This window comes from Triplophysa rosa, linkage group LG5 (genome assembly GCF_024868665.1).
Source record: "Triplophysa rosa linkage group LG5, Trosa_1v2, whole genome shotgun sequence".
Taxonomy (NCBI): Eukaryota; Metazoa; Chordata; class Actinopteri; order Cypriniformes; family Nemacheilidae; genus Triplophysa; species Triplophysa rosa.
The window spans coordinates 26,545,867-26,690,045 of NC_079894.1; the positions used below are offsets into that span (position 1 = coordinate 26,545,867).

General features: G+C 41.6%; 5 protein-coding genes and 1 long non-coding RNA gene across 8 annotated transcripts; 3 read left to right on the forward strand and 3 right to left on the reverse strand.

Moving 5' to 3' along the window:
• Window positions 1-15,999: 15,999 nt before the first annotated feature.
• On the forward strand, window positions 16,000-18,861 carry LOC130555079 (uncharacterized). The gene is made up of 4 exons (XR_008963059.1): window positions 16,000-16,062; window positions 16,962-17,130; window positions 17,371-17,501; window positions 18,597-18,861. It is a non-coding gene; the product is annotated as an uncharacterized LOC130555079 (long non-coding RNA).
• Window positions 18,862-24,909: 6,048 nt separating this feature from the next.
• LOC130554952 (C2 calcium-dependent domain-containing protein 4C) lies at window positions 24,910-36,774 on the reverse strand. Of its 2 annotated transcripts, XM_057334876.1 has the most exons (3): window positions 36,599-36,773; window positions 34,479-34,589; window positions 24,910-30,027 (listed from the first exon to the last, which is right to left on the reverse strand). In XM_057334876.1, exon 3 carries the CDS (start codon window positions 29,989-29,991, stop codon window positions 28,726-28,728), a length of 1,266 nt encoding a protein of 421 aa, XP_057190859.1. In that variant the 5' UTR covers window positions 29,992-30,027; window positions 34,479-34,589; window positions 36,599-36,773; the 3' UTR covers window positions 24,910-28,725. The 2 variants fall into 2 exon arrangements, with proteins under 2 accessions (XP_057190859.1, XP_057190860.1); XM_057334877.1 differs by lacking the exon at window positions 34,479-34,589 and having other exon boundaries at window positions 36,599-36,774.
• A 13,223-nt stretch (window positions 36,775-49,997) lies between these two features.
• Window positions 49,998-62,916, reverse strand: rab31 (RAB31, member RAS oncogene family). Its single transcript, XM_057334690.1, has 5 exons — window positions 62,734-62,916; window positions 62,063-62,142; window positions 61,268-61,349; window positions 60,291-60,393; window positions 49,998-52,272 (listed from the first exon to the last, which is right to left on the reverse strand). The coding sequence occupies exons 1-5, from the start codon at window positions 62,767-62,769 to the stop codon at window positions 52,175-52,177; spliced, it is 399 nt and encodes a 132-aa protein (XP_057190673.1). The 5' UTR covers window positions 62,770-62,916; the 3' UTR covers window positions 49,998-52,174.
• Window positions 62,917-63,477: 561 nt separating this feature from the next.
• ralbp1 (ralA binding protein 1) lies at window positions 63,478-78,871 on the reverse strand. Of its 2 annotated transcripts, XM_057334395.1 has the most exons (10): window positions 78,803-78,871; window positions 76,617-76,940; window positions 70,875-71,309; window positions 70,413-70,762; window positions 70,012-70,173; window positions 67,424-67,555; window positions 66,984-67,094; window positions 66,656-66,777; window positions 66,236-66,356; window positions 63,478-65,988 (listed from the first exon to the last, which is right to left on the reverse strand). In XM_057334395.1, exons 2-10 carry the CDS (start codon window positions 76,861-76,863, stop codon window positions 65,677-65,679), a joined length of 1,992 nt encoding a protein of 663 aa, XP_057190378.1. In that variant the 5' UTR covers window positions 76,864-76,940; window positions 78,803-78,871; the 3' UTR covers window positions 63,478-65,676. The 2 variants fall into 2 exon arrangements, with proteins under 2 accessions (XP_057190378.1, XP_057190379.1); XM_057334396.1 differs by lacking the exons at window positions 76,617-76,940; window positions 78,803-78,871 and adding an exon at window positions 71,663-72,263.
• A 1,885-nt stretch (window positions 78,872-80,756) lies between these two features.
• On the forward strand, window positions 80,757-112,374 carry creb3l3b (cAMP responsive element binding protein 3-like 3b). The gene is made up of 10 exons (XM_057334286.1): window positions 80,757-80,876; window positions 84,847-84,960; window positions 91,528-91,801; window positions 92,798-92,931; window positions 94,569-94,679; window positions 95,256-95,362; window positions 96,634-96,702; window positions 97,431-97,515; window positions 106,692-106,788; window positions 110,633-112,374. Exons 1-10 carry the CDS (start codon window positions 80,856-80,858, stop codon window positions 110,851-110,853), a joined length of 1,233 nt encoding a protein of 410 aa, XP_057190269.1. The 5' UTR covers window positions 80,757-80,855; the 3' UTR covers window positions 110,854-112,374.
• Window positions 112,375-138,417: 26,043 nt separating this feature from the next.
• On the forward strand, window positions 138,418-141,043 carry rxfp3.2a (relaxin family peptide receptor 3.2a). The gene is made up of 2 exons (XM_057334123.1): window positions 138,418-139,799; window positions 140,423-141,043. Exons 1-2 carry the CDS (start codon window positions 138,602-138,604, stop codon window positions 140,428-140,430), a joined length of 1,206 nt encoding a protein of 401 aa, XP_057190106.1. The 5' UTR covers window positions 138,418-138,601; the 3' UTR covers window positions 140,431-141,043.
• The last annotated feature ends 3,136 nt before the right edge of the window (window positions 141,044-144,179 follow it).

A 144,179-nucleotide genomic window follows, 5' to 3' on the forward strand; every position in this document is an offset into this window, starting at 1 on the left:
AATGAAAATGCTGTCATCATTTACTCACCTTTGAGTTGGTCCAAATCTGTATAAATGTCTTTGTTCTGATGAACACAGAGAAAGATATTTGGAAGAATGCTTATAACCAGACAGATTTTGCCCCCCATTGAATGCCATAGTAGGAAATAATACAATGTGCCCTAGAACTGTCTGCTGTCCTACATTCTTCAAAATGTCTTCTTTTGTGTTCAACAGAAAAAAAATGATAAAGTAATTTTTCCTACTATGGCAGTCAAAGGGGAGCAAAATCTGTCTGGTTATAAGCATTACTCCAAATATCTTTCTCTGTGTTCACCAGAACAAAGAAATGGCGATGGAGAAAATTACATTAGAGTAACTATTACAATGTAATTAAATTACATTTCATGCAATGTTGCTGTGTGTGAATGTAAGCAGTCTGCCAAGTTAGAAAGCAGAAAGTGAACGAATAACAAAGTTATTGGCTGGGGAAAAAGTAATCGACTCTGAATAACGCGAACGAGTCGTCTGTCATTCTAATTTCAGTTCCGCGTCATATTTGAATCACTCTGTGTAATGCCCGCCTATGTTCCATTTGCGACACAGCGATGCTGTATGCCTTGGGTCTTCAACTACTTTTCTTTGAGGGCCAGATTCCAAAAGTATAAATAGGATGTGGGCCAGTTTTTTTACCATATTCTCATTTCTTCTGTTATTTTGTTTTTCTGTTATTTGTTGCGTTTTGTTCCTTTTATACTGTTTTTGTTGCTGTTACTTATGGGCCATGATTAAAACATGCACACAAATATTGCATCCAGTATTTGTGCCTTTTCATGATATTAAATTAAAAGGGATATTGTCTTTTTAACTGTATTTTATATTCCTTAATGCGTTACTTTACCCNAAAAATTGCTACTAATTTTCTCACCCACAGTCCTCCAGTACATTGAGATGTGGGTGGCATTGTTTTTTCAAGAAGATATTTATGAAGATATTTGGTTGAATTAATTAAAGTTAAATCAATAAAAGTAAAAAACGCAAATACATTCAACACAAAAGTAATCCCTGCCCCTTGTGACGTTAAATTCGCGTCTTATAAAGCGAGTCAATTGATCTGTGCAAGAAACTGAACGCTATTATCACATCTTCGGGTGAATTCCGATCGCATTCATGTGCCCCACGCACTTATAGGGCACTTTGTATAGTGCGAGTTCTGGGGGAGATGAACAGCTGTTTTTCATAAATATAGCCGTTATACATAATGAATGCAGTAATAAAAACAACACCGTTTTCCCCTTATCTGAGACGCCGTTCACGTGGTGTACCCTTCCTACAGTTAGCCTACTTTCAAGGGCACAAAACGCGTTTTAGCACACGACCTATCGCGTGCGCAAACCGATTGCCTGTGGCTGTGCAATGCATTGCTGATTATAACATTGTAAATAACATTAAGTTTCTTGGACTGACCGATCAAATCGCTTTATAAGACGTAAAAAATTATGAGCCGCAGGAATTACTTTCGTTTTGAATGTAGCAGCGTTTTGGACTTTTAAAGATGTGGCGTCTCAGGAGGATGTGCATTTAAAGCACACCGTTCTTAAAGTCTCTCCACTTATTTGAAATGTTAAGGCGGGCCAGGTCAAGATGATTGACGGGCAGCCAGTTGACTAGCCCTGCTGTACGCGGTAGACCAATCATAGCAGACTAGACCATCTAACCAATCAAATCAGAATAGGCTGTCAGAAAGGAGGGGATTGGACAGATGAATCGCAGAGTCAGTCAAGAATAACTGCCTATTATTAGAAAATGAAAGTGTTTTTACACCGTGTATGTACGTAAACTTGTGGTTGGACACTCCATAAACCAAAGACCTTAAAAATCACAAAACATTTACTCTTTAATGGTTATAATAGTAATTGTGTTGGTTTTAATGGAAACTATAATGATCATCACTATAATGATCATCACTAGTATGTGTGGCGGGCAGAGAAACGAGACAGGCACAGAATTGCGGTGTTAGGCCCCTGAGGGTGATTTCTTACAAGATATGCATGTGAAAACAGTGGGGAGAGCTGTGGGGGAGTTAGCTCTGTCTGTTCCAGTTGTGAATGCTCCGGGGATGTGAGTGCACTGGTGCTCCATGGGTTGTGGAGGATTCCTGCCAATCGTTAGCCGCTGGTCTCTAGAAGGTGAAACCAGCAACACGTTAGTTATGCAACTAGCGGAAAACAAGCTCACCCTTCCTTCTTTCTCTGCCATTTATATGGGGTGAGTTTGATGGGGAGCAGGTGCCAACGATCGGCAGGTGTGGTGGCTTGATTGCGCCGTTTCCTTGGCGACGCTGATTTGCCATTGGCCTGCTCGCCACATATGTGACAGATTCTACTGGTGGGATGTTATCTGGCAGATGGGAACCTACAGAACACCATTAAATCTATTAGAAAAATGGTTTTAATGGAAAAAGCTTATGGTTCATAATGATATTTTAATGGAAACCATTAGAATTTCTGTGATGTTTTCTATTGTGTTATTCAGCAGGGTATACATTCATTCATTACGCATTCATTTAAGTTTGTACCTGGGACAAATTGCTAGGCCCACGGCTGGGCTGATGGATTCCCGGAATGTAGTATCCTGTTTGGCTATTTTTGGGCCAGTGACCTGGTGGATCTCGTCAAATTCCTTTCGTGACAAACAAAAATACTAACAGAAGTCTTCCTCATTAGGGTGCATCTCTTGCACTAAATGGAAAACTGGATTATAAAGTAATATTATTTTTATAATATTATAAATACTATTAAAAGTAATGAGTGTTGATCAGTGTTACTGATAAAGTTTAGCAAAAAATATTAATCATTCTCACCTCGCACCCATTGATCTGTTTTGACTACATTGGAATACATCACATCCGATCAGAGTGTCACATACGGTGTCGCTTTCAAAGCTCAAATCGTATCCAAAAATTCTGCACCCCACGCAATAACACATGCAAATTTCATTCGCCAATTTTCATTGGCCTTTTCTAAATACTCAGAAGATGATAGGTTCTCAAGACAAACCCCATTCTGTCGGTTCGACACAACGTCTCGTTCCCTCCATCAGGGAACCGAGGTTACATCCGTAACTAAGACGATTTCAGTGGTTTGTTAAAAATATTTACCATCACGATTAGCCAAATGTTATGGAGTTTGTTATTTTTTAGCGTTAATGCACATAAGTGTAGGGTGACGCTCTCGTGTTTGACTCAGCGTGCTGTTAGCGAGTCGATAACTCTCTTGATGCCGGCTGTAATTATTACACTCCATTGAACCTGGAAAACACATTGAATATCCCCCTGGAGACACAAGAGCTTGAGCTTCAACACACAGCCAATAAAAACTCACACACACTGGCATGTAAAGACCTTCACACACATTCACAATCTCACATGCAGTTGGTTGAGAAGTTGTGTTGAGATTAAGACATCCGTTTAATAAAACAGAGAGAGAGAGAGAGAGAGAGAGAGAGAGAGAGAGAGAGAACTAAACATAGCTCAAACACAGATTTTCTTTCTAATTTAAAAAAAAAAGAACGTTTACGTTATAATCTTTAATCAGTTGTCTTGATACGTAAGAAAATAAACATTGCTTCCTGTAAGAAACCTGAGATCTCTGTATTATCTCAATTAATTTTCCTAGACCTCAATGAGATTAAATGGAGAGCAAATGGAATCTTTTGCCTAATTTCCATCTGCATCTCAGATATTTCTCCTGAGAAAAAGAGTCAGAAATCTCACAAATGTGTCTGTCATTAGAGTGTGAAAAGAGATGTCAAGAGTGTGTCAAACTGAGCTCAGATTTGTCAAGTCAAGTCAATATTATGGAAGATCTCAATATCAAACATTTCTCGTCAAAGTTATCCAAATCCAGATAATTTTACCTCTACAATCTACATTCATTTTACACCTCCATGCCTTCCTGTGTTTCAATTATTATACTACTATAGTCTCATTTGGTTCTGTTTTTATTTTTCAAACAATTTTAAGAGAAACATCTGAGACCATGTTGATACATAAATAAAACACAACCAAGAACTCCATCTAATCTCCTGAGCTGTGATGAATGCACGACATCTAAGCAACATTTTTCCTCTGGGTTGTTTGTGTTTATGTGATAAATCAGACGGTCTGTCACATTTTCGTTGTATTGTTATTAAATCATGAGAGGCTGCCAGAGGAGAGACATGAAAGCAACATGATTGTGACAAACACAGGCGCAATGTTCTCACCCCTCTGACATCACGGAGCGGATGCGAGGGGCTTCAAAGGACATGTCAGCGTACGAGCGAGTGACGGCGGTTTACAAAGCGTGAGGACTCAATCAAGCGTGTCAATTTGATTCATCAGTGACATGAGGAGAAAGAAAAAATAAGTAGACTCAAATTGACTTCTGCTGCTTTTCGTGTGCTTTTGATATGAATGTTAGAACATTCTTCTTTTTCAGAGAGAAAGAGAGAGAGCAAAACATTGCAGCACACAGATTTACTTTCTTAATACAATAAATGTTATTTGAAAAAAGGAAAGTGGATTGACGTACGTATGTGAAAATGTTTCAGGTACCTAAAACACTAATGTTTAATTCTTTAATACCAAACACAAATCCTTGATTCAGTCTCAATTGCTCGAGATTTTAACAGCTGTCTTGACGTATGAGAAAATAAACATTTTTGAGAAAGAAAAAATCACAGATCTCTGTAATATATCAATTACTGTATTTCTCCTGTACTGTACATCAATGACATGAAATAGAGAGTAAATAGAAACTCTCAGATATTTCTCCTGAGAAAAAGAGCCAACAATCCCACAAATGTTTCTATTGGTTATATTGGTTTCACAAGAGACCTCAACAATGTCTCAAACTGAGCTCAGATTTGTCAAGTCTGCAATCAAAAGTCAGTTATTGAAAATCTCAATATGAACGCAAATATTTCTTATCAAATTTTCCCAAATCCCAGATTCTAAAAAAAGATTTCACAGGAAATATTCAACTGAAGATTTCAATCTTCATTGTACAGTGAATAGTTGTAGGTTATAGTGCTTTTCATAAAAATGTTTTTTTTTCAGAGCTAACGTAAATACACTACAGTATAATAGAAGAAAACACTTCTTAAAATATGAAAAACACTTTGGGAGCAACCAAGTTTATGGATCTATTTCACAAGGTGGTTAGATTGTATGAATTACCCCAATTCCATACTAGCTGTCCATTCTAAATATTATGCAAACAAATTGTAACAAATTATTTAAAACAAATCATAATCCAAACAGACATGAGCTAAAGTATATTAAAAATGAGAAAAATCTTGTTTGATCATACGGGTCGCTGAAATGTGATGATCTCAATATCTGCTGTCCCTGCAACTGTCAGTCAAACCTTCCACCTTCCCATTTTATCATTGCCAGGAAATGTTCGTCCGGCTTCAAAACAAACCACTCCACAGAGACTGAAATGCTATCGGTCACGGAAGCACTGTGGCTAGCCAAGGCGGAATCTAAATCCTCTGTCCTGATTCTGCTGGCATTATCTGCAGGGTTCGACACTGTCAATCACCAGATACTGCTAGCAACTAGTCATCACTAGGAATCTCAGGCGTTCCTCTCCGCTGGTTCAAATCCTACCTCTCTGGCAGATCCTTCAGGGTGTCATGGCGGGGCCCGCTGTCCACTGCTCACCACGTGATCACTGGTGTCTCCCAGGGATCGGTGCTTGGACCACTCCTTTACTCCATCTACACGACATCCTTGGGACCCATCATATGAAGAAGACATCTCAGCTTGAAAGAGCATCACCTCCAGCTGAACCCCGACAACTACTTGTATTTCCGGCACACCCCATGGTGCAACATGATTTCACCATCCAACTTGGCAATACCACAATTACTCCTTCCAAAACAGCCAGGAATCTCGGAGTCATATTCGATGACCAGCGGCCCTTCAATGACCACATTGCTAAGACAACGCGATCATGCCGATTTGCCTTATTCAACATTAGAAAGGTTAGACCCTATCTCACTGAGCATGCAGCACAACTCCTTGTCCAGGCCCTGGTAATCTTAAGGTTGGTCTACTGCAATGCTATCCTTGCTGGTCTTCCTGCAAAGGCTATCAAACCACTCCAGCTGGTTCAGAACGCAGCAGCACGCCTCGTCTTCCAACAGCCCAAAAGGGCTCATGTGACTTCCCTTTTCATCTCTCTCCACTGGCTACCGGTTGAAGCCCGTATCAGATTCAAGTAACTAATGCTTGCCTACAGGACTATCACTGGATCTGCACTGACATACTTTCACACCCTCCTACACACCTACACCCCATCAAGAACCCTGCGTTCAGCAAACGAGCGGCGTCTTGTACTGCCTTCTCAAAAGGGCAGTAAATTGCTTTCCCGCTCATTCTCATTCACAACTCCTTCCTGGTGGAACATTCTTCCTAACTCGGTCCGGTCAACCACATCTCTCACAACATTCAAAAAACTACTTAAAACCCATCTCTTCTGTGAATACTTGACAGACAAATAAAAAAAATATTAATTATTATGTAATATTGCCCCTGTATGAAATATCACTTTATTGCTCCCTGAACTCTCTGTAAGGCGCTTTGGATAAAAGCGTCTGCTAGATGACTAAAAACTACATAAATGACTCAATTTAAGCCTTGAATCCCATTCAACATGCTGATAAAACTAGTTAATAAATAAATAAATGTTCCTGATGCACATCCCTGGCTGTAAGGCATGTTCTTGATCAGCAGGACGTACAGAACAGTGCTCTTTAAACAGTTGTATAGCTGCAGATAAAAGCCCTGTTGTTTTTCTGATGCAGTGTATTACAAAGCTTTATTGAGAGTGCGACAGCCGGCGAGCAGAAACGAAGAGTTAAATGAACAGATGCACAGAATAGAGAGATGCAGTTTCATTAAACTCATCTGATGATAGCACACAATAAAGACTTCTACAAATTCTACCTGCATCTGTAAATGTTAGGCCGACATGCTTTAGTCTTCCAAGTACGTAGACACGAACAAATGATACGGTTATGGTTTGTTTTTGCAGAACCGTTTTGTGAACAGATGTGACACATCCCGTTTAATGGGTAAGTTATTTGTGAGGCATGAAAAAGTTGAAATGAATTGTTGCTATTTGAGAGCAGTTGACCTGAAATTGATACTGACCTGAGTTGATACTAAAATAATAGTATTTTGTATTTCAAATGGATGTATTTGAAACACTGCCCATCCATGCAGTCTAATAAGGCGGTTGATTGGCAAAAAGTATTTTAGTTTGAAAATACAAAAATACTAAGATTAAACACATTTAAATATAACATGACATGCACCTTAGTACGAAACATTGGTGAAAACATAATTCGGATGCATTGTCTAATACCACCGCTATATTTTCCTCTTTGGTTGAGCTGAGCTCCCGCGTCTCTCCCTGTACTGTAGCCTGCCTGTCAGACACTCCTTCACCACACTTTAGAGAATGGGTCCGGTCCTGGTGTTGCCAGGTATTCATCTGAGTATGAATACACATTAAGAATCTCATCAATTAACATTTATCCTTAGAATATAAACAAACATTTTGGCGGCCGCAGTACATTATGAAAGTAGCCCAAAAACCCGCAACGGCTCCATAATTTTTCCTGCAACTGCATTTTCAAAATAGCCCAATTGTGCAGAAAAAACGCGACCCTGGCAACACTGGCGCTAGGGCTTACAGCGCACCGGGCGGGGTCAATAGCCTCGGACCTCGAGCTCAGAGGCTGAAATCATGCCGCTTTACAATACAAAATACAAAGTTCCACCAGCCAGAGGGAGATGAATGACACCACACGCGTCTATTCACAAACAGGAAATAGAACTTGCGGGATTTTTGATTTGTTAATGTGGCGAAAAGTTTGTTGTAACGCAAGCGTTACTGAACATGTACCGAGTAAAATATTATTGAAAATTGATTAGTAATGCCTTACACTACTGCGTTACAGCAAAAAGTAATACGTTGCTGTAATACAATACATTTTGTAACGCATTACTCCCAACACTGTGCGTTGAACACCCAGTTCTGATAATGCTAGAGTTACAACTATGGCAGTTGAGAAGGCCACTCTTTGTGCTCTTTTTGAATAATTTTCGGAGCCTGGTGAAACCGGTATAAATATGTATTAATACTGCAAAATACTCTTGATACTCACTGCCCTTGCCATCCAGAATAAAAGAGAACATCTCATTTTTATATAAAGCACTTAATTACCATTGTGTATGAAATTTGGTATATAAATAAACTTGCCTTGCAATGAAGCTAAAAATATAAACAACAATATGCCATATTTTTTACTACAAAACTCTTACGACAAACATGTCTTCTAATATCGTCAATTGTTGCGTATACGTCGTACTCATGACCAGAAGGTTGCCGGTTCGATTCCCAGGGCCGGCGGGTAACAACTGAGGTGCCCTTGAGCAAGGCACCTTACCCCTACTTGCTCCCCGGGCGCTGTAGTGATAGCTGCCCACTGCTCCGGGGGTACGTGTGTTCACTACTCTCTGGATGGGTTAAATGCAGAGGTCACATTTCGTTGCCATGTGCAATGACAATAAATTGAATCTAAATCTAAATCTAAAAAAAAAAAAAATCTAATACCGCGTGGGTTATATACTGTACATGTTGCTGCTGATTGGGCTGACATTTTTGACACACCCACCAAACAAGAGAAAACGTATCACAAACCCCGTTGCACACCGTTTACAGAAAACATGTCGTTCACCCGGAAACTGTAGCAAAACATTGCGCACGGTTTGAGCTTGAACATGCCCCTGATGCATAAGGAATACTTTTCTGGAAACACTTCAGCATGTTCGAAGTCGTCATCTGATCGTCTTCTGTGAGACGTGCGTGTCGCGTTCTTTAACGGTCCGCCTGGAAACAACAAGGAAGCCGTCTGATCGAAGAAGTAAGCTGTCGTGTTTACATCGGTGGCAATAAAAACGTTAAATTCTTCAAAGTATGCCAGGTTAACGGCATAAACTCATAAACGTTGTTGCTGTTAACTTTTTGATGTGACTTTTCGTGATTGGCTGCCTTACCTGTCAGTCAGGCCTCTTGGGCGGGCCTTAGCCAATGAAAGCGGCCAAACTTCCCAGACCTTCAGTATGAAGGCTAAGCGAGACTACATTTTGATATTTCCACTTGCTTCTTACAATGACATTGCTTTTTTCACGATGTATTCAATCCCACAATCCACATCAAGAGCGTGATGCTTGTCAACCATAAAAATATGTTAAAAACTCTCACTTACCATCCGTCTTTCTCGCTGTATGCTAAAGAACGGGACACAGTCAATGGAGGCCCTTGTTCTTTGGTTAACAACGTTCTTCATAATATCTTCTTTTGTGTTCTAAAGAAAAAAAATCAAACAATCTTGGAATAACTGGAAAAAATGATGACAGAATTTTAATTTTGGTCTTCTATATTTGCAATAATCTTACCTGTCTAATCTATACATCATATTTAATTTATCCACACGAATATACACCCTACATCACATTCTAAGTACTATCTTATCAATTCCTCTGTAGGTTCTACTGTATTATTTCTGATTTTCTGAAAGCATTTTCACATTTTCTGAACATCAGCACAGTTTATATGATACTGTAGTTGATTTACCAGAAGCAGATTCACATTTCCATTCCTCCTCTGAGCACTATTAGCATGATTATTCATAACTCAAGCTGAAAAATAAATATCCACTGAAAGTCAGGTGGTGGTGGTGGTGTGGTAGGGCGGGGGTTTACAGGCAATGATGTCAAATGCTAATTAAACACGAAGGTTTGTGACTACCACTAAATGGCTTGTGTGTCTTCAATACGAGCATGTAAAACAGAGTCACACATCTCACAAAGAAAAAACCAAATCCGTCCCCTGACTGATGATTTAAGAATTTTAGTTTTATAGACAGAAGATGGTAATACAGGGAAGTATTGCACGGTTTATCTGTGCATCTTAAAAATTAAGTTATAGTAGAACAAATGTATTATACACAAATGTAGTATAATGCAATGTAAGTCGCTTTGGATAAAAGCAACAACATTTTTTAAATGTTGCATAGAAACCGTCCTAAATTTTATTTTACGATAATTTTTTAAAGTGCGTACGTGTGATTCATATAACGAACGTATCCACAGAAAACGTGTGCACGCCTCTCTTTCAGATGTGAAATCTATACATCGCAAATGATCTTGAAATCACACGCAGCTGAAGAGTTTCAAATCTCTAATATAAAAGAGGACCTGTCAACGTCCAAATACTATACATGAGGCAGGAATGACTTATATTTCCATTTTCCATTTAATCACTTTTCCTCGTCAAAGATTGTTTTTATAAATATGAACGCAGCCTTTGATTTTTGCGTATGCAAGGATTTGGTCGTAGAGTGTGCGTACGCAAAAATCAAAGACAGCGTTCATACTTTATAAATGAGGCCCGGGCTCACTTCAGTAAAGTCACACCTTTCATTTCCAACATTTACTTTAAATTAGAAATGCACCAAAATAATATCTGATATATCCTGTCAAGAGGACAGGGAAATGCAATGAATTTGGGCTCTGTACATAGAAAATGCTAAGAAACACCAGTTTGATGTTCAATAGTCAATAGTCATTATATGAATCAATAACATTTAGAAAGTTTAGAAATATTAATTTAATCTTTGGTATCGGCAGATATCACTCTGAATAATTGGCTATCGGTGGAGAAATTTAGTACCTGTGCATTTCTAATTTAAATGGGCAATTCTGTCATCATCCACCCACCTCACAGCTCAGTTATGTTTCAAGTCCCCGAAAATAGAGAGAAAGTATCTGACATGGAAAATATAGCTCATGCAATTTGGTTTTGGGAGAATTTGATGAGAAATGTTTGAGTTCATATTGAGATCTCTGATGTCTGAAACTTGCTAAATATTGGCCAATTTGATTACAATGTGAAATGTTTTCTAAAACTCTACAAAAGTCACATTTGAGATTACTGGAATGTTTAACTCGGGAAAATTTGGCAACAATTTTTTCTCTATTCAATCTGATTGCTTTCTCATAGAAACATTTTTCTGACATGTTCAGAAACTGTATCTCTTATCTCGAAATATTAAGGACAGATGTGACATAAGCAGATGTCAGAAGGATGTTTGGGTAATGATTTAGACAGACATGTGCTTGTTGACTCATTTGGTTGATTCATCGCTCTGTAAGTGAATTCAGTGCAGCACGCTCATTAAGCAGATACTTCTGTGCGCTTGAGCCACACGGAACATTTAGATTTTTCTAATACACTCTCTCACCATACAAAAAACATTCACAACAACAAACTCTAACGTCTGACTCAGAAAAACAGTGATGAGTGAGATGAATGCAGATATTGTGACTTGTGAGTTAAATGTTAAAATAGTTTTCTTAATAGTTTTTTTTTTCCATTGTGTGCTCCATCAAGAAGAGTACATCTACAGCTGGACTGTAGAGACTCACAAGCAGAGGATGAGCGACAAACAGACTTTTGATAGGAACATTAAACATAATTTCCTCTCCTGCTGTAGTTGGAAACGTCGAGATGGGAACTAATTCTCTGTGATTTGAGAGATGGTTTGTGTTCATTGGTGGGTTGTAGAAACAGAAGCGGGTCGTCTCCTGTTCTCATTAAAGCACAGCGTTGATAATTCACAGGTGTTTGCCTCCGTAGGTTGTCATGACGATGTGGAGAAATCCCATCTGAGTCTATGAATGTCAAGTTTTATTGGTTTTATCATTCCCTAGATATTTGAGTGTACATTTTAAAGATATAGAAGTCAAAACTAATCCGTCAGCACCTGACCGATTAGTTCTGACTTCTATATCTCTTTCTATTGCAAAAAATAAGAAAAGAAAGTAAAAAAAAACCTTAGCTTTGTATACTGTGGTAGGCTATATGAGAACAGTTTTACTGCGCTTATGCTTTTTGTTGTCCTTATGTTGTGCCAATTGCTTCCATTGTTTACCTCATTTGTAAGTCGCTTTGGATAAAAGCGTCTGCTAAATCACTAAATGTAAATGTAAAGATGTTTCCTTTGTTGACATATTAAAACAATATATTGGGATGCATCATAAGTGAAATTGACCCGAAGGGATTTTTTCTTTGTCAGCAAGAGAAACATATGTACATAAAAATATACAAGAAATTATTGAGTGCAGTTGTTAATACATACTGTTTTCACACAGAGTATAAAGTGTTCAACCTATAAATATAATTCTCAGAATGCACGGGGGATTTTCCCACCTACAATCCATGTCAACCTCATGTAAGAGCAAATGCTCTCAGTGTTAGAATGTGGATTAATAGACCCATGCAGAGCATTCAAAGCTTTTTTATTTGAGAAAATAAGACAATTTAATAATAAGTTGCTTTTGCCATTTATAAATGTCTGCTTACCAGGCGAGTTCGACTGCCGCTTCGGCGAGGTTGCAGCAGCGGTGATTTGGGGGTACCTATGGATGTCGCTCCGTCAGCTTCGGCTTCACGGACCACTAATACCACAGCACGCTCACCTGGCTCATCCCCGATGGGCGGCGGTGGACCGTCCCATAGCGGGCAGACTCGACAGAGGGATGAGGATGAACTCTCTGTCATAGCATCGGACAGCTACCTCAGAAGAGCTCAAGAAGAGGCCGCCGGCCAAGCATCAAGCACCCCCGGGCAAGCATCCATTCATGGCTGGATTCATGGTTTCTGCACAGGGACCTCGTGCTCCAGCACCTAGACCGTCTGGGCCTACGGGTCAACCGAGAAAAGAGCAAGCTCTCCGAAGTGCAAAGCTCCTCTTATCTCGGTATAGAACTAGACTCTGTCCGTATGTCAGCGCGTCTCACTAACGAGCGTGCGCAGTCGGTGCTGAACTGTCTGAAACTTGTCAGGCGGATTCCAGCGGTCCCGCTGAAACATTTTCAGAGGCTCCTGGGGCACATGGCGTCCTCGACAGGAGTAATCCCTCTCGGGTTGATGCACATGCGGCCGCTTCAGCACTGGCTTCAGAGTTCCCTGGACGGCGTGGCACACCAGCACCAGGCGCATTACGGTAACACCTCAGTGCCTTTGCACCCTCACCCCTTGGTCAAACCTGACCTTTCTTCGAGCGGGGGCTCCGCTCGGGCAGGTTTCGAGGTGCGTCGTGGTCACGACAGACGCCTCCCTGCAGGGGTTGGGTGCCGTGTGCAACGAGCACGCAGTATCGGGGCAGTGGATGGGTCCCCGGCAGTTGCTGGCTGTCCTTTTGGCACTGAGGAGGCTCCGGCCCCTCGTGCAGGACAAAAACCGGTCGGACAGGTGGCATACGCTCACGGCAGATGTCACGACTCACCCGACGCCTCCTCCTCTGGAGTCAGCAGGTGATTAAATCCCTGTGAGCCACTTTCATCCCGGGCGACCTCAACCAGACAGCCAATGCGCTCTCTCATCAGGGGATGCCCAGGGGAGAATGGCGACTCCATCCCCGTGCAGTCCGGCTCATCTGGGAGCGGTTCAACCAGGCGCAGGTGGACCTGTTTGCCTCCCTGAACTCCACCCATTGCCCGTTTTGGTACTCCCTGACCGAGGGACCCCTCGGCACGGATGCCTTAGCACACAGCTGGCCGTGGGACAAGCGGAAGTACGCCTTCCCCCCAGTGAGCCTCCTTGCACAGGTCCTTTGCAAGGTCAGGGAAGAGGGACATCAATAACTGCTAGTTGCACTTACTGGCCCAACCAGACTTGGTTCTCAGACCTGATGGCTCTGACGACAGTTTCCCCCTGGCTGATTCCCCTGACGAAGGACCTTCTATCGCAGGGGAAGGGCACGGTGTGGCACCCCAAGCCAGGCCTCTGGAATATCCATGTCTGGCCCCTGAACGGGACCAGGAGACCTTGAGTGGCTTGCCGCCGGTGGTCAGAGAGACCGTCCTGCAGGCTAGAGCCCTGCCATTAAGTGTTTATATGCTTATAAGTGGCGTCTTTTCTCGTCCTGATGTTGTTCCCACGGGGAGAACCCACGGAATTTCACCATCGGGTCAGCGTTGGCCTTCCTACAAGAGATACTCAAGAGTAACCTCTCCCCATCCACGTTGAAAGTGTATGTAGCCGCTATTGCCGCTCATCACGATCTCGTGGAGGGTAAGTTTCTCGGACAACATGACCTGGTCCTTGGGGCGCGAGAAGGGTGAATCCACCTCGACCTTCAGTCAGCCCCTTTCGAGCCCCTCAGAGACGCCACCCTCCCTCATCTAACAATGAAGACGGCACTTTTGATGGCGCTCGCTTCCATCAAGAGGGTGGGGGACCTCCAGGGATTCTCCGTGTCCCATGGGTGCTTAGAATTCGGGCCCGGTAGTTCTCACGTTATCCTGAGACACCGGCCAGGTTAGGTGCCCAAGGTTCCTACCACTCCCTTTCGGGACCAGGTGGTGAACCTGCAGGCGCTCCCCTCTGGGGAGGAAGACCCAACCTCCAACGTGTTGTGTCCAGTATGCGCACGCAGAGCCTTAGAAGCTCTGAGCAGCTCTTTGTCTGTTTTGGGGGACAGCACCAGGGAGGGCTGTCTCCAAACAGAGATTGGCGCACTGGATCGTGGATGCCATTACGTTGGCATACCAGTCCCAAGATCCCCCGTGCCCACTTACAGTGAGAGCCCACTCCACTCGGGGTATGGCCTCCTCATGGGCACTGGCTCAGGGCGCCTCTCTGGCAGACATATGTAGTGCTGCGGGTTGGGCTACGTCCAGTACCTTCGCAAGGTTTTACAACCTCCGTGTGGAACCAGTGTCAGCCTGTGTATTACATGCTGCCGGCATGTAAGGTCGGCAACTGGGTTGGGCGTACGCCTGCAAATGCGCCTTCTCCCCTCTCCAGGCGAGTCTAGCTCGCTATTTCAGCCTCCCTACTTCCCCCTTTAGGGTGAAGTACAGGCAGTCCATCCATCACTAAGCATTGGCAATTATGGTAACAAACTGGGCGGAGCGGTCTGTTGTAACCAAGTTCAGTATTGGTAGAGACACCCCTGCTCAGGTGGACCCCTATACTCGGACTGTTGCCCCATACGTAGTGACTCCCCTGCAGGGTCGTCCCGTATGATGAAATCCTCACTCTTGGTGAACCCGGCTGAAGGGTAATGTCTCGGTTACGACTGTTACCTCCGTTCCCTTATGGAGGGAACAAGACGTTGTGTCTTCATGCCACAAAGCTTCACCGACCCGCTGCAGCAACCGGGAGATGCCTATCAGGTTCCTCAGCCCAAAAGATGAGTGAATGGCCACCGCTATCTCCCTTTTATACCTGAATGCACGGGGCAGGGACTGGCGTGCGTGTGCCATTCGCCAAGCCCATTGGCGTTTTAAAATTCCTCTCGGAGATGATAGGTTCTCAAGATCAAACCCCAGTCTGTCTCTCAACACAACGTCTCGTTCCCTCCATCAGGGAACGAAGGTTACAGTTGTAACCGAGACGTTTTCAAGTATCTATACTTTATTAGTGTTTTTAGTTTGGAAATAAATTACTTTGTGAAGCATGTATCATACTTTATACTCCACTACGTTTCATAAATATATTCTTCATGTTTTATTTTACCCTTAATTTAACAGTTAAGCACATTATAAATCGAGTGCATTCTTACTTTTACTCAAGTAAAATCTCTAAGCAAAAATACTTGGGTATAAGAAATAAAGAACTAGATTATTAATGTACTTACAGTAAGTATTAAAGGTAAAATGTATGAAATGTCGCTTCATGATGTATAAGTAATTCATTTTTAAACTAACGTATAGATACTTGAAAAATGTACACTGTAACGAATTGCTGTAAAAACTACAGCGTTATTTTACAGAAACTGCCTGTTTTTTAAATAATACAGAATATTGCTGTAAAGTGCAATGCATTCTGGGGTCACGTGACGGATTAACTTAAATGTACAGAATATTGCTGTAAATTTCAAATCTACAATGGCGGGATCATCTTCAACAGTCGAGATTCGGGTAGTGCGCAAGATGAGTGATTCACACCTGTGGTAAGTGACTTATTACGTTTTTTTTTCATATTTGGTAACTATCATACTGGTATATAGAGGTATCTACATTCGCGGTTCATATTAGTAACCCCTTTCACGCATCCTCCATCCGCGGGGAACAAAGGAGTCTTGCGCGAGGTTTCAGCAGCGCAGTCGCGGTAAGATTTCAAACATTCTCCGTCGCTATAGCATCTGAGGACAAAAGTTTTTCATGTTATTTTGAGTTTTTGTCCACATTAGGAGCGAAGGCGGTATGTGACGAGGTACACTTCATTGTATTAGTAAGTTGACGGTTGTTTTTTTAATGTTGAACATCGCGCCCGCTGTAGTGTAGACACGGTAAAAGTTAGGCTACATGCTTCAACAGTTGGGATTGACGGGAATTTAGTGTTGAATACCACACTCTGTCGTGATTATTTTGTGGTGTAATTCAAATTTGCAAATGCAGTCATCCGTTAAATCGAGCGCCAAAATTAAAACGCGTTGCCAAAGTTTGCGGTCAACCGGTGTTCACGGAGGATAGCCCGGTAAAGTGATTAACGTACGTAACCAGCTAGATATACTGTATGTAACGGAGGCCAGCGGAGAGCTGTAGCAAAAGACGTTAGCGACACCCCCATCGTTAGGGCAGGGTTGTCTCCCAAATAGGACCGATCGCGGGTGCGAGTGAGACGGGTTACAAATACCAGTGTGATAATTTCTTGGCTTACATTTCTGTGTAAGTACGGTTCTAAGTGTACTCTGTGTAATTTGCTTAGAGTTTGTTTGTCTCTGGTTTTAACAACCGAGTGAGTCAGTCACTTATACTAAAATGTAGTTTAAATGTAAAAAGCTTAAAGATAAAAATTGTATAGTAAGTAACTATTAACTATTGTCACATGTGGTATTGTTTGTTTTAGGACACACTTTGACTGGTGGCCTCTGGATGCTGATTACTGAAGGTTAGGTTGTGTGTGATGGTGCTCAGCACAGCTTCATGTCTGGCCTTGCCACTCTGTTCATAGCATGTTACATATTCAATCTTGAGTACCAAGATGGGGCAGCGTGTATCTTGGAGTCCACTGAAAGGTAATGGTTGAACAACTTCCTTACCTGCATTTTATAGACATGCTAATGTTATATACCTGTTGTTAAGACATTTAAACCAAAATTTCTCAACGAGAGATGGATTTTTTTAGGGCAAATTATTAAGAAGTCTCCCCTATTAGTATTTAACACTAGCAAGCTGATGATTTAATTCATGTGTTTTAATATAATATATTCTATATATTTAATTTATAACATTTTGTTTTTCATGACACTTTGTAGATATTAATCCAGAGAGTGGAACAAGAAGCGTCATCTAAAATGACAGGATACAGAAGAAACAGGTTGCAGTGAACCTACATGTTGCCTCTCTTCTAAGCACAATGATGAATTTTCAGTGTAATTGATGAAAAGTAAGAAGCACGCATGCACGCACGCACGCACGCACACACACACAGATCTCATCGTTGAATTACGTCATTTTATTATTCTCTGTCTCTGACTGTATATGTTGTCCTCTGTTTTTCTCTGACTGTATACAGGTGCATCTCAAATTAGAATATCATGAACAAGTTCTTTTTCTTTTGTAATTTAGTTCCAAAAAGCAAACTTTCTTATATTCTACACTCACTATGCACAAAGTGAAATATTTAATAACGTTTTTTTAGTTTTTATTCTGGGGTCTACGACTTACAACAAAAAATAAATTTGAGTTGGGGTTCAGGTCAGATGAGTTGGCTGGCCAATAAAGCACAGTAATATCATGTTCAGCAAACCAGTTAGAAGTAGGTTTGGCACTGTGGACAGGTGCTAAGTCCTGCTGGAAAAGAAAAGTACTCCGAAATCTCGTGCTAGATGGCTGCATTGACTTTGGACTTGATAAAGCACAGTGGACCAACACCAGCAGATGACATGGCACCCAAAATCATCACAGACTGTGGAAACTACACTGGACTTCAAGCAACTTGGATTCTGTGCCTCTCCACTTTTACTCCAGACTGGGACCTTGATTTTCAAATTGAATGCAAAATTTACTTTGATCTGAAAAAAGAAAAGATCTTTGCACCACCAAGCAAGTCCAGTCCAGTTCTTTTTCTTTTTAGCCCAGGTTAGACGCTTCTGACGTTGTTTCTGGTTCAGAAGGAATTTTAGGAATGTGACAGCTGTTGCCTATTTACTTAAGACATCTACATATTTTGATAAACTGGATTTTTTTAGCTGCTAGTCGTAGCCATCAGAATTAAAACAAAAATCTTGAAATATTTCACTTAATGCTTTATTAATCTAGAATATAAGGAAGTTTCATTTTTGGAATTAAATTACAAATGAAAAATTACTTGTTCATATTCTAATTTTTTTAGATGCACCTGTATGTCATCCCTCTGCATCTGTGATCTTCATCTGTCTCTAAGGGAAAGATAAAATTATGAAGTAAAAATACAATTATATAAAATATAAATTGAATTGAATTGAATATCTAACATTATTCTCTTTATTCTTTTCCATAGTTCTAACTACTTGTTGTGCTCTGAAGGATCAAGATGTGGACCGTTTTACAGACTCACTTGGGCCTTGTTTTGCGATGTTGTTACATGATGGATATATTGGTTAACGTGTTGTTTAAACATGTATGCTTAAACATTCATTGTTTAAAGAGCCATGTTGGCTACTATGAAATTGTAACTGAATAAAAATATTTAATGTACAACAAGGTACAAAATTCGTCTGTAATGTATTTTTAAAGTTGTATCAATTTTAGGCATTTTTTTAAGATACAAGGATTTTGCAAACAATTATTTTAATGTATTTTATGAAGTAAAAGCTTAAGTTACATGTATTATACAACTCAGATGGATTCAATTTAAATTTTAACTAACAGTAACAATATGCAAAACATACTGGATATACAGTAATTTATGTATTTCTTCTAAATACAGTAAATTAAAATCAAGAAATTTGCTGTACAAAATACAGCATTATACTGTTGTTATTAAAAAGTACAGTTTTTTCCTGTATTCTGCGATTACAGTAAATGCCTGTAAATTAAATTACAGTACTGTTGCTGTAAAAATTACAGTAACTGGCTGGCAGCCCTGCTGCCAGTAGTTTACTGTAGATTTTACAGGATTTTTTTTACAGTGTAGTTAAATTGAGGAAAAACACTTAAGTACTAGTATCCACCTCACAGTTCTCTTATTTACGCAATAAAAGTGTCTGCCAAAAGTACAATTTTTCCAAAGTAAATACACTTTGATCAACTGAAAATAAAATAACCAAAGTACTTATCATGTTGCCATAGCAACAAGAAACATTTCCCAGTCTGCTTGCATTCTGCATAATTGTTTGTGAATGTAAATAATCAGCGTCGCGTATATACTGTAAGTATTTGTATGTATTTATGTTTGTGGCGCAGGACATAAAGTGGGTCATAAGCATCTGGCCCAACCCAACAGATCTGACCATAAAGGGTCTGGGGTTGAATTTATAACCTCAGCTAATAAACATCACAGTGCAGGGATTTGACCAGAGCGATGCAGGCATCATTTGAACTTTAATAAATAGCCGTTGAATACGCAGCACGCGGCTTATGTTGATTAGACTGTGATTGGTGCGAGGCGGCGTTTGGCTTCTTTATTCACCGTTTCATTCAATAATCAAAACTCACCTCACCAGCTTTCATCTACACAAAGATGTCTGAGCTGAGGGGAGGAAACCGTCCAATCACCCGTAACATATGGCCTCTCTGCAGTAAAAAATACAAAACATTTAGACTATATTATTGACCTTCTTTTCGGTTAACCAACAATGTATCCAGCTTTAGAAATTGTACAAGTGAAAATATCAGTGGCTTCAACAGCAGTGATTCATCCAGAAATTAAAATCATTAGGACTATTTACATGTCCGTCCAAATCCAAACCCGTGTGCTGATAATGTCCTTAAAGTTACATAGTGACTACGTTTGTCAAACTCTAAAGATTACAGAAACACTTTAATATATTGAACAATATGTCTATAGATATTTTAATGCGGATCCAAAACATCAGTTGTGACTCTGAAAGGAGAAACAAAGTATAGGCAAGAAACAATGTTAAATGCTTTTAATAATATGTAACGAATCAAACAATTTACTGATTTGGAATAGCTTACTGCATCTTTTGTTGTTGATATTAAAGTGTGTCCCTGGGTCCATTTAACCTAAACATTATTTTGTTGAAATTTCACAATTCGTTGAAATTTCTCTTGATGCTTAGATTAGTCACCAACATGGGTTACACTGAGATCAACAAATCTGTAAAAGGTAAAAGAAAATACAACTCAGACCACACGAAACTCAAATGAGCCTGAAGTAAGACTAAGAAAACATGATAAAAAGAGGCAGAATCATGACAGATGGCTCTTTTTAAGCACCATACTGGTTACCAAGAAAGCTATTTCTCGTGGTTAAATTGACTTTAGTACGTCATAAATCATCAAATGAATAAAAAGCTATGGAAATGTATGTTTCTGGGAATGTGTTTATATTACAAACCTGCAAACTTCTGTAACTTTTAAACTTTTAGTCATTGACAGACACATGTACACTCTAAAAAAGTACGCAACAGTTTGCATCAATATTTTTGAGTGAGTTGTGACAACTTCTAACAAAGTTAAGTTCATCCAACAAACTATAATGAGTTAGACAGATTACTTTTTCTCTTAAGTGAAACGTATTTTTAAGTAACACCGAAAATTTTGTTCATTACTGAAATTATTAAGTTGTTGCAATTAGTTTTTGAGTTTTATATCTCAATTTACACAATTCTCAATAACAATTCAACCCACGAGCTGATTTTGCCTCTAGCAGCTCCAGTGAGATGCCTTTTGAGTAAAACAGCATTTATGCTCTATCCTTCAGGACAATGGTCACCTCTTAAAACCAAACAAATGTATTTCCGCTTTTCAAACACCTGACACATGGAGTTTGAACTTGTTTACGTATGTCATGGTTTGAGAGGAGTCTTGAAATCCGGAACTCAATTGGTGTTGAAATATTAAAGGGATACATAGTTAAATGAAAATTCTGTCATCATTTAGCCCACCTTCCCTCAGATTGTTCCAAATCTGTGGAAGAATGTCAGTAACCAAACAGATCTGATCCCCCATTGACTCCCATTGTATTTATTTTCCCTACTATGGCAGTACATGGGAAATGAGATCTGTTTGGTTACTGGCATTCTTCCAAATATCTTCCTTTGTGTTTAGCAGAACAAAGACATTTGTAGAGGTTTGGAACAACCTGAGGATAAGTAAATGATTATTATTGGGCAAACTGTCCCTTTAAGCAAATTACTTTGAGTTACTGCAACTTAAATATTGTTGTAAACACATAAACAGGTTTTAGGTTAAAATTACACAATTTCACATTTAAAATTTTTAATAAAACCAAAAATGTACATTTTTGACTTGCACCAATGCATTAAATTAAGTTTTGCCAACAGATGCCATGACTTATTTTTTAAAGTGTGTGTTCGTTTAATAAAAAAAATAGCCAGAATCTGCTTCTGTCATGCATGCCTTTTCTAACTTTGTTTGCCACTTGTTTCTTTAAAAATGTGCTTGGTTTAATGTCATATCGCAGTTTCGATGCTCGTAAAGCGTAATCAGCTTTGAAACTCCTTTGCTTCGCCTGGGGAGGCTACTGAGACTACATTAGCTCAGGCAGTTAGGAATAACTCGCATCAGAAAGTGTTTACAGTGCACATTGTCAGGAGAGAAAGATCACAGCGCAGCTGCTTTATTACCACAACAAGCCTTGGAGGAAAAATTTATTTTATGGCCCGTATGATCGGATTAAATACGGCCTCTCACAGGACTGAACGTTTACCCCTAGCATCAAGAAACAATCGCTCTTCTGTTGCCATAGCAACACTTTCTTCTTGGTGGAGGAGAGCGTATTAACATTATACAGCTAATACCTACAGTGTACCTCCGACAGAACACTTGAGTGATTGATGATTTTTAGATTATTGTACACTATGGATTAAAAAAATATGTTTTTGTTTTATAAAAATGATCTTAGTCACAAAATAATGTTATGTCACTTCTTGGAAGATGAAGTCTTTAGGGGACCAGATTCTGTTAGTTTAAAAAAGATAAAACAAGGTTCAAGCATCTAGGCGTCTCTTATCCGTCCTTATGGACGGATAAGAGACGGACTCGATGATGGTGAGACTAGATCTCCGTGTGGAGTACCGACTCCCTGTGCATACAAAAATCTCAAAAACTTAGCAACAACCTAAAATATCTTAGCAATTGCATAGCAACAAACCATAAAACAATTCAGAAAACCATAGCAACTGCATGGCAACGCACTGGAAACCACCTGCAACATTGTGCCACCAGGTTTGTGACATTTGTAAGGTTTCTGGGTCCTTTTCTCAAGAGAAATATCTGAGACGCAGGAGATTTGAGCAAAAGTATCCATTTGCTCCCACTGCTTTATAAACAAAATAATAATTTTGTCTCATGGGAACCAAATAGGTTTTTTTTGTAATACATACTAAACTACAGAACAGACTTCATCTGAACTTAGTTCAGACTAAATTGGATTAATTTCGCCATCTGCACGTCTAGTATGTCCATCTAGAACCTCCTGTGAAATCTTTGGAGCAGATGCACGGCAGATGCCCGGAGCATACTGCTCACGCAGAACCCACCAACTGGATTCTGAAAATGTTCTGCACAGTTACCATGGAAACCCGCAGCCAAACCCAAAATCCATAACACAATATGGCTTTACTTTTCTCAGTTGTCTGTTATTCGGCAGAAAGACACTTGAAAGGTTGACAAACACAATGAGGCACAATCACTCAGTCATGCATAAAAGCTTAAATTAGCATAAATATCACTTACGTCTATGAGCAGCCATAAAGCGGAAGGATGCTGTTACTTTGAGAGCTCCAGTCACTCACATGCATCGTTGAAAGAAGTGGATGGAATTATTTGTCTTTGCAATATTATTGCCTTGGGTGATGCTTGATCATGATCCCGGTCTTTCAGATCTGTTTTGAAATTATCACAAAAATGCCAGATAATGAGTGAGTTATAAAAAATAGAATTGGAATTACGAAAATGACTTTATTTCTTAAAAAGTAGTTATGTAAAAAGAAAAAAAGCGTATGTACTTATTTTATGTAAAAAGAACCTTTAGATCTGCTTTCTTCAGGTCTAAAGGTCCGGCCACTGCACTGACTTGGTTTTGGCTCCATACGCTTGTACCCCTGAAGGGCGACTGCTTTTTTTTGCGTAGCACGCTTGAACAAATCAACTCTGAAAACTTTTGAGATGTTTATACATATTTTTCATCAGTTCGTGAATGCTTCTATAACTGTCTAGATTTCTTTATTTTTCACGAATCCACATGGGTCTCTTAAAGCACTGCGCTACTAATGGAACATCTGTTCTACGACTATTCATTTTGTATCTTGTGCTTCCCGCGGCTGTATTTGATTTATGGGAGTATTTCATCCAAATAAAAAAGAGCCATCGTGTAGTTTCAAACTCACATAATTTTCTTTCTTCCTTTGAAGGACGTTCACATTGTTTTTGTTTTTACAACAAAACCATACAGCGAGCGAAGGTTGTCTGAAAAGGTGCGCAATGAGTGATATGCCATCCAAATTTATAAAAGAAAGAACTGAATGTTATGAAACTGAAATATCATAGCTGAAATATCTAACTAGCAATACAATTCATCTGTCTGTGCATTTACCCGTATAGGAAACTCCATTAAATCTCCTGCGCTACAAAACAGCAACACATAAGTAACATTTTCTTCCGGGCAATGAAATTATGATTATAATTGTTTGTTGAAAGACATATTTTAAATACGTCTAGGTGCTCTTGTGTTGTGGTCATAGGGACACTGCACTGTCTGACTCATTCTAACTAATGTGTTTAATATGGTGTTACAGAAAACAATCTAGATGTTAGTGACTGACAGCCTCGGTCTTCAGGCAGACTCGATGATCATCAAAAATTTCTCTCTTATTATCCAGAAAAGAAGGAAAGTCTAAAAAGGTCTGAAATGACATGAGAGTGAGCAAATGGTGATGAATTTTCATTTTTGGGTGAACTATTCTTTTAAGTGGGTTGACATTTTTAACAGCACTTACGGAATTTTAAAAACACACTCTGCTACTTCACCATACAGTAAATTGCATCTTAAGACTGCATCTCTGCTGAGCAGATCTGCATGGACAATGTGTTTCTAATAATGATTTTCTTTCTTCTGCAGAACACAAAAGGAGATATTTTCAAGAATGTGTGTACTTTGTAACCAAACAACACTGACTCCCATTGACTTTCATTGTATGAACACAAAACCACTGAGACATTTCTCAAAATATCTTCTATTGTATTTCACAGACGAACAAGTCACATAAAGGTTTTAAAGGAATAGTCTGCCTTCGGAATTAAAATTCTGTGATTATTTACAAGCCCTTTTGTCATTTCAAACCTGTCCGACTTTCTTTCTTCTGCAGAACACAAAAGAAGATATTTTGAAGAATGTTGGCAACAGAAAACCGTTGGTCCCCAGTGACATGCATTGGTTTTTTGTCCATACAATAAAAGTGAATGTGGACCAACAGTTTTTGGTTACCAACATTTTTCAAAATGTCTTCCTTTGTGTTTTGCAGACAATGGTTGACAATGACAACAGGGTGAATAAATACTGACAGAATTTTCATTTGAAGGTGAACTATTCCTTTAATCAACATGATGGTTGTTTTTGGGTGCCTCGTGTCCAGAGGCCAAAACAGGGGACAGAGAAACAGAAGACAACTACACAACTTTTATTGAACGAGGTAAGGAAATAGACAAAGCAATAGTACAACCCAGTTAGGATATGATTAGAAAAGCAGCATAGAATACAAAGAAAGAATAAATCACTTGAAAGAGTTAAACAAACGGCATCACCGTGCATCTACACCCATAACTGTCCTCAGAATAGTAACAAACCAAAACAACGAAACACTGAATCTTTGAGATACACTATTCAGGTACATCAATTTCCGGCTTGGAAACGTCACATCACAGGTGAGGCGTGTGTATGTACACATGCATAGGACCGCTGAGGCTGGTGATGACAGCGGGGAAGGGAACGGCAATCAAGTACAGTGGATAGGCACTTCATTTACCACGACTTATCCGAACGAGAGTGCAAGACACTTTCATCTCACATACAGAAAGACGGCTATGGAAATGAATCATTTTTTTCCGGAATCCATTTCTACTCTTTTAATTTGAAATCTCTGCCAATCCAAAAAAAGCTCATGGCGGTGGGAAGGAAACAATGTTCTCTGAGTGGCTCTGACGGGAAATCTAATACACCTGCAATTTGGCCATTTTAAAGAGCGCTGATAGTAGAAACGGAAATAATGTAATGAATGAATCAACGCACGGGGAAGTACACTACGAATGAGTGGCATGAAGCAATTCATATGCTGAATATAATTACTGACCGTGCTGAAGTGACTCTCTTTTTTGCTTTAATGTTCTCAGATTGGTCAGAGTGACATGACAACACTTTCAATGCAGCAGGAAAGATGAAAACAGAGCAGAAAATACCCAATAAAAACGAATGAAAGCAGAAAAGAAAAAGGAGAGTAAATCCTTCCATTTAAAGGTAAAGACTGTTTAACAGTAAGAGAGATCATGTAGACATGTGCAGCATGCTTTATCAACTTGACAAGTCTGAATTTTTAGCCATTTAAAGGGACAGTGAGCCCCGAAAATGAAAATTCTGTCATCATTTACTTACTCTCAGCTTTTTCCAAACCTGTATAAATTTCTTTGTTCTAATGAACAAAAAGGAAGATATTTGGAAGAATGTCAGTAACCAAACTGTTTGGTTACAAGCATTCTTCCAAAAGTCTTTCTCTGTGTTTATCAGAACAAAAGACATGTGCAGCATGTTGTATTTGTCAAGCATTAGCAGACTAAGTTTCTGTATAAACTCTGTGCTTTCAATACATTAGAGCTGCAATCTGAAATATTTTTTTAGGGGGATGAATTTTTTTTTACAAAAATCTGAAAAAATACGAAAAAAGTTAAATGCTGTCTCCGTGTCCTGCCACGATTCAAAATCTCATAATAAAGATTTATAAATTAAAGTATAATTTGCGGGAAATGTCGGTTTGGCATCTTAACGTACGCTAAGATAAGTATACTGTAGCTCGAACCATATCTACAAACCAGAATATTATTTGATTTGGGGATGAGCTCTGGGTCCACCTGGCAACTCCTTGACAACCAATCAGGACACTGTAGCGTCTGCTTGAAAATGCACTAAAAGCACCTTGGCAACCGCATTTTACCACCCTGGAAAGCACTCGCACAAGCCTGCTTTCATGCTACTGAGTTTCGCCCATTCGAATGCTTCAAAAAATTTTAAAACGTAGTAATTGCGCAATTACATTTGGCGCGGCAAATGGCACCGAAATTACACACTTCACCTTAAAGGATGTGTGAACGTTTTATCAAATGAAATGACATGAGATGTGATGTTCTGTTGCCTTGGTCCGAAGGCCGTAATGCAGCGGGTGCCGCTGAAGAGTGATTTAAAGGGATAGTTCGAAGAATGTTTGCAATTTTCAGTTCTGGGACATCATTGACTATCATAGTAGGAAAACTTTAAATGATAGACAAAGGTGCCCAGAACTGTTTTCTTAAATTCTTCAAAATATCATAATTTTGTGTTTAACAGAACAAAAAAAGATACAATATTTTTTCTACTATGGTAGTGAAGGGTGTCCCGGAAATGAAAATTGCAAACATTCTTCGTGTTCACCAGAACAAAGTAATTTATACAGGTCAGGAACAACTTGAGGGTGAGTAAACGGTGACAGAATTTTCATTTTTGGCTGAACTATTCCTTTACCTGGACAATCCTTACAGGTCAAAGATAAATCGCCATCATGACGTTTCATTCATTTACATAATAAAAAGGGTGATTTTAATGTTCACATTTTTTTAATCAACTTTAATCGCCAGGGACATTCAAGTTCTTTGTACAAAACAGTGATGTTGATCCAACACAGGAGGAAGATGTGAGGAAAGATGTAATCTTATATCTCACATGTTCACCATCTTATAACAATACACAGCAAATTCAAATATGAGGGCTTGTACATTTTGCCATGCATCTGCTCCTAAACATCTAGGCACAAATTCACAATGTGCATGCCAAAACATTCAATAGAAGAACAATCCAAACAAGTTTTGAACGGCATATTAAAAACTCAACAAAGTGCACGCACACCGATGCAATGTTTCCTGAGAGTGAAGCGGAAATGAGTGTGATGCAAACATCATTTAGATACAAAAACACACAAGCTCTGCTTTTGAGTATGAATGATAATCCACATTCATTTACCATGCTATTAATAACACAAGGGATGCACCGATACCAGTATCGGTATCGGGCCCGATACTAAGCTCATGTACTCGTACTCATAAAAATGCACCGATACCAAAGATCGATACCTCATGTGACAGAACTGACAGAAATTTGTTGTGAAATTTGCTTTGAAAGTTTGTGAAAAGCACATAAAATTGTTTATTTTTTCATAATGTGTTTGAGGTGGCGTTGTTTGTAACTATGACGCTAGTACCAGAAAAAAATATTGGTACTCGTACTCGGTCTTTAAAAAATGGTATCGGTGCATCCCTAAATAACACAGTAATCAGAAGAATACCAGGGTGCAGATGGTGATATTGTGTGACATATTCACATAGTATACCGTACTCCGATATACTTTAAATAATACCATGGTATTACCATAGTACATCTTGTAGAAATGTAGCATTACATATTATGTAGCATGTCCAAATAAGCATGGTAGCTCATTGGTGCTGTACATTTCGGTTCTTGTTTGTTGTGTTTGTTGTAATTAGATACAATGTTGACCAAAAACACATCTAATCTTCTTAAATACTCAACTTGATCCACTTGATATTGGGAACGGTGATTAGTAGAACACAGGTTTAAGCAAGTCTCTTACTTACGTCATTCATTTTCATGCCATACATTCATCCCACTCTCACTAAAATTCGGAAGTGCTTGTCATTCCGTAAGGCTGAAAGGTGTTTGACAATAAAAACGGCACAGATCAGATATTCAGAAATCAGTCCAGATTGAAAGTAAGATTGAAAGAAATGACACAATAAATAGTGGAATTGCTGTATAGAGACGTAAGGTTTTTGCTAATTAAAAGGCTCCTACAGCGGATGAAGAATTGGCACCAGGCGTCTGGCCTTACGTGACTTTAGAGAATAATTTGGTGCTGCTGTGTGGAAAGGCAGCTGTTTTTAAATCTGTTTGTATCTCCTGCGGCGAGACCCAAAGGAGACGGCAGAAGCCTTTGTCGCAGAGAAAACACAAACGCTCACAATCTGTATTTACAAAGGACCTCAAAGCATCACTCGTACATTCTCCACACTCGTAAACACATCAGGTGCACACGGTACATTGGAGGATTTTGCAGGTCACCTATAAAAAATCCAAACACTTGGACAGCTTCAAATCAGGGAATCAGGAAAAGAGTGCATCTGTGGGTCCGTCCCGTGTTGTTTCGATGGACAAGGCCAGACCTCTACATCCCAGACAGAAGCTCCTTGAGCAGGACCTCCCTCTCTCCGAGCAGGGTGTCTCTCCTCAGACTGGTACCTTTGTTTACCACTTTCATCTTGATGGCTAAGTTCTTCACCTGCGCTACTGGAAGGGAGTCAAAGAAGAAGTCCTCGTTGAAGACGGGGTTGCGGCTGTTCTTGATGATCGTGCTCCGCTGTTTCTGAAGCTTTCCTGGGTTCAGGTATAGAGCCACGCAACAATTGATGCTCTTTATGTCAAACTGCTTATCATAAAGATCCTCGGCGGCCAGCACTCGGACGTGAAGCCTGGCCGCGTCCGCGTCGTAGTCCGTGCAGAGGCGCAGGGTTCCTCCTTTGTGGAGGTTCACCGTGTGCTGCGTGAAGCGGTCCATGTTGCCTCCGGATTTACGTCCTCGGAACGCCGGCGACGGAGGGCAACGGAATCGTCGCTGAATGTTGGGGCTGGTCTCCACGGAGCTGCACTCGTCCGTGGACAGAGAACTGTGCCGGGCGAAGGAGCGCTTGGCACGGGACACTTTGGCTTGGGTTTCGTGGGTGAACATCTTCAGGAGGGATGCGGAACGGGACAGAAGAGGCGAGTTGAAGGGCGAGGACTCGGCCGAGGAACATGTGTCGCTCTCTCCCCCGCTGAAATAACGATATGGGTTGGAATGGGAAATGTTGCAGTTGCTGGGGTTCAAGTGGTTCCCCTGAGACTTGCGTTGGGTGTTGGGTGAAGTGAGCGGACTCGTGGGGTCGCTGTGGAAGAGGGACTCTTTGCGACGTGTGTGAGGGCTCTCCATCAGCGTGGCGAAACCGTAGGAGGTCTGAGCTTTGGGGACGTAGGGCAGCGACATGGCCGTCTGCGACTGCGGGTCGGCGTTCGTGCTGAGATCGCCCACTTCCCCGACCACCGGGTCATCTGCACTCTCGATCTGGATGATGTGCCGGTTTGCAGCTTTGAGCAAGTTCTTCGTGTCTCCTGCAAGTTTGGTAATGAGGCGCGGGCTGCGCTGACCCGCCTGAGGCATTTTGCAGCAAATGGTCTGTTCAGACATGGATGGGTGGAGACCGTTTTTTGGCTTCATCTCAGGTGTCTCTGCCTCTGGGGGGCAGCACACCAGTTTTGGGGGAATGAAGAAGTCTGGAATCTTGTCAGGAGTGAGGACGTTGCTGTAGGTGGGGGCTTTGCTCTGCTTGTCGGCGGAGTCACCCTGCCGGGGAGCGTTTCCCTCCACCGAACCGCGGATCTTCTCCAATAACCACATCTCTTGGCGAAGTCTGGCAGAGACTTGAAATCAGCCCTGTGTGCACAAAACACAAGTACCATCAGCCACATTTATACATGGTGATCACCTAATTTGTTAAAACCAACTGATAAAGTCCAGTGACAGCTGTCTTCTCTCCTAAGTGCAGACTGTCATACTAGAGATGTGGTGCTCTGACAACACTGATGATTTTAATCGGGCTAAAATATTGTAGATGTTGCTGTGCGTCTCTCAAAATCACAACTTTTCAAGCTCCTTAAACTCATTTGAAAATGATGGCTAAAAAAACATCAACACAACATTATACTGTATCATTACACTTTTTACCGTAATTAAAAACGGAAATATTCTGTTAATCGAGAGTGTACCCACAGTAAAAAAACAAGAAACTTTATGTTTTTTAAAGCTATAACTACTGTAAAAAATCGAAACATTTTCTTTTTATTTAAGTTTATGTATATTAAAAAAACAGTTATTTTCTGTGTTTTAATGGTATACCTATAGTAGAAACGTGGACATTTTCTGTTTTTTAATGGTATACCTACAATAAATAAACAGGGCAACTTCACTCATTTAATGTTATACCAACACTCGCTGACTTTCTCCTGTAATTAAAAAATGGAAAAATACTTTTAATGTATAGTTTACCTACAGTAAAACAAAACCCTTTTTTCTACAGTTTACATAAGTGTGAAGAAGCAGTAAATAATTGTTAGTTAACTGTGTACTTACAGTGATTATATTAATTATTATTAAAAACAACAACAACTTTGTAATAAAAACAGATTCTTTAATGAATACAAATAATTTGTAATTACAAATAATTACTAAATAAGTAATGACTCAAATAGAAAAACATACTGAGAGGTCTTACTTGAGCAAACAACTTCTTTGGAAATTGAAAATTAAAATTTTACTTTAAGGTGCATATGTAAGACAAGTGGGCAAATTACAAATACATTTCAAGAAACCAGGTTAACTCCAAGATGGCAATCCAAATGAAAAGTTAAAAACACTTAACCTTCAACTACTATAGTTACAATTACATTTTACAATGATGAACATGCATAAGGATATGTTGTAATATCACATCCACGTCTTTCGTCTTCTTTCTCTCCATAACTGGTACTTATATGGCTGTAAAACAAAAAGTAAACATCACTAATAATACAAACTAACATTTAACTTACAACTGTTGTGATTACTTGCATGTCAATAGTTTACCCAAAAATGAAAATGCTGTCATCATTTACTCACCCTCTTGTCATTTCAAACCTGTATGACTGACTTTCTTCCGCAGAACACAAAAGGAGATATTTTGAAGAATGCTGGTAACCGAACAGTGGCAACACCCATTCACTTGCATTGTATGAGTGGCGGCACCATTCAAGTGAATGGGTGGTGCCGCCACTCTTCGGTGATGACAGAATTTTCATTGTTGGGTGAACTATCACTATCCCTGATAGCACACATACATCTGGTTTACGTCTATTTGACGTCTGCATTTACATCTGCAAGACATCTACAATACATCGTTTGCTCATCTGCAATACGTCTCGGAGATGTCTGCTGTCAGACATCATATAGACATCTAGAAGATGTCTGTAAGATGTTTATGATTTAGAATGGATGTACAACAGCTCTTTCTAAGATGTTTAGCAGATGTTTTTAAGAAGAAGATCTCCAGATTTTTAGCAGACGTATTACAGACGTTCAGAAGTCTCAGAGATGTATTGCAGATGAGCAAACTATGTATTTAAGATGTCTTGCAGATGTAAATGCAGACGTCAAATAGACGTAAACCAGATGGATTGTGCTATCTGGGTATAAGATTTTACCAAATAAAGTGTAGGTACTTTTGACAACAATAATGGGAAAAATATAGGTGAAAAATACTAGGAACAATAAGCAGATGCAGTTTACATATAAACGCGACCGGAGATGACAGAAAAACTGAAAGCAGCAGTTTTTTTTTCTGCTTTGACAGCCGCAACGCGTCCGAACACTGTAAGTGTGTGTTAGAAGTCTGGAAGGGTGAGAAAACATTGTGCTTTGTACGTTTTTTTTTTTTGTCTTTAAAGCAACCTTTTAGGTCTTCATTAGCAGGTGTTCTGTCAATTTATGCTACCCATAGAATTTTGCTACCCTCGTGTTGTGATTGGGTTGGGGGAGGGGTAATTTAGGTGTAAGGGTTGGGTTGGGGGAAGGGTTAGTCCTGTTTTGTATGGAGGTAGCAAAATTTGACAGGGCAGCATAAATTGTCAGAACACCAGAACAGTTTAAATCCTGTCTGGCTAGCACACGGAGAGTAGGCGGTCTTTAGTGGCTGCTCGAACGCCTTCAAACATGGGCGTCTACACCACAAATACAATCGCAGTGTTCGAATTGTGTCAAGGCTCTTGGGGGTCCCCAAATCAGTCTTCAAAAAAAAAAAAAAACAGACGGAGCTGCCAGTACAAGCATCAATCACATGATAGTTTGGATCATACTAGTAATTTGACCACATTACACGCATGAATGTCCTTAACATATTGATAATCCATTAAAAGAGATCCACATGAGGTAGAGATTAAAAGACATATTTCTTTGTTTTTTGCAGTGACCATGCTTTCGATCTTGCTGTTATTTTTTATTTTGCGTTGTAGCCTAGATTTTTTAAATAAGATTTTGCCTAGGTTTGATGTCTTTCTTGCTGAGATTTCACTCATTGTAAAATCTCTTAAACTTATTTATAGCAATAAGAATAACAAGTTTTTCAAATGTATGATAACATTTTCTTATTAATTGAGATTTTAGTGTCCTCTTATTTTACTTATTTTTTTCTTGTCCTTTCATACTTGTTCTTTATATTATTGAAATGCGGTCCTTTTCCCATTTTTGTTTGAAAATTAAAAAAAATTGGAGCCACTGAGGGAGAGGACGCGTCACCTCCTGCAGAAGCGTATTAAGGTTTTAAACGTGATAACTCCTGATAATGTAGATCAAGTATATGAAATAATCCATATAAACCAATGCAGAATAAGAAAAACGAATGTCATTCCTGTGGGCAAAAGCAGAAGCCTTCTCGTCAAAGTCGGAGCTCATGTTTGCAGAAGGGAGCGCAAAATAATCTCTGGGGAATGCGAAAGTTTTCTGAGGGAAAGAAAAATATTCTTGGGAAACGCAAACGTTTTGCAAAGGAACGCACTTATTTACGCAAATATTTTAAATATTTTCACTCCCTTTCCTATTTTTCCACCACCTGTATGTCCCTTTAGTGGCTCAGTACCGCGTCGCATCTGTTTTGACAATGTGAGATAACATCGTACATAAAGAAAGACTTGCGCATCAAAATTATACTAGGCTAACTGTAAAGTTTTAAGATAAACGCTTTCAATATGAGAGGATCCGCACGCAGCAAGTGTCTTGCTGCGACATCTCTGTACATGTCTTCATTGAACACTGTGTGGCGCGCTTGAGCATGCATGGATTTTTCAGATAAAAATTACATTTTAGTTTTATGAAATTTGTACAAATAATGGACAAAATTGTTTTGTTTTAGCATGATAATTTGTAAAAAAAAAAAATTTGTTTTTGTTGTCTAGTTTTAGTGAAAAAGCCGGGGGCCCCCCAAGTTCACTATTTTAGACCTTATGAGAGGTCCCTTAAGGCTTATGAGGGGTCCGGGACTGCCCCAGCCCCCCCTCAATTCGAACCCTGAATCCGTTCGACTTCTTCTGGAAGTGGTAGAAAGTCGACAAGCTCAAAACGTTTCACACCCCGTTTATACCTGTATTTAACGTCGTCCACTTGTGATCCGATCGACCAAAATGCCCGGGTGGAGGCTCCAGAGGCCCTGAGATGACAGGGGCAGGGGCAAATACGATTCCAACTGGGGCCAGCACCCCTAGATCCGCCAGTGGATGGTACGGCTTAAGTGGTGAAGTAAAACAGTTTGTGTGACACGCATCCTATGCTTATATTGTCACATTTAAGATTTTAGATTGGTTGTACAAACCACTGCAGTCTATCTGTCTTTTCGATTTTCTTCCCACCTCTGCCTCGCTTTCGATTTCAACATGGCGGTGGCGTGAAATCAGTCTATAAGCTGGATAACCGTAACCTTACTAAAGTAAGTAAAGTTACCTGCGGTGGTTGACGCATAAAAAACCCACTCGCCATCGCTTCGCGTCGATGTCTGATCATCTTCTCAGGTTTTTTGTTATAACCGGATGTATATTAACCTTACATGTGTGTATTTTCTTCATATAGCATTACACAGTGTCTACTGTATAGATACATATATATAAAATAAGTTATTAATATGCCAACAGAAACACAGACCAGATGCTACGTTTAAAATAGCGTTCATTGTAAATTCATTTGAAATACACCACGATAACTGTCAACCAAACTATATCACTAACTTACCTTTGAATGCTAGCCCGTGTTAGTTGTACAGTACAAAGAAAACAGTAATTTTATTTTCCATTAAAAAAATTACATACCTTTTACACACAGAGCGGAGCTGAAGATCACCAGTGTCTGTCACACAGTGCAGCGGGGTATGGGACGTTACTTCCCGCGCACCAAGCAGGTTCAAAATACTGACAAATAAACTGTAAATTAAAAGATAACATATTCACTGATGAGCAGAAGGCAAAAACAAGTAAAAGCCAATACGTATTACAAATAATCACTCATAGTTCAGTTTGTACTTGATAAAACATCGGTTCTTGTTAACAATATCCAACGAAATTCACTGTTGTACTTTACATGGCCGGTTCGGGAATATTGGTATTAAAGCAGTCGTTTAATTGAAATGTGTTAATATTTTATTAAGAGTATTTAACAGTGGAAAAACTCAGGTAAAATGTTGTGTTATGGCTCGGGCTGTCACGATTATTAAATAATCGTCTCATCGCGATTGTATGGCCTCTTCTCGAATCGCGATGGTTTCAGATCATCGCAATTATTGCACATCTCTATAGAAGACACTAGGGGGAGCTGTAGTGCCTCTCGCATATTGGGTATTTTAGTGTATGTATTGTAACTAAAGCATGGTAATACTTGTAAAATGTACCACCACAACACAATCACTTAGAAATACTAAAGCACATACCATGAAAATAACCTTCAGTACAATTTAATATGATTTAAGCTAAACTTAGTGTGAAAACCAGTCTACCAAAAGTTCCTTTAACATAGAAGTCAAATTTTATTGATTCTTGCAATCGAGAAAAAAACAGACTAGAAGCTTCTCTATGACTGACAGCATTTTAATGGTGGCTTCAATTCACTCCTGATCAATTTACTTAATTTACAAGTATTTGGCGGTTGTATTATTGACAGGTAAAAGCTTACACCTTAAATATGATGACCCAATTTTTTCCAATGTATTTCCAAAAAAAACAGTCTTATATTCAGAACGAACAGACAATTAATCGCCATAATCGTCAAAGCCCTAAAACAGACAATTAATCATCATAATCGCAATGATTTATTAGACAATTAATCGTCAGCCAAGTTTCATGATCGTGACAGCCCTAGTTATGGCTGTGCTTTTACGTCCATGACCATCAAAAGTTGTCGGAGCCGCGATCACGGTCCCATAATGCAATTCGAAAATGTATATAAACGGAAAAACACCCGTAACACGTTGTATGGAAAATTTCCGTTAAAATATACAGTCATTTAACTGTCAATGTACATATTTTTTACAGTGTAGTGCTTCTTGGAAATATACAATAGTTAAAGAGATTCTTCTTTTTTTGTTCTCTGGTTTGTATAAACCTTAAACAGACTATTATTGCGGTTATTCTGACACAGTAATATTTAGGTTACCTCTCTTTTACAGTGTTAGTTTAAATAATATTTCTCAGAAATTCTATTTAAATTATTTTTCAAAATCACAATATACACACAAAATTTCAGTGTGTTTCATTATACTCTCGTTCTAAATTATTTTTCTTTGTTGAGCTTTTTGGTTCCAGTAAGAACATTACACATCCACTGAAAAAAAGGATCTATGGAAAGGTCTACAAACTATAAAAAGGTGAGAAAGAAATGTTTCTTTTAATTGAAAGGTTCTTTGGGGAACCAAAAATTGTTCTTCTATGGTATAACTTGAAATAACTCTTTCTTTTTACAATTGTATAAACGTTATTATTTCCCCCGACTCTCCTTTATAACGAGTTTTAGTCCATTATAACAAATAAAAAAACGCTTCAGCAAAACGGAGACAATAAACAAAAGCGCAGTGTGATGTGAAACATGGATTGCGCAGTTCGAGCGTAGGAGCGCAACGTTGGTTAGAAGATATAACACGACGTTTGTTGTGGTTACTGTAACATATAGCATAAAAATCGATATGAACATCAAGAAAATAATGTTGTTCTCGTTCTATTTACAAGGTAAACTGCTGTAATGCGATATAAAACAAATGCACCATATCTACATTCCATAACACTTTCCAAAAAAACAATAGTTTAAAACTTCATCTCCACCCTACAGAAATGTGTCTTAAATTGACGTAGCATTAAATATAACACTGTGAAATGACTAAACACATGCGTTTAAACTTTCCTGAGGATGAAACACCTGTTGAATATCTCAGTGAATAACTCACGTGAAGTGCTTCTGGTCCTGATGCTTTAGTGATGGGTCACTCCATGCTAGTGTTCGTTGAAAACAGGTTTAGATCTCCAGTAATCCAGTACAGAAGAGTATTGTTGGCACAGCGGGTCTCTTCGTGCCTTTTAATAGCTCACGGACCCCCGTGTGCGCGCCAGTCGGCAAATAGGAGTGCGCGCACGATAACGCGCAGCGCGCAGCCTTTCAATAGCTGTGTATGATAGGAATGAACTCCAGCCAACTAGAGAACAGTGTTTATTATAAACTGCATACTACTCATAGTATGTTAAAGAATGCTCACTGTCTCCGTTAGGAAGGAAACATATAAACATACTGTGCAATAAACAATAAAAATGTACCTTGGTTTTATTATAGTGAAGTGTAGTAACCATGTACTGATTATGGACTGTACATGGTTAGTCAGGTGGTTTAGGTGGACTGTACATGGTTTAGGTGGACTGATTACCATTTCGAGTTAAATAAGATCACTAGTCAAATATCATGGTAAAAATACAACAATGAGACAATGGTAAATTTGTGGTTATTAGGGTTTTACTGTATACAAAAAATGGTTCATTTTCATAGGGGTTGGCACAGGACTTCACTACTCTGCAGATTTCATTTAACAAGTCCCATATTCACTCGATTTTGTGTAAAAATGTCTTAGAGTCAGTATAACAAAATCATTGCCAATATCTTCAGGTACATTTCTCAAATGGCAAACCAAGTCAAGTGCATTACATCATAAAAAAAATGCTTATTTCCAGATGACACTGTAACGGCAGGAATTAAACATGCAACATGAATAGAACATGTAACAAATCAAATCAAATCAAATTTTATTTATAAAGCACTTTTATAAAACAACAATTGTTTTCCAAAGTGCTGTACAAGCATGATGAAAATAAAAACAGATAACACAAATTATGCAAAAAACAATGAAAGTAACAGACATAAACAAAGTACAAAACGATAAGTACAAAAAACAGCTCTCATACTGAGTTAAAAGCCAAGGTATAAAAGTAAGTTTTGACACTGGATTTAAAAACAGTAAGTGATTGGGCCTGCCTGATATATAGAGGTAAAGTATTCCAAAGTTTTGGAGCTGCGACAGCAAAGTCCCGGTCACCCCTGCTTTTTAGCCTTGTACGAGGTACAACCAAGAGTACTTAGTCAGCAGATCTAAGTGCTCTCACTGGATTATGCAGAATAATTAAAAAAAGATACTTTGGTGCAAATCCATTTAAAGACTTATAAACTAAAACCAATAACTTAAAATCATTTCTAAAACCAACAGGAAGCCAATGGAGAGATGCCAATACTGGAGAAATATGTTCATGCTTGCGCGTCCTACTTAACAAGCGAGCAGCAGCATTTTGCACCATCTGCAAACGTTTGAGGTCAGCCTGATTTATACCTACATACAGGCTATTACAGTAGTCAAGACAAGTCGAAATAAAAGCATGAATGACTCTTTCAAAATCATTAAAAGACAAAAAAGACTTGACTTTGGATAATTGCCTCAACTGGAAACAAATAGATTTAATGACTGAGTTAATTTGTTTGTTCATTTTAAAATTACCATCCATAATAAAACCCAGGTTTTTAACATTAGACTTAACAAGTGGTTTTAAAGTACCCACATCTAAATCTGGGGGAACACAATTGTTACCAGGACTAAACATTAAGACTTCAGTTTTCCCTTCATTAAATTAAAAAAAATTGAGGCCATCCAGGTCCTAACCTCCTCAAGACAGTCCAACAGTGGTGCTAACAAGTTTGCATCCTGACGATTCAAAGGAAGGTAGAGTTGCGTATCATCTGAATAGCAATGAAACGAGATACCGTATTTCCTAAAAATAAGCCCTAGTGGAAGTAGATATAAAGAAAATAAAACAGGACCAAGAATGGAACCCTGCGGGACACCGCACGAGAGAGAAGCAGAAGGAGACATAAATTCCCCAAGGTGGACTGAAAAACTTCTATCAGACAAATAAGATCTGAACCACTCCAACGCAGTCCCTCTAACTCCAACACCATGCTCTAATCTAGGATATTATGGTCTACAGTGTCAAATGCAGCCGTAAGATCCAGGAGCATGAGGAAGGCATAATCACCTGAGTCAGTGGCTAATAAAAAATCATTAAAAACTTTCAACAGGGCTGTTTCTGTACTATGGAGTGATTTAAAACCAGACTAAAACACTTCTTGCAAACCATGTTGACTTAAAAATGATTGCAATTGTGTAAAAACAATCTTCTCTAATATTTTACATAGTATGAATAGCATAGAATGGTTCTACATAGAATGGTAGCTTTGAGATGGGCCTAAAGTTATCAAGAATCGAGGAATCCAAGTTTGATTTCTTAATCAATGGCTCCACTATAGCATGTTTAAAATTTAGGGGTACAACTCCTGAGGCAAGGCTGCTATTTATGATTTCCTGAATTTTTGGTCCAAGGTTTTCGAAAACATTTTTTTAAAAATGAGAAGGAATGATATCTAAGCAACAGGTAGATGATTTCATTTTTGCTACAATGTCTCGCAAAAAAAGAGAGAGACATTTCATGTCTGAGAAATTGTGATGTATTGAGAACCGCGAGTGTGCCTTGAGCACACAGGTTCCCAGAAAATGGCTCATCAATGAAAGCCTCAGTGGCTATTATTCACTTGTGTGAATTGGTGGAATATTACATCTGGCCAATGTGAGAAAAGCGTTCTGAATAAAACGGTACTCTAGGATGATGAATAATTGTGCTTGATTTGCTGTTCTCCAATCTGCCCGTCTGTTTCCCTGGAAACTTGGAGTGTGCTATGGAAACGCATGCCATTGTTGTGCTTGAAAAATAAAAAATAAACTTTTCCAAAAGTTGCCTAATTAGAGAAATGCATTAAAATCATGAAAGCTTTGCACCTTTTGCAATGTATCCCCAGGTATTAACGTAAGTTTTGGCATGTGAATAAAACACGGGTGTGTTTCACTCCGGTCCAGCAGGGCAACTGTCCTGTAGAGTTTACTTCCAACCTGCTCCTGAATAAATATACAGTAAACTCAACATTGATTTCAAGATTGTATGCAAACATCACCAAAATTAAGAAAAATGTACTTACCCATGCACACAATGAGGCTAAAATGACCACAAGATCACATCCAAAGGACTAAATATAAATACATTAAAACAATAGGTAAAGTAATACATTTTTTTTTAGCATATAATGAATGAAAAATTTGTGGAAATCCTATAAAATGGCACTTCATATTGCTTCTGTTGAAGCACATGATGCTGAGACAATGAGTCATCGACTACTACAGGACCTGAGTAACACATTCCATCATCTGGACCAATAACATACAAATACAAAGATGTCACTTTTGGATCCCACTATAAACATCTGACCCCGCACAAAAGAACAACAACCACGACTGAGAAAAACAGCATGGTACGTGTCAATTTAATAACACTGATTTGACTACAAACATATCTGGATGAGAACAAAATTTGAACTGAATGGAGCTGAATGGTGACACCACTGCACTTGGACATCTAGTCTAGGAATTATTGCAAGGGTATCCCCATCCCAAATGAAACACAGAGAGAAAATTCTGAAATTATTTACATGTTTTACATGACATGTTTTCTTCTGCAAAACACAAAAAACCACACTGACCCTCCAACACAAAACCACTGAGACATTTCTTAAAATATCTTCTTTTGTTTTCCACTGAAGAAAGAGTCACATGCATGTGTTGAACTATATGAGAGTGAATAAATGATGACAGAAATGTTATTTTTGAGTTAAAGGATTTTGTTTGTTTATTTATAGATATTTTTCTAGATGAGGGTAATGGTGTTTTAATGCATGTGGTAATGCTTGTGTTCAAAAACTATGAAAAAAGCTGGGGTGCCCAACATTGACTACACTTCACTATTTGTACTACACAGCATGCAGTTATAGCAGAGGTCACAACTCGCTTTAATGTCACTTTTTGAATGAATTTTATTATAAATCTGCTGTAAAAGAATCTGTGTTGTTTAAAGCGCTATAAATAATAATAAATCAGTTTAATTTTAAAGAAGGAAATGTGTCACAATGCACTTCATCACTGCATCATACTCAGTTTTAATAGTCTCTTTCTCTCTCTCTCTCTTCTATCTGCTGCTTAACATTAAAATGCAATTCACTAATTGCCAGAAGAGGTGTGGGGCATTACGGCTATGAAAAACACGACGATCACATTCACTCTATTTCCCATGCTGCAATAAAGTCTAAGCAGTAAACACAAACACGCTTTCATGTCTATTCTATAATCTGATAAAAAACACACAGATCATCTCGCAAAAGCAGGTCAGTGCCCTATTTCTGAATGAGATCAAGTAATATGGAAATACAGATAATGACTGCATCTGCTGAAGGTATTATTAAGATCTGAGATGATGTCATCCACTTTACCTGTCCAAGAACAAAAAGCCTGCATCCAGCTGCCGCCCATTCAGTAGTGATGATGGAGTTGAACGTCTCCATCATACACATAACTGGTGGCTATTTAAAGATTGGAGGTTTTAAATACAGGTTTCCATGCTATTTTCAGTTCCGCAATGAACCTTTCGTTCCTTTATTATAGAGGATTCAGATGAGTGCATTGGTTAAAGAAATGAAGCATGCCTAGAAGCACCTGTACTTTTGTGTTCATTCAGTGGAAGTCAATGGGGTTCAGTGTTGTTTGGTTATCAACATTCTTCCAAATATCTTCTTTTGTGTTCTGCAGAAGAAAGAAAGTCATACAGGTTTATCATGACATAAGGGTGAGTAAATGATGAAAGAAAGTAAATATTTTTAGATGTGTTAATAGAATCTCTCGGGCTGTTAAACCTTTTTTAGGATGCTGTCAAGGATGTTAAGCAAAATGTGACGTGATTTAAACATGCTGTGTGAACAACAGATCTAGTGATAATTCTAAAACTCAACCGTAGAGGGAAGTGAGGGGCAGCACGAAAATATAATACAACCTACTGAGAGAAGAAGTGCTGCAGAAAATAGCACCATTACTTTAACGTCCATTCATGTCAGACTCATTCACAATTTTGGTGTGCAAAATAACTTCATATTTTAGCCACTTTGTGAGGAATAAAAAGAGAAAGCAGGGATGACAACCTCACACCAACCACAGCACAAGAAGAATAAAACCATCATCCTTCCTTTCCGGTCTGCATCCACTGTTGTTGTCTCTACCCAACTGGTACCCATGGCGACATGGGCTACACAATTTTCTGACATTTGGTCACAAGTTATTTCGTTCCGCTCTCCTCTCTTGGATCGCCGACTTGTTTCCTCGGTGAGAAAGTCCAGGCATGAAGTGGGCGGCAGCACGTGGATCTGTTAAACGGGAGCAGAAGTGTGGAAAAGTAATATAGGCCAACGTCAACTTGTCACAGACCCGCATCACCTCTGGCCATTAGAGAGGTCACTGATGGTTTACTCGAGATGAGAGTGGGGTCAGCAAGAGGGTCGAGGACTTAAGAAATAATCCACACAGGACAGAAAGGCCTTTATTTTCTCCGGCAGAGGCAATACGAAGAAGATTAAGCACTTACATCGAAAGGGAAAGGAAATTAAAGTTTTTTTTCTCAGAAGGTGACTAATTGAAACAATCGTTCAAATCGATCGAAGTCTCTTGGTCAGTAGCGGTTTTTGGCAAGGGCGAACAGGACAGCCACCCGGGGCGGAATTTTTTCATGATACATGGGGGGCGGCACGAGCAGTAAAAAAAATCCTCTGCGCTGCCACCGCGAAGCGGTTTTCTATTATCTATCATTTCACTGTGTGGGGAATTGGCAAATTGGCGCCCTTGCTTGCTGATAAGGTGCCGTGCACAGAAGCTGTGTGAAATGGCTAATAAAAATAGGTAATACAAAACGATTATGTGGTCACCATTAGTGTTTTCACGACGCGTCATCAATCAATACTGCTGACTCGTGAGTGAAGTTCAGAAAATAATTAATTATACTGCACGTGATGTTACAGCACATGGCTATAGCGATTCTGGGGTGTGATCGACTTGCATTAAAGAGCTTTATTTTCACAGTTATTTCTAAAGAAGAATCATTTTTTCTCCAGCAAAATCTGCGATTTCCATTAGGTTCAATAGCAGTGCTTACTTTCAATGCCTCCAACATGGCCGACTTCCGGATTGATGACGCGTCGTGAAAACACTCTATTGGTTTAGTCTTGACTTCTGGTTGTGTTGGGGTGGATGGGAAATCTGTTGATTGTCGAGTGCCAAATAAACACAGAGATGGACAGGAAAAGGTCAAAGCCATCAGGTGCCCAATTTAGAAAAAAAAGAAAAGAAGAAGAGGAGAAACGAGCAAAAGATAAAGGTATGCAACTATGTTCTCTCTGTATGATTATTACGGTATCCATGTCATGAATGAAGGGTTAATGTTAATTTGTGGGTATAACTCTTAAGTTTGTGTTTATTTTTGGCACATTTATGTATATAGTGTATATTTATTTAAGTTCTGATAACTTATACTGTCATATTTTGTCCAGAATTGTGTTCATTGTCTTTTGGCAATGTTGGTGGAGATTGTGCACCTTAAAAAGTGTTTCCTGTTGTAATAGCAATAGTTAAATAACTGGATTCTCTTAAGTGCTTTTCAAATGTTCTAATGAAGGATTTGTGCAATTGAGAAATATAATTTTCACTTATGTTGTTATAATAAAATATAACTGTTTGTGCAGAATTTTGTGGTATTTTTTTGGGGGGGCTCGAAGGGGGTCTCGCCCAGGGTGTAATTCAATGTAGAACCGCCACTGCTCTTGGTCATAACATCACGATTCAGTTTTGCTTGAACTGATGTTATGAAGCCCGTAGGAACAAATTCTCTTGATATTATAGCTAAAATACTATGCCATAGAAGAACCTTTAACATCAGAAGAACCTTTGTGTTTCTTCAAAAGGTTCTTTGTGGCAAAAGAATTCTTCAGATTATAAAAAGGTAGGAAAGAGATGGTTCTTTTGCGAAAAGAGACTTCCAAGGGGGCCTCAAGATGACTAATAATTTCAAATGAGACAAAATGAGCATAGAAAACTAAAAACCAAGATATCTATAATTATTTGACCATTTTTATAATGATCAATAAACACTTTTCCAGTTAATGTCAAGATATTACATTTATTTTTTAGATTTTCCACGTAAAAAAATGTTTACTGTTTTTTACAGATTTTTAAAGTATTTTTTGAAATATGGTCAAAACCCGCAAAATTACAGAAAAAGACCGCAAATTTACAAGAAAAAGAGGGGAAATGTAATTTTACAGGGAAAACCCGTTATTTTACGGTTTATTTCTGGCGCCCCAAATATCTTTTGTGTTCTGCACAAGAAAGAAAGTCATACAGGTTTGGAATGACATGAGGGGATGACGAAAGGTAAATGATTAAAGATTTTATTCTCCTTTAAAACGATCGACAGAAAGATCTGAACATTTACCATGTTGAAGACTGCAAACATCCGGTAGAATGAAGATAAACGATGTAAAGGGAGCTCTGGACTGTTGTCTAGCAGATTTTTCAGAGAGGACAGAAGAAAGATCTCATTCAAGTGCTGTTTGTAAAATAATGTCCTGTCGTACATACATTTTCCAATTGTCTTCATCCTCAGAGTCTGTATGGTCATCATGACAACACAGTTAAAGCCTGCAAATGTCACAGCAATTAACAGCACAAGGGAAAAACAGCACTTATCCAAAACAGATATTTTGCTGAAGATACAGTAACAATGTAGAAAGTTTAGCCCTGTGGTGAACGTAATGATTAAACAGAAACAAACTCTCACCATGCATTAAACTGCTCTTTTGGGATTTCTGTAGGGTAACCTCTGCTAGACACTCCAAAACAAACCTTATTTCGTATAACGTCTCGGTTACGTTTGTAACCTCGGTTCCCTGATGGAGGGAACGAGACGTTGTGTCGAACCGACAGATGGGGTTCGTCCCTGAGAACCAATCGTTTCCGACTACTTAGAAAAGGCCAATGAAAATTGGCAAATAAAATTTGCATGCCGGACTCCGCCCCGGACATCCGGGTATAAAAGGGAGACGGCGTGCATCATTCATTCACCTTAGTTCTGAGGAGCCTGAGACCTCTCACGACTGCTGCAGAGGACAGCACGTGTTGTGGCAAGAGGACACAACGTCTCGTTCCCTCCATCAGGGAACCGAGGTTACAAACGTAACCGAGACGTTCCCTTTCTGTCGGTCTCTCGACGTTGTGTCGAACCGACAGATGGGGTTCCAATGGAAAACGCCATAACACTGTGCCCTGTCACAATCTCAACGAAGCGACGGTGACTGGCCTGGGCGTGTCAGCCGTGAACGCTACCGCGAAATTGTAACCTACCAGTGGGTAGGTAGGGGGTCCCAGAGCTTTCTTGAAAGGTGGGAAGGCCCCTACCTTCGGCCTCACAGGCGGCGGCCTTGTTTCTCTAACAGCGAGAAGCCGCCCGGAACCGTAAGGCACTGGGTAAGCGCTACTTCCTCAAGTGGGGGATGCGCTACAGAGACCACTTCCTACCGCAGGGAGGAGAATAGTGGAGATACCAACATGGTCTCACCGATGGGGAAGAACTCATGGGAAGAAAGTGCGGCTGAAGAGAAAACCGCGAGGTGGAGGTCCACCCGGGGAGGTCATGGGTTACCAAGGTGGGAACCAGCATGAGGATACATCAGACGGAACCGCCCTACTGGGGAGTTGCAACGTCTGGTAGCACTAGGTCCGGTTAGAGCTATGCTGCGAATAACTCAGGTGATACCCGGCCTAAGGGGCAGGGCTGCTCTGCCCAGCCCGCCCCAGGGGGTGCTTGCTTAGTGATGGATGGAGTGCCTGTTCTTCGCCCAGTGGGGAAAGAAGGGAGGCTAAATCGGTATACTGACCCACTCGAGAGAGGGGGAAAAGAACCGAACAGGCGTACACCCTACCAGTTGCCGGTCCTACATGTGGCCATGCAGGATGCGGGCTGACACCGGCTCTACGCGGAGGTTGTAAAACCTCGCGAAGGTGTTGGGTGTAGCCCAACCCGCAGCTCTGCAAATGTCTGCGAGAGGAGGCAACACGCCGGATGGAGTGGGCCCTCACTTCTAGGGGGCACGGGCGATTTAGGGATTAGTAAACTGCCTTGACAGCGTCCACAATCCAGTGGGCCAACCTCTGCTTGGAGACAGCTCTCCCCTGTTGCTGACCTCCGAAACAGACAAAGAGCTGATCCGAGCTCCTGAAACTCTGTGTGCGGTCTAAGTAGAGGCGCAGCGCGCGTACTGGACACAACACGGACGGGGTTGGGTCTTCCTCCCCAGTGGGGAGTGCCTGTAAGTTCACCACCTGGTCCCGAAAGGGAGCGGTGGGAACCTTGGGCAAGTAGCCGGGCCGAGGTCTCAGGATAACATGAGAATCCCTGGGTCCGAATTCTAGGCAGTCAGGGGACACGGAGAAAGCCTGTAGATCCCCTACCCTCTTGATGGAGGCGAGCGCCAAAAGGAGAACCGTCTTCATCGTAAGATGAGGAAGAGAGGCATCTCCTAGGGGCTCGAAGGAGGGCCTGGCAAGACCTGACAGGGCTACATCCAGGTCCCAAGAGGGTATGGAGTGCGGACGAGGTGGGTTACGCCTCCTCGCACCCCTTAGGAATCTAATGACCAGGTTGTGCTGCCCTAGAGACTTCCCAGCAACTGAGTTGTGATGAGCAGCAATGGCGGCTACATACACTTTCAGTGTGGAGGGGGAGAGGTTAGTCTCGAGTCTCTCTTGTAGGAAGGACAGCACGGACCCGATCGCACAACTCTGTGGGTCTTCTCCTCGAGAAGCACACCAGGTCGAGAAGAGGCGCCACTTGTAGGCGTACAGTCGCCTAGTGGCAGGTGCCCTAGCCTGAGAAATGGTAGCTAGAGACTGACGAGAGAGCGCGTCGGCTGTCTGGTTCAGGTCGCCTGGGATATACGTGGTACGCAGGGAGCGGATCACCTGCTGACTCCACCGGAGGCGTCGGGCAAGTCGTGTTAACTGCAGTGAGCGAACGCCACCATGACGCTACTGCAGTAGTGCTGTCTGACCGGACCAGCACGTGCTTGCCCTGCCACAACTCTAGGCAATTGATATGCCAGCGCAGGCGGGGGCCCGTCCAAAGCCCTGACACTGCGTGCCCGTTGCACACTGCACCCCAACCATGCAGGGAGGCGTCTGTTGTCACCACGACATGCCTCGTAACCTGCCCTAGGGGTACCCCTGCCCGAAGGAAGGCCATGGAAGACCACGGGGTTAGTGTGCGTCAGCAGAGAGGCGAAATCACCATCTGCCTGCTGCCGGTGTGCCACGCTCCCCAAGGAACTAGACTCAGGAGCCAGTGTTGAAGCGGCCTCATGTGCATCAACCCGAGGGGTATCACCGCCGCCGAGGATGCCATGTGTCCCAGGAGCCTCTGAAATAGTTTCAGGGGAACCGCCGACTGCGTGAAATGATCCAGGCAGTTCAACACCGACTGGGCGCGTACTGCGGACAGTCGCGCTGTCATGGTGACAGAGTTGAGTTCCATACCAAGATAGAGGATGCTCTGCACAGGGGAGAGCATGCTCTTCTCTCAGTTGACCTGTAGTCCCAATCGATCTAGGTGCCGGAGCACTAGGTCCCTGTGTGCACACAACAGATCTCGCGAGTGAGCCAAGATAAGCCAGTCGTCGAGATAGTTGAGTACCCGCACACCTCTCTCCCTGAGGGGAGAGAGGGCGGCCTCCACGATCTTCGTAAAGACTCGTGGAGACAGAGACAGACCGAAGGGGAGGACTCTGTACTGATATGCCCGACCCTCGAAAGCGAACCGTAGGAACGGGCGATGACGAGGGAGAATCGAGACATGAAAGTAAGCGTCCTTCAGGTCGATTGCCATGAACCAATCCTGACATCTGACGGATGCCAGGATGCGCTTCTGCGTGAGCATCCTGAACGGCAGCTTGTGCAGGTGTCTGTTCAGGGTATGCAGCTCTAGGATGGGGCGCACCCCCCCGCTTTTTTGGGGGACGATGAAGTAAGGGCTGTAAAACCCCTTGGACATCTCGGCTAAGGGGACGGACTCGATCGTACCCTTCGCCAGAAGGGTGGCGACCTCGCTCCGTAGTACGGGAGCATCCCGGCCTCTGACCGAGGTGACGAGGATGCTCCAAAACTTGGGTGGGTTTCTGGCAACCTGGATCGCGTAGCCGAGACGGATCGTCCTTCTCAGCCACCGTGACGGTGTGGGAAGCTCGAGCCAAGCTCCCACGGACCGTGACAGGGGGACTAAGGGAACGATCTGCTTCATCGACCCCCCGGGGGGTGGTTCGATGGCTGGCAGTGCAGGTCTCTCGCCGGGGAGCCCCCGGGAAGAAGACTGGCTCTGCTGGTTTGCCTGCCTGGCGATGCAGGTCCCCGCACCGTCGATTTGAGAGTGCTGAGGGCTGCAAAATACATTCGATGTTGCGCCTCGCCAAGACGCAACGTCGAGTGGCCGAACACCGTCTGACAGAGGGTGAGAGCGGCTGTGAAGAACACCCAGGGTGATAGGAAACTCTTTTTGTGAAAAAGTGGGCGCTAGGTCCCCTCCAGCCTAGCTGATGTAGGAACGGGGCAGGAACCGTCCCGGATCGACCGTCCAACGATGTCATGGCTGGATACGGGCCCGATGGTATTAACCTCCCTGGGGTCTTCCCGTCAGGAACGCTTCTTCCTTGAAGGTTGTTGAAGGGGTGGTGGTCTCCCCTTCAACGCCCTCATCCGGAGTGCCGCCTGGGTAGGGAGCGCTGGAACCGGAGCTGGCTTCGAAGGGGGCCGGGGCTGCTGGGAAGCAGAGGCCGCACGGGAACTCGAAGGCCTACGGGCGGCCGAGTCCCGGCGGGGAAGAATATGGCTAATCGCCTCCGTCTGCTTCTTCACCGTCGAGAACTGCTGAGCGAAGTCCTCGACAGAGTCACCAAACAGCCCACCCTGCGCAATGGGTGCGTCGAGAAAGCGGACTTTCTCGGCGTCGCTCATCTGCGCAAGGTTGAGCCAGAGATGCCTCTCCTGGACCACCATGGTGGACATCGCCCGACCCAGGGCCCGCGCGGTCGCCCTTAGAGCGAGGTCGGTGGCAGTGCGGAGTTCCTGCATTAACCCCGGGTCGGTCTTACCCTCATGGATCTCCTTCAACGCCTTGGCCTGATGGACATGCAGGATGGCCATGGCGTGGAGAGAGGAGGCAGCTTGGCCCGCGGCAGTGGGGCACGTCGACGTAACCCCTAGCCGCCCCACCATCGAGGGAAGAGAGAGCGACGGAACCAGTTTGACGTGTACGCGCCGAAAAGGGGGCGTTCCACATCTTCGCCAGTTCCTCATGCACCTCCGGGAAAAATGGAACAGGGGTTGGGCGCGGCTTGGAGTCGCGCTCAGAGCCCAAGAACCACGTATCCAACCGTGAGCGCTGGGGGAGAGGCACCGGAGTACACTCTAACCCAATGCACACGGCGGCCTGGGAAAGCATGGCCGACATCTCGACATCCGCCTCCTCCTGAGCTCGTACCCCCCTAGGGGGGAGCTGCAGAGAGTCGTCGGGATCGGATGCCAGCAATTCGCTCTCCGATGCTGTGATGGACATCTCATCCTCATCACGCATCGTGTCCGACTGCGTGAAGGACTACGCTGACGGTGTTGCACTGCCAGCTGGGGAACAATGAGGCGAGCGAGACGGGGTGCGAGCGGTCCGCGAGCACTTGGCTGACGGATTAGCGCTCGCAGAAATCCCCATATCACCCTCGCCGCTCGCCTTGGCGAACGGAATGGCCTTAGCCATCCTCGTCACAGCCCGGGAAGCATGCGAGGTGGTGGCTGATTCTCGGGAGAAAACAGCCACCCGTGACCGCAACGTCTCTATGACCATCTGCCCGCAGTGCGGGCAAGATGAGTCCACGAAGGCTGTCTCAGCGTGTTGGACCCCCAAACACCTGACACAGACATCGTGCTTGTCCCCATCCTCGATGAGGACACCGCACCCAAGAGAACAGCGGGACATGCCACGCTGGAGAAATTAGCTCTTTTAGAATGCAGACAGTGAGTCACCGTCTGCAGGCTCGAACACCTCTGGAACCGCCGAGACGCCCAGGGGAAGTCGCTGCAGGAAGGGACAGTCCGCTGCACCACGTTGTAGAACCGGCAATGTAGAGCTTTTGCTAAGCAGCAAGAGAAGATCTTCATAACCGAAGGCTCCGAAGAACAAAAGGTGAATGAATGATGCACGCCGTCTCCCTTTTATACCCGGATGTCCGGGGCGGAGTCCGGCATGCAAATTTCATTTGCCAATTTTCATTGGCCTTTTCTAAGTAGTCAGAAACGATTGGTTCTCAGGGACGCACCCCATCTGTCGGTTCGACACAACGTCGAGAGACCGACAGAAAGGGAACTATGGTTTGCTTTTCCTCCTTTTGGAACAATATATCAGAAAAATTAAATAAATTACAGTGGGGAAAAAACAGGAAATACCATACAGGTGAAAATGTGCACATAATGCACGCATGGTTTATTAATGACATCCGGTACAAACTGTGCTTCATACCATTATCACCACATCACACAAGAGCAGTTTAAGTTAACTGACGAAAGATATGTTTAAACAATACAAATACAAGGAACGACCAAAATGTGTAATGAAAAACGCTTGACATCACATGACATTATCCAGATACAGGATACATTATAATTAATTTGACATTGTACAAACAACGAAGAAGTTAAACAAGATTTTTTTTGCAACGATCTAAACAAATAACAGCATTAGATATACTAGATTTCTGATAGACAGATGTCGCGGAGCGGATCCACGTGCAGTAAAATATTTTATCAAAAAGACACATAAAGGTGGCTCAATGGCCCGAGAAACACGAGGGAGCACATACAACAACGACTCACAACAGACAACTTAACACCAGGGCTGCGTTCAGCCCCGACAAAACGTGGCAAAACGTTTTTTAAACATAAACGGTGGTGCGATTGAACACCCTGTTGTGATGACGCAAGAGTTTAACTATGGCAGCTGAGAAGGCCATTCTTTGAGTTCTTTTTGAAGAATTTCGGAGACTGATGAAATCGATATAAATGCGTGTTTAATATTGTAAAATACATCTCTTCTAATATCTTCAATTGTTGCGCATACCGAGCTGCAGCAGACACATTGTAAACAACTTTACTTCCCATTGCGCGAGCTGTCGCTTTAACACCACGTGGGTTATACACATGTTGCTGCTGATTGGGCTGAAATTCTTGACACACCCACCAAACAAGAGAAAATGTATCTCAAACCCTGTTGCAAACCGTTTCCAGGAAACATGTCGTTCAACCCGGAAACCGTAGCAAAATGTTGCGCACCGGTTTGAGTTTGAACATGCCCCAGGGCTATATATACACAGATGAAAGTACAAACAGGTAATTAGACATAGGTGAGACATATACACGATAACGAGACAAAGCATGATGGGAACCGGAGTCCTTACAAAAACACAGGCAGTACAGAGTAGCATAGCGCCCTCAGGTGGCGAAATGAGGCGCCAGCAACAGGGCATGACAACGGAGAACTGATCTAGGAGTATGTGAGGTCATTTTTAAGAAAAACTTATTTTGTTTTAAGAGTTTAATGTACCCTTACAAATCTTGTACTTGTGTGTACTCTAAATAAATGCTTAAATTAGTGACTTTGAAACGATTGTACTGTAAGTGACAGACTTTTACTCAAACTTTACTAACTCGCTTTTCCAATTAAGCTATAACCAGAGACCCTGGGACTTTTTTAACGGAATCATTCCTTTCACAGTAAATTCTGCCCTCTGGTGGCATATTTCCACATTTCTCTCTCCTTAAAGGAAGGGAAGGTCAAAGGAACTGTCACTTAAAAAGGTGTTTTGCATTATTATTTTGCCTGATGTTTCTGATATATTTAACTACATTTATAATATAACATAGCCTAAAAACGTTCACACACGTTACGAAGTTCAGTAATAAATCAGATGTTTTTTAACTGTTTCTGTGCCGTTCACCAGTTATTTTATTCTGCCTGTACCTATATTACGTATAAACATCAACGAACACATGATGGGAATTTAAAGTGATCAAATAAATTCAAGTTAGTTATAAACAAAAAATAAAAGTTTTGCATTAGAACATGTAAAAAAATAGCAAACTAATGCCATAAGGCACTTGAGCTTGTGTACATTCTTAGAAAATATATGAAAAATGGTTTCAATACAAATGTATAAAACTAATCCGTTCATCTTCATTAGACCATATCCAAATTGTTTTTTCAAAGTGATATTTCAACCTAATATTTGTGCAATGGACAGATATTGTGCTGTAAATGACAAGGCAAAGTAATATCGTCGAATTCCTCATTGTCTATAAACGCGCAGGAAGCATGTTTACAGTAGTACACTATGTAGTACACTATAGTAAGGCACTAGCATGTGCACTGCTGCAGTTAGTGGGACGGAGTGTTTGTGGCGTAACTGCGGGAGTGACGGGTGTTTAACAGCAGCGTTTGGTGGAAGGAGGAGTTTGTCGTGTCAGTTTGAAAGATTCGTTACTTTCAGCATCCGTGCCTTCCAATGGTGGAATCTGTCGACCTGCGGAAGATCGGAGAGAAACAGTGAACAAGAAGAGTAACAGTAATATTAGATTTAGCCATAGCCATTGTTTCAATAGATGTACACTTCAAGGGACTTCAACTGTGATGCTTTCCAAAAATTTGATTTTATCTTTGTGCATGAGGTATATGATTTCCTAACCAGACTCTTTGGCTGAATCATACTGTAGATTATTCATATCGCATAAATGTACTTGAGATTTACTTGAAATCAGAGGTGGGTAGTAACGCGCTACATTTACGTCGTTACAGTTACTTGAGAAACATTTTGGAAAATATGTACTTTTTAAGTAAAATTAAAAGTGTGTACTTTTACTCTTACTTGAGTAAATTTCTAATAGAAAATCTGTACTTTTACTTCGTTACATAACTTACATTGCGTGACGTTCCTTCGTTCCTTCATTTTAAAATATGCTTTTTAAAACGCGTTGTTTATTTCAAGGTTGTCGTCTCTTTTTACGGGCATTCCCGAGTGATCGATTCGTTTGAGTCGATTCCTTTGAAAGCATTAATTGAACAATGGGCAAAACCATTTGAATAGGCTAATGAATCAGTTCAAATGATTTGTTCATTCGCAGCACGATCTGATTCATCTGAAGCAGGATTACTCACTCCTCGTAGCGCGAAATTTAAGAACACGCAGAACACAAAGAGCGTTGGATGAAGTGGATATTAATCTATATATATACAATCAAAACTGCAAATGTGTCATATTGTTTGCTAGCAATGATAAATGCCCGCCATATGCGTGCACCCGCGACCTGTTCGTCAGACACCGCAACATGCGCGTTACCTGTCAGACAGAGACGTGGGCTTGCAGAAATATACATTTGAAGAACAGAAGGAAGAAAACGTGTTGATGGGCGTGTGGTTCACTGTTTACTGTTTGTTTACAAGTAAGAGCGTTTCACAACACACACGTGACACAACACGAGAAAACATGAGCTTTGTTCAAAAATGTGTATTTCATTTAAGAGAGCACTGCAGATGTTCTAGATCATCTTAGGAAATGCTCTGAGTTTAGTTCATGCTTTAGTTTGACATGGTCTATTATTCTAAATAAGTTGTGTAAACTACATTGACATCAGGACTACTGTAGATGAAATTTACAGAAATGGTTGTCTCTTTGTATGTTTATTCTTTAGTCTCTGTTTGTATATTGCAAAGATATCTGCTTATGATAATTAAAAATAGTGATTAAAATACAATATTAAAATATTGGCGTTAATATTAATTTTATGTAGTAGGTCTATATAATCAGATACAAAGTAACTAAGTAACTAGCTACTTGAGTAGTTTTTTCATTGCATAGTTTTTTACTTTTACTCAAGTAATTTTTAAAATAGTGACTTTTATTTTTACTTGAGTAACAATTTCTCTAGTTACTTGTACTTTTACTTGAGTAAAGATTTTGGCTACTCTACCCACCTCTGAGTATTACATACGTTCTGCTTTTTTTATGTCACTCAAGAGAAGGAATTTTGCAAGGTCTGGCAACCCTTTCATCAACTCTCCCCACAGTGTCAATGATAAACCAACTCTAGCCATCTGGTGTTAACTGTAGCTTGTTGTTGGGATGATTGAAGAAATCTGGGCTACTTTATATCCATACTACCCAGGAGAAACGTTGATAATGTTTTTTTTCAATCCGGATGTGAAATCTTTGTTAAAAACAGATATGAGTGATTAAACATGAACAAACAAGTGAAGATATAAATTCTCTTTTTTTTGGAGAGCAAACAAACAAGCTTTTAAACGCTCACTGTGGTGTCTGCATCTTTTTCTACCTGCAATCTGGTTTAACCAGGCACAAAATAGTGCTATAGGCTGTGATTATTTATCTCATCTTACACTGCGTTCCAAATTATTATGCAAATGATATCTTTCTCTGGTTTTCCTAATTTGTCGATGCAAATGACAGTCAGTATAATTTTCAAGTAATCAACAGTTAGGGTACATTTGGAATTTTATTGAACAAACCTCCCACTGACAACAGTATTTATTTAAAAAATGAAAAACTCAAAATGCACTGTTCCAAATTATTATGCACAACAGAGTTTGAAAACATTTCATAGGTTGTAAAAAACTGAAAATGGTCATTTGTTGAATTTGCAGCATTAGGAGGTCATATTTACTGAAATCAAAAGCTATTTCAATCAAAAACATCCTAACAGGGCAAGTTACATGTTAACATAGGACCCCTTCTTTGATATCACCTTCACAATTCTTGCATCCATTGAACTTGTGAGTTTTTGGATAGTTTCTGATTGAATTTCTTTGCAGGATGTCAGAATAGCCTCCCAGAGCTGCTGTTTTGATGCTAACTGCCTCCCACCATCATAGATCTTTCGCTTGAGGATGCTCCAAAGGTTCTCAATAGGGTTGAGGTCAGGGGAGGATGGTGGCCACACCATGAGTTTCTCTCCTTTTATGCCCATAGCAGCCAATGACACAGAGGTATTCTTTGCAGCATGAGATGGTGCATTGTCATGCATGAAGATGATTTTGCTACGGAAGGCATGGTTCTTCTTTTTGTACCATGGAAGAAAGTGCTCAGTCAGAAACTCTACATACCTTGCAGAGTTCATTTTCACACCTTCAGGGACCCTAAAGGGGCCCACCAGCTGTCTCCCCATGATTCCAGCCCAAAACATGACTCCGCCACCTCCTTGCTGACGTCGCAGCCTTGTTGGGACATGGTGGCCATCCACCAACCATCCACTACTCCATCCATCTGGACCATCCAGGGTTGCACGGCACTCATCAGTAAACAAGACTGTTTGAAAATTAGTCTTCATGTATGTGTGGGCCCACTGCAACGTTTCTGCTTGTGAGCATTGGTTAGGGGTGGCCGAATAGTAGGTTTATGCACAACTGCAAGCATCTGGAGGATCCTACACCTTGAGGTTTTCGGGACTCCCGAGGCACCAGCAGCTTCAAATACCTGTTTGCTGCTTTGCAATGGCATTTTTGCAGCTGCTCTCTTAATCCGATGAATTTGTCTGGAAGAAACCTTCCTCATTCTGCCTTTATCTGCACGAACCCTTCTGTGCTCTGAATCAGCCACAATCTCTTCACAGTACGATGATCTCGCTTAAGTTTTCGTGAAATATCTAATGTTTTCATACCTTGTCCAAGACATTGCACTATTTGACGCTTTTCGGCAGCAGACAGATCCTTTTTCTTTCCCATATTGCTGAAACCTTGGCCTGCTTAATAAAGTGGAACGTCCTTCTTAAGTAGTTTTCCTTTAAGTGTGGGCACCTGGCAACTACTTATAAGGTTCGGATGATTTCAGTATCCAAGAGCACTGAGACTACATTACCACTCCATAAGTTTAATTGAGATCAAGTACTAAAATTAAATGTTTACGACACTTAATCCAATTTACATAAATATTGGAACGCAAAGTGTCAAAGCACCTGGGATAATGTGTAAAGTAGACTTTGGAATTCGTGTGAATTGTCAATTCCACTTTGCACTAACATGATATTACTACAAAGTATTTATTTAATTACATCAGAAGCTAACTGTAATTAAACTTACAAAATGAGTAATCCCTTTACTGTTACTTGGTCAGAGAGTAATTAAATTAGCATACACTAATTATGCTGTAAGTCTAGTTACACCCAAATGGTATAAATCTGTAAGTTTTACAGGACACCTTTAGTAGACGTTATCCGCGGCGCCATCCATCTACCATCCAGTGAATGAGTCTTATTATGCTATTGGGGTTTAAAAACTTGACTCGCTGGGGCCCAGGTCAGAGAGCAGACAGAATGGCTTAACCAACTGTCTGCTTGCCGTCCACGTCGCAGAATACACAAAATGTACAACATGTAGTAATCCGTTCTCCCAAACATCACAAAATAGAGACTGTGTCTGTCCCCCGGATTAGCAAACATAAAATAATGCGTAAACCTCTTGAAAGTAATTTAATAAACGTTAAACAAACTAAACATGAACAAAATACAGATAATCAACTGTTACGACTCGGATTGCTAAATATTAGATCTCTCTCTAATAAAGCACTTTTTGTTAACGATATGATAACAGATCATAAAATAGACATGCTCTGTTTGACAGAAACATGGCTAAAACCAGATGATTATATTGCTTTAAATGAATCTGTCCCCCAAGATTATTATTATAAACACGAGCCTCGTCTAAAAGGCAGAGGGGGAGGTGTCGCAGCACTTTACAATAACTCTCTTAGCATTTCCCAGAAGTCGAACTCTAAATATAATTCTTTTGAAGTCATGGTTCTTCATGTTTCAACACCTAATACTAAAGATAAAACTCTTTTTAAATTGATTCTAGCTATTGTATATAGGCCTCCAGGGCACCACACAGATTTTATTAAAGAATTTGGTGGGTTCTTATCAGAACTAGTACTGGCCGCAGATAGACTCCTTGTCGTTGGTGACTTTAACATCCACGTAGATAACGTTACAGATGCCTTAGGAATGGCTTTCAAAGACACTCTTAACTCCATGGGCATTAGTCAACATGTGTCAGGACCCACTCACCTTCGTAATCATACTTTAGATTTAATACTGTCTTACGGTATAAATGTGGACGACGTTAAAATCCTTCAGCAGAGTGAAGACATTTCGGATCATTATCTGGTATTATGTTTGCTTCACTGGCCTACGGCTGCAAATAAAACTCATTGTTACAAATATGGTAGAACAATAACTTCAACTACCAAAGATGCGTTTCTCGATAATCTGCCCGAATTGTCTCAAATCATGAGAAATAACGTTGAAGATCTTGACATTACCACTGAAAATTTTAATTCCACCTTCTCGGTAACGCTAGACAAAGTTGCTCCACTACGTTTAAAGAAGATTAAAAATGGCAGCCCCACACCGTGGTATAATGAACACACTCAGGCTCTAAAGAAAGCGGCCCGAAAAATGGAGCGCAACTTTAAGAAAACTAAATTAGAGGTATTTCGTACAGCATGGAAGGATAGTATTCGAAAATACAGGAAAGCCCTAATAACTTCTAGATCCGCCTACTTTTCATCACTAATAGAAGAAAACCAGCACAACCCTAGGTTTTTATTTAACACGGTGGCTAAATTAACAAAAAATAAATCGTCAGTGACTTCTGATCCTGTATATCAGCATAGCAGTGATGAATTTATGAACTACTTCACATATAAAATCCAAGATATTAGAGAAAAAATTATAACAATGCAATCAGAAGTGAAACCCGCTGAACAAACTAACTACAGCGCCCTTAAGGAGAAAATGCAATTATTTTATACCGTAGATCAAGATGAGCTGTCTAAAATTATTAGATCATCTAAATCAACAACATGCATACTAGACCCTATACCTACAAATCTACTGAAAGAGATGCTCCCAGAAATTATAGATCCTCTTCTTGGTATTATTAACTCATCTCTGACATTAGGACATGTGCCTAAAGCATATAAGGTGGCTGTTATAAGGCCCCTTGTCAAAAAACCCCAACTCGACCCTAGAGAACTAAGGAACTACAGGCCTATATCGAATCTACCTTTCATATCTAAAGTTCTGGAAAAAGTAGTTTCAACTCAATTATGCTCCTTCCTCCAAAGGAATGACATCAATGAAGAATTCCAGTCTGGATTTAGAGCATGTCACAGTACAGAGACTGCTTTGATCAGAGTTACAAATGATCTGCTATTGGCGTCTGACGAGGTTGTATCTCGTTATTGGTGCTGCTAGACCTTAGTGCTGCATTCGAAACCATTGACCACAGCACACTCCTACATAGACTCGAAAATTATGTCGGCATTAAGGGAATAGCTTTGAAATGGTTTAAATCTTATTTATCCGACCGTTTTCAATTTGTAGCAATAAACAATGAGGTGTCACGCAAATCGCAAGTCCAGTACGGTGTACCACAGGGCTCAGTCTTAGGGCCTCTGCTCTTCGCATTATACATGCTACCTCTAGGAGATATAATAAAGCGACACGGAGTTAGCTTTCACTGTTATGCTGATGATACTCAACTTTATATTTCCTCGAAGCCTCATGAAACACAGCAGTTCCATGAATAATGGAATGCATAGTCGATATAAAAAACTGGATGAGTAACAACTTTTTATTACTGAACTCGGACAAAACGGAAGTGTTACTTATTGGACCGAAAACTGCTATAAGTAACAACCAAGAATACTGTTTAACTATTGACGGATGTTCCATAAAACCCTCGTCGTCAGCAAAGAATCTTGGCGTTCTATTCGATAGTAATCTGTCATTTGAGAGCCACGTCGCCAACACCTGTAAAATTGCGTTTTTCCATTTTAAGAATATATCTAAACTACGTCATATGCTGTCAATGTCAGATGCAGAGAAGTTAATTCATGCATTCATGACATCAAGACTAGACTACTGTAATGCACTGTTAGGTGGTTGCCCTGCAGGCTTATTACAAAAACTCCAATTGGTCCAAAACGCGGCAGCTCGAGTTCTTACACGTACAAAAAAGTATGAACATATTAGCCCGGTTCTGTCAACCTTGCACTGGTTACCTATAAAGCATCGCGTTAACTTTAAAATCTTGCTTATTACCTATAAAGCCTTACATGGTTTAGCTCCTCAGTACTTGAATGAACTCCTTTTGTATTACAGTCCTTCACGTGCATTACGCTCTCAGGCGTCCTGTCAGTTGGTAATACCTAGAATTTCAAAATCAAGTGCAGGTGGTAGATCCTTTTCCTATCTAGCGCCTAAACTTTGGAATAGTCTTCCCTGCACTGTCCGGGAGGCAGACACACTCTGTCAGTTTAAATCTAGACTAAAGACGCATCTTTTTAATCTTGCATACACTACTCTTCCATAATATAAATCTTCTGAGGGTTTAGGCTGCATTAGTTAGATCAACCGGAACCAAAAACACACTGATGTACTTGTTGCATCAAAGAGTACAGAACAGTACTCTACTCTCAGCCAGTCTTGTCTCATTGTTCCAAGGTTACCACAGCGAGCAGGATGCAGTTCATGGCCTGACCTGATGGTAGAGCGGAGAATGGGAAGTGGGGACCTGACAAGAGCTGAGATGATAGAGCTGGATAAAGAAGGACGCGGTCTCTTGACATGTCTTCACCACAAAATTTCAAATGCTATTAGATTATTAATGATAATCTTAAACTATAATTTATTTTATTATTAAGTTTATTTATTTTATTTAGCCTTGTTGTGCAAGTCTCTGGAGCTTGTGCAGAGGCAGCAGCTTTTGCCAGAGGGGAACTGGAATCCCCTGGTTGGGCCTGGGTTCTCCTGAGGTTTTTTTTCTCGATTAGAGTTTTGGGTTCCTCGCCACCGTTTGCATACTGTTTTTGCACTATCTGCCTGACCGGGGGGGCTGCTTTAGAATTTTAAAGTTTTACTTAATTAATATTGCATATAGGAATTTATAGTCTGTTATATTTGACCTGTGCTTCTCTCTCCTTTATCCTAAATGTGTGCTCTCACTGAGCGTGTGTGTGTGCGTACTTGTCTGTGTACGTACGTGTGTGTGTGTGTGTGTGTGTGTGTGTGTTGTGTGTGTGTGCGTGCGCATCCGTGTGTGTGTGTGTGTGTCTCTATGTCTATGTGTGTTAGTACGTGTGCATATTGTGTGTGTGGAGTGTTTTATATGTGGGTATGTCTGTCTTCTGTGTTTTCAACCTTTTCTTGTTTCTGCAGGTACAACTTTAATTATTTTGCTTATAGTCAATATGTCTCATGCACAGCTGCTTTGTAACAATGAAAATTGTAAAAGCGCTATATAAATAAAGTTGAGTTGAGTTTAAGGTTGCATTTTTCAAGAGTCTTAAAGTATTTAAGCATAAAACTCGGTCTCAGATGTGTCTAGTAAAATAAGCCATAAACAATTGATCTTTGGAATTTTGGTAAATCTGAGCACAATTTCAGACATTGTTGAGATGTTTCTGAAACTTCAGAGGAGATGCATGTGACATTTTCAGCGTCGTTCCCTCAGGAGAAATTTAACACAAACTTATACAAAAGTCTCCTGTAGTGAAACTCACCAGCTTAGTGATATCATACACAATGACAGCTGCTGCAGAGCCTCTGTAATACATGGGAGCCAATGAATGGAACTGTGGAAAAGAAACAGAGACTTCATATATTATAATGCTGACATTTACAGTCACGTACCTTTAAAACAGAGAACATTATCTGATGACATTACTTTATTAGCGTTTCTAACAAGAACCAGAACTAGCGCGCATCCATGTGTGCATCCATCTGCCTGTGTTGAGCATGTCAATATAAAGTCATCTTTTTATTTCATTGGAAGTTTGCAGTAAACTGAAATCACCTGTATTACATGTCATTTAATATGATTTTTAATGTTATATTATTTTTAATCAGCATTTGTTTTTTAATGTTATTCATATTTAATATTAATATTAATATAAATATTTAATAAAATACCTATTTTGTTATTAACGATTAGGTAGTATTATATTCGATAAAAACATATTTTACCGTTATTATGTGAGGTTAAATAAGTTTACATTAAGAACGTTTTGAAATTCACAACACTTTTTCTCACGAATTTAAAGGCTGCTATTGGACTGTTGAAGGTAAACGTCATATTATGCGGATGCGACTTCACATTACTTTACAGAAAGCTTACGAACTACTAGCTACGTTCTGCCTTAAGACCAAATTCGGTGCAACCGAATAATGTACAGAGTTAGTTACAAACTAGCTAGTAGTTACTAAGCCTCTAGTGTGGACTTTACGTCTCATTTAAGAAGGAACTTACGAATGGCTGGTACAACCCTACCTGAACACAAAGATATTTTGAAGAACGTTGGTAACCAAACAACATTGAACCTCATTGACTTCCATTGTATGAACACAAAACCACTGAGACATTTCTCAATATTCAGAGATTTTCTTCTGATAAATATTCACACTAACTTTAAAGTCTACGATTCACACTAGATAAAATATAGTTCTCACTCGTTCCTGCCCGGCTGTGTCCCAGATCAGAAACTTGTGAAGTTCATTCCCGCATGGGACGGTCTTGGTTAAAAATGAAGCACTGAAAACAAACAGAAACACTGAAGTTACAATTCAGTGTCAGACTACATCATTTAGAATGACTCTGTGTTTATATCCTACCTTTCATGAATATTATATTCATACCTGTTATATGACTAGACATACATACGTACACAAGAAGATGAAATGTGTGTCATTTTTATTCACCAACAAAATTGGAAAAATAATCCCAATTTCATTTTTTTTCCAAACATACTGTCAAGTTTCTAAACGTCACAGTTAAGGTTGTGTGAGTAACCTAGGAATAACTCATTGTCGTAAGTGGCTGATAATATATGTGACATACAGTCAGAATAATTCAAAGAAATAATGTCATCAATTAGTAGTTATGAGTAAAATATGCACAATATGCAATACGCAACAAAAACACCAGAAAATGTTTCAGCTAGAAAAAGCTAAAATTCATTTTCCTTCTAATGACGAATTGCAGAAGAAAAAGACAACATGCTGATGTAAACAAACTGAGAGCTAAAAAAAAATATGAGTCAGAAGCTTTAAAAAAGTCAACTTTGGGATGGGGGTTTTGACTTATAAAGGAGCTACACACATTCTTCCACTGAAGAGACAGATCATACTTCACATACTTCAGTCTACAGTGCAAACGTGTCTGATCTGAATAACATGCAAAATAAAAAAATTATATGAAGGAAAATATCAACTTCAAACATTTAGTTGGTAAATAGATATACCTACCCTATAGTTGGACTGATGTTGTGATCAAAGTGATCTTGAACAAACCGACAAACAATACTTGATTTTCCAACACCTGTATCCTGTAATTATCGTAAACATGAAACAAAAATGTATACATTATAAAATCCACTTTGAAACGTTCAACTGGCTCAAGAATTCTGTTTACTATTTTGGGTGAAAATATAAGACTGATATTAAATATTAGAGATGTTTAGAAACGCTACATTTGATTAATAAATTAAATTATACAGTAAACATTGGCTAAATAAGATGTAAGTATGCAGTACGCTAGTTAGTACGCAGTACGCCCGTGTTCCATTACGAACACGGCCAGCATCCAGCCGGCGACTACGTCATAGCCGCAAACATTCCTAAAGAATGAATTTATGCGAAAACATTTCCATCTTTAGCTCACTCGTCAAATATCTCCTCACAAATACACGACATTAGTTTTTTGTTTAATACGGCACAGTGTTCACGTCATTAAAAGCGGAACTTTGTGACACTAAAACATTTCCCTACACTCTGAATATAAAAAGCGAGCGGAGATATAAGTTAACGGTTGCACACTATCTGTACACTATTCGCACACTATCTGTCCATGCATTTGTAGTGCCCCTGGATTTGAGAGCTGTAACAGATAACAGATTGGATTTGCTATAGACACTCACCCCTAGAAGACAAACTTTTAATTCCCGTATGGCCATTTTAGAGCTCTATGAGGCAGATGAATATTATTTAAACACTATCCGATCTTCTTCTGTCCATTCTTATTCAACAAAGTTTCATCTGTAAAACACAAACGCGAATCATCTCTACCCCGAATCTAACGGAAACTGACTGGAGAAATTTGGCTTTGCTGTCAATCACATCACGTGACGACGTAAACCACGCCTTCAAACTCGAGCGGGGCTGCGCAATGACATCAAAGTACCGCGAGAACGAGTTGAACGCACAAAATGCATTTTGTTTATTACTTATTTGATTACTTTTATTTAAACTATCATACTTCAATAAAAAAATTTGTTATTACTAATTTAAACTATATTTTTCTAAAATGTAAACGTTTTTTTCTGTGTAGCTGTCGCTCCATTTGTAGAGCATTACATTAGCACTGCAGTCTTTGTTCCATTTGTGTTGTATTTAATATACTTTAAAAATTTGTGCTAAGTTTTTTTTTATCAAACTATTTGTTCGTTTTTTTGCTTAAAAATGCACCGTAATGGAAGCATGTGGTCCCACTGCTAAATTTCACTCTCTGGACCAGGCATGTATAAATTCTTCTTTGTGTTATGTGACCACGTACCTCTCATAACCAACAAACAGGTAATATCAACATCCACACCAGCCACTGAAGTCTTCCAGCATCACTGAGGCCTTCAACAGACAGAGATAACAGGATGATCCCACTTTTCTGTACTCATGGGGAAATTGTTCAGACTTGACCAGGCTTGTTTTATTTTAGACGGCAGAATTCTGTTCACAATGACCATGAGCTACAAAAAGCTTTGTCTATAATATTTGAGATGAGTTCTAACAGAAAGACATTGTTTCAAAGAATTTCTGAAGTGTAGCTCCTCACACCTGCTTGACAGCATGACAAGGAAAAAAATGAAATGACCGAAAAAGAAAAAATAACATATAAAGCCAAATGAATATCATAAGTGTTAGATCTGAACAATAGTACACAATGATCCATGAGAATATTAGCATTCCGCACAAACAATGAAAAACATAATGACAGAATATCTGTATAAAAAAGAAAGATAAAAGGAAGAATTGGTAACAATCTAGTGCACGTTTCCAAAATAACCATCAATAAACAATTTGCAAACAAAACAAAACTTGCCAAGAAGTGTGTGGGTCCTATTTCATACATCAACAAATGAAGCCATTAAAAATGTTTCGACACATTTTTTCTGCATTATGGTAACGAAAGTTGTGTAAAATATTAACACATTAAAATGCAAAAAAGCTTCATTTCTGTACTCAACTTCATTTTTTATGTTGGTGTGAAATATGACCTTTTTTGGCAGGACTTGCATGTAAAAACAACAAATCACCAACACTGTAAAACATCCCATAATACGTTTTAATTAAAAATGTGATTTTGTGCTTCACTATATGCATTAAAGTTCATAAGACATGACATAACGTGAATGTACGGAAACAAACAAAAATGTTACCAATTCCACAATAAACGGCTATCACTATTTCTTGTTCTAGTGCACGTCTGCATAGTTGAGTGCAGTTAAAGTCGACATGTTTATATATATATTTTGACTATTAAATAGTGAACTTTATAATAAATGCTCAGAACCGATTCCTTGGAATATCTTTAGGTAAAAATACAATCTAGATGTATTACAATGTCCCAGAGCATCTTCTGATAAATTCTTCTGTGCGGCGGCACACAGCTACCTATGGCACGATAGTTTCATGAAAACAAACTTCATTTTGCAGGACTGAGTCCGGTTTGATCTGGACCTGAACCTACAACAGGAACTCACCAGGAGAACTAGCAGCCCGCTCTAATTTTCTGCTGCTTGGCAAAAGACGTTCAGGATACTTCTCAGTGTACATTCTCATTTGTGATTTAATTGTGAGCGAAACTGTATAAATAAACAAGACGTGATGAATAAAAAATGAAATATTGTTAACAATAACCAGTTACATACATCTACATGCTAAGTCACCGGTCTGAAATGATTGTGATGTCTCTGAATGTCACTTGTGTGATTAACTGACCAATCGGGACGAAAGGTACAGAAGACGTCTCATTGTTGAAGCTTGTTGAAATGTTTTGCAAAAGGTTTGAATGAGTCTCACACACCCTTCAAGAACGCGCTGGGGTCACATTTGATCCCCGTATCAAAAGAAATAACATATTTTGCAAACAGAAACAAAGATCATTTTATGTACCCCTATCAAATACTATGAAATATTTTGCAATTGAAATAATATGATTTTCAATCATTTGAAGTAATATGTAGCACTCATTCATTTGTTTACGCATTATGCATTATAATAGAAGGAATTAGGTAGAATAGATGTTCAATTGTCACCTCAATTATTTGAAAAAGTCAAAACATGAGTGCAGTTACAATTGACATGTTTATATATATATTTTGACTATTAAATAGTGAACTTTATAATAAATGCTCAGATCGGTCTTCATTTTCTTTATGAAAAATATGATTTCTTGCTTTTGTTCCTCTGATTTCAGATTAATATGTGACCTGGACGTGTTCTTGACAGATTTCATGAAATTCACACAGATTTTAAATACCTACTAGAAAAAAATGAGAGAACTACCACCAGACATGTGTCAGGAGACGAGATGTAACTCCGATTGTGCTGACATTCATTTCAGCTTAAACTTCATATACAGACTTATGTGTGTAAAAATAATGCATTCAATTCCAGTCTGTTTCAACAACTTTGACAGTTCACAATACCTCCTTGCCGTGTTTTCTCCAGTGTAAAAAAATCCCCCTTCACCTTATGAAATGGTGGCAATGCCGTGCCGTTAAGCTGGGATGTCACAGGGACACGATGAGCACAAACACAAATGCAGGTGAACTGATGAAGGGGTACAGAGAAGGTCAGATGATTTACAGGTTGGCCTCCCTCTTGTCTTTGCTAGGCGATGGTTTCATCGCATCTTTTCCAGGCTTCCCATTGGCTGGGGCAGGGGCGGGCGCAGCGGGCGAATCTATGGTGACCGCTGCGGCACGTTTGATTGGCTCATCCGCTCTTGATCGTTCTTCTGGACTAGGCTGAGAAGGCGGAGCCTGTTCAGCTGTGGGCGGGGCGGTGAGCTCCTGTTGCAGTTTGTGGCTCTGAAGTAAGCGGAGCTGAACACGCAGTTCCAATATGGCCTCCTGTTCCTCGTGGATGGCCTGATTCAGATGAGTGTTTTTATTCTGGAGAAACAAAGAAAACACACACAGACGTCTCTCAGAAGGACTCTGACGCACAGCCTAGCGACTACGGCTAAATCGACAAAGATCCAGGTACGGATGTTTTGGAGATTAGGTGTGTCAACTTTGTATATATTTTACTGATATGATCTGCACCCATTTCAAGTTGATGTGTGTGCTCTTGCTGTAGTTTGAAACTAAAGAGACAAAACCTTTCTTCAGATCTTTGAAACACATTTCCCTCTCTCACCTCCAGTTCTTCATTCTGTTTCTGCAGGTCTTCTAGAATCATCTGCAGTTCTTCTTCATCTTCACTCTCGCTCTCACTGTCGGATGAATATTCCTCCGTCTCACTGCGACCCTGCTGACGGCTGAATGTGTGCCATGTCAATTACAGAATGAAAGACAGAAACTCAAAAATCAAACTTTGATGAGATTTCAGATTTTTCTATATGAGCTCTACATTATTTTCTTGAAGAACCCAGTGAGATTTTAAAAGTGCACTAGGTCATTTACAAGCTGTTTTATTCTATGATGGATGGGTCGACACTCTTACACACTTTACCATGGTATTACCCGCATTTTCACATAAAGAATAAATAAATCATGGATGATAATTACTGCTCATAATATGACTTTAACGGAATCCATAACAAAACATTTGTGTCACCTTTGTATGTCTGCGATCTCCGCACTCAGCCGTTCGATCTCCTCTTTCTCTGTGGCGATCTGTCGGCGCAGCACCTGCTCCAGCGAGATCAGCTCTTCCTGCTCTGTTAGGATCTCATTCTCCTGCGGGGGGCGCCACGGAAACACATCAGCCGTACATACAGCATACGGTACTGATGTAGGACACTATAACTGCATACTACAACATATTACGGATCGGGCTCAAACTGATGCACAGCTTTTCTTAACATTTACCAAGGTGATTTGTGTGAAAAATCACTGACTCCAGCAAAAAAAAGCATTAGAAATCATGTTAACCAGAGCATCACCTGTGCCAGGAGAAGATTGATAACCTCTTCCTCATTCTCAGACATCTCCTCTTTTGACACATCCTCTTTAGACAGGCTGGCGATCTCCTGTGCGATTTTAGTCTCACACTCCTGTAGATTGAGATCGAATGAGATGTAACTAAACGTCGGTACAGTAGACTGACAGGGCAGAGTACTTATAAAAATGTAAAAAGTGTAAATTCAACATTATACTTCCAAACATTTATTCTTTACAACAAATTACGCAAATGACACACACTGGTTGTGATAAACTTGTAGAATTTCTAATGGTTAAACTTATTTACCTGTACCTTAAACCTTTACCAATGGCATTTTTTGAGGCAACACAAATATAATTGTGCATTAAACCTCGGTTCACTTTCTCTTTTTCTGTGAGATGATATGTAATAATGCCAGGGTAGGCGCCCTGCAGCTCTTGCCTGTCTCTTAGCCTCACGGAGTTTGCGTTTCAGAGCCGTGACGATACGCTGCACCTCCCACAGTCTCTCTTCCTTAGACAAATCCTTCACACCGGCCTGCAGATCTCTGTGAAGACGGTTCAACAAGAACTCCTGCAGAAATGAAAAAAAAAGAAAAACACTGTTGAGACCTCTCAACCGTTACTGCTTCATGACATTAAATGAAGATTCAGACGTTCTCCTGAATGTTTGGGATAAATACAAGTGAGACATCTGTGGAATTTAATTTGGTCAAATATTTCGGCCTTTAAATAAAAGATCTGAGTGACATCTCCGTTGATCAGAGATTTGAAAGAGCAACCTCTGATCAATAAAACCTTCAGCTCTTGTGTTATTTATGTCACAACATTAGCAGCTTCTCATGATCCACAGAGAGGGGATTTATCTTCTAATTTGAATATCACATTTATTTCCTTGTTACAAGGTCAAGTTTGCTTTGGCACAACGGAAAAAACAACCCTAATATGTAAAGCTTAAACAAATAGAGCAACGGTAAATACAGGGGGAGATCAAGTTCACAGTTTCACTTCCAGATAATAATCAGAGCCTTGGGTGTTTTAGGACTAGAGTTTCATAATTTAATGTTTAGATTATGCTTAATCTGTATTTGTAATAATATTTATATAATATAATAATAATTTATGATCAAAGGGATGTCTGAATTTGAAAGTACTAAAGTAAAGGTCGTGGGTTCGATTCGCAGGGAACACACAAACTGAAAAAACGCAAGTCGCTTTAGATAAAAGCGTCTGCTAAATGCGTAAAAAGTAGGGATGTGACGATTCACTTAGCTCACGATGCGATGCGATTCACAATACTGATCTCACGATATGATTCATTCACGGTTTATTTTTTCAAAATGACTTATTATTTCTCAAATGCTGCACATTTCGTTGTAAAATAACAAATAACAAAACTAAACTGCAATTTTAAAACAAATTCCAAATCAAATAAAAAAAGTATAATACAAAAGTCTCTTTAAAATAATTAAACTAAAGGGTAAGTTATGGTCGTGCGTAGCCGTAGCCAGGGTTTAAAAATTTGTGGGGTCCAGGGTGGGGTGTCAATAATTATACCTAATATTACCAATAAAATCTATAAATCATTCAACTTGAATAAATATAATGAATAATAAAGTTAACAAAAAGAAACTTATATCTATGAACAGGGCTTAATACTGTGTTCCAAAAACGATTAGAGAAACTGGTCCTACTCGCCCCGCTACGAGCGGGCCTCGAACCAGCGTTGACAGACTCCAGAGTTCAAAATACCTGCGATGCCTCTATTTTTGAAACGGTAGTATTGTAGTACCGTAGGTATGTTGCATATGCGCATTAATATTTATTTGAACACTTACATCTGCCTTTTTGCGGTGTTTATCTCCAAGATGAATGTGTATTTTGAATGACTCGGACGAGTTAATGATTCAAATTGGCGATTTGACCGAGTTGGTTAAATGATTCACTAACTCAGTGGAAAATTGACGCCACCTACTGGCCGTCTTAGTTCTGCATTTAAAGTAAGCCTAATATTTCCCTTTATAAAGACTGCTGTATCAATTAAATTTGTCCAACATTTGAATTAGTTCCTACGTGAAAAATGATCTAGTGTACTTTAGTATTTACTACAGTAAACTACTAAAACTCATAGATACTAGTGTTTTTGAGTCTTATCATAGTAAATATTTAAGTATACTACAGTATTTAGAGTATTTACAAATTACTAAATGTAAATGTATTTGCTACAATTTATCCAATTACTACAGTTAATACAACAACATATTCTAGTGCAAAGTATAATACAGTTTACTATAGTAAATAGAAAATGTTTAATCTAAATCTGTGTTTTTTGTATAAATTTGAATTATATGGCACAGCATCGTGATACTACTTGGTATCGAGATACTTCAGCTGGTATAGTATCATAAGACATGTTTATGGTACCGTAACAACCCTACTCCAGAGTGGGAGACGGGCGCTCTAAGGATAGGCTATAGACCACAGTCTCTAGTGGCTAATTGCTAGAGCACCTCTTGAGATCGGGGAGTGAGGTTTACTCCATTACTCTAGTCACCCAGTATTTTCACTGTCAACAATTTGGTTTTTGGGAAATTATTTTATACGACTAAAGTTGACAATGGCATGCTGTGAGATCACACGTCGAAAAACATGCCCAAAATAAAAACGAAAATGTCCCCAAGTACAACTCACCACTAAGTTATATTAACTTCCTAAAGTGTGTCATTAGGTGAAAAAATGCTGCATGCGGAGACTGCAGACTTTGTCTGTGCTTTTCTTGGATTTTTTTGACATTTAAGAAATATCAGCATATCCAACATTTCCAAGTTTGCAGTAAACACAGCGGACCCTGATGTTCAAAACATGTATTGCGATTCAAATAACATCTCAACCGGGTTGAATCGTCACAAATTATAATCGATTTTCAACCGATTCATGGTGAATCGTTACATCCCTACGTAAATGTCATGTAAATGTTTGGGTCATTATAGTTACAAATCAGTTACACAAACAAAAACAGCGATGACTCACCTGTCTGCGGATCTCCTCTTTAATACTCTCTTGGGTCTCGGGCAGGGTGGGCATGGTAGCCATGTTGGACCAGCGCAGAGGATGGACGACAGGCTTCAGGACCACATCGCCAAACAGCTCACGGACGTGAGTAAAGAAGACGTACAGCACACGGTTCCCGATCTAATACAGGCAGTGCGAAAAGCGTTCAAATACGGAATTACAGAATAACAAAAATAATTTCACTTTTGGACTGAAACTGAAATGTAATTTCATAAGAACATGTCTCTGTTTGATGTGGCCTTGTGGTTTAAATCAAATGTAAACTTGAATTTGGCTCGGAAAACCACAGTTGCAAAATGAGCCATAAAACACAGATCTTGAATGACGAGAGCGTGCCGAATACAGTATTATAAGATCACCTGTACAGTGGGATTGAGCACGATGGAGATATTCTGGATGTTCATCTTCGTGTCTGCCTCGCGCGCGATGACGTGGTCCATGTGTGTGATGAGCCAGGCCAGCAGAAGTCTGTTCCCCGCAGGCACCTCTCCCAAAAGTCGCTGAAACTCCTGCAGTTTCTCCGCCTCGCTGGGTCGCCCGCAGGCCTCCTCGAAGCGCGGGGCCATGTCTTTACCCAGCAGGTTATCGGGAAGCTCTCGCAGGTATTGCTTCAGCAGACTGGCCACCGTGTGGGGATCGTACTCCTCCAGACATGGACACTCTTCGCGATCATACGCTGCCTTCAGCTCATCCACTTTAGACTTGGTACCTACAGACAGAAGACCAGAAAATAATGGACAGTTTACAACAAAATCACACTCAATCGTTCCTTACATGAAGCAAAATTCACCCGCAGCAATAAAAGAATATTCAGGACGTACCAGAGACGCGATAGATGCCTTCACATTTCATGCCGTAGCTCTCGATGTAGTCCACACACTCTCTGAAGATGGCTGGGAGCTGTATGCCATCGTACAGCGCCGTTCTCCTCACCGCTTCTCCTAAAGGCGCTCCGAAGATCGGCCGGAACATCGCCGCTGTCTCCGTGACGACGGGTTCGGGTTCCATGGTGGGCTTCTTCTTCTTCTTCTTTTCTTTCCACTGTTTCACCACGTCCGCCGCTGTCAGGTCTTTAGACTTCTTGTCCTTGGCCTTCTCCTCCTTCGGCCCTTTCTCCTTCACCTTGAAATCCTTCTCTTTCTTCTTGGAGAAACTGGGCTTCTTGAAGACGTGGATGCCTTTGGAACGCTTCATCTTGGACGGACTCTCGGCCTCATCGGCAGAACTGTCCTCCTGGAACGCGGCGTATCCCTCAGCTGTGCAGAAGGAGGACAGGAGAAAAAAAGGAGAGAGGAGAAGAGAAGAGGAGGAAAAGATAACAGAATGGATAAGAAGAGGGGAAAGGATAGAACAGGAAAGGAGAGATGACAAGATGAAACGAGACGAGACGAGACGGAGAAGACAATATATTAGAAGAGATGAAATGAGAACAGAAAAAAGAGAGGAGAAGAGATGAGACCAGAAGAGAACAGAAGAGATGGAATAAGAGGAGGAAAGACAAAATGAAATGAGGAGACGAGACAAAAAGAGACTTGATGACATTTACATCCAGACCTGATGCTACACAGAAAAAATGCAATAAATGGCTGTGCAAAATTCACTGTCCCACCCTCTGGTTCTCTCTCTCTGCTAGTTGACCATCCTCAAGGTTAGATGAGATTGAAATGAGAAGAGAAGGTAGTGTGAAATGAGAGCAAGAGAAAGACACCAAAACTACAATAAAGAGGTCAGCGTCTGATTTAGTGGTGTTCCCGTGAGCCTGCTTCTTTTTTTAGTGATCCAGTTCTGTGTTCCAAGAGTTTCACTTCTCAGATCACAACTCACTAACCCGATTCTGAGCCTGTCAGACAGTATTCATGACCGGCTCCTCCACACATCTATGGGGGAAGGGGCGGACCGGGTGTGTCCTGAAAGCGTCCATCACTTCCTGCTTGCCCGCGATAGGCTGATGCAGGTGGGCTAAATATAGTGGTAGGAAAATACGATGTTTTCTCCACTCTGAACATATGCAAAGAAACTGGAACAACTGGCCATGATGATCACACTACAACTTATTTCAGCCTATTGACTGCATTTAAAGGGATAGCTCACTCGAAAATGAAAATTCTGTCATCATATACCCTCAAACCTGTATACATTTCTTTGTTCTGCTAAACACAGAGGAAGATATTTGGAAGAATGTCAGTAACCAAACAGACATCATCCCCCACTGACTGCCATAGTAGGGAAAATAAATACTATGGGAGTCAATAAGGGGGGGGGGGAGTGGGGGGTGAGATCTGTTTGGTTACTGACATTCTTCCAAATATCTTCCTCTGTGTTTAGCAGAACAAAGAAATGACAACATATTCATTTTTGGATGAACTATCCCTTTAATTTATTCAATATATACTATATTTGACTTCACGTTTTTGTTCAAAAAGGCCTAAAGAGTTTTTTCCAATCGTGTCAACCCTTTTAGAAACGGTTGTCAGGTAGATTTAAATTGTTTAATGCGTTTAATAACATTTCATATTTAAACTAATATTGTTACATGAATATTTGCATGCTTTTTAAACTAGTATCAGTGTAGTAACAACTACATTACTATATATTTTATCATCAAATATTAGTAACACAAAAATTGATTTCAGCCACGGAGTAATGCTATTTCTGCTGTCTACGCAAGAGAGAAGTGTTTCAGAAACACTGCTGATTGCGTTAATGCGCAAGTTAAAGGGGTCATATGACACGGCTAAAACGAATATTATGGTTTGTTTTAGATGTAATGCAATGTGTATACACGATTTAAGGTTCAAAAACGCTGTATTTTCCACATACCGTGCATGTTTGTATCTCCTCTTTGCCCCGCCTCTCTGAAACGCGCAGATTTTTTACAAACCTCTGAAAAGCGAGGTGTGCTATGATTGGCCAGTTAACCAGTGCGTAGTGATTGGTCGAATACTGCAAGCGTGTGATGGAAATGTAACGCCTCTCACCATATTTGGAACATCAGGTTCCTCTTCAATTGTACTGATAGGTACGCCCACCTTACTTGCGTATACCTTTGGGCGGTCTTAGTCAAATCAGACCACGAACTGAAGTAGATTTGTGGGGGTGTGGTTACACGAGGCGTTTCAGGCAGGTCTGGGTGAGCATTCGCTTTTAGATAGAATGCATCTTTTGTTCAGACACTTTCTTTTTTGCAATTTTACGTGTCTAATACATGCATGGGCAACTTATAACACACCAAAGACACAGAAAAACACGTGTTCGCTCGATATGACCCCTTAAAACTACTAAATAGTACACGCCTATTATAAGGGCAATACTATAGTAATGTAATATATATGATGTGTGTGTTCAATATGTGTGCATGTGCACCCACAGTGGATGAAAATAACCTGCCTTATATTAGTTACCTTTTAGTTAACCTTTATTAATGAGGGTGAAGCACATGATGAAGTGAAACTATCTGTGCGCTCTGACAGAGTTAAAGAGATAAATGTAATGTGCTATTCATTATGGCACACGTGTGAATGTGAGGATTTAGATTTGACATTACTGGTGTCTCTGTTATTGTAGCGTCTCTGTTATTTCACGACCTTCCCCAAAAACTGATGTGTCTACCTCCATAGGTTACAGAAGAAATGTGAACAAAATACACTAGAGACGCTCATTCTAAATAAAGAAGGCTAATAAAAAAATGTCAGTTTGTGAAGGTAGTAGTCAGTTGAAGTGTACATTAAAAAATCATCTCAATCCTGACTCTGGTTTGACTGAGGGCCATGTTGAAGTGGTTCTGTGTTTAAAGTGTATTTAAAGTGTTTTGTACTGTTCCCCATTTTATTTTACCTCCCTCAAAGCACTGACACAACACAGATGCATTAAGGAATGATACAAGCATTACAGCATTACAAACTTCTTATACATTTTAAAATGTAGGCCTACTGTATGATACATTATTTAGGTGAATTCTAAGTGTAACTTGATAAAAAAGAGATTCAAATAGCAGTGTTAAAAGATATGTGATGTCACCTGTCAATGTATGGTTTTGTCTGTGTCTTCCTGCAGCTGTTTAATAGAAGGTTTCTTTAATGGACAAAGAAGATAAATGTCCCAACACAGTGAAACTGAAAGTGTTCCTAAATGTTCTGCCCCACAGACAAGAATGTAAAAAATGCAATGCAAAGAAATACTGTGTGTAGTACAGTAAGAGAATATTAAATAAATAAATTTCATGCGATATATTTATATATTTTATATTAGTGTTTTTATTTTATTACACATTATTTAAAAAACTAGCCATTGTAACACACACTGTGAATTAGTTGTGTCATTTATATGTAAATTGGCTAACAGCTGATTGGTTCAGTTTCGGTGTGCGATCTCTAATCTAGATCATAACCTGCTCCGGAGCAGGTTACCCGTGCGGCGTAAGTTACCATGGCGAAGAACACCGATTAAAGACAAACTACTTTCATGGTACCTTAAACCCAGGGTTGGCGCAAACTAATCCTAAACTTACCTGGCCAGCCACCTAAACCGGATTATGGTACAGGCCCCTTGTTAAAGATAATCAAAGCATGCTTCCACGCCACTTAGATATAGACATTTTTAAAAACACGTTTCATATTGCCATGAATAAAAACAAGAATTTCAAGTTTAAAACGGAGGTAACACATGCAGTTTCTGCCACTCTCATATTAATTTTGAGTACCTATAGAGTAGTATTGCATACTTTAGTTTGATCACATTTATAAAAGACAGATACAGCTGTACAAATATTTCCGAAAACAATCGACCTCCTGGAGGTGTGCAGTGGGTGGAACTAAAGCACGAGCACACAATTTATCATCGCATTATCCCTGCATAACAGGGATAATGTTTTGATTCACTATACGTTTGTGTTGTTTACATTATGCACGTACGCACCGATTGCCAACAAAACACAGACATATGACTCAAATTTCACTTACCGCATGCGGTTCATGTCCGGCATCTTTTAGCGCTGGGACTGCTCCATATATCAGTTTCAAACAATCTGCAAATTCAGCTTTACATCCACCGTTTATATAACATCCATTACCAAAATGGCATGTAACACAGCTGAACTTCCATTACGAACGAAACACATTGATGGGCGTGCTCTATCTCTCGCTCTCCCTGTGTTGTGGGTAGGGTTGGGAATCGTTTCAATTTTATCGATTCCGATTCCAATTCTGATTCTGCTTATCGATTTCGATTCTTATCGATTCCACAGTTGAAGTAAAACATTCAACCTGTATGGTCATTTAGCCTGCTTATTGACTTGTTTGCAAAATATATTTATGTATTTATGAGCACCGTTTTGTGTATATTTACACATAGAAACACACCTTTTCTGATTTATTACAATTTGTACTATCATAGTTGAACTACATCATGGTTAAACTGCAGTTACTATAATGCAACTATGGTTAATTTGTGATTCCTGTGCTTTAATGCAAATTCTATAGCTAAACTATGCTTACTATAGTAAAAAATATCGATAATTTTCATAAGGGCTTTTATTGAGATATCAGCAGATCATGCAACGCATGTACTTTTCTGAAAATATGCACACAGGAATTGATAAGAGGAATTCAAATTTTAATCTCAAGTATCCGATTCCTATTCCTTTCGATTCCGATCCGATTCCTAGCCTTTCGATTCCGATTCCAAATTGGAATTGATTTTCGATTCCCAACCCTAGTTGTGGGCATGCTCTTTCTCTCGCTCTCCCTGTGTTGTGGGCGTGCTCTTTCTCTCGCTCTCCCTGTGTTGTGGACGTGCTCTTTCTCTTGCTCTCGGCGGTTGACATGTGGGCGTGCTTGTCCGGGAGAATTGTCTAATAAGGGACTAAGAACCCTTGTTACGAAACAGGAATTCATGTTTGAAAAAAACTTCGGAAATCTATACGAACCCCGGCGGAGTGTATCGTGCTCAGAAATACTACGTCATACGTCCAACTCGTGTATGGAGTTGACCATGTTTAGCATGAGAAGCCAGCACGTTTAACAGTGTAAAGAAGTCAGGATGCATGAAATACTGTAGCTTGTTACCCCACCTTTAAGCTTAAAGTGAGATGTATCAAACACACAAACTCTGATGGTCTGTTGCTACTGAAGTTTAAATAAAAGATGCTAATAAAACATTTTAATGGTTTTATACACACAAATCACAACATGAGAAATTACTGGGAAAGTATTCTAGAGACAGGGTTTTTTTAAGATGCCCAAATAAAAACCGCATTAAAGTATATTAGATGCTAAAAGCACAATAAAAAATGGAAGGATGGCATTGCATTAGATTCTATAAAAGCGTTTATATTAAAATTGCATCTACAAACGTCACTTGGTTGGATATTCTTCTTCTAATGCAATGACATTCAGACATTTACAAATGTCCCTTCACTATCTATTATACTATTTTCAAAGACACTTCATTATATGTCACTAACACAACTAAACTGATCACTTAATTATTCTATCAGTGATATAGTTCAACAGATAAGTTATAACGTTGAGTGTAAATATATAAATATGCGAGTGTGTTTATCTTACTGCGTTTCTCCTTCTTCTTAAATTTGTTCTTCTTCTTGTTGTGTTCCTTCTCGTCATCAGACACTGCGTCGGGCGGCTCATGGTGGTGTCCATCATGTGGGGGAGAAGGGTCGCCCGTACGATACAGACCAGGGAACTTAGTGGGGCTAATTTCTTCGGAGCTTGGGGTACGAGCCACTCCCCCGGGGTGCTCTGTCCTCCTCTGCTCCGCAGGGCTGCTACTGGGTGGCAGGAAGCACTCCGTCATCCCTGCTATTGGCTACCTTCAGCACGCTGCCCTGGGATTGGCTGACTGCACTGAGGACAAGTCACCTCTCCATGCCCCTTAAAGAGGAATAATTCACAGATTTTAATATCGTGTTAAAGCTGAATTGTTCTCTTGCTGCACAAGTTGTGAGAAGAATAGAATATTAATTTTGTTCTGCATGTTTGTTGAAACAAATTCAGCTGCGTGAGTCCTTCATGTTCCTTCATCTGACCGCAGAACACAAAAGAAGATATTTTTATACCAAACAGCACCGGCACCCATTCACTTCTATCGTCTGGACACAAAACCAAAGTGAATGGGTGCCGGTTAACAACATTCTTTAAAGTATTTGCTTTTGTGTTCTGCGGAAAAAAAAGACATTCAGGTTGAAAATGACAAGAGGGTGAGTAAACGACCACAGAATATCACTTTAACGTTCAAATCAGCCAATACAAGAGCCTAACACTGATCCCACTGCCCTCTGGTGGCAAAACGTCGTATGCATTATAAAGGACTCTTAAATTTGTCTTGCTTTTTTTGACATTTAACATGCCAGTCGAATATACTATTTCTACATATGGGTTGAAAATGTTCTGGTTCTTATTATCTTTCTTAACAGTTGTGTTCTGTTACATTTACATCTATTTGAAACAGCTGATTATTTTACTGTACTTATATTTTACATTATACCTTTTACATTAAATATTCAAGTTTCGTTTAAATAAGTTGTCAAACTTGTTGAAAGCACCAACAATTTTTACATGTTTTTGTAACAAAATTCAAAAATGTCATAATAAAGTATATTTCTGTAAAAGTTCCAGCAATAATCACAGTATGGAAATTTGAAACCGTCACATGCCTGAACAAGACAAGTCATTTTTTATACCGCTTTTATACCACTGCACAGGAAAATATAGATAGAATACATATAGATACATAAACAGATTGATATTGATATATAGACAGATGATTAATTTTATTTAACTAATCTGTAAAGCACTTTGAACAACAATCTGTTATAAAAAGACAACCTTATTACTATGATTGTTAATATTGTAATTTCAGAATCATGAACTGTCACATCCAAATCAGCCCATTTGTTTTCCTGAATCATACAAGCTTGTCAAATTTTCTATGTAGCATTTTTAGCTTATAGTTGAATGAAGTTACGCTGATTATTTCTGGTGTAATTCGACAGGAGGGTAAATATCCTGTTGATCTAACATTACTGGCATTAGGTACAGTGGGATAAATCAGTAGCTTTTTTATTTAAAAAATCTTAAAAAACGGAAAGATAAATGGAATAGGTTGCGTATATTATTTATTGGTATATATAATAGCATGTTAAACTGCAAGACACTGCACCACACAAAATATCATATGACGTTACTGTAAACTATCAATATACAGTACAAAACCAAAAATAGGCTACTTTACAATGTATTTATAGTTAGGGCCCTGCCATATCTATAGCAAACCTTTTCTCTTTATTGTACACAACATATAAAGCTCAAGCCCATTCCCAGCAGATTGGTCATTTAGAAGTTAAATGCCACAACCGTAATGATTTTAAGACATTAAAAGTGAATACATTTCTCCTGACAGCAGCTGTTTCGATGAATGAACAAACACACCTCAGACAAAATGACGACATTTGCAAACTCACGATAAAATGACCAGATCAACATACATCTAATAAAATCAGCTTCCAATCACTAAACAACAGTATTCATAATAATAATGATAATAATTTTAAATAATGGCAATAAAGTGCGGTTCATAGCCTAGCATGCTAGCTAACGAAACTGTGCTTTTCTGGATTAATCGATTCTGTAAATCAGTGAATAAAAAGATGTTGTATAAACAATAAAAACGTAAAGATGTGATTGAATAGCACAGACCAGCATAAATAATTTAAATAAACAATCACTGTACAAACCAGAAGGGATCAATGTAACAGCTGTACTTCCTGTTGCTTGTTTACGTGCCAAATGACGCGCACATGCGCAGTCGCAGCCTTTTGGAATCATGGGAAATGTCGTTTGTAATCTCTCCGCTATCGGCTGAAACAAGAGATTATAATTTTACACTCAGACGTGGGGACGTTCCTCAAATATAATTAAAATACATCACATTTTATTTAGCAAAATGACAAAAAGTCAAATTTGTTCCGAGTTCTTTTATTTTATTGTCAGCATTTTGCATGCGCAATGTTAGGTGCATGTGGCCAGCAGGTTGAGCTATTTGAGCAACAAACGTGCAAAAGCGCATTCTTAAATGTGAATGAAAGATGACTAAATTGATTCATACGGTTTTGTACAGTCTATGATTCATACCCAAGCATTAGCAACAAAAACACTGGATGCTATTTATTGTTTCTTGCTTGGGTAAGTTTGCCATGAAATCATATTAATGATGCAGACATTATTTCGTTTTTTATGATCATGGCCATTATCATGTGCGATGCCTGATAACAGTTTGGACGTATTTTACTGCATGCATAATAAAACTAGAGCATAACATACATTCAGCTGATAAACTCAACTATGAATCAGTGATAACAGTAATTTGATAATGGCTGCACCTTTAATATACGTTTAAAGTGATATAAAAATCACAAAAATGTCTGAAAATGTATTGATGATTTCATTTCTGTTACAATGGAACAGAAATGATTTTACACAACCTTCCCTAACCTTTGAACCTCGTCCCATCTTGATAGACCAAATGAAACGCTGCAACACCCATTTTGAAAAAAAACAGCATATGCTGGGTCAGGTTTTTTTATGCTGGTTTGACCAGCCTAAACCAGCTATGGACCAGCACACGACCAGCTGAGGACCAGCACATGACCATCTTAAACCAGCACATGGCCAGTTTAAACCAGCACATGACCAGCTTAAACCAGCACAAACCAGCATCGAAACATACCTAAACAGCATATGCTGTTTTTTTTTCAACAGCTTCTGACAATAATGTTCGATGCTTTTTTGTCCACTGCTGTTGGAATTGAAAGCACGTGCACACACACATGCAGAAGTGCACTGTACATACAAACACAATGCTCACACAAAAAAATATAGAGGATGAAATAAGATTGCCTCTTTATTCCTTTTTTTTAACACCCAGAATCTGGAACCTTGAGATAATGAGATTTTCTGAGCTGTTTTTGTGCTGGACTTTATCAGAGTCAATAACATCACTGGCTCTAATCCCCATCTGTAAAGCTAACAAAAGACAAAACCCACAGTGTCTGTTCCAATCAATATGAACTTTGATCTTAACAGTGTGTGAGCCTTTAAAAGGCGGTCCTGATTCGCTGGTCATGTCAAACATATCTAGAGGAACAAAAAAAACATTTGTGCATAAACTGAATGAAGATAAAAACACAAAAGAAGATATTTTGAGAAATGTCTGTGGTTTTGTGTACAATGGAAGTCAATGGGTTCAGTATTGTTTGGTATCACCGACGTTCCTCAAAATATCTTCTTTTGTGTTCTGCAGAAGAAAATCACACAGGTTTTAAAATGACATGTGAATGCTAAAATAATTTTTATGTTGGGTGATCTATCCCTTTAGGCCGAAACTGTTGCGTTGTTTTTACCCCCTCCATTATCGAGGTCTTAAGCACCATTTACATTACATATAAAAGTGATGTCATTCCCCTTTGTTATCTGGTTAACTTGTTTTGATGAGATCAGCGTCAACTCCTTACTGATAAACGGCACATGAGCATTCTTTAACCTGTCAGTCAAAGCCCTCTGACCACTGCCAATCCAATTGAATCATGTTCCCATTATCTGGATTTTATCTACAGTTTCAACTTTGTCCCAGAACAGAGAGCTGTTTTGAAGAAACACACATACACACGCAGTGAAGAGAGAATCGTCCAGAGGAGAAGCACGGCATCCATACACCCTGTTTCCTCGGTGGATTTAATTATTTCATCTGTTTGTTTGTTTGTATTGCTGTAGGCTTCGAGTGCCTGGATCATGGCGCTTCTCTCAGACGGGGTGAAGTATTGTGTTTTCTCTGGTTTGACCCTTTGTGATGTTCATTGTTTGTGCCATGCTGAAATGAAGGTGTTCTGAGGAAATGAGGTTATTTTCAGGGAAATTATTTTTCTTGAAATGCTGGTTATTAATTTGAAGTATTCAATAAAAGATACATCTGAAAAGTATGTGGGCTACCTTAGGTCCAAAGTACCAGAGCCATGTCAAGAATTATTTATATGATAAGTTTTTACTGAATTATCTATTTGTTTAACGTTCTTAAACTAAGCAAAATGTAAGTGTCTCATAACTGAAAAGTACTAGAGGTTCTTCAGAAAGAGATTAGATGAAGTTCTCAGTTTCATTTGAGTATCAACTTGTTCTCCACTAAAATGACTTTGAAGAAATAAAAACAAAGAAAGGAGTCTGTTTAGAGTGTAGATCGTAGAGGTAAAATCATTTGGATTTGGGTAAATTTGATGAGAAATCTTTGAGTTCATATTGAGATCTTTGATAATAATGACTTTTGATTGCAGACTTGGCAAAACTGAGCTCAGTTTGTGAGATTGTTGAGATCTCTTCTGAAACTCTAAATTGAGTGACATTTTTGGCTCTTTTTTTCTCAAAATAAATATTTAAGACGCATTTTAAACTTTCCATTTGCTCACCATTTAATCTCATTGACGTCTATGGGAAATAATAGTGATTTTTCTTTTTTACGGCTTTCTGATTATGGCACAATGTTCCAGATTTTCCTGAGGATAATTTTAGTATTAAAAGAATTTGATGACAAATGTTCATATTGAAATATTTTGGCAAGTTGAGATGTTTCTTATATCTCTTTACTGAATCATATCTCCCTTTCATCTCTGTTTAATCTCAGCGCTCGTTCATTTAGACATTCGAGAACAATCTGCTTTTGAGATTTTTTCAGATGAGCTAGTGTATCTTCCGTACTTAAAACCTTGTGGACGTGACAACAAACAAAGATATGATAATGATCTTTTCCTAATTAGTCTGGTGGCACGATGCACAAATGATCAAGAATTTGGTTCTTCACTGAGTTTTCCATTAGGAACAGATGAAGCAGAGAAGTTCTGCGACTTTCCACTATTAGCCTGAAATGTCGTAATTACCCACAGCTGCTCAACCATGAGAAACGTTTGTCACGGCGACGGATTACTTTGCTATCCACAATCTTGATTTACTACAGCAATCATTTTATTCAAAGCTTTGATAATGGAGTTCTGGAGTTTTAAGATTGCGTCTGTGTGTATTTGTGTACGGTGTGTATTTATCTTAGATTTGTTTGGTGTCAAAGTGCAAATAAGTGTAATACTCAATTTCTTGAAAGGTTGATTAGCCGTGCCTGTGGTTTCGTGTGTTACTCCTTTGGGCAAAAGCACAAACCATATAAAACTTTGCTCGGATGAGATAAGCTTATCTCATTTTAGGAGAAATGAATCTGAAACGAATCTGCTTGGCTATAAGATAAGCGATGCCTCATTGTTACTGTTAGGACAAGAACGCGATTCACAAATGTAAAATATGACTTTGTCGTTGTTTAGAAATCTGTCCGAGATGCATAGAAACATTTCAATCACAGTGAACTAACCTTCACATCGCACAGCAATGCTTAAATATCCTAATGTAATTCTTAAAGGGACAGAGCACACAAACATGAAAATGTTTTACTTTTCTTCAATTGAACATAAAAGAAGATATTTTGAGAAATGTCTCGGTGGTTTGTGTTCATACAATGGATGTCAATGCGGTTGTTTGGTATCAATGTTTTTCAATATGTCTTCTTTTGTGTTCTGATTTCTGTTCAGCAGAAAGAAAGTCATACAGGTTTGGCATGACATGACAACGAGTGTAAATTATGTAAGAATTGTCATTTTTGTGTGAGCTATCCCTTTAACGACTGAAAATGTAAACAAATATGACGGATAACACATAAAACAGCGATTCTGAGCCAATGGCTTTCAACTGAACAGTTCAGATTCAACAGTCTGAGGTTTGACAGGGTAACAGCTCTCGGGCAGGGTTACTTTTTCTGTCAGAGAGAATCTTAACTCTTGGCTTTCAGCTAAAATACATCTAGAGGTTTTTCAGAGCATGATATTCTTTCTCATGTTTAGTTCTTTTCTGAATTTTTGAGTCTATAAATTCGGCAGAGCTGATGGGAAAGCTTGAAAGTTGAAGTTGTCTCGAGCTGAGTTTGAGCGGATTAATGTTCTTCCCTCTGACACACGACATATATAAAACATCTAAATGAGCAAAGTAAAACTGTCACTGCATCATCTCACTCGTGAGAGTTTGTGCTCATTATAACATGTGCATTGGCCTATCTCTCAAAAACAAACATGTTTGCACATGTACCATGTTTTCGTTATTTACACTGTCCAATCCCATCGTTTCTTGACACATCTGTGTTGAGTTTTTGTCAGCCGGGTCATAAGAGCCAATTGTGAGCATGTCGCAAACTGATAAGAGCGTGACATGGGTTTTCAGAGAACTACGAGCATTTTCTGTATTACAGCACTAACAATGGCGTCGCGGCATCTCAAATGAATACTTTATGATGGCACAACAGACCTGGCAAAACTTTAACAACCTGAGCAGCTTCTTAACTCATTCTTTAGGAAGGAAGTTTTCTATCAAGGCACAAACAAATGTTTAGAAGACAAACAAGAATTATTCTACATTTATTCAAGAGTTTCAAGTTTCTGGCCTGGGCACTTTACAATCGCTATGTGTACAATGATTCAATTACACTCCTATAAGACAATTTTATTGGTTAATAATGTAAAATCAACATCTTATGATGTTACAAATCTTTTAATGTGTTTTTATAAGTTCCTTTTTGTAAAATTGTCACCACCGTCTGTGAAATCCAGGCATGTTACATGATCTAATACGCCCTGTGCACAAGCGTAGCGACGAACTTCCGCTGTCGCCAGAAGTCGGAATGTCAGTTTCCGGTTTGCTCTCGCATCGTACAAAATATCAGTTTTGACAAGATGTCTTAAAGATCTGCCAAATATAATCAATAACGATGTACACCGCATCGTTGATGCCTGGTCCCCAGGTGATGCTGTTAACGTTGTCGGCACACCACATTAGATTAAACTACTTACCCTCGTAGTTGTGGATATAACTCGATATATAGAGCTTAAATCCTTTGTCCCGCTTGCTTGTTGGAGCAGGAGACCAGGCATCAATGATGCGGTGTACATCGTTAATTCTTATTTTTGGCAGATCTTGAAGACATCTTGTAAACACTGACATTTTGCGCGGTACGAGAGCAAACCGGAAACTGACATCCCGACTTCTGGCGACAGCGGAGAAACGTACTACAAAACTGCCCAGGCATAAATATCTAGAAACCATCTAAGATTTAAACTTCTTGCTAATGTGATTTTTCTCTTGAGGAAAAAATCTGACGTCCAACTTCTCCAGAATTGATTAATGATTAATCGCATCCAGGATAAAAGTCTGTGTTTACATAATATATGTCTGTGTACTGTGCATATTTCTTTTGTGTTTATAAACACATATACATACATGCGTGAATATTTAGGAAATATTTACATGTATTTATTTATATTTACCAATTATTTAAATTATATATAAATGTTTATTCATCTTTATATTTTTCTTAAATGTATGCATGTATGTGTTTTTATAAAAACAAAATAAGCACAGTACTTGCTTGACATTATACTGTAATATTTATATGCATTTATTATGTAAACACAAACTTTTATTCTGGATGCGATTAATCGCTATTAATTGTTTGACAGTCCTAATTTCAGAAGAGATCCAACAATTTCTCACACTGTGCTCAAAGATTTCAATATTAACAAACAATTTTACATCAAAGTCCTGCAAGCACAATCTATAGGTGAATTCTGTACTATAGGTGTGACTAGGTGAACATTTGAGCCATGTGTTTTTACGATTGTATTATTTTAATCTTCTCTCTCAGGGTTACTGGGGAATGGAGCTGCTGGACTTTCTGCTTGAGCAGCCTCATAGGAACGCTCATATGGAGAGCCATGGTGACCATGGCAACCCTGTGTGGACAATTGCAGAGCAAAGCGTGAGTAATGTGCTGTTTGTGACCGGAGTTCATCTGTAAAATGACAAGAAGAAGCTTCCTACCGAGTGCACACTTGCAATCTTTTATTTGTAGCTATTTTAACTGGGATAATTAAGCGACATCCTGAAAAGCTCTTCCTGCAAACACAGAGAGAAACACACACACACATCACCAGCTGAATCTGACCCAGATGCGTCTGTCAACCTCGTGCACTGTGTGTCACTATTGATGTGTTGATGCTGCAAGAAAATATTCTTAACTAAAACTTTTCACTTTGTTTTTCAGTAAAAAGGAAAGATCTTTTCTTTGTAATTTTCAGCCTGTGAAAGTTATGGTTACATGAGCATCAAAATTTGTAATGCTGTTCCAAAAACAAAACATGCTTGTTTTTGTAAAATGTCTACAAATGGTTCAATATTGTGAGAAACATACTTGCCAAGCATAAATATCTAGCCACTGAAATAATAACAAGCCTTAAAAACGTGAACTGCTAAGAACGTTTTACAAAAAGAAAAAATGAAAGATTTTTATATAGACATTTGTCTAACTATCTTACAGACTGAGAAAATTCTGGCATCAAAACTATGTATCTAAAAACGTCTCGGTTACGGTTGTAACCTCGGTTCCCTGATGGAGGGAACGAGACGTTGTGTCGAACCGACAGATGGGGTTCGTCCCTGAGAACCATTCGCTTCTGACTTCTTAGAAAAGGCCAATGAAAATTGGCGAATGAAATTTGCATGCCAGACTCCGCCCCCGGATATCCGGGTATAAAAGGGAGACAGCGTGCCTCATTCATTCACCTTAGTTCTGAGGAGCCTGAGACCTCTCATGACTGCTGCAGTGGACAGCACGTGTTGTGGCAAGGAGGACACAACGTCTCGTTCCCTCCATCAGGGAACCGAGGTTACAACCGTAACCGAGACGTTCCCTTTCTGTCGGTCTCTCGACGTTGTGTCGAACCGACAGATGGGGTTCCTATGGAAAACGCCATAACACTGTGCCCTGTCACAATCTCTAGCGAAGCGACGGTGACTGGCCTGGGCGTGTCAGCTGTGAGCGCTACCGCGAAATAGTAACCTACCAGTGGGTAGGTAGGGGGTCCCAGAGCTTTCTTGAAAGGTGGGAAGGCCCCTGCCTTCGGCCTCACAGGCGGCGGCCTTGTTTCTCTAACAGCGAGAAGCCGCCCGGTACCGTAAGGCCACTGGGCAAGCGCTACTTCCTCAAGTGGGGGATGCGCTATAGAGACCACTTCCTACCGCAGGGAGGAGTCTAGTGGAGATACCAACATGGTCTCACCGATAGGGGAGAGCTCATGGGAAGAAGTGCGGACTGAAGGAGTTAACCGCGAGGTGGAGGTCCACCTAAGGAGGTCATGGGTTTCCAAGGTGGGAACCAGCATGAGGATACATCAGACGGAACCGCCCAACTGGGGGGTTGCAACGTCTGGTAGCACTAGGTCCGGTTAGAGCTATGATGCGAATAACTCCGGATATACCCGGCCTAAGGGGCAGGGCTGCTCTGCCCAGCCTGCCCGCAGGAGGTGCTTGCTAGTGATGGATGGAGTGCCTGTTCTTCACCCAGTGGGGGAAGAAGGGAGGCTAGTAGTACGCTGACCCCCTTAGGAGAAAGGGGGTAAGGTACTGTCATAGGCGTACACCCTACCGGCCGCCAGTCTTGCCTGATGCCTGCAAGACTCGAGCCAATACCGGTTTTACGCGAAGGCTGTAGGACCTCGCGAAGGTGATGGGTGTAGCCCAACCCGCAGCTCTGCAGATGTCTGCCAGAGAGGCGCCTAGAGCCAGTGCCCATGAGGAGACTGTACTCTGTGTGGAGAGAGCTCTCACCCAGTGGGCTTAGGCGATCTTAGGACAGGTACGCCATAGTGACGGCGTCCATGATCCAATGCACCAATCACTGTTTGAGACAGCCCTCCCTGCTGATCTCCAAAACAGACAAAGAGCTGCTCAGAGCTTCTGCGGCTCTGTGTGCGGTCCAAGCAGAGGCGCAATGCGCGTACTGGACACAACACGGATGGGGTTGGGTCTTCCTCCCCGGTGGGGACCGCCTGTAAGTTCACCACCTGGTGTCTAGTGGGAGTGGTGGGAACTTTGGGCACGTAGCCGGGCCGGGGTCTCAGGATAGCGTGAGAATCACTGGGCCCGAGTTCTAGGCAATCTGTGGACACGGAGAATGCTTGTAGGTCCGCTACCCTCTTGAGCGACATCCAGAGAGCCGTCTTCATCGTGAGGTGAGAAAGAGCGGCATCTCCGAGGGGCTCCAGGACCGCATCAAGGTTGCAAGAGGGTACGGAGCGTGGGTGAGGTGGTAGCCTTCCCGCGCCCCTTAGGAACCAAATGATCAGGTTGTGCTGTCCTAGAGACTACCAGCAACTGGGTCGTGATGAGCGGCAACAGCGGCTACATACACGTTCAGTGTGGAAGGGGAGAGATTATTCTCGAGTCTCTGGGAGGACCGCACCCACTTGATCACTTCGAGAAGAGCACCAGGATGAGAAGAGGCACCACTATAGGCGTATAGTCGCCTAGTGGCCAGGGCCCTAGCCTGAGTAGTGGTCTTAACCGCCGCAGGGGTTAGGCCACTCAGGATCTCCTCGTTCCGTCCAGGGGCCAGACATGGAGGTTCCAGAGGTCTAGCCCGTGATGCCATAACGTGCCCTTCCCCTGGGAAAGCAGGTCCTTCGTCAGGGGAATCGGCCAGGTGGGAGCTGTCGTCAAGAGCATTAGCTCCGAGAACCAAGTCCGGTTGGGCCAGTATGGCGCAACTAGTACACTTGATGCTCCTCTTCCCTGACCTTGCACAGGGTCTGTGCAATGAGGCTCACTGGGGGAAAGACGTACTTCCGCTTGTCCCATGGCCAGCTGTGCACTAGAGCATCCGTGCCGAGGCAGGGAGTACCTTAGCGGGCAATGGGTGGTGTCCAGGGAGGCGAAGGGGTCTAACTGAGCCCGCCCAGACTGTACCCAATGAGCTGGCTGCGCGGGGGTGGAGTCGCCACTCTCCGCGAGGCGTCAACTGACGAGAGAGCACATCGGCTGTCTGGTTCATGTCGCCTGGGATGTGTGGCTCGCAGGGATCTGCTCACCTGCGGACTCCACAGGAGGAGGCGTCGGGCGAGTCGTGTTAGCTGCCGTAAGCGAACGCCACCCTGGCGGTAAAATACGCTACGGCAGTTGTGCTGTCCGACCGGACCAGCACGTGCTTGTTCTGCACGAGAGGTTGTTACCCCTTCAGTGCGGGTAGCACATCCAACAACTCTAGGCAATTTGATGTGCCTGCGCAGGCGGGGGCCCATCCATCGCCCCGACACTGCGTGCCCGTTGCACACGGCACCCCAACCCTGCAGGGAGGCGTCTGTCGACCCTGACGCGTCTCGACCTGCCCGAGAGGGACCCCCGTCCGTAGAAAGGTCATTGAAGACCAAGGGGTTAGGGTGCGTCAGCAGAAAAGCGTAATCACCATCCGCCTGCTGCCGGTGTGCCACGCTCTCCAGGGAACTCGACTCTGTAGCCAGTGTTGGAGCGGTCTCATGTGCATCAACCTGAGGGGTATCACCACCGTCGAGGATGCCATGTACCCAGGAGCCTCCTCCCGCTGACTGCTTGAAATATTCCAGGCAGTTCAACACTGACTGAGTGCAGTCGCGCTGTAATGGAGACAGAGTTGAGTTCCATACCAAAAAAGAGTATGCTCTGCACAGAGGAGAGCTTGCTCCTTTTCGGTTGACCTGTGGTCCCAATCGATCTAGGTGCCGAAGCACTAGGTCCCTGTGTGTACATAACAGATCTCACGAGTGTGTCAAATGAGCCAGTCGTCGAGATAGTTTAGTACCCGCACACCTCTCTCCCTGAGGGGAGTGAGGGCGGCTTCCACGATCTTCGTGAAGACTCGTGGGGACAGGGACAGACCGAAGGGGAGGACTCTGTACTAATATGCCTGACCCTCGAAAGCGAACCGTAGGAACGGGCGATGACGAGGGAGAATGAGACATGAGAGTAAGCGTCCTTCAGGTCGATTGCCATGAATCCATCTTGACATCTGACAGATGCCAGGATGCGCTTCTGCGTGAGCATCCTGAACGGCAGCTTGAGTAGGTGCCTGTTCAGGGTACGCAGATCTAGCGACCCCCGCTCTTTTGGGGACGATGAAGTACGGGCTGTAAAACCCGTTGAACATCTCGGCTAGAGGGACGAGCACGATCGCTTCCTCACCAGAGGGGTGGCGACCTCGGCCCGAAGCACGGGGCATCCTTGCCTCTGCTGAGGTTAAGAGGATGCCCCGAAACTTGGGCGGGCGTCCGGGGAGTTGGATCGCGTAGCCGAGATGGACCGTATCCCGTAGTCACCGTGACGGTTTGGGAAGCTCTTGTCAGGCTCCCAGGGACCGACAGGGAGGCTAGGGGTACGTTCTGCTTCATCGACCTCCCGGGGGTGGTTCGATGGCTGGCAGTACGGATCCCTCGCCGTGGGGGGGACCCCCGGGGAGGAGATCGGCTCTGCAGTTTTACCTGTCTGGCGAAGATGTAGCACAACGCACCATCGAATGAGAGTGCTTAGGCTGATGATTATCCTTGACATTGGGTCTTGCCGCAACGTCGAGCTGCCGAACACCGTCGTGTAGAGGGTGAGAGCGGCTGTGATAATACCCAGACGATGATGTGGCACAAAGCACCGTCGATTGAGAGTGCGTAGGCTGCTGATTATCCTCGACATTGGGTCTCGCCGTGACGCAACGTCGAGTTGCCGAACACCGTCGTGTAGAGGGTGAGAGCGGCTGTGATAAACGCCCAGAGAGGGAGAAAACTTTTAGAAATGGGCTGTTGGGACGGGGCAGGAACCGTTCCGGATCGACCACCAGCAAAGGAATGGCTGGAGTCGGGCCCGAAGGTATTCTCGATCTCCCTGGGGTCTCCCCATGAGGGCCGCTTTGGCTTTCGCCGTGGCTGCTGACGGGGTGGTGGTCTCCTCTTCGTTGTCTCGAAGAGGACCAGGGCTGCTGGGAAGCAGATGGTGCACGGGATCTCGGCGGCCAGAGGGCGGTCGAGTGGGGAGGACATACTTGATATCCTCTGTCTGCTCCCTAACTGTCGAACTCGACAGTGTCACCAAACAGCCCCCCCTTGCGAGATGGGTGCATCGAGAAAGCGGACTTTCTCAGTGTTACTCACCTGTGCAAGGTTCAGCCAGAGGTGTCTCTCCTGGACCACAAGTGTGGACATCGCCCGACCCAGGGCCCGCGCGATCACCTTGGTCGCCCGAGAGTGAGGTCAGTGAAGCCGCGGAGTTCCTGCATAAGCGCTGGGTCAGTCTTACCCTCGTGGAGCTCTCTCCGCGCATTGGCCTGCAGGAAGGCCATAGCGTGGAGAGAGGGGACAGCTTGGCCCGCAGCAGAGTAAGCTCTAGACACCTCAGATGCCGAAAAGCCTACGTGCTTTGGACGGGAGTCTAGGTCGAGCCCCTGGGGGACATCGACGTATCCTATACGTGATACGTCGTATTGTGTCCGATACGTGATTGAGGAATAAGACGGCGGACCGTCTCATGGGGAACGGTCAGATGAGCAAGACGAGGTGCGAACAGTCTGTGAGCCAGTGGCTGACGGATTAGCAGTGACAGTGCTTGCCGTAGCGGGCAGCAGGGCCGTAGTCCTGCCGTCACGGAATGGGAAGCAGACGAGGTGGTGACTGAGTCCCGTGGGAACACAGCCACCCGTGACACAATGTCTGAATCGTCAACCGCCCGCAGTGCGGGCAGGACGTATCCACAACATCTGCCCCAGCGTACTGGAAGCAGACATCATGTCCGTCCCCCTCCTCGATGAGTGTGTTGCACCCACGAGAACAGCGGGACATGCCACGCTGGAGAAATTTGCTCTTTTAGAGAAAAAACTCGAACACTTCTGGAACCGCCGAGACGCCCAGGGGAAGTCGCTGCAGGAAGGGACAGTCCTCTCCACCACGTGGTAGAGCCGGCAGTCTTGTAGCGAAGTCTGTTGATCATGAGCGAAGGCTCCGAAGATCAAAAGGTGAATGAATGAGGCACGCCGTCTCCCTTTTATACCCGGATATCCGGGGGCGGAGTCCGGCATGCAAATTTCATTCACCAATTTTCATTGGCCTTTTCTAAGAAGTCGGAAGCGATTGGTTCTCAGGGACGAACCCCATCTGTCGGTTCGACACAACGTCGAGAGACCGACAGAAAGGGAATCAGGGTTATGAATTTATCTTAATATTTGAGATATTTTCAAAGTCAAAGTTTTGACTCAGAAAACATTGTTTTTTGGTAAAGTGAATACATTAACTATAAAGTCAATTAAAATTGAGATTACATTTAACATAATGGCTTTAAAGAATTTACATTTCATTTCAAGATTATGTCGTACATTTAATTGCTTAACAAAATGCCAATTTATTAAGTTAAAATACACACATTTTAATGCAATTCTTCCTCAAAGTTCTCAATATTCAATGTTTGAATGTAAAACTCTTTAGTTTGATAGATAAGCTAGTTTTTAGAATTGTTGATGGTGACGTCTGTGTTCCCGCAGGCTCTGTCTCATGGTGAGGGTGCTGTCGGTAACTTCCTGGACTCCCTGTTGCATGCATCAGATGGCGTGTCGAACCCTTGCTCGCCCCTGTGGGTTCCCTCCCCCTGCGATAGCGGAATCAGTGACGACACACCGTCAGACCACCTGGACAGCCCCCTGCCGCCCAACCATGTCATCCTCCCTCACCAAGCATATCTTCATCCTCCTCATCAGCAGAGAGAGGAGCCCAGCGCACCCGCCGGCAACATGGAGACGGATTTCTCCATTGATCTGGGTGAGAATTCCCTCTTCCCGAACCATCAGACAACTCAATAGACTTTCAAAGCTTCAGAGTTCAAAGCAGCTGTTGAGGTAGTAAAGACGGGAGTCAGAATGAATCCCTATTTCTGAGCTCAGTAAGGGAAACCTGTGATCTTTCTGGGTCGCAGCAACAAACAAGTGTTTTACCGCAGTGCTCCACTACACTTTTCTGCCTCTAATGCAGGTCTGAGGTCACTAAAAGGCAGTAAATCGAAAAGCTGTGTTTGTCCTTGCTGCTGTGGCTTAAAGAGCACGTAAACATCATTTTCACGTATTAAACACGACGCTCTGTTGCTGCGCTGCAAATCCGTTAATAACAATCATTGGACTTCTAATTAAATCCAGTTGGATGCAAAATGTAATTGGACACAAGTATGATCACTCAACCTTGTCAAAGTCACGGCACAACGTCTTGAGGAATGTAAATTTTAACACCTACCGTTCTAACAACATCAGCGACACATTCAGTGATCCGTCTGTGAACAACTTTATTCGAAAGTAAAACCTCAAATGAAATCCACCTCTGCATAGTTCACCTAAATAAAAGTCCTTTCATCATTTATTCACACTCACGTGGTTCAAAACCTGTATGTGTCTCTTTATTCAGTGAAACACAGAAGATATTTTGAGAAATGTCTCGGTGGTTTTGTGTTTATACACTGGAAGTCAATAGTGTTTTTGGTTATTAACGTTCTTCAAAATATCTTCTTTTGTGTTCTGCAGACAAAAGAAAGTCATACAGGTTTGGAATGACATGAGGATGTCTAAGTGATGAAAGAATTCATTTTTGGGTGAATTAGACCTTTACCTTTAGTGATGTTACTTTTACATGCCGTGTGTCCTAGATTTTCACAGTGAGAGGCGTGTTGAGCCGGTTTACTTGAAATGATGTCCACCCTTTTCTAAGCCTAAGAATAAATTGACTTTTTATTGTATGTCTTGATTCTGTGTTTGTGTGTTATATGTGCAGGTGATTGGGAGGCTTGTCTATTCCCTGCCGGTCTGACAGACTCTCAGTGTATCACAACAGCGCCGAGAATTCAACCAAATCAAGCTTACCAGCTCAGTGTAAAAGACCTGCTGCTCTCCAACATCGGAGAACCAGTGAGTACTGAGAGACCAAGATAGAATCATGTCTTTTTTTACTGTATATTCAATGTATGTGTCTAATCTGTCTAATCTCTGACATCCAAATGGACTCTATTAACAACCATCTGGAGGAGCTGTGGAAATGTCAGATGATACTGGAGATGTTAAAAATGGGTTGAAACTGTCATTATATCTGTGGTCTCCCATGGTTTCAAAATCTTCATTTTGGCTGAAATATAAAGCAGAATAGCACTTCCAACCCCAGAATGCATTGTGGCCAGCAAAAAAACCCATCCAAATTGGCAAATGAGAGATATGTTAATTATTATGTAACAATATCAAAATCTCACTGTACGATAATATCTCGGTATAACGTCCACGGTGCGATATTTATTGCAATATTTATAATGACAAATGATGACTTGGATACGTGCCATAAGCATCTTCTTTTCTTTATCCTCTAATCATAACTGTTGCTCAGAGATATGAGTTACAGTATGAGATGGGTCAAATGACCTAAAATTCCTTTTATAAAATCAAATAATTGCACCAGATGGACCTTGCCAAAGGTAACATCTATAATTTTTCTAACATTCTCTATGTAAGACCTGTCGTTTCATACAGTCACATGACCACGATAATAGTGACACAATTTTGCTATTGCGATAACACGGTATCAATAATATTACGTCCCTATTGACCATACTTGAATTTCATTTAGTGCTGACCAGAGATGCACTGATATATCGGTCAATAAGTATCGGTCGATAAAAGCGATTTTTCACATCAGCTGCCGGCTGATGGTTTAAAAACAGCCGATGACAAGGGCCGATATATCGTGTCGTAAGAGGACAGGACAATGCAATTAATTTGTGCTCTGTATATAGAAAATGTTAAGAAACATTCAATATTAACAGTCATTATTTGAATTAATAACATTCAGAAAGTAAAGAAATATTAATTTCATCTGCAGAATCTATATTGATATCGGCAGATATCGCTCTGGGGTGCGTTTCCCGAACAACAACATAACTCGCTGGTTAACCACTACAGTACGATGCGTAGTTGGGGAAATTAACGATGTAGTTACGACCGAAGTAACTCTGTCGGAGATCAATTATTTGAACCAAGTTGGTTCAGTAATTTAGTTGATGGTGCCACATGGGTGGTGGAGTAATGACGTCTACTAATAAATACGTTCAGATCGAATTAATTACAAATTCTTGCAGTAAATAACATACATTGCCTTTAAAGGCTACTTTTGTTGTCCTATTTTTGTTATCTGTTGTTTTATATTTAATTCATTCATAAGTTTCCGCCCAGGGATTCCCCAGGGTCCTAGACCTCGCAGGATCATGCGCATTCGCAACAGTGCTTCTATTTTCTTGACAAACTAAAAGATGTAAAAATTGAATTTGTATATATTTCGAGTGATGGATATGGAATGCATTGCATGTTGCTTGCTTGCTTTGATCAAAAGCATGATGCATGTAAGTCTACATGTCATAATAATAAGGAACGATGCTTCTGACCACAGCTTTAGACCTGTAGTTCCAACCACCCAACTTTGCGATGCTGCTTGCGATTGATCGTTGGATCACAATGTATTTTTGAATGCTAGAAATGTGTAATGTGTGTGTTTGTGTGTTCAGTCCAATGCTCCATCCCAGCAATCGCAGCAAGAGCTTATTCTCAGCGAGGACGAGAAGAAACTTTTAGCCAAAGAAGGAGTCAGTCTTTCCAGCCAGATGCCTCTAAACAAGGTAAAAACGCGCATGTGTGATATTGAGCAAGGGAAGAGGGGATATCATAACCTCACGTGGTCAAGCACACATAAAATCAGCCTCTTCGTGTCCTCCGTGTGTCACGTCTCTGTTGGAGGCGAATCAGACAGACAGAAGAGGCTTTCAAACAGACCGAGATGAATGAAGAGACTGATTAAAGGAAGTTTTCATCAGAATAACACCTTCAGTACTTTCATCCTAAAATAATATTTTGCTTTTTTGCTTTCTCCTCGTGTAAAGGGTAATGATGGTGATTAGGCCGATGTGATTTCGATTCACGTGGTGTCTGCTGTCTCAGACCTTTTCAGATCAAATCTAACCCTGTTGAAAAAACCAGAATATGCTGGTTTGTTATGTTTTGATATTGGTTTGCTGGTTTAAGCTGGTCATGTGCTGGTCCATAGCTGGTTTAAACTGGTCAAACCAGCATCAAAACATACCTAACCCAGCATATGCTGGTTTTTTCAACAGGGACATCCTATTAATAACAGATTTGTATCAAAATACTGATTACAAGATGAGAATTAACTTTCTCCCCTGTCATGCTTTTACTAGTATGAAGAAAAGATTTTGAAGAAGATCCGGAGGAAGATCCGGAACAAGCAGTCGGCGCAGGAAAGTCGTAAGAAAAAGAAGGAATATGTGGATGGACTCGAGGACAGGTGAACACGTGCACAAAAGCACATATACTGCCCGAAACAGTGTATTTGTAGATGGGGTTTTAACCATCTAATGTATGAATTTCAAAAGAATTTCCGCTTAAAAGCATTTGTTCTCTTTTTTTTAAATAATAAGACAACAGATCATATATCAGTTTTGACTGTAATGTACCTGACTTTGAACAATAAATGCATGAACTTCAGCCGCCCTGTTAAATAAACAGAGGTGGATTCTGCCCGAACGCATATACAACATCAAAGAAAAACTCATTATTAAGTTGACTTGAACAAGTTGAAATTGAGGTCGAAAGTCATTAAATATCCAAGCTCGGACTTATCATAACTTGTGATCAAAGGAATGAAATATCCTCCGGGAAAACTATTTAGAACACACTAACTCACAAAATTCAGGCATGAAATTACCCTTAAGGGACGAAGCGCTGGGTTTATCTGTCCAGAGGACAAACTCATTTCAGCGAGACGTCCATTCATCATGCAATCAGAAAAAAGTGCCACAGTCATTTTACCGCCGCTGGTGTCACATGGATTGACATCAGCAGGAACGTAGACACTTTTATCCAATCCCCTTAAGGTACAAATGAAACAATACATACAAAATCCCTTCAGGCTTATGAGTTTTACTTTATTTTACTAACTAACTTCATTTAAGAGCTTTGAATCTTCACTTGCCTCGCAAATCGATTCGATTACGATTCAGAGGGTCACTTGTCCTTTAAATGTTAATGTTTTATATTAATAAAACAAACAATTGAAACTCTTCAGATTTAAACAAATAGGTGGTGAAAAGAGAGTCTGTCTCTCTTTACTCTCTATCAGACTCAACTTTTCGCGGCGCTTCATGGTTTTGACGCACTGCATTGACAGTGTTGAATTGGCACTTTACAATTAAAACAACTTTCAATACCTTTAAACACCAGTCCAAGTTCAGAAATATAGGAGAATGTGATTTATGCAGCCTACACGCAGCTTACTGCGCAAACACTAGAGAGAGAAAAAAGCAACAGTTATAAATTAAATATCAAGACAGAAGTACTTAAATAACTGTTGGCATGTATATTTAATGGCATTTATAATAATCAAATATTTGTTTTTATGCATCGATGCAGTAATCCTTCGTATAATGTGATGCATTCAAAAAAAAAATCAAGTATATCACAGATTTTTCCTCTAGAGTTGTATAGACTTTGTGGGGGTTGATGACGTTTGTTGGTCAAATGTATCTTTATGATTAACTGCATTCTTTTCTCATGTAGGATGGCTGCATGCACCACACAAAATCTGGAACTACAGAAAAAAGTCTTTCAGCTGGAAAAGACCAACGTGTACGTCTCATTTACCATTACAGAAATTTTAAAAGATCATTTTATGCAACCAGCATTTTTCTGTCCGTCTTCAATTATTCTACAGCCTCTTTAGTGCATTCTAAAATCATCTAATCACCATGTTGTGTAGTTAAAACAAAAAAGCGGTACATTGTAACTTACTAAACCATCTGGATATTTTTAAAACATTCTGCAGGTGTTTGTGTAACAGCCGTCTCCTCTTAAAGCACTTTACACCTCCAAAGTTCACAACTAGTGGATGTATTTTCTTATATATATTTTCCTAGATTTTTTTAAATCATTTGATATATTGTTGCTTACCTTCTGAAACCTCGGGTGTCCTAATTCGCTGTTTTTCAGGGAATGGAAAAAAACATTGTAACTTTTTTAATGATTAAATACTTGACAAGCACTTTTCTTAGATATTTGCAAAACCCAGTGACAAACATGAAGGGTTACTGATGATAATAATTTTTGGAAAAAAAATTAAAAGCACGAAATTTGGAGATAGGGGGTTGCTAAAGGACAGCAGTGATATAAATAAATTACAATATATTTAATAATACATAAGGAATTGCTGCTTCTTATATATTGAAAAATACAAGTACTTGGTTTGAATGTATGATTTAATATATTGCATTATATTTCTTAAGTATATTCTCATATATTGTTGTTTTGTAAGGGTTTTGATCACATTCACAGAGTATCGGTCTGTGTCTCTCTGCCAGGTCTCTGATGGAGCAGTTACGTCGACTGCAGGCACTGGTGATGAACAGTTCCTGTAAACCTGCTCAAACTGGCACCTGTATCCTGGTAAGACGACAAGAGAAAAAGAGCTTTGAAAAGAGAGAGAGACAGATGAACAGACAGACCGGCCAGTGCTGTGAATGTGCCAACAGGCGCAGTGCTTTTGTAACTGAACCACAAATCAAAGGAAATGTTCAAAGGAAACAGTTGGAACACCTAGAAAGCGATACGTGAACAAAAAGGAATAAACAGAAAGTGTAGTGACTCATTGACAAGAGAAAAGAGACATGAGGACTTTTTCATCATTACTTGCAATCAGGGGCGGATTAAGGTGGTCAGGGGCCCCTAGGCTGCTCTTTGGGTGAGGCCCCCCTTAGGTGGCTTTCAGGTGCCTTTCACACTTGCAGTTTAGTTCGGAACGGAGTACGGTTTGCATGAAAAGCCGCTAATGTAAAAGCTGTCACGTGAACTCAGGTGCGCACCAGGATACCAAACCCTGCCCATGCGCTTTAGCCGATTATAATGTATTCATTAAAACGTCTTGGTTACGGATGTAACCTCAGTTCCTTGATGGAGGGGACGAGACGTTGTGTTGAGCCGACAGATGGGGTTCGTCCCTGAGAACCAATCGCTTCTGACTTCTTAGAAAAGGCCAATGAAATTGGCGAATGAAATTTGCATGCCGGACTCCGCCCCCAGATATCCGGGTATAAAATTCACCTTTGTTCTGAGGAGCCAGAGACCTCTCACGACTGCTGCAGGGGGCAGCACGTGTTGTGGCAAGAAGGACACAACGTCTCATTCCCTCCATCAGGGAACTGAAGTTACATCCGTAACCAAGACGTTCCCTTTCTGTCGGTCTCTCGACGTTGTGTCGAGCCGACAGATGGGGTTCCTATGGAAAACGCCACAACACTGTGCCCTTTCACAATCTCTAGTGAAGCGACGGTGACTGACCTGGGCGTGTCAGCAGTGAGCGCTACCGCGAAATTGTAACCTACCAGTGGGTAGGTAGGGGGTCCCAGAGCTTTTCTTGAAAGGTGGGAAGGCCCCTGCCTTCGGCCTCACAGGCGGCGGCCATGTTTCTCCAACAGCGAGAAGCTGCCTGGAACCGTAAGGCCACTGGGTAAGCGCTAGTTCCTCAAATGGGGGATGCGCTACAGAGACCACTTCCTACCGCAGGGAGGAGTTTAGTGGAGATACCAACATGGTCTCACCGTTAGGTAAGAACTCATGGGAGGAAAGTGCGGACTGAAGGAGTTAACCACAAGGTGGAGGTCCACCTAGGGAAGGTCATGGGTTACCAAGGTGGGAACCAATTATGAGGATACATCAGACGGAACCGCCCTGCTGGGGGGTTACAACGTCCGGAAGCACTAGGTACGGTTAGAGCTATGTTGTGGATAACTCAGTTGGTACCCGGCCTAAGGGGCAGGGCTGCTCTGCCCAGCCCGCCCGCAGGAGGTGCTTGCTTAGTGATGGATGGAGTGCCTGTTCTTCACCCAGTGGGGGAAGAAGGGAGGCTAGTTTAGTACGCCGACCCCCCTAGAAGAAAGGGGGGGAAGGTACTGTCATAGGCGTATACCCTACGGGCTGCCGGTCTTGCCTGATGCCTGCAAGACTCGAGCTGATACCGGTTTACGCGGAGGCTGTAAGACCTCGCGAAGGTGATGGGTGTAGCCTAACCCGCAGCTCTGCAGATGTCTGCCAGAGAGGCGCCTCAAGCCAGTGCCCACGAGGAGGCTATACTCCGTGTGGAGAGAGCTCTCACCCAGTGGGCACGGGCGATCTTAGGACAGGTACGCCATAGTGACGGCGTCCATGATCCAGTGCGCCAATCTCTGTTTGAGACAGCCCTCCCTGCTGATCTCCAAAACAGACAAAGAGCTCCTCAGAGCTCCTGCGGCTCTGCGTGCGGTCCAAGCAGAGGCGCAATGCGCGTACTGGACACAACACGGATGGCGTTGGGTCTTCCTCCCCGGTGGGGAGCGCCTGTAAGTTCACCACCTGGTGTCTAGGGGGAGTGGTGGGAACTTTGGGCACGTAGCCGGGCCGGGGTCTGAGGATAGCGTGAGAATCACCGGGCCCGAGTTCTAGGCAATCTGTGGCCACGGATAATGCTTGTAGGTCCGCTACCCTCTTGAGCGCCATCCGGAGAGCCGTCTTCATCGTGAGGTGAGAAAGAGCGGCATCTCCGAGGGGCTCCAGGACCGCATCAAGGTCACAAAAGGGTACGGAGCGCGGGTGAGGCGGTAGCCTTCCCGCGCCCCTTAGGAACCTAATGATCAGGTTGTGCTGTCCTAGAGACTTACCAGCAACTGGGTCGCGATGAGCGGCAATGGCGGCTAAATACACTTTCAGTGTGGAAGGGGAGAGATTACTCTCGAGTCTCTAGAAGGACAGCACGTTCCCGATCGAGCAACTCCGCGGGTCTTCTCTTCGAGAAGAGCACCAGGATGAGAAGAGGCACCACTTACAGGCGTATAGCCGCCTAGTGGCCAGGGCCCTAGCCTGAGTGATGGTCTTAACCGCCGCAGCGGGTAGGCCACTCAGGATCTCCTTGTCCCGTCCAGGGACCAGACATGGAGGTTCCAGAGGTCTGGCCTGAGATGCCATAAAGTGCCCTTCCCCTGGGAAAGCAGGTCCTTCGTCAGGGGAATCGGCCAGGGAGAGTCAAGAGCATTAGCTCCGAGAACCAAGTCCGGTTGGGCCAGTATGGCGCAACTAGTACACTTGATGCTCCTCTTCCCTGACCTTGCACAGGGTCTGTGCAATGAGGCTCACTGGCGGGAAGGTGTCTACCTGAGCCCGCCCGAACTGTACCCAATGAGCTGGACTGCGCGGGGGTGGAGTCGCCACTCTCCGCGAGGCGTCAACTGACGAGAGAGCGCATCGGCTGTCTGGTTCAGGTCACCTGGGATATGTGTGGCTCGCAGGGATCTGCTCACCTGCGGACTCCACATGAGGAGGCATCGGGCGAGTCGTCTTAGCTGCCGTGAGTGAACGCCACCCTGGCGGTTGATATACGCTATGGCAGTTGTGCTGTCCGACCGGACCAGCACATGCTTGTCCTGCACGAGAGGTTGTAGCCCCTTCAGTGCTAGTAGCACATCCAACAACTCTAGGCAGTTGATATGCCTGCTCAGACGGGGGCCCGTCCATCGCCCCGACACTGCGTGCCCATTGCACACGGCACCCCAACCCTGCAGGGTGGCATCTGTCATCACCACGACGCGCCTCGTCACCTGCCTGAGAGGGACCCCTGTCCGTAGAAAGGTCATTGAAGACCAAAGGGTTAGGGTGCGTTGGCAGAGAGGCGTAATCACCATCCACCTGCTGCCGGTGTGCCACGCTCTCCAGGGAACTCGACTCTGTAGCCAGTGTTGGAGCGGTCTCATGTGCATCAACCCGAGGGGTATCACCACCACCGAGGATGCCATGTGCCCAGGAGCCTCTGAATTTGTTTCAGGGGGACCGCTGACTGCTTGAAATATTCCAGGCAGTTCAACACTGACTGAGCGCTTTTTGTAGTCAGTCACGCTGTAATGGAGACAGAGTTGAGTTCCATACCACGAAAGAGGATGCTCTGCACAGGGGAGAGATTGCTCTTTTCTCGGTTGACCTGTGGTCCCAATCAATCTAGGTGCCGAAGCACTAGGTCCCTGTGTTTACATAACAGATCTCGCGAGTGTGTCAAAATGAGCCAGTCGTCGAGATAGTTTAGTACCCGTACACCTCTCTTCCTGAGGGGAGTGAGGGCGGCTTCCACGATCTTCGTGAAGACTCGTGGGGACAGGGACAGACCGAAAAGGAGGACTCTGTACTAATATGCCCGACCCTCGAAAGCGAACCGTAGGAACGGGCAATGACGAGGGAGAATCGAGACATGAAAGTAAGCGTCCTTCAGGTCGATTGCCATGAACCAATCTTGACATCTGGTAGATGCCAGGATGCGCTTCTGCATGAGCATCCTGAACGGCAGCTTGAGTAGTTGCATGTTCAGGGTACGCAGATCTAGCAACCCCCCTTTTTGGGGACGATGAAGTATGGGCTGTAAAGCCCGTTGAACATCTCGGCTAGAGGGACGAGCACGATCGCTTCCTCTCCAGAGGGGTGGCAACCTCAGCCCAAAGCACGGGAGCATCCTTGCCTCTGACTGAGGTTTGAGAGGATGCCCCGAAACCTGGGCGGGCGTCTGGGGAGTTGGACCGCGTAGCCGAGATGGATCGTATCCCGTAGTCACCGTGACGGTTTGGGAAGCCTTGTCAGGTGGCTGTGCGTTAATCCGCGTTTGCCTGCAATTATCAATTTACCAACACATCATAAACCCTCGAGACAGGTTGAAGGGCATTACATCCCACGAATGAGAATTAAAGAGATTAAGAGGGATATTTCACTCAAAAAAAAAAAAAACATTTATCATTTATTCAAACTGTGAGACAAATTTTCCAAGATATTCAGAAATCTCAATGTGAACTCGCAAGTGAAAAAAACATGATCACTGTTTTGATCAGATGTTGCTCTTTCATGTCTCAGGGAGATTTGATGAAGTTCTGTTGTGTTTTATTTAAACATCAACTTTCAACAGATGTTTCTCCTAAAATTACTTGGGGAAATAAAAACAGAAACAAATGAGAGTGTAATTGTTGTATGGAGGTGTAAAATGAATGTAGATGGTAGAGGTGAAATTATCTGGATTTGGGTAATTTGATGAGAAATGTTTGAGTTCATATTGAGATCTTCAAAAATATCGACTTTTGACCTGTAGACTTGACAAATCTGAGCTCAGTTTGAGACATCTCTTCTAAATCTGTCACGGATTGGCAGAAGAGAACCCAAATGCAGGCAGGCGGTGAAGGGGTTAACAAACAAGACTTTATTATAAATACAAAGAAACAAAAACACCCACGAGGGGGTGAACGAAAAGATTACAAAATAATTAAACGAGCAACAAGACCAAGACTACCTAAACAATAGACTAGAAAACACTTTGACAGAAACTAAACTAACACTTACTAAGACAGGACTGGGTTATAGAAACAGGAACACAGGAACAACGACTGGCACGATTCACATACACGACGTAGTACATACACACGCAATGACCGACACAGGACAATGACACATGAGGGTATTATATAGGGAAGACAGACAAAGGATAACGACACGGGGCAGGTGTGGGTAATTAAACACTCAGGGAAAGATAACGAGGAAACGAGAGGAATGGGGCCAATGACAAGACACTGGAGAGAACGTATATTATTGTCAAAAGGACAATAATATGTTTCTCTCCACACATAACCAAAAGCTTTGCCATGGCTCTGTTACAGGACCAAGAAAAACATGACTAAGGAAGCAGAGCCATGACAGAAGCCCCCCCTTTAATGAGCACCTCCAGGTGCTCATCTCATCGAGGGGTAGACGTACGAGACAGGGCAGACTGAGACAGTGACATGACAAGACAAAACATGGAAAACAAAATCAGTGGCAGACAAGACAAAACAACAACAGGACTAGGGTGAGCCAACAAAAACAACAAACATGGGAGGGGGGTGGGGCCAAACAAGGACCCATAGGGGGCAGTCCAAAAGGGAGGTGGGGAGAAGTCCCAGTCCCCGGCTGCGCTCGAGGGCGCGGAGTCCTGGGGGACTTAGGGGGAGTCCTGGGGGGGACAGTCTTTGGCCCTGGCAGTTTCCCAGGGGCCGGCTGGACAGGGCTTGACGCCGGCTGGAAGGCCGGCTGGACATGGCTTGACGCCGGCTGGAAGGCCGGCTGGACATGGCTTGACGCCGGCTGGAAGGCCGGCTGGACATGGCTTGACGCCGGCTGGAAGGCCGGCTGGACATGGCTTGACGCCGGCTGGAAGGCCGGCTGGACATGGCTTGACGCCGGCTGGAAGGCCGGCAGGACATGGCTTGACGCCGGCTGGAAGGCCGGCTGGGACGCCGGCTGGATCACCGGACTGGACGCCGGCTGGATCACCGGACTGGACACAGGGCTGGACACAAGACTGGACAGAGGCCTGGACACATGACTGGACACAAGACTGGACACAGGACTGGACACAGGACAGGACACCGGCTGCACCAGACTGGACGCCGGCTGGACCACCGGACTGGACGCCGGCTGGATCACCGGACTGGACACAGGGCTGGACACAAGACTGGACAGAGGCCTGGACACATGACTGGACACAAGACTGGACACCGGCTGGAGCACCGGACTGGACGCCGGCTGCACCGGACTGGACGCCGGCTGCACCGGACTGGACGCCGGCTGGACCACCGGACTGAACACCGGCCGGATCTCCGGTTGCACCGGACTGGTGGCCGGCTGCACCGGACTGGAGGCCGGCTGCACCGGACTGGTGGCCGGCTGCACCGGACTGGCGGCCGGCTGCACTGGACGGCACGTTCCCCCGTAATGCTCCTTCCTCCTTTTCCGCACCACCGGGCCATCCTTGGCTGACCTGTGGGGACCGGAGGTAATTCAGCGTTGGGGGAACCCCCAGACGTCATCCCCGAGTCCTTCCTCCCCCACTCGCCACCGTCGCCACCAGGCAAACCGGGAACCGTGGAGCTCCAGCCAGAGGGTACTGAGTCCCCCCGGGTAGCGACAGCCAGGATGAGACCCCCCGGGATGCTCGACCGTGGAGCGGAAGTTCCAAATGGAAATCCACTCCCGGGATCATCCCGGTTGGCCACGTACCTGACCATATCCGCAAACCCGAGAGGAGCCAGCAGCCTCTTCTCCGACGGTGTGAGGCGCCGGGTGAGGCAGCAGTTGAAGATTGTCTTCAACTCCGCATCACTGAACCCGGTCGCCTCTGCCACCGCCGAGAATGCTCTGGCGAACTCCCGGTCCCCATAACTCCCCTGGCGGAACCCCAGTAGCAAGTGAGCCAGGCCGGATCGGGGGGACGACGCCTTTCCGTCCTTGGGAGCCGCCTGCTGGGTTTGATAGAGGTCGGTCATTCTGTCACGGATTGGCAGAAGAGAACCCAAATGCAGGCAGGCGGTGAAGGGGTTAACAAACAAGACTTTATTATAAATACAAAGAAACAAAAACACCCACAAGGGGGTGAACGAAAAGATAACAAAATAATAAACGAGCAACAAGACCAAGACTACCTAAACAATAAACTAGACAACACTTCGACAGAAACTAAACTAACACTTACTAAGACAGGACTGGGTTATAGAAACAGGAACACAGGAACAACGACTGGCACGATTCACATACACGACGTAGTACATACACGACGTAGTACATACACACGCAATGACCGACACAGGACAATGACACATGAGGGTATTATATAGGGAAGACAGACAAAGGATAACGACACGGGGCAGGTGTGGGTAATTAAACACTCAGGGAAAGATAACGAGGAAACGAGAGGAATGGGGCCAATGACAAGACACTGGAGAGAACGTATATTATTGTCAAAAGGACAATAATATGTTTCTCTCCACACATAACCAAAAGCTTTGCCATGGCTCTGCTACAGGACCAAGAAAAACATGACTAAGGAAGCAGAGCCATGACAAAATCTCTAATGGATACATTTAGGCAAACGTTTCCATTTGCTCTCCATTTAATCTCATTGATGATAAAGAGATGTCATGTGATTTTTCTTTCCTATATGTTAATACGTAAATGACAATATATGAAGCTGCAAAAAAGCAACTTAAACTGGGTTTCAATTCTGACTCTGGTCAGATTTATAAAACAAACATTTCCGAACGAAAAAAACACAAGTGTCTTGTGTTTGCGCACTCTAAACCCAAAGGTTCAAATTAATCAAACAGATTAAGTATTGTAAATTTATTTTTATAAAAAACTTCTACTTACTTAGATATTTTAAGTTCCTGAAACACTTTTTTTACTTTTGAGTAAAGTATAATTATTATTTTTGATTAACTTTAAGTTTTGACTAAAACTCAAAAAATGTATTTGCTCCTTGTTCAATTTACTTAATTTAAACACGTTAATTCAACACAATTGGTCAAGAAGGATTTCCAATTCCCAGCATGCTTTGCGTCAGACTGCATTAGGAGAGTAAATTAAAAATATATATTATTATTTTATATGTTTTTAGTAAAGTTAAAGACTTGTTAGTGTTTAATGTTCACTTCTCTTAGATATTTAGAAGAGTTTGACATATTTTTCAGTTTTGTGGTTATCATTGTTTAGAAGAGTGGTGCATGTGCTTAGGCTCTGCGAAGCTTCATTTGACCTATAACATGTGTTATTACCAGTGAGCAGCAACTGTGCTAATGCCAGTCCTGAGATTAGTCTCTTCTTGCTCATTCTGGGTTGCATAAGTCAAGGTGTGTGATTGCATAGTGAGAAATATGTAAAATAAAGAAACTGAAGGAATTTAGTTTAGTTAACTTAAAAATACAGTTTTGGTGTATTTATTTATTTATGTTCTTCTGTCTAATTAATTTCATAAAAAGGATCAATTAAATATTTTAGTTGCACTTGCTAAGATTTGGTAAGAACTTTAACTTAACAGTAATCAACATTTGAAAGTTCTGCTTACTTGAAACCATGAACCTCTAAAACTAAAAAATGTTTGAATATTGCCAACTTATCCGGGTTTACAGTGTACAGAACATTCTGTGCCCGCTGGTATTTACACATGGCTGAGATGTACAATTACGTTCCTTTTATTAATAAATCCAAAAGCGAATCTCCCTCGAGAAGATGAATGAATAATTTAGAAAGAAACCCGGGAGGCCGTGTGCGAGTTTGAATTAAAATGAACACGGATGCCTTGGAGATAAACAAAGTGAACTGTCTGGATATTATAATATTGCTGACTAAAAGACAGACTGGGACACATTTACTTCAGATTTAATTTATATCATCATCTATTTATTTTAAAATGTATTTTAAAGGAAATAGGAGAAAAGGAAGGGACAAAAGAAAGTTATATTATTGCAAATAACAAAAAGGCTGATGGTTATTTATTCATTTCAGATGTTGTAATACCGAGGAGAGTAAGCAGTTCAGTGATTCATGATTCTATGAATCTATTTGTTTCTCATGAACGATTTGCTGTTTGCATTAAAACCTCTGTATACATATAGAAGTATTTCACAGAAAGAGAGAGTGATGTTGATGATGGTGATGAATGTATTGGTCGGAGTAAACACATTTACTGGATGTGGGTCATAAACTGACCCATTTTCAGCCTCTTGATTTACTTCCTGTTGTTTACTTTTGCTCCTCAGGTGCTGGTCCTCTCTTTCTCTCTCATCCTGATACCAAACCTTCATCCTGGTTTCCACAGGAGGGCCACGGATCCCGGGGACATCAGCGCTGCCAAAGGTTTGTGCGTGGTTTAGATCAATATAGATAGAACTTCAAAATTGACCCTTTTAATTCTAAATAAAGTAATTCAGACTTTTGTGCACTTATGGTGCACATTATTGCAGTGAATGATCATGTTTGTCTCTGTGTCTGTATACGTTTCACCATGGAATTCATATCTGATTGATATTAAAAACCAGTTGTTCTTTAAGCCTTGTTACTCTTACATTTACGCATTTGGCAGACACTTTTATCCAAAGCGACTTACCTTGCATGATACTATTCTTTTGTAATCCCTGGGATCGAACCCATGAACCCGGCATTGCTAACGCCATGCTCTAACCACTGGGCTACAGGAAAACTTAAAAGTACTCCGGAGACATACACGCTTACAAAAATAACAATAGGCTACTTCAAGTTCATTTGCATACTTCTGTAAAATTAAAATATATTTTAGTATACGTAATAATAAGCATACTAATTGGCTAATCAGTGTACTAGTAGTGTATTTGTGTAGTAGTGTGCTATTTCAGTAATGCTTGTGACCAAATTGGCCCACTTTTTAGTTTATGAAAGTATACTTTAAGTGAAACGGTAGTACACAACTATTTACGTCGGTACTGCAACTATCCTACTTGCATACTGATTACTAGTTCAATACTTGTAGTAGGCTACATTTATTAAGTTTATGAAATAAGCACACTTTGAAGTATGCGCTCAGTAAACTACTAGTGAAAGTAGTCGAAAGTATGTAATACACTACTCAATCAAAGAAAAAACACAACAAGATAAGCAAACTTAAAAAGTACTGTATCTCAATAAAAAATATTACAAGTATAGGCCAGATATACTGAATTTAAGACTTTCCTGTTTTCTGCCAGCTTAAGTCATATATACTTAAATGTCATTTTAAATCTAAGAAGTACATACACAGTTTTTGTTTTTAGTTTTTGAGATGCTCCATTATATCGACTAATAAATGGTATCGGTCGATAAAAGCAACTGTTCACGCTATCGGGCGGTAGTTTAAAAACAGCCGATGATCAGGGCCGATATAGCCTGTCAATCAAAAGAGGACAGGAAAATGCAATGAATGTGTGCTATGTATATAGAAAACATTAAGAAACATCACCAGTTTGATGGTCAAAATGAACAGTCATTATATGAATTAATAACAGAAAGTTCAGAAAGTTCAGAAATATTGATTTAATCTTCAGAATCTGTGTTGATATCGGCAGATATCGCTCTGTATAAACAGCTATCGAATCGGTGGAGAAATTTAGTGTCTGTGCATCTCTAATTTTTATTGACCTTTCATATAATTTTATTCCTACTTCTATATAGGAATAAAAGAAGCATACTAACAGCACACTTAAGTTTCATTTTTGTAATCGTAAGCATAAACACAATATAGCAATATTTCATAGAGACGCTTTAATACATGGCTTGACCTCCTTTACATTCAGCTGTTCTTTAAGCGCTGTAATGCATTAGATATAAGAGATGATGGCATTGAAGTGAACAGATTTATGGTACACTTCTGAGTGTCCTCAGACTCTTAAAAGCAGTGACAGCAGTGAGAAAGCAACAGGGTCACAGCTGTCAGACTTCATACAGCGAAAGCTCTTCACAGACGCACGCAAACCTCGCACGCATTTATTTTTCATGAGCCCGAGCCTTTTCTCTGTCCTCGGTTTTATCACGGACAATGTTCAATTCACTTTTTGTTAGCGCTAAACAAAACAAGGTTACACGTAATGCTAGCAGATAATATACAAAACAAAATCCTTGTGGTGGATGTAACAATGTAGCATTTCAGATCAAAGCTTCAGTCTTGAATAATTATAAAAATGGCTCAAATGATTTTACAGATGTAGTTCCTATTATTTATCAGGGTTTATGGCTTACACGTGAGATTTGGCCTATACTTGGGTAGTTGACGAATAAATCGTACATGTGTCCTATGGTGTGACATAGCAAAATTTAGAAAACAAACTATTAATATTACATTGTTTCATATTATTAATATATTTATCATGTAAAATAGCATGAGAGAGATTTATCTTCATTGTTCATAAAGTATTCTCAGCTTGTAGTTGTGTTTATTTGAGTGGGTAGCTTATCAAGTACACTACTTTCACAAGTAATGTACTGAGATTATAGTTTTGATTTTAGTTTTATTAATATTTTAAATTAGCCTTTATTTTTAGATCTTTAGTTTTTATGTTAATTTTAGTTAAAGTTTTAGCAATTTCGGTATATGCTTTTGTCTTTTTATAATTTATTTATTTATTTTTTATGTTGCTATATAATATTAATTAATTTCTATTTTATTTTTATTTTATTTTTTGTTTATTATTATAATTTAAGTGCTTTAAACTTATTTCAGTTTATTTTTGAGGCAACATTTCAAATTTTCCTTAAGGTAAGTTTTTCCAATAATTTTTAGGTCAATATTTTATTTGATTTCCATGAAAAGAGACGTTTTCAAAGTTTGAATTTTAGTAAACTAAAATAACCTTGGACACAAATAAAAAAGCTATGTTTTCTTTACGTCATACTTGAAGTATACTGTATGCAGAAGTGTACTTTTATCAACTAAAAAGTGGGTCAGTTTAGTTCCAATTAGTATTGGAATAGTACACTTACAAGTATTCTACTAGTACATTGATATTAGTATTCTTACTATAATATCCTTACTTGAACTTTACTTAAGTATACTTAATAAAACGTACATAAATTATACTTATTTTTTTAAGAGTACAATGTACAGCTTCAGTATACGTAATAAAATGAAGATACAATGAAGATAAAAGCCCAGCAAAGGTTGTACTTCTTACATCAGTTGAAGAAGTTCAACCTACCACAAACTCTATTAAAACAGTTTTACTCAGCTGTCATAGAGTCTGTCCTCTGCACATCCATCACTGTCTGGTTTGGCTCAGCCACAAAGTCAGACATCAGAAGACTACAGAGGACGGTTCGGACTGCTGAGAAGATCATTGGTGTTACCCTGCCCACCTTAAAAGAACTGTATACATCCAGAGTGAGGAAAAGGGCTCAGAAAATCACCCTGGACCTCTCACATCCAAGCCATCATCTCTTCACACTGAGCACCAAAACAACCAGACACAAAAACAGCTTCTTCCCTCAGGCCATCTACCTCTTGAACAGTTAAATGTTTTTACACACTGTGCAATTAATAACTTTATTAATTGTATGTAAAATGTATTAATTGTATTAATTATATCCTCCAGATAATACACTATCTATTTTTATACAACTTTTTCTGTAAATTATATTTCATTCATTCTGCTGTATATAGCACATACCTTGTACTACAATAGTCTATTCTTATTTTTTACTTGTACATATTTACATACATACATAGCTTTACACTCTCTATATCTTTATCTTATGTTTATTGTATTGTATTTCTTAATTTTTTATACCCATAGGCCCTTATTTAAATCATTGTGTACTGTATTCTATTGTGTTATGGTCTCTGTGTACTGTTGTTGCTGTTTCTGTGTTCTGGATGCTCCTGTCACCAAAACAAATTCCTTGTATGTGCAAACATACTTGGCAATAAAGCTCTTTCTGATTCTGATTCTAAAACAAAGTAAACTTATTTTTTATACAATGGCACAGGTTACCATAGCTCTTGTGTTTTCTGTTTTCGATGTATGTAGGCGTTTAATTCTATGTACATACTAAAGCGTGTGCTGCTGGCACCAGTTCCTCTCCGCTGAACCTGACAGCACCCGCTGCACGGAGAGCACACTAAATATTCAACATTGAGTCACCGCATCCAAGAGTGACTGATCACAGGTCTGTTTTCTACTTCCCCTCTCTTCTGCAGTGCAGTCCAGGTCACTGCGCTCCGTGATGGAGGTCTACAGCATTCAGCCCGGCTTCTCGGTTGGCGGGGATGTTGTCGTGCCGTCGTCTCCGCACACTAAGCTTCTCAGACCTGAGTACGCTGATATGGAGCCGCTGCTTCACAATCACAGCTACAGAGACCATGAGCATCACCACGGCGATCCCATCACCGGTCACGCCACCACACTGAGCTGGCTGTAACATCCTGGAAAAGAGAGGAAGTGGTGTCATTGATAAACTGTTATTTGTGTGTTATTCTACTTCAATAAGGTTTGGTGCGAAGTATGCATCGTAACCGTGGTGTCATGTCAGCATGAAATTACTCCGCATGAAATTACCCAGCATGCACTTCCAGAAGGTTGCGGCAAAACCAAGTAGGCCTACAAATATTAGACTGTGTTTTAACATTGCCCTAGGGGAGAAATTAATCATGTAGATTTGGCCCAACACTGCACATCGCAATACGAGCAAATGTTCCCGCCAAGGGTCGTGCGCCTCGACGTGCCAAGATCGTTTTTCTGCGACGGCTTGATAAACTGGGATTGATGCATGGGACAGCACGTCTCATTTAGCAGAATCAAGCTGTCGCGTTCACTCAAGGCTCGACATATGAAAACAACACAGAGTCTTCTGGCGCCCTTCAATAATGCAAAAGCCACTTTTCAATTCTCAATGTCAGTGAAGACAATCTCAAATCCAATTTAGCACTTCTGATGCTGATTTAGTTTGTGAGCCAAACAACTCAAATCTTAAACCGAGAGTTTATGTTTGACCGGTTAGAATCTCTCGCTACTCATTCCCGGTGCAGAATCCCCCAGAGCGCTCTGACTCACGATCAAGCTTGTCTCATGAATTTTAAACAACACTCTTTGTTTTTAACCACTAGATTACAGGCGTTCTGTTGACTTTTATTGATAACTAAACCGGTTGCATTCATAACTAGGAAATGTGGTGGTTTGTTCATGCAAGCATATGCCCCGGGTACGTTTAGTGCTTGCTCTTTCTCCATCCGTACTTCACCTGCAACTCGCAGCTGTTGCCTGACAATTGGGATATGTGTGTAATTGGACCAGTGGAGTATGTTGCATTTTGAGATTGTGAAATCGAAAGCGCATCAGGGAAAAAGGCTAAGGGAAAAAGCTGGTGTCCATGTGTTTAAATACACCTTTCCGTTCAATGTGAGTGCAGGTGCAGAGGTAAAGAGGGGCAGTGAAGAATAACAATTATTCTTAATTATTATTATTCTTGCTGTTTTTGTCAGCTCGCGAGGCCAGTTCTTTCAAACACACGAGTGTAGAGCTCCGGTACAACCTCGGACAAAAAATAAAAAAAAATTTCATTCTTTTTGTCCAAGAAAACTTTTCGAAAGATGTCTACAAGAATAGGCCTATATCGACTGTCCTATACATTTTCCTTTTTTTTTAAACTATTTGTCCTCTTTTCATTTCGAGCGGCACAAATGAAGCACTGTCTTTCTTCCCAGGAAATGTTGAATACATTTGCAGTGTCCAAGGTTATTCTTAGGTTTTTCACACTTTAAATTTAATTGTGTGTGTGTGTGCGTGCGTGCGTGTGTGTGTGTGTGTGTATAAGAACATGCTGTACTTGAAGGATGAATTATGTTCATAGATGTAAATAAATGATGTCAGCTTTGATGAGCATTTCATTGCCTAGTTCATTAAACACAAAGATTACAATGTATTAAAAACTCATTTCAACCAACTCGATATTGAGCGTCTGATAAGATACTTGATTTTAAGCTGAAGGCTGCATCTAGATCTTTAATATAGTTTTATGAGTCATTTATTTATACTTGAAAGAAATTGAAATAATTCAGCTGTGCATTTGACTCAAGGACAGACTTCTCTAATAGTCTGTCTTGAAATATGTTTTACAGGATTCCTTTTTTATTATACTTGGGTATCCTAGAAAACATATACACATATAAATTTGTCTTAATCAAATGAAAAAAAATGGAGTTAAATTATATGAACAGCTTTTGCATGAACTACACGTTTTACACTGTATGTCATGATATTATAGGATGTGTTTCAAATCACGACATACACTGTAAAACGTGTAGTGGACACTAAAGTTTTTTTATACATGTTTTTCAGCATTGTATTCCCTGACGTGTTCATATCATATGCTCAATCGACTCTTTCCTAGATGTGTGGTGCTTTAAATTTCTATTTGTTTATTAAAGTGATAGTTCACCCAAAAGTAAAAATTCTGTCATCATTTATTCACCACTCGGGTTGTTCCAAATCTGTATAAATGTATTTGTTCTGTTGAAAACACAGGTAGTTATTTGGACGAATACTTGTAACCAAACAGGTTTTGGACCCCATTGACTACCATTGTAGGAAAAATTACTTTATCTTTTTTTTTGTTCTGTTAAACACAAAAGAGTATTTAAAGAATGTAGACCAGCAAACAGTTCTGGGGCACTTTTGACTACCATTGTCATTTTTCTTACTATGGTAGTCAATGGGGTCCAAGAACTAAGCATTCGTCCAAATATCTTTCTCTGTGTACAACCGAACAAATATATTTATACAGATTTGGAACAACTAGAGAGTGAGTAATTCTATCGGGACCACTGTGGTCAATTATTTAACGATAGCATATATTTAGTTTGGCGGAATGAAACTGTTCTGGGCAAACTCTCTGCCCATCCATGCAGCCTTGCATGGACATAGCAGGAGCGCAGCAATACATGTCCCCTCACCTGGGGAACCAGAACAGTTCCTGATGCGTAACAGGATTAAATTAAAAGATCCAAAGATACAGCCAGATAAGGAGGAGATGGGGATGGAGGTGAGTTTTAGGTGCAACACGATTAAGCAGCTGATAAGGAGCAAAGAAATGCAACTTATATAGGACGCAGTCTAGTGTGTGTTGTATGACTATTGCTTAACGTTGATTAGCTGCACCTAATATGATCAGCTGATGCAAGCTGAACTCACGTGACCTGGCAAAACTAACGTTTGATTTCTGTCCGGACCACTGTCGTCAATTATTTAACAATAGCATATATTTAGTTTGGCGGAATGAAACTGTTCAGCCTTGCATGGACATAGCAGGAGCGCAGCAATACATGTCCCCCAAACAAAATTATTGCCACCAAAACAAAATCATTCCCCAAACAAATAAGCATGTCTAAATAGCATAAAGAACGTGCCTCATTATGCAGACACTGGTTAAACTAGCAGTACGGCTGGCAGAGGAAGCATGCACCCTGCCACAATTGCACAAATTGGGTGAGCGAGTTGGGTTAAATTGGGTTAAATTAGCTGTAAGATGTCAGGGAAGCATACACCCTGCAAAACAGCACTAGAGTTGCATGAGTGATTGTTGACGAGACGAATGAGTTAAACTAGCAGTTAGGCTGGTGGGGAAGCATACACCCTGGAACAAATAGCACCGGAGTTATAGAAGCAGTTATGTAATGTAATAATCCATTCTCCCAAACATCACAAAATAGAGCCTGTGTCTGTCCCCCGGATTAGCAAACATAAAATAATGCGTAAACCTCTTGAAAGTAATTTAATAAACGTTAAACAAACTAAACATGAACAAAATACAGATAGTCAACTGTTACGACTCGGATTGTTAAATATTAGATCTCTCTCTAATAAAGCACTTTTTGTTAACGATATGATAACAGATCATAAAATAGACATGCTCTGTTTGACAGAAACATGGCTAAAACCAGATGATTATATTACTTTAAATGAATCTGTCCCCCAAGATTATTATAATAAACAAGAGCCTCGTCTAAAAGGCAGAGGGGGAGGTGTCGCAGCACTTTACAATAACTCTTTTAGCATTTCCCAGAAGTCTAACTCTAAATATAATTCTTTTGAAGTCATGGTACTTCATGTTTCAACACCTAATACTAAAGATAAAACACTTTTAAAATTTATTCTAGCTATTGTATATAGGCCTCCAGGGCACCACACAGATTTTATTAAAGAATTTGGTGGGTTCTTATCAGTGGCGGTTCTAGACTACTGTAACTGGGGGGGCCAGGCAGGGGCCACTTATACTTTTAGGGGGCACACTAACATGTGTCATGAGTCATTTTTCACTGTCATGTATTACTGTTTTCTCTAGAAGTAAACTAATAAGCTAATAAAACAAGTTCAGCTCAAATTAATGTTCCATGGTCATTTATTTCACAACACATTGTATATAGTCAAAATAACAATGACAGCAATAATAACATTTAGGCACTTTTCTACATCTTAAATGTACGTACATAAATGAAAAACTACCCACAAACAAGATATCCAAAAATCAACTTTTATTTTTTCACATTATCAGGTATTTCCTGTACACAAAGAAAAAAAACACGAATTTCAAAAATTTCACATGTGATATATGTGGTTTTGGCACACTTTCATGTGAATGCCATGTTAACTAAATACTCATGTAAAAACTCATGTTTTTCACATGGAATTTCAGGGTTACAAAAGTTGTCTCTCTGCACAACTAAATCACCTTGCTGATGGGTCCTCTGTTCTATTGGACTTTCTTCATTCTCTAAGCTTTTGTGCATTTCTGACTCTTTTTCAGAAGCATCTTCTTTCTCCAGCCTTGACTATTATCTTTAGTTTTCTTATTAAGAAAGGACATTATCCTTAGAATTTTTCTCTTCATTTTAACTGCAAATGGAAAATTATGAAAATGTGTAAATGAAACCTAAAGCTCGACTCAAATACACCACAAGTAATATACAAGACAGTATAGAATAAACTGTATTGATTACTTGAACTCTGCTAATTCCTTGGGAATGACAGACCATTTATTTTAATTATAAGGCAAAAGTGCGTTTTATCAAACATTCACCCCAATAAATGTAAGTTGCATTTGATCTCATTTCATTAACAAATAAAATTTCTTTAGTGCGTTATGCGTTCTCTGGCAGCAGCTGATTCTTTGTATAGGCACGAGTCACGACTGCTTTATATGTAGATTTAACATGCGCAACACCGGAAAATATAGGTCAGTGTTTTAATATGATGTGCATTTTCGTTATATTTTGACAAAATATTTCCATTACCTGTATGATGTAAACGTAATCTTGCTGAAGCCGCACAGACTCGACATTGTTTGCGTCTTGCTTGCGTAATCTTGCTTTTGGCACACAAGCATCATTACTGCCACTCGCAGGACAAACTGTGCATTGCACCCGAAATTGCTCAGTTGTGGTAAAAAATTCCAGAAACGATTCCAGATTTAGGGGGGCCAGTGGGGTGCCAAGTGTGCTGACACAGGGGCACTGGCCCCCTCTGGCCCCCCCTAGAACCGCCCCAGGTTCTTATCAGAACTAGTACTGGCCGCAGATAGACTCCTTGTCGTTGGTGACTTTAACATCCATGTAGATAACGTTACAGATGCCTTAGGAATGGCTTTCAAAGACGCTCTTAACTCCATGGGCGTTAGTCAACATGTGTCAGGACCCACTCACCTTCGTAATCATACTTTAGATTTAATACTGTCTTACAGTATAAATGTGGACGATGTTAAAATCCTTCAGCAGAGTGAAGACATTTCGGATCATTATCTGGTATTATGTTTGCTTCACTGGCCTACGGCTGCAAATAAAACTAATTGTTACAAATATGGTAGAACAATAACTTAAACTACCAAAGATGCATTTCTCGATAATCTGCCCGAATTGTCTCAAATCGCTAGCATGAGAAATAACATTGAAGATCTTGACATTACCACTGAAAATTTTAATTCCACCTTCTCGGTAACGCTAGACACAGTTGCTCCTCTACGTTTAAAGAAGATTAAAAATGGCAGCCCTACACCGTGGTATAATGAACACACTCAGGCTCTAAAGAAAGCGGCCCAAAAAATGGAGGGCAACTTTAAGAAAACTAAATTAGAGGTATTTCGTACAGCATGGAAGGATAGTATTCGAAAATACAGGAAAGCCCTAAAAACTTCTAGATCCACCTACTTTTCATCACTAATAGAAGAAAACCAGCACAACCCTAGGTTTTTATTTAACACAGTGGCTAAATTAACAAAAAATAAATCGTCAGTGACTTCTGATCCTGTATATCAGCATAGCAGTGATAAATTTATGAAATACTTCACATATAAAATCCAAGATATTAGAGAAAAAATTATAACAATGCAATCAGAAGTGAAACCCGCTGAACAATCTAACTACAGCGCCCTTAAGGAGAAAATGCAAATATTTTATACCGTAGATCAAGATGAGCTGTCTAAAATTATTAGATCATCTAAATCAACAACATGCATACTAGACCCTATACCTACAAATCTACTGAAAGAGATGCTCCCAGAAATTATAGATCCTCTTCTTGATATTATTAACTCATCTCTGACATTAGGACATGTGCCTAAAGCATATAAAGTGGCTGTTATAAGGCCCCTTGTCAAAAAACCCCAACTCGACCCTAGAGAACTAAGGAACTACAGGCCTATATCGAATCTACCTTTCATATCTAAAGTTCTGGAAAAAGTAGTTTCAACTCAATTATGCTCCTTCCTCCAAAGGGATGACATCAATGAAGAATTCCAGTCTGGATTTAGAGCATGTCACAGTACAGAGACTGCTTTGATCAGAGTTACAAATGATCTGCTATTGGCGTCTGACCGAGGTTGTATCTCATAATTGGTGCTGCTAGACCTTAGTGCTGCATTTGACACCATTGACCACAGCACACTCCTACATAGACTCGAAAATTACGTCGGCATTAAGGGAATAGCTTTGAAATGGTTTAAATCTTATTTATCCGACCGTTTTCAATTTGTAGCAATAAACAATGAGGTGTCACGCAAATCGCAAGTCCAGTACGGTGTACCACAGGGCTCAGTCTTAGGGCCTCTGCTCTTCGCATTATACATGCTACCTCTAGGAGATATAATAAAGCGACACGGAGTTAGCTTTCACTGTTATGCTGATGATACTCAACTTTATATTTCCTCGAAGCCTCATGAAACACAGCAGTTCCATCGAATAATGGAATGCATAGTCGATATAAAAAACTGGATGAGTAACAACTTTTTATTACTGAACTCGGACAAAACGGAAGTGTTACTTATTGGACCGAAAACTGCTATAAGTAACAACCAAGAATACTGTTTAACTATTGACGGATGTTCCATAAAACCCTCGTCGTCAGCAAAGAATCTTGGCGTTCTATTCGATAGTAATCTGTCATTTGAGAGCCACGTCGCCAACACCTGTAAAATTGCGTTTTTCCATCTTAAGAATATATCTAAACTACGTCATATGCTGTCAATCTCAGATGCAGAGAAGTTAATTCATGCATTCATGACATCAAGACTAGATTACTGTAATGCACTGTTAGGTGGTTGCCCTGCAGGCTTATTACAAAAACTCCAATTGGTCCAAAACGCGGCAGCTCGAGTTCTTACACGTACAAAAAAGTATGAACATATTAGCCCGGTTCTGTCAACCTTGCACTGGTTACCTATAAAGCATCGCGTTAACTTTAAAATCTTGCTTATTACCTATAAAGCCTTACATGGTTTAGCTCCTCAGTACTTGAATGAACTCCTTTTGTATTACAGTCCTTCACGTGCATTACGCTCTCAGGCGTCCTGTCAGTTGGTAATACCTAGAATTTCAAAATCAAGTGCAGGTGGTAGATCCTTTTCCTATCTAGCGCCTAAACTTTGGAATAGTCTTCCCTGCACTGTCCGGGAGGCAGACACACTCTGTCAGTTTAAATCTAGACTAAAGACGCATCTTTTTAATCTTGCATACACTACTCTTCCATAATATAAATCTTCAGAGGGTTTAGGCTGCATTAGTTAGATCAACCGGAACCAAAAACACAACTGATGTACTTGTTGCATCAAAGAGTACAGAACAGTACTCTACTCTCAGCCAGTCTTGTCTCATTGTTCCAAGGTTACCACAGCGAGCAGGATGCAGTTCATGGCCTGACCTGATGGTAGAGCGGAGAATGGGAAGTGGGGACCTGACAAGAGCTGAGATGATAGAGCTGGATAAAGAAGGACGCGGTCTCTTGACATGTCTTCACCACAAAACTTCAAATGCTATTAGATTATTAATGATAATCTTAAACTATAATTTATTTTATTATTAAGTTTATTTATTTTATTTAGCCTTGTTGTGCAAGTTCTCTGGAGCTTGTGCAGAGGCAGCAGCTTTTGCCAGAGGGGAACTGGAATCCCCTGGTTGGGCCTGGGTTCTCCTGAGGTTTTTTTTCTCGATTAGAGTTTTGGGTTCCTCGCCACCGTTTGCATACTGTTTTTGCACTATCTGCCTGACCGGGGGGGCTGCTTTAGAATTTTAAAGTTTTACTTAATTAATATTGCATATAGGAATTTATAGTCTGTTATATTTGGCCTGTGCTTCTCTCTCCTTTATCTTAAATGTGTGCTCTCACTGAGCGTGTGTGTGCGTGTGTGCATGTCTGTGTGTGTGTGCGTAATTGTCTGTGTACGTGTGTGTGTGTGCGTGTGTGTGTGTGTGTGTGTGTGTGTGTGTGCGTGCGCGTGTGTGTGTGTGTGTGTGTGTGTGTGTGTGTGTGTGTGTGCGCGCATCCGTGTGTGTGTGTGTCTATGTCTATGTGTGTTAGTACTTGTGCATATTGTGTGTGTGGAGTGTTTTGTATGTGGGTATGCCTGTTTTTGCAGGTACAACTTTAATTGTTTTGCTTATAGTCAATATGTCTTATGTACAGCTGCTTTGTAACAATGAAAATTGTAAAAAGCGCTATATAAATAAAGTTGAGTTGAGTTGAGTTGTTAGCAAACCGAAAGGGTTAAACGAGCAGTAGCTGGCAGGGGAAGCATACACTTTGCATCGAATTTCACAAGTGTTACATGAGCAAGTTGTTAACGAGCTGAATGGGTTAATCTAACAGTAAAGCTGGCAAGGGAAGCGTACACCCTGCAACAAATTGCACCAGTGTTACATGAGCAAGTTGTTAACGGTTAAACTAGCAGTAGCTGACAGGGGAAGCATTCGCCATGCAACGAATAGCACTGGAGTTACATGAGCAAGTGTTAACAAGCTGAAAGGGTTAAACTACCGGTAAGCTGGCAGGGGAAGCATACATCCTGCAACAATTAGCACCGGAGTTACATGAGCAAGTTGATAAGGAGCCAAATGGGTGAAACGAGCAGGCAGGGGAGTGTACATCCTACACAGTAAAAATGAAAGGTTCTTTGAGGAACCTTTTGGGGTTCTCCACATCGCCACACAGGCGGAACCCTCAGGGGAAACTCAAGGCACTGTTTCAAGAATGGCAGTTCTCTGAGGAACCCTTTTATTAGAATGGTCTGGGTGCTTCAAGGAACCTGTTCACAGTTTATCCTATTCACTTTTTGTTTACCCCTGTAGTGTGTTGTTCTGCTATATTGCTATTCACAATATTTTAATAGGCAGAAATATTAAGATAGAAACCAAATACAAAACAAAGTTTATTGATAAACAAAAACAATTTACATTGAATAAATATTCACTAAATAGTCAGCATTGTACATTACAATTCTAAATTCATAAAATCACATGTAAAGTTAATATTGTGTTGGTGATTGTGTTCATCTTAACGAAACTGTAGCCACATAATTTGACTTAAATTTGACTTATTTCAGGTTCTTTAAAAATGTACAATTGTAAAAAAAAAGTTCAAAGTCAAATTTACCACAATATACAATGCAATCAGTAATATTTTCACTGGACACTGATCCTATTTACATGTGACATTTGACATAATTGATAAGATTCAAGACAGCTGAAGATAACTTGATGCTCTGCTTCTGAAAGTCCAGCAAAAAGTCGTCTCTTATAGCAAGGCCTACACCCATGGTAATGTTGCCAGCAAGCAAATCTTTCATAGCAGGAAAAACACAATGCATGTCTTCTCCAAATGGGTTTCCTGCTATTACCAGGTGGTGTATGGATCCAAGTAGTCAAAATTATTAGCACATTTGTTGCAAAGCCGCTTTACAGTACATATAAAGCAGATATGACAAAAAGAGAATGTGAGCTGCGCCTGTTGGCCTTAGGTGTCCCAGGCGTTGCAATGATGAGCATCGGAGTGGGCTGGAGGTGGGTCTGTTGGCCTTGGGTGTCCCCAGGAAAAAGACATGGAGACAAAAAGAGGGATTTAGATAACATCTCACAAAACATTACATTTATTAATTTAGCACATCACAAATTGGTTTACAATGGTAACTGTCAAGGAACACAGGAGAAGAAGAACCCAATTGCAGGCAGCGGGAGTACAGGGAGAACAAAAAGACTTTATTTTAACAATAAACATAAAACAAAAACCCGCGATGGGGTGAAAACAAGAACAAGATAACAATACAAGCAATGGAGACGTAAACTAACTTAACACTAGACTCACATAAACTTGACAAGGACTAAACTAAACTAAACTAAACTAAACTAAACTAAACACTTACTACAACAGACGAAACAGCAACAAGAGGCACAGGCATTACGGGGACCGTAGAACGCACACCATACACATACAATGACCGACACAGGACAATGAAACATGAGGGTATTGTATAGGGAATACAAACGAGGGATAATTAACACAGGGCAGGTGTGGGTAATAAACACTCAGGGAAAGATAACAAGGAAACGAGATGGCGGGAACAAAGACGCGGACTGGAGAGAAAGAGTATGGAAGGCCGAAAGGACAATAATCTCTCTCTCCACATAAAACCTAAGGCTTCGTCATGACTCTGCTACAAGACCAAGAATAAACATGACATGATGAAGCAGAGCCATGACAGAAGCCCCCCCCCTTAATGAACACCCCCATGTGTTCACCAAGGGGTAGACTAACGGGACAAGACAGACTGGGAGACAGACAGGACAAGGCAAAACAAAGAAAACAAAATTAAGGGCAGACAAGACACAATAACAACAGGACTAGGGTGGAACATCAAAAATAACAAACATGGGAGGGGGGGGGTGGGGCCAAACAAGGGCCCATAGGGGGAACAGTCTTAATCCCCGGCTGCGCTCGAGGGCGCGGAGTCCTGCGGGATTCTGTGGGGAAAGTCCTGGGGGGGACAGTCTTTGACCCTGGGAGACTCCCAGGGGTCGGCTTGGCTGTCGGACTGGGGACCGGCTGGAAGGCCGGCTGGACAGGGCTTGACGCCGGCTTGAAGGCCGGCTGGACGGGGCTTGACGCCGGCTGGAAGTCTGGCTGGACAGGGCTTGACGCCGGCTGGAAGGCCGTCTGGACGGGGCTTGATGCCGGCTGGAAGGTCGGCAGCTGTACCGGCTGGGACGCCGGCTGGATCACCGGCTGGGACGCCGGCTGGATCACCGGACTGGACGCCGGCTGGATCACCGGACTGGACGCCGGCTGGATCACCTGACTGGATGCCGGCTGGACCACCGGATATACAATGACCGACACAGGACAATGAAACATGAGGGTATTATATAGGGAATACAAACGAGGGATAATTAACACAGGGCAGGTGTGGGTAATAAACACTCAGGGAAAGATAACAAGGAAACGAGATGGCGGGAACAAAGACGCAGACCGGAGAGAAAGAGTATGGAAGGCCGAAAGGACAATAATCTCTCTCTCCACATAAAACCTAAGGCTTTGTCATGACTCTGCTACAAGACCAAGAATAAACATGACATGATGAAGCAGAGCCATGACAGGTAACAATAAACAAAATATTACAACGCCTAGTATTTTATAGTCACTCCTTTGGTCCATGGTTGAAAAGTATATAGCAATAACTAATAATCCAATAAACTATATTTAGATTTTCTTTCATTGCCAATGAATATTTATACATGTGCAAATATAACAAATAATATAATAAAAACTCATAATGTGCAATAATAATAAATATAATACTTAACATTTTTGCTGCTCAACGGGAAAATACAGAAAATTCTGAGGAAAAAAGATCAAACAAAACTAAAAATGATCAAAAATATTAAGACGCCAGGCAACCTATAACCCTGGATATACTGACCAGATGCATTTCTACCCTCCGTAAAGGACCCACTAATCCATCCAACGGTATCGGACCTGTCAGTACTCAATTCAGAGACGATGTCATTCTCAATTAAACAAAGCAAGATGGACCAAACCAGGAGAGGACATTTCATCTACATTTTCAACCTCCACTCACCGATTCAACCTTATCAGACCCTCCTAGCCTACCTTCACTTCAGGAAATCCCAAACCAAAACCACATTGGATCCTCTCTTCGTCGACGAATCCAACCGCCCAGCTACACGCGTCTGGTTCCAAAAGTCCTGCTCCTGTCCGGCATCCCCGCAGACCACTTTTCCAGCCACTCCTTCCGCATAGGCGCAGCAACCACAGCCGCCCAAAAAGGCCTCTCGCAGTCTCAAATTCAAGCACTAGGGCGCTGGACATCGGAAGCTTTCAAGAGCTACATCAGGTCAGATCGCTCCATCATCAGGGAAGCCCATCGAACCCTCATTTCCCGAATCATCTAAAAAATCCATCCTTCACCTGCACGGGCTCGACACTTCGGCCTTCATCTCCCTAGCGGGAGACCTCACCACCACAGCAACCGCCTCAGCAATCACCAGGGATTTCATTCAAGACCCGTTGCTTCAGGGGCTAGCGCCCACATCTCGGGCTCTGCCGCAGAAGACTCTACAGCAGAAGCCAACAGCGCAGCAGCGACCGCCTTGGCAGAGGCCTGCGCTTCCATCGCAACAATAGCAATCAGCATCTTCAAAGCCACATCAGCAGAGGCCAGCACTTCTTCTCAATGTAGAAACCAGCATAGCCGCAGCGACTGCCTCAGCAGAGGTCAGCACTTCCATCTCAAGCGTAGACACCAGCATCACGGCAAGCAACTGTCTCAGCAGAGGCCAGCACTTCCATCCCAAGCGTGGAAAGCCAGCATCGCCGCAGTGACCGCCACAGCAGAGGTCAGCACTTCCATCCCAAGCGTGGAAAGCCAGCATCGCCGCAGCGACTACCTGGGCAGAGACCAGCACTTCCATTCAAGCATAGAAGCCAACATTGCCTCAGCCGAGGCCAGCTTTTCCATTTCAAGCATGAAAGCAAGCGCCGCGACAAGAAGCATCCAATCTAAGCGCAGAAGCCAGCGTCGCCGCAGCGATCGCCTCCGCAGAGGCCCGTGCTTCTATCTCAAGCGCTGAAGCCAGTGTCGCCGCAGCGATTGCCTCCGCAGAGGCCCGTGCTTCTATGGAAAGCGCAGAAGCCAGCGTCGTATTTTCAATTTCAACCCCGTCATATTTTCAACCTCTACGTGCACTACTCCCGGCCGCTCACGGATTCCAACTTCTCATCACTCCAGCAGGCACCCTCACTGCATATCAGTCTTAACCATCCTCCGAGGAACCCCTACCCCATTCTTGTCTCACGCATGCTCACTATCATTAGCTCATCGGTTCTCACTCACGACCGACTCGGACGTGTCCGAAAGAGGCAGCTCTTCGGGTTTGTATACTGCTGAAGCGAAATCTATTGCAACCGGCTCTTGACTCAAGAACGAGAAACGCTGTAGCAGTGGCATGAACGTAAACGGCGCTGCAGATTGGTTTACTTACAGTGATAAAGCAGTAATAAAGTCCTAAACATCTTTCCAATGTGTTTTATAGTATCGCACCTCTGTTTTATAAAAATATCTGAGTTAGACGCTTTTTATCTGCTTTTAAAATGAACGCATGCGCAGTATCATCGGTTCTGAGTCGGACGTGTCCGAAAGAAGCGGGTCAACAGATTTTGATTCAGCAGTACACGAACCGAAGAGCCGCCTCTTTCGGACACGTTCGAGTCGGTCGTGAGTGAGATCCGATGAGCTAATGATAGTGAGCATGCGTGATTCACTGTGAGGCTACAGAACAGTGTACGTTCCCCTAACGTTAGTTTTCGGTTCCCTTTTGGTAATTTTTTTGGGAACCAAAAAATAACGTTCTAAGAACGTTCTTTTCAGGGGTTTTTTTTTTGCAACCAGAAAATAACGTCCCCAGAACGTTGCAGGCTGGTTTTTTTTAAATAACCAGAAAATAACCAGAAAATAACGTTCTCTGATGGTTATTTTTTGGTTATTTTTTTGCAACCAGAAAATAACCAGAAAGTAACGTTCCCTGATGGTTATTTTCTGGTTATTTTTGCAACCAGAAAATAACCAGAAAATAGCGTTCTCTGATGGTTATTTATTGGTTATTTTTGCAGCCAGAAAATAACCAGAAAGTAACTTTCCCTGATGGTTCTTTTTTTGGCTATTTTTTATGGTAAAAATAGTCAAAACTGGTAAACGTCAGTGACATGTGCAATACATAAATTATAAGATCACATTGAAAACCAAATGAAATTAATATATACATGTGCCCTTTAATGGCTGAAAATAATAAACTAGTTAAGCTAAATGAAAATACAATCATCTATATCCATGTGTATTTCTTTAGTGTGGTTGTCTGTTACTGTATGTGTGTGCGCTCGAGCACGTGCATTCTCCGCTCTGCCGCGCACTCCCGTCATTTAAAAATTAACGGTCATTTCGTTTTACCTCACCAACTAACACATTAGTTTAGCGGTTTATTTATTTTAAATTTTTATTTAAAATTTGAGAGTAGACTTATATTTTCGTGATTTTCGATTGATTTGACACATCTAAATCAACAGACCATGATGTAAGGACTGAAACTCAGGGCTTTTGATTGTTATATCTAAAGATGGAGCCGCGCTATACTTCTGTGATGAGACAAGAATATTGTTAGCCTGAAGATAATTAAATGTTTATTCTTCTGTCAATACAAATCTGCTTTAAATATTGTGTTGAAGTCATTGGTTATTTTATTTCGATATCTATAATGTCTGATGTTGAGGTAGGCCTACACACAGTGTGGTTTTATTAGAAATGATATACTGTGCTGTTTAAATCGAAAATTAGGCTACTTCTGTAATGAGAAAGGAATTATTAGGCTAAAATAATAATCTAATGCATTGATTTCATCTTCCATATTGTGTGGGATGATGTATTTTACTTATTTTAATTAGATTAACGTTAGACAAGCGATGGATAAAAACACAGCATGGATGCATTCATTACTGACGTGTAAACGGACCGAGAAAAATATTTTAGGCTAACGTTCTGGGAATGTTACCCTAACGTTAGTTTCTGGTTCCCAGAAAGTTTTTTAAGGTTTGTTTTCGGTTATCTTTACGGAAATAAAACGTTAGTTTCATGGTTTCTATAACGTTGGGGTAACGTTCCCCTAAAGTTAGTTTTTGGTTCCCAGAACGTTATGGGAAGACGTAAAGAAAACGTAAAGAAAACTTTCCTGGAGAACCAAAAACGAACCTTAGAAAATAACGTTCTGGGAACCAAAAACTAACGTTAGGGGAACATTCTGGGAACCAAAAATTGTTAGCTGGGATATAGTTTCTGTAAAATGCTGATGAAGATTAATTATTCACTTTTTATCTTTAAGACTTAAAATGTCATAGTTTGCTGCACTTCACTGTGCCTATTTGGGTGCTTTAGTTGCTAAACGTATATGTAAGAAACGTGTCAGATCATGATGTGATGTGTTAACTGACAGAAGTTATGATGACTGGTTTTGGTTTACATTTGAATATGCAGAGTGTATTTTCATCCCAGCCGGTCGGGATGATACTAGAGTCTAGACTTGACGCGTTTCGTCAGGGTGAGTGACGTCATTACGTCAGAGCGTAAGAGAATTGGTGAACCGGTCTTTTGAACCAGTTCATTGAAACGAACTGTCCGAAAGAACCGGTTCGCAGAAAAGAGCCGGACTTCCCATCACTAGTTGTTATGCGTGTCTTTTTTTGCGAGCCTTTTGCACGTTGCTTATGCGCGCCGGGCGCCTCACGTTTTTGCCGGCTTGCTGTGTTTACAGTTTTGGTCTATCTGTGCAGCGACTGGCAGAAAACAGCAGCACATTCAACTGAATGAACAAAACGCTGTTTCCAAAACTCTGTCACTGTTACAGTCTGCCTGGCCATATGAACATGTCTGTAAATATTCGCATGGTTTGTTGCAAAGATAACATTGTGCTGCATGATTCACTAAAAGTTGCACTGAAGTACTATTTCATAAACTACTATTTTTCATTTGTTGTATAAAAAGCAGCACTGTATGTAACAGTTAAGACAGTAAATGTAAGTACGACTAGACGCCATGAATATGATGATTAGCATGTGAAGAGTTGATTTGCTAAAAATAAAAAGCAAGCAAAAGCAAAAAACTTGTTTATAAGATGTTCAAAAACAATGTTTTTTACTGGGCATTCGAATTAATATCGATGAAACTGCAATTCGGACCTTGAATGTAAACCGAGAACCCCTGCATAGTATGTCATTCGGGAAATTGGGAAAACAGCTAGATCTGGGAACTTTCGCCGCTTCTTTGGCCAAGGCCCGCCCAAGAGCTGTTTGTTGACTTCAGCTCTGCATTCAATACTGTCATCCCTTCCAAGTTAATAACCAAACTTGGGAACCTGGGTATTAACACCTCCATTTGCAACTGGATTATGGACTTTCTGACAAACAGACCTCAGCTTGTTAGGTCAGGCCACATCTGCTCCACCACCATCACACTTAACACTGGCATTCCACAGGGCTGTGTTCTGAGCCCCTTTCTCTACTCCCTGTTCACACTTGACTGCAGGCCTGTGAATGGATCTAATGCCATCATCAAGTTTGCAGACGATACTACAGTGATTGGTCTCAACAGCAACAACAATGAGACTGCCTACAGGGAGGAGGTCCAGCACCTGGCCACATGGTGCTCAGACAACAACCTGCTCCTTAACACTTCCAAGACAAAGGAGCTCATCGTGGACTTCAGGAAGGAGAGAGGAGGCACACATGACCCCATCCACATTAACGGGATGGCTGTTGAGCGTGTCCCCAGCTTTAAATTCCTGGGGACCCATATTTCGGAGGACCTGTCCTGGACCACCAACACCTCCAGCCTGGTCAAGAAGGCTCACCAGCGCCTCTTCTTCCTGAGGACTCTGAAGAAGAACCAACTGTCTTCAGCTATCCTGGTGAACTTCTACCGCTGCGCAGTAGAGAGCATCCTAACCAACTGTGTCACAGCCTAGTATGGGAGCTGCTCTGTTGCAGAGCGCAAGGCACTGCAGCGGGTGGTGAAAACCGCCCAGCGCATCACAGGGACTCCACTTTCAGCCATTGAGGACATCCAGAGGAAACGCTGTCTGCGTCGAGCTCGCGGCATTCTTAAGGACTCCTCTCACCCCGCCCACAGACTGTTTTCTCTCCTGCCTTCTGGCAGGCGCCTCAGATGCCTCCGGACAAGGACTAGCAGACTGAGAAACAGCTTTTTTCCCAGAGCTGTCTTGCTATTGAACTCTACCCCCCGCTGATTCCACAACCCCCCCATATACCTCTACTAAATGCTGCTATATTGTTTTGTTTATTGCACTACAGGCCTGTCAAGTGCACGACTGGACTGTCTACACATGTACTACATGTTTACTTGCTCTACCGGACTATTTATACATATACTGCATCATTTGCACTCCAGTACTATGTACTAATGTCATTTGCACTACTTATTACACATATACCGCATCATCTGCACTCCAGTACTATGTACTGAATACTGCAATAACTCATCTACTGCACTGTTTACTTTAACTTAATAACTGCTGTCCATAATTTATGCACACTTTATATTCATTGCACTACTGTTCTGCATAGTCTAATTTATATTGTACATATCCATCAGTAAATTTCTGTTTTCAGTAAATAGCCATCTGTATATAATGGTCATAGTACATTCCCACTTGTAAATTCTTCATAATTTTACTTTATCCTGTATTTATGTATTTATGCACAACTGCATGTCCTGCACTTGCTTATTGCACTTCTGGTTAGACCTAAACTACATTTCGTTGCCTTGTACTTGTGCATGTGTAATGACAATAAAGTTGAATCTAATCTAATCTAAAGAGGCCATATAACTGACAGGTAAAGAACCCAATCACGTTTCGTTTTGTACCACGTCATGTTTAGAGGCGTGGAAATGCCCCCGCAGTATCAGACCGGTGTACATTCATTAGGGATGGGCGATACCACACTTTTTTTAATTCGATACGATACCGATACTTTTTCTTGAAATGTTACCGATACCGATACTGATGTTTTTTAAAATAAAAATCTAATTACAATTAAAAAAACAAATTACATACTTGTACTGGCTATTAATAACAAATATATTAAAAAGCAATTTAAACAAATAAATAAAATGTTTAAACAACCTTCTTACAAAAATATTGATTAAATAACATAAATCTTAATAAAATGAACAAAAATACCAACAACAAAAAATGTGCATATTTTCACTGTCTTCTTATTTTTAAACAGGCCATTTTTCTTAGGCTTTAACATTCTTTTTGTACTATTACATACAGTATTAAAAAAATTATATATTAACTAACAAAAATCTTAATACAATTAACAAAATTACAAACAACATAAACTGTGCATACTTTCATTTGTGTTTCACTTCAATTGCTGATTAAGAATTCCTAATCTTTAAATTGTAGATTGGAGTTTAAGAAAAGCAACATGTCAACATCTCCTCTGTTTGATGCGGAAGTGTGCAATGCATGCGTGTTGTGTATGTGTACGTGCCTGAATATCACGTGACCATGTCGCTCGCGCTGCGCAGCCGGAGACCGATCCGTGTGTGACGTCAAACTGCCGCGAGAGCTACTTTCATAACATAACGTCATTGATCGGCATGCGCAGAGCTAACAACATTTAGTTATGCTGAAACTATTAATGTAATTAACAAGATAATCGATACTTTTCAGAAAATATCGATACCTAACATGCCTAACATTCATGTGCGTGTCAAAGATAACCAGCAACAATGATTATAAGTTTATGCAGTTAACCTAGAATACTTTTAGGAATTAAGTGTTTAGTCGATCGTGATGAGTTCCTACTGCAACATTTTAAAACCTTCTTAGATCAGACGGCTCGTAAAAAACGCGATGCTCACGTCTCCTGGAAAACCTGTAAAATTCATCCAATCAGATGACGATTTTGAACGTGCCTAAGTGTTCCCAAGAAAGTTTGCCTTGCATCAGATGTTTAGCCAACCGTCTGTGAGGCTGCGCACATCCTGCAACGAAAGGCACTGGAGCGTTTTGGAATTTTGAGAACCCTGTTGATGAGTTTAAACGATCAGCAAACAGCAAGCATTTGATGCGAAATGCGGAGAATGAGAGTATCACCCAAAGTTCAGTATGGTGGATTCGCATGGTACGCGGCTATCGCGATTGTCTAGTTCATTTTCAAAAGGGAAAACATGCGGTTAGCGGCAAAACGCGGGCAATTTCGTTGGCGGAGCGGATGCGATTCCACCGTTCATGTGAATAACGCAAAACACTGTTGTGACTTATTCTGCAAGCGTCTGTGCCAATTACAATAACATCCAGGGTGTAAACTTACTTCTGGCTTGCAATGTCTGATAGTGATGGGTCGTTCTTGAACGAGTCATCTCGGGGAGTGATTCGTCCAGTCGTGCATGCGCATTGCGCAACATTTTATGGGTCCTGTGACAAAACAACGAACGACTCAAAACCCAAAGACTCGGGAGGTGAACTAATCAATTCTCTTTCCGGCTCAGACTGCATTGGTAAAGCGTAGGGGGCTGTCACGTGATGAACGAACAATTCGAATCCGAAGAATCGAGAGGTGAACTAATCAATTCTCTTTCCGGCTCAGACTGCATTGGTAAAGCATAGGAGGCTGTCAGGTCCGTGTACTTGGCGGCCAACGGATTTTCCTTTTGAAATTAGAACATATAAATCGGGAATCCAGCTTTCCGGTTTTTGCGTTAATTATGAAAACTAATAATTATGAGCTTAGTATGGTCAACTCACTGCCGCTTGCTTAAAGGAAGAGATGCCGAGAGAAAAGCACCCGTGCTGGCAAGCGAGATCAACACTCTCGCACAGTAGTAGCGATGGTGGAGGTAAAGCTAAGATTATCCAACTATCCATGATTGCAATAGCGCGTTGCATACCCGAACAACTAGTGAGCGTATAGAGCGAAGTAGTTCGTAAACGAGGGCTTAAAACCCATGCTGGTTACATACACCTGGATGAGCGGCAACAGCGTGTTGCATATATATCCGAACAACTTTCGAGCTGCATAGAACAGCAATCGTGGATGGCGATAGAAGTTTTAGGTGGAACACGATTAAGCAGCTGATAAGGAGCAAAGAAATGTAACTTAAATAGCATGCAGTCTAGCGTGTGTTGTATGACTATTGGTTAATGTTGATTCCCTTTCTGTCGGTCTCTCGACGTTGTGTCGAGCCGACAGATGGGGTTCGCTCTTGAGAACCTATCAACTTCTGACTAGTTTAGAAAAGTCCAATGAAATTGGTGAATGAAATTTGCATGCCGGACTCCGCCCCCGGATATCCAGGTATAAAAGGGAGACGGCGTGCTGCATTCATTCACCTTTTGTTCTTCGGAGCCTTCACACTGATTGACTTCGAGACTTCAATCACTACGCCAAATTACTGGTGGAATCTTATGACGTGGTGCAGCGGATGGTCCCTTCCTGCAGCAACTTCCCCTGGGCGTCTCGGCAGTTCCAGAAATGTTTGAGTTTTTTTCTCTAAAAGAGCAAATTTCTCCAGCGTGGCATGTCCCGCTGTTCTCATGGGTGCAACACACTCATCGAGGAGGGGGACGGACACGATGTCTGCTTCCAGTACACTGGGGCAGACGTTGTGGATACGTCTTGCCCGCACTGCGGGCGGTTGACGATTCAGATGTTGCGTCACAGGTTCCCACGGGACTCAGCCACCACCTCGTCTGCTCCCCGTTCCGTGACGGCAGGACTACGGCCCTGCCACCCGCTACCGTAAGCAGCGAGGGTGATATGAGGATTACTGTGAGCGTTTATCCGCCAGCCACTGGCTCACGGACCGTTCGCACCTCGTCTCGCTCGTCTGACCATTTCCCAGGAGGCGGTCCCACAGTCTTGTTCCTCAAACACGTATTTGGACACGATGCGTGATGATGAGATGTCTCTTGCAGCATCGGGGGGTGACGTACTACCATCCGACTCCGATGATTCCTTGGGCTCCCTCCCTCGGGGGGTCGAGCCCAGGAAGAAGCAGACGTCGAAATGTCAGCCATGCTTTCCCGGGCCGCCGTGAGCGTTGGGTTGCAGTGCCCGCACTGCCTCTCCCAGCGCTTGCGGCTGGCTACATGGCGCCTCGGGGTTGAGCGCGGCTCCAAGCCACGCCCGCCCCCAGTGCCGTGTTTACCAGAAGTGCATGAGGAACTTAGTAAGACCTGGAACGCCCCCTTTCCGGCACGTTCACGTCAAACAAAGTTCTGTCACCCTCTCTTCCCTCGAGGGTGAGGCAGCTAGAGGATACGCCGATGTCCCCCAGGTGGAGTGTGCCACCGCGGTGCACTCGTGCCTGCAGGCGGCGGCCATCTGGGGGCTTGACCTAGACTCCCGTCCAAAGCATGTGGGGTCTCGGAATCTCTGGTGTCAAGAGCTTACTCCTGCAAGGCCAAGGCATTGAGAGAGCTCCACGAGGGTAAGACTGACCCAGCGCTTATGCAGGAACTCCACGCCGCCATCGACCTCGCTCTACGGGCAACCAATGTGACCGTGCGGGCCCTGGGTCGGGCGATGTCCACACTTGTGGTCCATCAGAGACACCTCTGGCCGAACCTTGCACAGATGAGTAACGCCGAGAAGGTCCGCTTTCTCGACGCACCCATCTCGCAAGGGGGGGGGCTGCTTGGAGATACTGTCGAGCCGCAGTTCTCGACAGTAAAGAAGCAGACAGAGGATATCAAGCATATCCTCCCCCGCCGCGACTCGGCCACCCTCGGCCGTCGAGTCCCGTGCAACATCTTTCCTCTCTCTCGGGGTCCATTACAGCCGCTCCTACCCTCGGCACGATGGTGGACGGCAACTCGACGTTGCGCCATGGTGAAGCACAACGAAGGGAGCGATCGAGCCCGTCCTACCAGCCGAGATGTTCAACAGGTTTTACAACCCGTACTTCATTGTCCCAAAAAGGCGGGGGGCTGCGCCCCATCCGAGATCTGCATGCCCTGAACAAGCAGCTACACAAGCTGCCGTTCAGGAGGATCACACAGAAGCGCATCCTGACGTCTGTCAGATGTCAGGACTGGTTCATGGCAATCGACCTGAAGGACGCGTACTTTCATGTCTCGATCCTCCCTCGACATCGGCCGTTCCTACGGTTCGCTTTCGAGGGGCGGGCATATCAGAATAGGGTCCTCCCCTTCGGTCTGTCCCTGTCTCCACGTGTCTTCACGAAGATCGTGGAAGCCACCCTCCTTCCCGTCAGGGAAAGAGGTGTGCGGGTACTGAACTATCTCAACGACTGGCTCATCTTGGCACACTCGCGAGATCTGTTGTGTACACACAGGGACCTGATGCTCCGGCACCTAGATCGGTTGGGGCTACAGGTCAACTGGGAAAAGAGCAAGCTCTCCCCCGTGCAGAGCATCCTCTTTCTCGGTATGGAACTCGACTCGGTCTCCATGACAGCGCGACTGACTACAGAGCGCGCCCAGTCAGTGTTGAACTGCCTGAAGGTTCTCAGGCAATCAGCGGTCCCCTGAAACAATTTCAGAGGCTCCTGGGATACATGGCATCCTCGGCGGGGGTGGTCCCCCTCGGTTTGATGCACATGCGACCGCTCCAACACTGGCTACAGAGTCGGGTTCCTTGGAGAGCGTGGCACACCGGCATCAGGCGTATGGTCAACACGCCTGTCTGCCGATGCACCCTGACCCCCTGGTCATCTATGACCTTTTTGTGGACAGGAGTCCCCCTAGGGCAGGTGTCAAGGCACGTTGTGGTGACGACGGATGCCTCCCTGCAGGGTTGGGGTGCCATGTGCAACGGGCACGCAGTGTCGGGGCGGTAGACGGGCCCCCGCCTGCGTTGGCATAGAGTTGTGGGCTGTGCTACTGGCACTGAGGAGGTTACAACCTCTTGTGCGGGACAAGCACGTGCTGGTCTGGATGGACAGCACAGCTGCCGTGGCGTAAATCAATCGCCAGGGTGGCGTTCGCTCACGGCAGCTAATACGACTCGCCCGACACCTCCTCCTTTGGAGTCAGCAGGGGATCAGCTCCCTGCGAGCCACACATATCCGAGGCATCCTGAACCAGACAGCCGACGCGCTCTCTCGTCAGTCGACGCCTCGTGGAGAGTGGCGACTCCATCCCCGCGCCAGCTCATTTGGGAGCAGTTCGGCCAGGCACAGGTGGACCTGTTGCCTCCTCGGACTCCACCCATTGTCCGCTTTGGTACTCCCTGACCAAGGCACCCCTCAGCACGGATGCCCTTGTGCACAGCTGGCCGTGGGACAATCGGAAGTATGCCTTCCCCCCAGTGAGCCGTATTGCACAGACCCTATGCAAGGTCAGGGAAGAGGAGCATCAAGTGGTACTAGTTGCGCCCTACTGGCCCAACCGGACTAGGTTCTCAGAGCTGGTGCTTCTGATAAAAACTCCCCCTGGCCGATTCCCCTGACAGAGGACCTTCTGTCACAGGGGAAGGGCTCGTAACGGCATCCCAGGCAGACCCCTGGAACTTCCATCTCTGGACGGGACGAGAAGATCCTGAGTGGCCCACACCCTGCGTGGTTGGGACATCACTCAGGCTAGGGCCTCGGCCACTAGGCGGCTATACGCCCATAAGTGGCTCCTCTTCTCGTCCTGGAGCTCTTCTCGAAGAGAAGATCCATGGAGTTGCTCTATCGGGAACGTGCTGTCCCTTCCTCAAGAGAGACTGGAGAGTAACCTCTCCCCCCTCCACACTGGGAGTGTATGTAGCCACTACGGCCGCTCATCGCGACCCAGTTGCTGGGAAGCCTCTGGGACAGCACGACCTGGTCATTAGGTTCCTAAGGGGCGCGAGAAGGCAACCACCTCATCCGCGCCCCGTACCCTCTTGCGACCTAGGTGGCGGGCCTCAAGAGCCCCCCCCCTTCGAGCCCCTCGTAGCTGCCGCTCTTTCTCACCTCACGATAAAGATGGCTCTCCTGATGGCACTCACCTCCAAGAGGGTAGGGGACCTACAAGCACCCTCTGCGTCCACAGATTGCCTAGAACTCGGGCCCGGTGATTCTCACGTCATCCTGAGACCCCGGATACGTGCCCAAAGTTCCCACCACTCCCCCTAGAAACCAGGTGGTGAACCTGCAGGCGCTCCCCACTGGGGAGGAAGACCCAACCCAATCCGTGTTGTGTCCAGTACGCACACTGCGCCTCTACTTGGACCGCACGCAGAGATTCAGAAGCTCTGAGCAGCTCTTTGTCTGCTTTGGAGGTCAGCAGAAGGGGAGGGCTGTCTCCAAACAGAGGCTGGCGCACAGGATCGTGGATGCCGTCGCTACGGCATACCGATCTCAAGATCACCCCTGCCCGTTAGGAGTGAGGTACACTCCTCATGGGCACTGGCTCAGGGCGCCTCTCTGGCAGACATCTGCAGAGCTGCGGGGTTGGGCTACGTCCATCACCTTCGCGAGGTTCTACAACCTACGTCTGGAACCAATGTCAGCCCGCATCCTGCAGGGCAACACGTAGGACCGTCAGCCGGTAGGCCGTACACCTGCGAAAGCCCTTCCCCCTTCCTCTAGGGGGATAAGCGGCTATTTATGCCTCCCTTCTTTCCCCACTGGGTAAAGAACAGGTATTCCATCCATCACTAAGCACCTCCTGGGGGAAGGCTGGGCAGAGCAGCCCCGCCCCCTTAGGCCGGGTAACAGTTGAGTTATCTACCACATAGCTCTAACCGGACCTAGTGCTCCAGACGTGGTAACCCCCCCCCAGTGGGCGGTTCCATCTGATGTATCCTCATGAGTGGTTCCCACCTCGGTAACCCATGACCTCCCTAGGTGGACTCCCACCTTGCGGTTAACTCCTTCAGTCCGCACATTTCCCATGAGTTCTCCCCTGATGGTGAGACCATGTGGTGTCTCCACTATTCCTCCCTACGGTAGGTAGTGGTTTCTGTAGCGTTTTTCCCCCGGGGGATTAATGCTTACCCAGTGGCCCTTACGGTGCCGGGCGGCTTCTCGCTGTAAGAGAATCAAGGTCTCCGCCCGTGACGGCCGGTGGCAGGGGCTTCCCACCTTTTCTTCAAAAGCTCTGGGACCCCCTACCTCTCCACTGGACAGTTACAATTTCGCGCTAGCGCTCGTCTGACTCGCCCAGGCCAGTCAGCGTCGCTCCGCTGGAGATTGTGATGCGGCACAGCGCTGTGGCATTTTCCATAGGAACCCCATCTGTCGGCTCGACACAACGTCGAGAGACTGACAGAAATGGAACGTCTTGGTTACGGATGTAACCTCAGTTCCCTGATGGAGGGAAAGAGACGTTGTGTCCTTCTTGCCACAACGCTGGCCGCCGGCCGCAACGGTCGAGGGATGCTGAGGCTCCTCAGACCAAAAGGTGAATGAATGTAGCACGCCGTCTCCCTTTTATACCTGGATATCCGGGGGCGGAGTCCGGCATGCAAATTTCATTCACCAATTTCATTGGACTTTTCTAAACTAGTCAGAAGTTGATAGGTTCTCAAGAGCGAACCCCATCTGTCAGCTCGACACAACGTCTCGTTCCCTCCATCAAGGAACTGAGGTTACATCCGTAACCAAGACGTTACTGCACCTGATGTGATCAGCTGATGAAAGCTGAACTCACGTGACCTGCCAGAACTAACGCTACGTTTGATTTCATGACAGAATTTTTGGGTGGACTATCCCTTTAATACAAGCCGTTCTGGGTATGGAATGTCAATCATGAAAAGCCCATTGAAATCAATGACAAAACGTGTAGGAATGAAGATTCACGCAGGTTTCTTCCTTTTCCTCAATGCATGTTAAGGTTTTTGTGGATTAGATGTCCTGCAGGAGTTTCTTATTAAACAATCACTCACTGAAAATCAGAGTCTGTAGTTCAACACAGTTGTCCTGAAATAAACTCGATCATGCAGATAGAAGATCGACTCTCAGCCTCTTATGTGATCCATCATTGTCTTCACAGACCGATGGCAGAGAAGTTTGTTCTAGATTACAGGTGAAGACAGAGAGTCACTGACTGCTCTATGTCTTTCTGATCTCACTCCTGTTCCCGTCTCTCGCTAACACTGCGTTCCCTTTGCATATACCAATAAGACCTCTGACAGAATGAAGTCTTGAATCCTGACCCAATTTTACATGACCTCCAAACTCAACCGAGCCCCTTTAACATCTCAGCCATGCTTTCTCTGATCTGTGGTGTCCCTTTTAAATAAAACAGAGAAACGTGTGATAAACATACACTTGTTTTTTATTACCGTTTAAGAAAAATACAGGATGTTTTTCATATGTGACTTTACATGTGATTCAGATTCACATGAAAAGTGTTCCAATACAGCATGTTTCACAAGTGACTACATGCGTTTCAGCAGAACACAGATTCTCACGATCATCATATCATCATGGCAAAATCTGTATTTCTTTCATGCACAAAACTGTACAAATAACTACAAAATAATTCTGTCAATTGTCTGTATGGCGCTCATTTAAGAATATCATTCTTTGCAAATGTTTTACGGCGCCTTATTTTATTTATTTCACAAATGTCTTCATTGCAAAATTATGATTTTTGCTTAGTTTTCACATATTTTTTCATATTCTTTTTTAATTGTCCTGTTGTCCATTAAAATAAAATAAATTGAAATGAATTCATGTCGAAACACAGGAAAAGAGGACACAGCCAATAGTTCTTATTGAGGACATATGAAGTCCTCCAGTAATAAATCTACCTATGATTACATTAAAAAAACAAGAAAGTGAATAGAAAAGAATTTTCTATTTTTCTATTTTTTTACTAGTTGTGTTTTACAAACATTTTTGAAAATGCATTGGATTTTTGTAGTCAAAACTTTTGTGCTTATACAAAAATGGACTTTAATCAAATAACCCAAATTTTTAACCCAAATTAACATTGAAGTGGAAACAATTTACCCCAGTCCCATGTGTAAGGCCAGTCGCTGTAGAAAACGCAGCACAAATGTTTTCACTACAAAAATCCAATGCATTTTCAAAAATGTTTGTAAAACACAACTAAGTAGGATTGACTTATTTCTTGAAGTTTTTCACACTTTTTTTTAAAGTAAATTTTACTTAAATTATTTTTGTTTAAAAAGGTTTTTTTTTTAAATAAAATGTACTTTAATAAACTGTGTGAAAAAAACTTGCCCAAATAACAAAAAAAGTAAAACCTTCTAGTTTTTACAGTGCTGTAGAGGGTTTTCTTTCTTCTGCCGGTCACTAAAGAAAATATTTTGAGAAATGTCTTAGTGGTCATACAAAGTCATTGGTGCCAAGTGTTGTTTCAAACGTTCCTCAAAATATCTTCTTTTGTGTTCTGCTTAAAACAGAAAGTCATAGCCTACTACACGTTTGCGAAGACATTACAGTGAGTAAATGATAAAGGGATCTTAATTTTGGATGAACCATTCCTTTAAGAAAGTTTTGAAAAGGTAAAACCAAGATGCAAAACGACTGTTCGAAAAGGCATTTATGCCAATTGATATTCATAGCACCACAATTACTTTAATGTGACAACTTCCCGTGTGACCACAGCCCCCTTCTCCTCTATATAAGCTCCACTAAAGCTTCTCACAAGCTCATTCAAGCGCAGAGAGTCAAGCAGCGCATCTGGTCTAAGATTTACGCAGCACGATATTTTGATCTTGAGAACACAGTGTACGCACAGAAGTATGTAAGAACAGAAATGTAAAGAAAACTAATGCTGCATATGGTCACTTACAAAAATCAGCGCTGTTAAACACCTCGCATCCGTGTCGTGCGTATGGGTGCGTAAATCTGTGCCATGCAGGGGAACGGCAGCTCGTTGGCACCGGGTTTGGCGTCATGCGGTCAGGCTCTAGATGACGGTGATGTCCTGTTCAACCGGAGCGCGGGAGCTCTCCACAATCTCTCCCTCCGCTGCTGGCTACAGCTCCTCTCCAAAGAGTCCGCGCCGGAGCTCTACGGTGACAGTTCGAGCATGGCAATGCGCGTCGTGATCGCGCTCGTCTACCTGCTCGTTTGCGCGCTGGGACTCGTCGGGAACCTTTTGGCACTTTACCTGCTGCAGTCCCGCCACAGACTCAAGCAGTCCTCCATCAACTGCTTTGTTATGAGCCTGGCCGTGACCGACTTACAGTTCGTCCTGACCCTGCCTTTCTGGGCCGTGGACACAGCTTTGGACTTCCGATGGCCTTTTGGAAAGGTGATGTGCAAGATCATAAGCTCGGTGACCACCATGAACATGTACGCCAGCGTTTTCTTCCTGACGGCCATGAGCGTTGCGCGCTACTGTTCCCTGTCCTCCTCCCTGCGGATGCAAAGTCCCAAGACGGCTTCGGCGGAGGTGAAATGGGCCAGTTTGGGTATCTGGGCCGTGTCCGTGGTGGCCACCATTCCGCATGCGGTCTACTCCACCACGGCGCAGATATCAGACGACGAGCTGTGCTTGGTGCGCTTTTCGGACTCGGGACGCTGGGACCCACAGCTGCTGTTGGGTCTTTATCAGACCCAGAAGGTGCTTTTGGGGTTCGTAATACCTCTCGTTATCATCTGCGTTTGTTACCTCCTCCTGTTGCGCTTCGTTCTGCGGCAGCGCGTCAGCGGCATCCCCGGTTCGGACAGCGAGAGAGGTCGCCACAAGCGCCGCTCCAAAGTCACCAAATCCGTCACCATCGTGGTGCTGTCATTCTTCTTGTGTTGGCTACCCAACCAAGCACTGACTCTTTGGGGAGTGCTAATCAAATTCGACCTGGTACCATTCAGTAACGCGTTCTATAACGCGCAAGCGTACGCGTTCCCCATCACAGTGTGCCTCGCGCACACGAACAGCTGCCTGAACCCGGTGCTGTACTGCTTGATTCGCCAGGAGTACAGAACTGGAATTAAGGAACTTCTTTTCAGGGCCACTCCATCTATTCGCCATCTGGCCAAGCTGGTGTACAGGGGCAAGAAGGTGGCTGAAGCACCACCCGGTGTGACCGTGGTGCAGATGGAGATTGGTATGTGACATTACGGAAAAAAAGACCCTAGAAAACTCACAAAGACTTTAAAAACGTTTAATTGTATTTTTATTTACATCTCGTAACATGAATTTGCATACGCACTTTTGAGACTTATGCGGAGCTTGTGAAATACACACAATGCAAATAAATGTTTGGACACACTTTACGTTATTTGTGAGCTCAAAAACCTTTCGGTTTAAAGATTGTAGACATATACTGTATATATTTTGTCTACCAAAAACTATTTACAAAACAGAAGTGTTTTTGTATTTTTGTTTGTTTTAAAGGAGAACCAGCCAATATGATAACTCATTTAGAACTGTTTTAAAAACATCTGATTGACTAAAAAGTCTCAAATAACTTGTTTAACTATTTTTCACAATAAATATTTCACTTGTTAACAACATTAGGCCTACTTTCATTTATTTTGACTGTTTCGATTATTTTTATGATTACTATTCTAAAATATGATTAATAATAACACAAAATTATGATTCAGTGTGTCCAAACTGTTAACTTGTGTTAAAATAAGACCATACATAGTGCATTGGTGTTTAAACCATCTCAGAACTCCAGCATCTTCACATGTACAGTTTATTCAAAGCTGTTCTCTGTTTTAGGAAATTGAAAAACTGACAATAACTCCCGCATTGAAACCAATTCATTCCTTCCTGCTGGACTAAAGTGCAAAAGAAAATAAGATTGAACTCTGTGGACCTTGGATGGACAAAGACCAAATATAAACAGATTTGCTGAGGAGAGACTTTTTTCTAAACTGTCCTTGAGCACTTTGAAGAGTTAGTGTCAGATATTCATTTACTGTCCATTAGCTTACAGCCTGACACAAACGCTGCCGGGTATATCAGCTGTACCATAACACCGTCTGCTGGACTTTACAAGTGCCTGTTTTGAGGGCAAAAAAAACATTTTCATTGTGTTTTTCTCTCATGCATGTGAATCTTGTGCTTACATTTAACTTAAGTATTTAATTCACTGTAAATACAAATGGTTTCAAGCAAATCATCATGTTGCCTCCGTGGCTTCAAGGACATTTAGGGCAAATGTGTTTCTTATTAGAGGTATTGTATGAGGCTCACTGTAAATGTATGTTGCCAAATAATGTCACTGTTATTTAACGAGAAAAGTAGTGGCTTCAAGGAAAAAACAGCAGAAGAAAATGAAGCATGTAAATGCTTGAATCCATACAAATGTTCTCAATTGGATTAAAAATAAACGTTGTGCACATGTAAAGTGGAATTGTATGTTCATATCTTACGTTTACGTCTTGAATATTGGAAATTACACAATAATTGCAGCAAGTATATAATGAATTCAAAATCACAGTTGAGATCCATTTAAAGGAATAGTTCTTTTATTTATTTATTTACTCAACCTGTTGTCATTTTAAACCTGCGTGATTTTTTTCTTCTGCAAAACACAAAGGAAGATATTTTGAAAAATGTTGGTAACCAAAAACCGTTGGTCCCCATTGACTTTAGTATGGTCACAAAACCAATGCAAGTCAATGGGGACCAACGGTTTTCTGTTACAAACATTTGACTAAATATCATCTTTCATGTTCTGCAGAACAAAGAAAGTCATACAGGTTCAAAATGACAGGAAGGCGTGTAAACAACAACATAATTTTCATTTTGAAGGTGAACTATTCCTTTAACATCTTAACTTTAACATTTTTTCTCCTGTAAGATTAAATGAAGAGCAACAAAAGATCTCAACAATGTCTCAAACTGAACTCAAGATTTGTCAAGTCTGCAATCAAAACTCAAAAGTCAATTTTGTTGAAGATCTCAATATGAACTCAAACATTTCTCATCTAATTTACTCGATTTACAATCTACATTCATTCTACACCTCTATAGTCGATGTATTTTAACAGTTACAGTCTCATATATTTGTTTTTATTTCTCCAAAGCAATTTCAGGAGAAACATCTTAAGTTGACAATGGGATGAAACCTTATCAAAAAATGATAACTCCCATCAAATCTCCTGAGCTATGAAAGAGCATCATCTGAGCCAAACCGTTTTCCTCTGGGTATAGACTTTGCTGTGTGTCAGTGATAGAGGTGAATTGTACATCTACATTAAGATGTTCCTTCAGCTCCGCTTGTAAATGAATCAGTGAGAGGAATATTATGGTTTGCCTGCCACTTCTCAGCTGATGAAACACACAAGACCTCATGCACGCAGAATCATAATGCGCTGAAAGAAAATGCTGCTCAATCTGCTGTCCCTTTTTTAGAATAATGCCGGCGTTATATGCGCAAGCATGACCTCACGTCTCGTGTTCATCATTATCTCTTATCATGCACTCCAGCTGATGTGATGTCAGATCTGCAGACTCAGGTCTCAAAGGGCTCTTCATAAATGTCTGTCATCTATTAGTTCTTCATTTGAGCGTCAATTTGTGTAAATTAGTTTGAAGCCGTGAAAGAAATGTTGAGCAATAAAAAGGGTAGCTATGTGCGTTAGATTTATTGTGCCTATGAACTGGTGGTATGGCATTATTTTGTGCCAGAACAAATGGATGATTCATGAATCTGGACTGAATTGTTAATATATTTGGTTGTTAGCCGGAGATCATGCTGGTCCTCCTGATGACATGAGAATAATGGAAAAAATTGCAAATGCACGGACATCGGTTCTGGCTCCAGCTAAACCTAATAGTTTCGAAAGCTGGAGCTTGAAAATGTATGAATTTCATTGCATTAGATATAACGAAACATCAACCCAAACATTATTCAATGCGACGAAAGATAGTATAAGCACTTCTCGGAATAAATGTAAAAACATGTAATGCATTGACCTACATGTAAATGCATGAAATGCATGCAAGTGTTCAAATATTTCTTATATCCACTTATGAGGTCTTGGTCTTTGCACATACAATCCGAAATTTTCGTTTACGTTATTTCGTATTCGTCATCCTAAAAATTTGTCACGGACAGAAACCTTGCACACTGAGTCCGGTGCGTATTTATTAATCCGTTGCGAAAAAAATGGCAAAACAATACAAAATGGAGTCTTCAAGCAGTGATGACGATTTTGTTGTCCTCTGTCTTCTTAAAAAGAGAAAAACAAAGAGGAAATATTGGGTCCATCCAGTCCTGAGGTTGCGAACCCGGTCCGAATTTTTTATGACGGACGAAATTATCGGAGGCAGTGTGTAAATGTGATTGACACAACGTAAGGTCGTATTTATTTTTTAACATGCGGAAATTTCGTGCGGACATTTCGGACGAAAATTTCGGACTCAATGTGCAATGGGCTTCTTAAAAAAATCACGCATGTATCACTACAGTAGCAAAAAATTATAAATAAATAAAAATCCTAATGCCACATGTCTGACATGTGGCCAGAACATGGTTCGTTGATTGGCAGGTCAATTAAAGAAACCATCTGTGTGTCTGTTATATGAATAACTTGTGAAGCTCACGAGAAAAAGTCTAACTTTAAAATACATGCTTGACTGTATAATTCTCACATTTGTAATACTTTGGTCAGTTATAAGAATACTTTATGAAGTTTATATTATTTATTTGAATTAATTAAAAGAGCCGTTTCATGTCTATCCTTGAATCACTTAACTAATCTAGGTTGATACAGGATATAGAAAGTAATTAGTAATAAGTAGGGCTGTCAAACGATTAATCGAGATTAATCACATCCAGAATAAAAGTTTGTGTTTATATAATATATGTCTGTGTACTCTGCATAATATTTTTTATATATAAACGCATTTACGTACATGTATATAGTTTAGAAAAATATTAAGTAAAAAAATGATAAACATTTAGATACAATTTAATTATTGGTAAATATAAATAAATGTGTGTTAATTTTCCTAATACGTGTATGTGTTTCTAAATACAAAAATATTATGCACAGTACACAGACATACAGTATATTATGGAAACACAAACTTTTATTCTGGATGCGATTAATCGCGATTAATCGTTTGACAGCACTAGTAATAAGTAATTAAATACTTTCATGATGCCGTGCGTGACGTGAGTCTGTGCATTGAAATAAGAGCTTAACCTTTAGCTCAATTGCAACACATTCATGTTAAGAACTAAGAACTCTGGTCATAACACGCACTTCAACTGCATTACTGTGCTGAGACATTGTAAAAAGTCTGGAAAGAACATTGTGACATTGGCACACCGAGTCTATTAAACCCATTAAAGAAGGCCAATTCTTAAAGAGACTCTCCAGTTTCAATACGACATACACTATTGATTTAACAACAAGTAAATAGCAAATATATATACACATTACAGTTTGAACATATTAATATGAGACTTAAACATCACAATACGCTTAAAGGAATACTAAGGAACCAAAATATGAAAATA

Bases quoted from the DNA above. Each gene is read 5' to 3' on its own strand.
- ralbp1 (XM_057334395.1), bottom strand. From the start codon at position 76,863: ATGACGGAGTGCTTCCTGCCACCCAGTAGCAGCCCTGCGGAGCAGAGG. The intron at 70,763-70,874 runs GTACGTCCTGAA...TTCTGTCTGTAG, and splicing joins AGGCATCTATCGCGTCTCTG to GTACCAAGTCTAAAGTGGAT. The intron at 66,778-66,983 runs GTGATGCTCTGG...CGCCCCCCGCAG, and splicing joins TCAATCTTCTCCTGGCACAG to GAGAATGAGATCCTAACAGA.
- creb3l3b (XM_057334286.1), top strand. From the start codon at position 80,856: ATGGCGCTTCTCTCAGACGGG. The intron at 96,703-97,430 runs GTACGTCTCATT...TCTCTCTGCCAG, and splicing joins CAGCTGGAAAAGACCAACGT to GTCTCTGATGGAGCAGTTAC. The intron at 97,516-106,691 runs GTAAGACGACAA...TTTGCTCCTCAG, and splicing joins AAACTGGCACCTGTATCCTG to GTGCTGGTCCTCTCTTTCTC.
- rab31 (XM_057334690.1), bottom strand. From the start codon at position 62,769: ATGGCCATACGGGAATTAAAAGTTTGTCTTCTAGGG. The intron at 62,143-62,733 runs GTGAGTGTCTAT...CGATAATTACAG, and splicing joins TAAAAGTTTGTCTTCTAGGG to GATACAGGTGTTGGAAAATC. The intron at 60,394-61,267 runs GTGAGAACTATA...TCTTTTCCACAG, and splicing joins ACACAGCCGGGCAGGAACGA to TTCCATTCATTGGCTCCCAT.
- LOC130554952 (XM_057334877.1), bottom strand. From the start codon at position 29,991: ATGTGGTTATTGGAGAAGATCCGCGGTTCGGTGGAGGGAAACGCTCCC.
- rxfp3.2a (XM_057334123.1), top strand. From the start codon at position 138,602: ATGCAGGGGAACGGCAGCTCGTTGGCACCGGGTTTGGCGTCATGCGGT.